At 39.8% G+C, this 144179-nt stretch overlaps 1 protein-coding gene across 2 annotated transcripts; it reads right to left on the bottom strand.

Annotated features, from left to right (window-relative positions):
- Positions 1–62004: 62004 nt before the first annotated feature.
- prpf4bb (pre-mRNA processing factor 4Bb) lies at positions 62005–131688 on the bottom strand. Of its 2 annotated transcripts, none has more exons than XM_079806930.1 (15): positions 131584–131661; positions 129646–130902; positions 116584–116739; positions 116302–116463; positions 93967–94048; positions 93665–93875; positions 93432–93505; positions 93249–93339; positions 89367–89514; positions 77529–77666; positions 68718–68871; positions 68508–68622; positions 68246–68397; positions 64509–64595; positions 62005–64390 (listed from the first exon to the last, which is right to left on the bottom strand). In XM_079806930.1, the coding sequence occupies exons 1-15, from the start codon at positions 131628–131630 to the stop codon at positions 64187–64189; spliced, it is 3078 nt and encodes a 1025-aa protein (XP_079663056.1). In that variant the 5' UTR covers positions 131631–131661; the 3' UTR covers positions 62005–64186. The 2 variants fall into 2 exon arrangements, with proteins under 2 accessions (XP_079663056.1, XP_079663055.1); XM_079806929.1 differs by having other exon boundaries at positions 62173–64390; positions 93967–94072; positions 131584–131688.
- Positions 131689–144179: the final 12491 nt, after the last annotated feature.

The raw sequence follows: 144179 nt of genomic DNA, 5'->3' as shown, positions 1-144179 counted from the left end.
CTCACTCAACTGTAATTACCAGTAGCTACTATCTAGTTAGATTAACTATATCCTGAATGTTAATATTGAGCCCAGTTTTAGAACCAGGATGGCATGTAGATAAAGAGATGTGACTTTTACTGTAAAAAAACAACAACAACATCATTAATAAATCTAGGCTGTGTTAACATAGTATGAATTCATGCATTAATGTTCTTTAAAGAACCAATCTATAAAAATAGATCTTCTCTGCACTTTCAGATTGACAAGTCTGTGCTCTCTGTCATGACTGATGAGCAAATGGCAAAGTATATTCATTCATATGGTGACCGACTGGCTCTCCTCTCCTTCTGTCAACAAACAGCGGCCTGTTCTGATAAAGAATCTCTGTTGCAGAATTTAAGAGATAAAATTGAAGCAAGGAAACTGGGATCAAAGTCAGCTAAAACATTGAATGTTAAAGCACGCGTCTTCCCTAAGGAAAATAATTTATTGGCAAGACACAAAAATGTGTCTGCAGAAAAAACCTCCAGAAGAATTGAAATTGGATGGCTTCACTTCTGCCGTAAAGGATACCAACAAGTGAGGACCAATAATGGTGGTGGCACGAGACATGTGACGGTTCAAAAAAAGACAACTGTTTTACAAATCATGGAAATGGGAAAGAACCTTTTTTTCCCAAATGGGGAGTCACCAAAAGGTCCAGAAACAGACTTCACTTTTCATGTTTGTGATTTTAAAAGAAACCTAATTCCCATGGATAGCACTGTTGGAAATCTGTATGAACAAACCAAACTGAAAATGTTGAGATTTTACATTTGCACTAAACAGGAGGTGTGCCTCACAGATGTAGAATCTTTAACAGATGGAGAAAAAGAGGAATGTAATGAACAGTCATTACTACAGGATGGGTTAGACAGTGATACTGAGAGACCTGCTGCAAAACTGTTATTGCATGGATGTGACAGTGATTCTGAGGATTCAAGCACACATTTATTGGATGGCAGACTTTCATCTAACAGAGACACCAAGAGGAAGGTCAGTAAAATCACCTAGACTTTGACTTATTTATCACAATTATCATTTAATTTAGCTGAGTGGCTATTAATATCATTAATATAGCTTAATGTCTGAGTTAATCATTAAATGTTATATTGCATGTTCTTCAGAGACGAGAAAGCGCTAGAGCACAGAGAACAAGAGGAATGGAGGGTGTTCAACAAAGTGGTTTGACCTTAGAGACCATGGATATAGAGATACCCAGCACATCACACAGCTCCCTTTCATCACCAAAAGATACCAAAAGAACATGCACCATCCAGAGACTCATAAGCACCTCAAGTGACGAGGACACTGATGAATTGTGGAATCAAAGTGTGCAACAAATGAGTCCACAGCATTTACATGAGCCCTGTGATATACAAAGAGGCTATGAATTAATTGACTTGACTGATCAGATTCCTCCACGACACTGCAACATAGTTGAAACACTTGGAGATGATGATAAGGAAGACACAGTTGAGTGGAATGATGGTGATGAACTTGGACAAACAGATGAAGACCAAGCAATTGTGATGACATGGAATCTGAACGATAACATCATACTGGTAATGTGATCCTAATAGACCAAATGTCTCAATGCCCCCAGCTTTATGCTTCTCACTCATCACTAGGCAACTGTTACATTATCAACAGTGACACTTTTTCATGTTTTTGTAATAATGTGTCTCACTTTTATGTTCTGCATGTTTATTGATCATCCAGAATTCAGAGTTGAATGAAGCTGAAACTGAGGTACCGTCACCACCCTCAAGTAATAGCAATCCTTTACTGCTGGTAAGAAAGCCAGAAATATAGTTTGCATGTGGAAGTCCTTTAGATCAACTGTTACCTTTATAACAGTGACACTACTTTTCTCTCTCTCATTTTTTTTTTTTTTTGTGACAATGGGTCTCACTTTCATCTTCTGCTTCTTTATTGATCCTCTAGAATGCAGAGCTGAATGAACCTGAAACTGAGGTACCATCACCACCCTCAAACAATCCTCTACTGCTGGTAAGAGAGCCAAACATTTTGCATCAGGAAGCACTGTAGATCATAGATAATCAGTCCTAATATACCTGCACTGTCAATTCAAAATACACAGTATTGCATATTTTTGTAAGATTCAACATTTGTTTGTTTAGATTAAAAAAAATAATAATAATTATATATATATATATATATATATATATATATATATATATATATATATATATATATATATATATATATATATATATATATATATATATATATACATACACAATAAGGAACAAAGAAGGGACAAAGACAATATAGATCATATACACAATATATTCAATTTATTCCTACACCTCATGACACTTTAAGCAAATTATGGGTGTAACTTCCATTACACTGTAAACAATCAGTGAAAGACTCTATGAACGCAATAATATGTTTTCATTTTTTTTAAACTGGGTACAATGAGATGACATTATTCTACTCATCCTTCAACCATCAAACATTAAAAGTATATTTTAAAAGTGTAAAAGCATCAACAAGGTACTTCCAACAGACCATGAATTCAATTCAATTCAATTCAAATTTATTTGTATAGCGCTTTTCACAATACACATTGTTTCAAAGCAGCTTTACAGAAAGTGCATTTCATAGATGTACAGTAAAAATGTTAGAAAGACAATGTTAAAGAATAATGTTCGAAAAAGTTAATCAATCGTGTATTAATTTAGACCATAACAACGCTGGCGTTGAGTCGTCTCTTCACAGGCGTGGAGTCGTCTCATCACAGGCGTCGGGGCATCCGAAGTCTCCATGAGAGGCTGGATACAAACTGGAGCTGATGAACTATTTACCTCGGGACTAGTGTCCCGAGATAACAACAGAAAAGCAGATGGGAAATGATTAGCGTAGCTGCTGTTCAGAATATTATATTAATGCTTTTGATCCGATTTAACTGTAGTATAAAAAGATAATTATAATGTGAATGCTTGGCTAAAGAGATGCGTCTTTAATCTAGTTTTAAACTGGGACAGCGAGTCTGAACCTCGAACAATATCAGGAAGACTATTCCAGAGTTTAGGAGCTAAATGTGAAAATGCCCTCCCTCCTTTAGTGGACTTAGATATCCTAGGAATGACCAGAAGCCTAGAGTTTAGTGATCTTAAAGAGCGCGATGGATTGTAGGGCGATAGAAGATCCGTTAGATACACTGGAGCTAAACCATTTAGGGCTTTATAGGTTAGTAGCAATAGTTTGTAATTGATACGGAACTTCACAGGTAACCAGTGTAGAGATGATAAAATTGGTGTTATATGATCATATTTTCTTGACCTAGTAAGAACTCTAGCAGCCGCGTTTTGGACTAACTGTAGTTTGTTTATTGAGGATGCAGGACAACCAGCTAATAAAGCATTACAGTAATCTAATCTCGAGGTCATGAATGCATGAACTAACTTTTCTGCATCAGAAATAGATAGCATGTTACGTAGCTTAGCAATGTTTCTAAGATGGAAAAATGCCGTTCTTGTAACATATGAAATATGATTTTCGAATGTCAGGTTGCGGTCTAATATAACACCCAGGTCTTTTACTGTAGTGGATAAAGTGACAGGACATCCTTCCAAGGTAAAATTGTATTGCGAGAGGTTTTGTGGGCAGTTTTTTGGACCAATAAGTAACACCTCCGTTTTATCTGAATTTAATAGCAGAAAATTACACGAATAACCTGTAGTAATATATATCTGTATTATGTAACATACGTTGCAATCAGAAATGTACATTAACTTCAGCATTGCGTGACACTATTTCAAAGTTTTCATTCTATTACAGCGGAATATAAAGAAAAAAAGAAAAATAATCATGAAAATGAAGAGAAAAAAAAAGAAAATAATCATGAATGTAGCGACTGAAAAGAGCTCTTGCCATACATATTATTGTTATAACGTGTCATGTTAAAATACCAAACGCTACGTTATTCTCATGATGTCTGAAAAAAAGTATGAAGGAAAATTGACAGCTCATTCAGTCAAACCGATAAACGGATAATCTTTATTTGTATGGCAACCTTATGATTTGATATTATTCGTTTCAGTCTTTTTGAAGTTCCCCAAACCTGAAGTGCCACCCGTAATTCAAAACACAGTAGGCTCGTCAGGAAAAAAGGTGCATAAGAAAAAACATATAGGCACGTTTTACAGGAACAGTTTTAAATGAAAATTCTGTTGTCATTCTAAACTTGTATGACTTTCTTTCCTTTGTGGAATACAAAATGAGAGTTTATAAAAACTATTTTTACATGCAATTACAAAGAATAGGGACTGGACTGTTTCAGGGAAATATATAGTCATTACTCCATTGTTAACGCCAGTGTCCCATTGTTAACCGAAACGACATGAAAACATTTTATTATATACTGTGCAAAAGTCTAAGGCACGTTAGTATTTACTAGAAAAAAATGTTTTATGCCAGTTATATCTATCTTTTGCTTTAGTGTGTCAGTATCAAATATCCAAATATACACTCACCTAAAGGATTATTAGGAACACCATACTAATACTGTGTTTGACCCCCTTTCGCCTTCAGAACTGCCTTAATTCTAATCAAGGTGCTGAAAGCATTCTTTAGAAATGTTGGCCCATATTGATAGGATAGCATCTTGCAGTTGATGGAGATTTGTGGGATGCACATCCAGGGCACGAAGCTCCCGTTCCACCACATCCCAAAGATGCTCTATTGGGTTGAGATCTGGTGACTGTGGGGGCCATTTTAGTCCAGTGAACTCATTGTCATGTTCAAGAAACCAATTTGAAATGATTGGAGCTTTGTGACATGGTGCATTATCCTGCTGGAAGTAGCCATCAGAGGATGGGGACATGGTGCTCATAAAGGGATGGACATGGTCAGAAACAATGCTCAGCTAGGCCGTGGCCACTTTCTGGGGCCTAAAGTGTGCCAAGAAAACATCCCCCACACCATTACACCACCACCACCAGCCTGCACAGTGGTAACAAGGCATGATGGATCCATGTTCTCATTCTGTTTACGCCAAATTCTGACTCTACCATCTGAATGGCTCAACAGAAATCCAGACTCATCAGACCAGGCAACATTTGTCCAGTCTTCAACTGTCCAATTTTGGTGAGCTTGTGCAAATTGTAGCCTCTTTTTCCTATTTGTAGTGGAGATGAGTGGTACCCGGTGGGGTCTTCTGCTGTTGTAGCCCATCCGCCTCAAGGTTGTGCATGTTGTGGCTTCACAAATGCTTTGCTGCATACCTCGGTTGTAACGAGTGGTTATTTCAGTCAAAGTTGCTCTTCTATCAGCTTGAATCAGTCGGCCCATTCTCCTCTGACCTCTAGCATCAACAAGGCATTTTCGATGGTCGCATACTGGATGTTTTTCCCTTTTCACACCATTCTTTTTAAACCCTAGAAATGGTTGTGCGTGAAAATCCCAGTAACTGAGCAGATTGTGAAATACTCAGACCGGCCCGTCTGACACCAACAACCATGCCACGCTCAAAATTGCTTAAATCACCTTTCTTTCCCATTCTGACATTCAGTTTGGAGTTCAGGAGATTGTCTTGACCAGGACCACACCCCTAAATGCATTGAAGCAACTCCCATGTGATTGGTTGATTAGATAATTGCATTAATGAGAAATTGAATAGGTGTTCCTAATAATCCTGTAGGTGAGTGTACATTTCCAAATATTTCCTTTGCCGTTAATTGTAATAATCCAGTGAGCTTTTTTTGTATGCACAAGGAGTCTGACAACAGCAGGTATGATCCACAGATATCTGATCTCACTATAATCCAGTCCATCTGGGATTATATGAAGAAACAGAAAAAACTTGCAGAAACGTCTCCAAGACATTTGAAGAAACCGTCAAAGCTAGTACTGTGAAAAGTTTTAGGTAATGTGTAAAAATGCTGCAAAAGTGAGGATGCTTTCAAAAATAATGTCATAGATAGTATTTATCAATTCACTTCTATTAACTAGATAAGTAACTAGATAAGTAACTTGCTCCAAATGCTCTAATTTTTTTTCAAATGGGACTTTTTCCCCCTCACAACAAAAGATTCAGATCTCTGAACAATTTCTTATTGATTTAAGCAAATTGCATGTGTTTTGGAATATGTGTGCAAAAAAGTTAGTACAGTTGTCTGCAATTTGCACATTAACTAAATGCACATGGCTTGTTTATCAAAGCTATTTGCTGATTCTCAATGAAACTGTCAAACTCTTCACAAATTCTAAACATTCTTTCATTGTGTGAGCCATCACATGCAAAAATAATCCATTCAGTTATCAAAATCTGTCAGACATGTTATATTCCATAAATATTTATGACATTGCATGTTTGTAATGTCTGGAGGAACTTCCCAACCATTAAATTCATGTCTTAATACATTACAGTAATGTTTGTAGAAATGTGTTGTATGTAAACTGAAAATTCACAGTTGCTTGTTGTTTAAGAAAAAGACATAATAGAGTGTTAAACTGACATTAGTATAGAAAACAGTCAATATCTAAAACGAAAGTAGAAACAATATATACTGTTACTACATTTTAGAGTTTGGATGTTCCAACAAACAGTTATAATAATTGAAAAAAATTTCCAACGCAATTGAGAAAAACTTAAATACAGTGTACAATGTTGATTACTTTGTAATTTGCCCTAATTATCTATAGATGTGACACAAAAGAAAATCTTGTTCAGATTAGACAATAATATGAGGGTGGGAAAATTTATTTTGATGGAACTAATTGTTTGAAAATATTCAATTTGAGCACACGTTGAAAAAAAGTATGGGAACAATAGTTCTAAATGTTTTTTTTTTTTTAATTTTGTTTACCTTTTTCTAGATGGGTAGCGAAATGCCTTTAGTACCAGAAGATTTGCCATCACATTCAAGAAACCACCATCCTCCTACAATTTCATCTGGAAACTCAGCAAATCCAAAAGATGTGCATGCTAAAATACACAGGGTAAAGGTTGTAGAAGATCTTTTGGCTGTGTTCATGGATAGCAGCATAATTCAATCAACTCTGAAGATGGAATTTGTAAATGAGAATGCTGTAGATGATTCTGGAGTGTCCAGAGAAGTTTACACTGCCTTCTGGGAACAGTTCCTTGAACAGTGTGAAGGGGAAGATGAGCGTGTACCTAGACTGAGGCCAGACTTCTCTGAAGCTGAATGGGAGGCAGTAGGAAGAATCTGGGTAAAAGGATTACTTGACCTCGGTGTACTGCCAGTGAGGCTTTCCAGTGCTTTCATTTTAGCATGCATGCATGGAATTCACTCAGTCAGTGATGATGTCCTGATGTTATCTTTCCACAACTACCTCTCTTCGACTGAACGATCTGCAGTTGCAAAGGCTCGTCAAGGCACACTGGAGGAATGTGACGAAGATGATTTGCTTGACCTCTTCACAAGAATGGGCTCTCATTGCATCCCTCCAAAAAACACCTTGGAAGTTGCCATCCAAACAATGGCTCATAAAGCAATACTTCAAGAGCCCAAATATATAATAGATTGCTTCTCCAAAACCATGCCATTTGCACTGCCGAAAGTACCAGACCAGCAAAGTCTACTGTCTCTCTATGACACAAAGAAGGCCACTGGCAAAAAAGTGGCACAGCTACTTCAAACAACACAGATGATTCACTCTCAGAAAGAACAGATGGTATTCAATCATCTGCAACGTTATGTCAGAAATGCTGACCAAGGCAAAGCAGAAAAATTTATACGCTTCTGTACTGGTTCTTCTGTCATATGTGTTGATCAAATCATGGTAAGCTTCAATGCAGAATCTGGTCTCAGCAGAAGACCAGTTGCTCATACTTGTGGAGCTACTCTTGATTTACCTTATACTTACAGTTCTTACCCAGACCTCCGCACAGAGTTTGATAACATTCTGTCCAGTGATTACTTTGAAATGCATATCCTGTGAATTTGATGCTGCTCTTGACAGTCTAGTTATTATAACTATTGGTAACAATCAATGTGAAGGTTCTTTTTTTGTGTTCCATGGTGAAGAGAACAGCACATTCAACCGCAGTCTTTGGATAACATTTCATTTAAATGGCACCTATATTATTAATTTGTTTTACATTTGGTTTTCATAACATTGAATTTACTTTTCAAACAAGTTTGGAGTCAATAAATGGTCAGGTTTATTCTCATTCAAAGCATATCACCAAAGCTGTTAGTACAGTTAAATTGTTATTTGTTTGTCTAATTGTTGCATGCGTTTACACAAAAATTGTTTACACACAAAAAAATACATTTTAGTATAATATTTTGAAATGTGCTCTACTCTTGCTTGCAAAGTGTTAAATTGAAACAAATAGCTGAGCTGTTTTTCATCTTATGCAATATCACTTTTGTTGTTAGTACAGAAATTACTCAACAGTCAACTTTTTTTGTTAATTACATAAAATTTAACCACAGACTTGGTAAGTGGTCAGGTTTGTTTTCTTTGAAAATACATCACTGCAGCTATTATTACTGATACATTTTTTATTTAATTCTTATGTTATTCAAGTCTTATGTGTATTGTGTTTACACAGAAAAAATGTGAGAAAAATGTTTTAAAATATGGATTCATGATCTTGACACTTATCAAAGTTTTTGAATTGAAAATATACTGGAAATGTTAACAAACAGCTGATATGTTTTCCATTCTATTCACTTTGGGAAAGTTCTCTGAATCTTTAACCTCTTTTTTTATACCATAAAGATTAAACACAAAGTTTACATGGTGTTACAGGTTCTAATTTGTCTGAAATAAAAAGATTTTCTCAGTAGCTTTTCTGTCCAGTTATACTTTACAATTTTGCATATTTTGGTTTCATTTGAATGATGCTCATGTATTGACATTCTAAAATTACGCAGAATCCCCCTGGGGACAGTGTGGTCTCCAATGTCAGCACAATGCAATGCAAGTCAGACAAACACTTTTATGATAAAATAGGAGTTTTTACAGTAATGCCCTGATCACATCTCTTAAATGCATGTATAAGTTCACAGCTTGATAAGGGTCTCTTGGAAGGTTCAACTCAGAATGAGACTCAGAAATTATAATGTTGCACAGTTCATTTACATCTGGATCACATGGTATGGGGAGTCGGAAAGTGCACTCATTCTTGCAAAATTGAATACTTTCAGTGTCAGCTGAGGTGAGGAAGTCTCTGGTGAGGTAGAGTTCAGGCAGTCCATACATCACACTTGGCCGACCACTGGGGTTGCTGATGTTCTTTGATGGCCTAATGGTGTGTGCATTCCAAACCTGTGCAGTATCATCCAGTTCATCCTGTAAAACATTACAATATTAATAAAATGTATTTGTTTTATAAAATAAACTTTTAATAGAATTAGTTTACTAAAAAAAAAAAATATTATACGCTAATTTATCCAGTGTCATTGTTTCAAACATCGTTCAAATCTTTGGAAAACAAAAGATGGCGTATTCTGTACTGAGTATCCACCAAAATCTTTGTAGCTCTCTCTCTCTCTCTCTCTCTCTCTCTCTCTCTCTCTCTCTCTCTCTCTCTCTCACATACACACACACACACGTTTGTTTTTGTGAAATGTGAGGACATTCCATAGGCGTAATGGTTTTTATACCTTACAAACCGTATTTTCTATCCCCTTACACTGCCCCTGCCCCTAAACCTACCCATCACACACACACACACACACACACACACACACACACACACACACACACACACACACACACACACACACACACACACACACACACACACACAGTCTCTCTCTCTCTCTCTCTCACACACACACACACACACACACACACACACACACACACACACACACACACACACACACACACACACACAGAGAAGCATCAAAACATCGTTTCCATTGAACTCACTTGGATGAGTCCCATGCAGCAGAACTGGAGTAAACTTTTGTCCAAGAATCCTCCATCGAAGAATCCGTTGTCTCTGAGATCAGCAAACAGGGAAATCCAGAATTCCATGCATTCCTTGCGCAGAAACCCCCACCAGTACTCGATCCTTTGGTTGGCAGTACTCGCACCATCCAGATAGCTGTCAAGAGTTTCATCTGCGTAATTGATGTGAAGTAAACGCTGAAAGTCTCTGACATGACCATTTTCAGTTCCAAGATCCCCCCTAACAACTCTTGGGCATCCTCCCAAACGCTCCACCGCTTCAATATAGTAACCGCCTATCAGCTTTGGATCGCTACTAGTTGTGTATGCATTAGGCCAGATAATCTTCCTCGAAAAGCCGTCAATGCATCCATTAATACAAATGCCATATGGTTTTAACTTATCGTACGAGTCCAAATGCCAAATAAAGTTGGGTCCCTTAGAAAAGTAGTTCCTCCGTCTGAGACGTCTGGCTCTCCTCACTGAAACTCCTGTAGGGTCCAGTTCCTTCAGCACCAAGCGCACATCCTCCTTTCTCACACGCAGACCCTTCTCTCTGCATTTGGTGTACATCCAACGGTATCCATGAAGTTGCCCAGAGGACTGCAGCTGATTACGGATGAAATCAACAAGGTCCACTAAGCTCGAGTAATTTTTCCGTCGAGACAGTCCTCTTTCGCGTAATATCCTTTTCAGGTGTCTTTCACTTACTTCAAAACCATGCCTCGAACTAAGCACTGACCGCAAATCTTTATATTTGAGTCCAAGTTCAAAATAAAACTCTATGAACATCTCCATTGTTCACGTAGGCTACTGACTGAGCTGTTTGAAAATGGCCAACGGCAGGGACAACAGGAAGTGTTTCCGAAGTTTTGCGAGGGAACGCAAAACCTTTGCGAGGGAACGCAAATATCTTTGCGAGGGAACGCAAATAACTTTGCGAGGGAACGCAAAACTTTTGTGAGGGAACGCAAATATCTTTGCGAGGGCACGCAAAACTTTTGCGTGGGAACGCAAAGTTTCTCGGGGGAACGCAAATATCTTTGCGAGGGAACGCAAAATGTTTGCGAGGTAACGCAAAATGTTTGCGTGGGAACGCAAAGTTTCTCGGGGGAACGCAAAAGTTTTGCGAGGGAACGCAAAAGATTTGGAAAAAAAATATCCTCCCATCCTAAATTTTTTCCACCACCACGTCCCTTTAGGGGCTCCGTAGGGCTGCACTTCAGAGAGAAATAAACGCAAGTCGTCCTCCACCAGCAGCCTTGATCTGTATTTATTTTTAATCATGGTCAGTGCGGAAAACCCACACTCACACAAGTAAGTGGAGGTGAAGGGGATTAGGACTTGCATAGCCTTAGTGGAGATCTGAGGGAACTCGCTCTCCACAGACAACCAGAAACGCGTGATCTGCATTTAGTCTCTGCTTCAAGTCCCCATTCGAGCTGAATAAAATAAAAATTTAAAATAAAAAAGTTCGATTTCGTGCATTGATTTGTATTAGGCCTACACTAGTCTTTTCTGTCTGTGTCAGCTGCAAAAATTAAGTTGAAGATCGCCATCTCCGTATTGAAGAAGCCAAGCCTACAGAGAGAAATGCACATCATGGATTACATTGAGTAACGTTAGCTAGCCTATTTCTTTTCGTTTTGAATAGTTTCGTTTAAAGAAATGTAAAGCTTTCTTAAATATTTTTCATGTCTATGAGGCATAAACTGAGTTTCGATTAATTTATAATAAAAAATTAAAGAGATATGAGATATGAATTTATGATGCTCTCCAGTTCACGCGTGCAATGCAATTGATCGCGGCTATATTTGCTTCTTATTTATTAAATCCAGGCAATTTGTTGAATAAACATTTATTAAAATTAAGATACAATTTATACAAAACGAAATTCACTTTAAACTAAAGAAAGTCTTTCTACAAAACGATACTTAATGAAGTGGTCATGTCTGACCCACTCCATGTCCCCGATGTATCCTATCTTACTCATGGTGTTCAGTTTTCATAATCAACATATAGATGGAAAAAAAATAACATATAATATTTTAACATATGAAACTAAATGCGCTTATTTAATGGCTACAACACATAGGCTATTAGGCACATTCAAGTTAATTCTCCAATTAATTTTAAAATGATTGAAAAAAATAAACATAGCCTACCCCTTAAAAAAATAATTGTATTGCAGTTTTTTGAGCACCTGTGCACACGTTGAGCCAGAAGGAGCCATTGCTTAATCTGTCAGCATTAGGCCTACTACTTGTCAGTAATCAGTCAACTCGTTTGTACCACGACGCGAGTATCCCGCGTAGCTTTTACCCAGTATACCGCGACGCGAGTATATGGTTTATTTTTATTTTTTCTTCACGTCGCGCCTCCCCTGTGGCTCTTTGGCGCCCCCCATGGGAGGCGCGCCTCACCTATTGAAAAGCGCTGATCTAGGTGAAAGAGTCTCTATGTGCTGGGATTTATCTGACTCCGGTAATACCCTATTAAATCTCTCAATCGCTCCATTGGCTCTCGGATAGTAGACGCTGGAGGGCAGATGCTTTATATATCTCTCTCTCTCTCTCTCACAGAAAATTAGCAAAGGCATGAGAAGTAAACTGACATCCATTGTCAGAGACCAGGCAGGTTGGATTTTCTTCACGACTGAACACTGTAGCTAAAAAACGAGTAATCACCTCTGTTGTGACTGTAGAGGCAAAAGCTACTTCTGGCCATTTGCTGTAGTAATCTGTGAGGGTGATGACGTAACGACAGTCCCATGTAGTAAGTTCGAAAGGACTGGTTATTTCAATGGCCACCTTTCCCATGGTCCATCTGGCAGTTCGACGGGTGTAAGTGGTGCAGGTGCCGTTTTCACTGTTTAGTCATTGTATTGGCATGACACACATGAAGCTATCTTACTCTGTACATATTTGTCCATTTGTGGCCACCAATACAACTCACGCAGTCTCTCTTTAGTACGCACCACTCCCTGGTGCCCCTCGTGTGCCAAGTCTATCACTTTGGATCGCAGTGATGTAGGCACTATCAAGCGGTCTGTACCTCTCATGACAAGTGTTTTGTCTACAGCCAATTCGTCTCGTACACTGAAGTATGAAACCAGCTCGTTTGTTACGGTCTTTCTGCATTTTGGCCAGCCTTTCTGAATTTGCCGTCGCAACTGAGTCAGTTCAGGACAAGTGTCACATGCAGCGGTGAACTCCAACAATGACATGACATGTAAAGACTCCCTGAAAACGGTTGCTACTATGTCCGGTTCAACTTCGGCTTCTCCTGTGGTAGGTAGTGGAAGCCAGGACAGGCAGTCGGCAGTCACATTCAATTTCCCCGGGCGGTAAGCGACATCATATGTAAAACAAAGCAGTCTTGCAGACCACCTCGCAATTCGCAGTCCAGCACGGCCAGTACCCTTGGATGTGAGCAGGGTAGTAAGCACTTGATGGTCTGTGCGTAACACAAAGTGATGTCCCCATAGATAGGTTCTCCACCTTTCTACTGCCCAAGCATGCCAATGCTTCACGTTCAACAGTGGAATATTTCCTTTCAGCAGGAGAAAGTGTTCTGGATGCAAACGCTACGATTCTCTTTGTGGTATCTGAATGAAGTTGGCTAAGTACACCCCCTAGCCCATAGTCAGAGCCATCCGTAGTTACATACAGTATGTAGGCAGTTCAGGGTCGTATAGTGCTAGGGCGGGGCTCCCAACAATCAGTCTCTTAATGTCCGTAAAACTATTCTCAGCCTCAGCAGTCCAGTTGAACTGCCATTCTGTAGACTCCCTGAGTGTACTTTACAGTACCATGACGCGAGACCCAAGAAGGATCGCAGGGAGGATGTGTCATGTGGGGCAGGTGCATTGGCCACGGCTTTGATCTGATCTTGATCTGGGTGAAGCCCCTCTTTGGATATGGTGTGGCCTAGGAACCGCAAAGAAGTCTGGTTGAGCTTACACTTCTGCATGTTCAGCTTAAGTCCAGCCTCATTCAGGGTATGCAGCACCCTCCTTAGGTTGGCATCATGCTGCTGTTGAGTGGTTCTGTAGCAAATCACATCATCCAGGTATGCCTGTACTCCTGGTATGCCTGCTAGTATGGTTTTCATCATCTTCTGGAAAGCTGATGGAGCTGAAGCAAGGCCAAATGGGACTCGGCAGAAACGGAAAAGTCCATCGTGTGTGATAAAAGCAGTCATATCACGGCTGTCCGGATGCAGTAACAGTTGATGGTAAGAAGAGGCCAGGTCAATGGTCGAAAAGACTGTAGCTCCTCTCAGTTCAGAGAATAGCTCGTCCATATGTGGTAGCGAATGACAGTCACTGACAATGGCTTTGTTAGCTTCCCGGAGGTCAACACACATGCGCAGTTTTCCTCCATCTTTTTTCTGCGTCACCACTATGGGAGAAACCCATGGAGATGCATCAATGCGTTCTATGACACCCTTTTCCTGTAGGTCTTTGAGCTCATCACTCACGGCCTGCCTCACCGAGAAGGGAAGTCTTCTGAGTTTTTGTTGTATCGGCACAGCCTCTGATTTGGGTTGAATTTTGTGCACAAATCCCTTAGCACAGCCAATCTCCTGTACCTGGATCTCGGGTGCAGTCTGTGGTATTGTGCGTGGTACAGTAGGTGTCCTCTGTGCAGTAGGACTATCAGAGCTGTCCGCTGTAACAACTTTTGTACCCTCAATACGCATGTGCAATGCCACAACTAGATATAGCCTTAATAGAGCAGTGCCTGACTACACCACAACGAATGAGCCTGTAGTAGAATGTCCATCATGACTAACTGTGGCATGCATACACCTTTTAACAGGTATTTTCTCTCTTGAATATGTGAACAGGTTCACTGCCGGCTCAGAAAGTTGACATGTAGGAAAGAGGGTCTGGTAAGTGCTCTCTGAAATAATAGAAACTGATGAACCAGTGTCTACTATTAGCTGAACGTCATGGCAATGACCATTTGCATTCACTTGCACAGTACAGAGAATTTCATCTTGCACTGTATCAGTCATATAAAGCACAGTCAGTTCATTTATCACTATTTGACGCACCTCTTTTTGTCCAGATCGACACACTTTGGAAAAATGTCCCACTTTTCCACATGAATTGCACGTCACTTTAGTAGCAGGGCATGAAGGTTTATTTGCTAGGTGGCTAGTGAATCCACAGCGGTAACATGAGCGGCGACTAGTTGTAGGCGCCATTGATTACTGTGGCTGCCGTCAGGGCCGGCGTTTGCTATAGGCGAGCTAGGCGGTTGCCTAGGGCGACAAATGTGTTGGGGGGCGCAGGCGCCCTCTAGTGTCACCCTAGGTTACATTAAGTATAGAATTAGAACAAGCGAAATAAAACATAATGTTTATTAAACATGTTCATCCTTGGGCGCCCCCTCAGCCACACGTTTAATTACTTAACCTGATTATAAGATTGAATTGATGGTGGGTATTGTCGAGCACAGGCGTTCAGGCGTTAGGTCATGCAAGTGCTCATCACTGGCGCGTTCGTCAAAAATGAAGCGGTCTAAACCCTCGAGTGCACAGGGACGGAAAAAGAGAAAGGCAGAAGATCAAAAGAAAGCCCAGTATAGAGGTAAGTCTTCTCTTCTCAGTCATAAAGGTGTCATACAAAATAAATTTACTTTGTATTATCAATATTATCAACTAATATTGGACGGCACTGGACGTTTCATTGCTGTCACTAAGCTATCACTAGCTAGCTAGTTCGTTTTCTACGTATTACTACGCATTACAAACATAACTTAACTGACAATAAGGAAGTCCAGACGAGCCAAATTTTAATGCTGCGTCAATTTAGGTGAATAGAAATGCCAGAAACAACTGTTCATCTTTTATTATTTGAGATAGGGATAGAGCTTCAAGAACTTATATATTTTAATTATGTAGTGGCAAGTACAGTGTATCCATAATAGCACTTTTGTTTGTAGAGGGTATAGTTAATCCAGTTTATGTGTCATAATTTGTCTTTACAGGTGCTTAAGAGTGTTTTTGCAGTTTATGGAGTTAATATTTGGTAAATACCCTTGAACATTCTTTCTAGCATTTGTGTATGAACAATTTATTACAGTTGATCCTTCAAGTCTTAATTTGCTTGATTAAGTGTTGGAGTGACTATAAAAGCATTTTTGTTTGTTCATCCATTATTTGAGTCATAATTTGTTAAATATCCTCCAATGTTCTTTGTAGCATTTTTGTATGTGCAATTTATTAGAGTGTATCATTTAAGTCAGAATTAGCTTTTTAAGTGTTGGAGTAACTATAAGAGCATTTTTGTTTGTATAGTTTTTATAAATACTTAACCCATTTGTGCCCAATTTTTTCTGAATGGTTTCATGCATATAATCATGTTAATAATGACCTTTGTGAACATGTTCTGCATTTATTTTCCCCAGGTTTTTGTATTTTTTCTTGAAAATCGTATTTGAATGTGTGGCAACTATAGTTGCCTGTGGGCAAATATGTTGTATGCACCACTTCAATGTCAAATATGAATAAGAGGAGAACATTTAGCATCTAACTCAAAATAACTGCTTTCAACAGATCAATCTTTATTCATAATCAAATTTATTATGTATAAAAGTCAAAGAAAATTCAATCAAACTCAAAAAAGCTGCTTCTATCTTATATTTTAATTATGAAAGCACAACAAATAAAGTCTTAAAGTGGTGGAACATAGCGCAGAACAAAGTGCAGCCATTAACTTGCCCTAACAGGGCATTGTGTATCAAAAAGTTAAATGAAAATAAATAAATAGATTGACGAAAAAATGACATCTAACAAAAAAAAAAAAAAAAAATCAATAGTCGCATAGTATTCAATGGCTGACTGTAGTAGGTGATTTCATATAATAATGTAAATGTAAACTCATTACTTGTCTGAATTTCCATATTACAATGGTTGTAAGCTACTAGTCATAAAAGGATTTAGGGTCCTTGACCGATTAGATTGAAATGCATCCATTCCAAACTGGATGAAGGGTCCTCAATATTTGGGCCCTTACAAGACATAATATCATAAAATATTATATTTTTCCCTATCGAATTAAGGTCTACTGTACAGTTGAGATGCTAGTTAAAGGGTTAAGTTATGTTTTAGGTGGGATATTATGAAAGCAAAAAGCACTAAACAAGACCAAAAATCTTGATTTACTAACCTGTTAATACAGTATACCCCATTTCCCCATTAAATGTACTTACAAGTCATTTGCCCACCGGCAACTTTAGTTACCGCTTGGACTTTTGACTAAGTGTACAAAAAACTATAGATCTGTTGTAAGATTTGTTTTGTTTGGATGATTCTAGAGACCTTCATGATTATGTAGATATATATGTGTCAACAAAAAATACTTATTAGTAACATGAAAATAATCTTTCTTTGGGAGGGTTTGCCTTCGCTATGCTTCCTGGAAGTAGGGGTAGGAAGTTGGCAGTCTCATGTGACAGGAAGGAAGTTATTTTCTTGAAATCCTTTATTTGGTTGTCTGCTTGTGTGTCATTAAGATATAAAACATGGATAATATCTAGAAAAATACTTACAGAAGGAAAATGACAACTATACACTGCGGCAACTATAGTTGCCAGTGGGCTTAACAATTAACGGGGGGCGCAAAACTCAATCTCGCCTAGGGCAACCAAAGAGAGCCGGCCCTGGCTGCCGTCGCATCATCCAAGTGGATGCTGCACACTTATGGTGGTTGAGGAGAAACCCCTGACATAGTTGTAAAGCTTTGTAAAGATTTTAACTAGCATAATTAGCTAAAGTATAAATTTCAGCCGACTTTGAAATTGTATTTGAACATGATTGAACAATGAAATATTATAAATGTTTTTGTTCTCACTACAGTTTCTCTTCTCTAAACTCAGATCACTGCTCTCAAAACAATTAACACAGTGATCTGAACTTTGTAATACACTTTGTAATAGTTCTGAACAGATTGTAAATTTTCATTCATTTCATATTATAAATTACATGCATAACGTTCTCAAAACATTATGTAAAAAAAAATCTCAAATGTGTTCACAACAGTTCACACAGCCAACCAAAATTGGAATCAGGAAAAAACAATTGCAGCTCTTTTTATCGGTTTTACAAAATCAAAATTTGTGCAAAATTTTTTCAAGCACAAACAAAACTCTGTTATTTGTTAAATTCTCAGTTGCACTTGGAAGGTTTCCAATTAGCCCCAAATAAATATCTTCTGAGTTCGTAATACACACAACACAGGAAAATTTCCTACACATTTCCTAATTGTTTACACAGCTATTCCAATTACAAAAAATATGAAAGGGGAAAAGAAAAAAAAGAAGAGGTGTAGGGTTTTGGAGAGGAAAGAGGAAGGGTAATATTGAGAGGGAGAGGAACCGTGGAAGAGGTAGAATGAGGGGAAAGGAATAGATGGTATAGGAGATTGAGCAAGAAGAGCTGAGGATGTAGGAATAGAGTAGAGGGAGAAGAAATGGTAGAGTGGAAGGCAATGGCATTAGTGGAAAGAGCCATTTATTTTTTATATATAAAAAAAAAATATAAGAAAACATGAACAGAGGGGAAGGGGAGAGCAAATCCTGTTGGGATACAGACGGGTTTCTAATTAAATCAGAGCCACCCAAATTCACCATAAATGATAGTCTTTCCTTGAGAGAAGCTGGACAGAGTTCAGCCCAATGAACATTGCGCCACAGTCAATGTTCCTGGACAACAAGTGCTGCAATCCACTGGTGTTGCGGCACACACCGCTGTCTTGGGGGTCGCACAACACAGAAAGGATCCAAAATTCTCTCTCCTAAAAAAAACTCCCTAAATGAAATCCACTCTCCGCAGGATAATCAGGAGTAAATTGAGCGAATTTGTATACTTTTGGGACAATTTCCAATTTCACCATTCAGCACTGGTGCAAGAGTTGTTTGAGCATCACTTCAATTTCAGGATAGTGTTCCTTTCAGCATATTCTCCTCTTGGAGATGGAAAGTATATGATCGCAATCCTTATGTGGCGAAGCGGTTGCCGGCAATTCACAAAAAAAAAAATCTAATTAGGAGAATTACTACAATTTTCTCTTCTAGTGTCGACTACGCCACCTAGGGACTTTCACCCCAGGAACTCCCTATAAGCCACCGGCTTATGTCAAAGCACACAGGTTCGCCATCAAAGAAATGGTCTGAGACTTGAGTTCCCCATAGAAATACTTTTATTAATTTTATAAAATTCGAATATTCTCCTATAAAAATGCCCGCTCTTCAATGGAGCAGAAAGATTAATAATTAATTTGCACAGGTCCGTCACACTAAACAAAAAGTACACTAAAGAAACACATTAAAAAGCTAAGAAAAATGTATAGTGTCAATAAAGAACACCATTCAAAACAAGAAAACAAAAAAAAACAAAATACATAACCATGCAGGGCTGAAGGACATCCACCTTGGGCACCACTGCTGAGAGTGGTCTAAAGGAAAAGCACCAAATCACTCCATACTTACACCCCACAACACAAAGTGAAAACACAGCACTCTCAGGTGAACGAAGACCCCACTACCACAGCACCAGAACACCCACGTGAGCGGCCTTCAGCTCCTGCATGGAAATACAACAGGTTATTAGAAATATACGATAAGAAACTTTTCAGAAATCAAAGCAAGCCACACAAAAAGAGAAAAATTAAAAAGGAGAAATAAACAAAAGGGAATTACTACCAGAACTCCCCAAAATGAAATACACAAAAGTAAGAATCCAGAATGGGAGGAACAAACTCCCTTAGTTTCATACATAGACTTCCAAAGAAAATTAATAAACACACAAAAGCACACTCACTAGCTCATCCACGGGAGCAGTCTCCCTTAATCACACTCACATAAAATAACCCAAAATAGGGCCCGACCAAAAAAAGGAAAAATATAAAGCAAAAAAACAAACAATTCCAATGTCCCAATTATAACAAATTAAATGAAAATAAACTTGAATAACTGTAGAAAAGCAGAAAACAAATCAAGCAACAGAGCTGCCCGGACTGCTACACGTGCTGTTCACGCTGCTGAAAAATGTCCCAGCTCTTTATGTTTCCCAGCACGTCATGCCCGGCCTGTTCAACGCTGGTGAGAAATGTCCCAGCTCTTTAGGTTTCCCCGCACGTCATGCCCAGCCTATCTAAAACAACGACAAGTTAATCAACAAAGCGATCTCTTGAATCAGAACGTAACGGGAGGAGATTTGGCCTACATACCGATGATATGAAGAATTCCCTGCGTGAGTGAACTGCAACTGGTGCACCAATGCCACTAAGCGGCCAAAGCGTTGACATACTGTAATCATAAGCTACGCATTATAAACACACGTACACCCAGCGCGAGTCAATGTGAACGCCACTCACCTGAATAACCAGCCAACCCCCGATGTATTCGGTTTTCATGTGGTCCAATAGTTCGTATGCTACTTCCTGTCTGTATCAGTACAACAAACAATTTATAATCCGACCGCATTCACAGAAAAAAACACCATCATTTGAGCATACCTCTAACCTGCAGCACGTCGAGCCCATGAGATGCCAACAAAATGGGCGGGTCTCACAACAGAGCGCATCACGTAACAGACGCCGTTCATTTAAATACCCTCTTCCTTATTTAGCCCTACATACAACCAATGGACAACCGCCACGTCATTCCCCACGTTACACTTGCAACCAAGTAAAGGCCAATTTATACTTCTGCGTCGAGTGCACGCAGAGGGTACGGCGTACCCTACGCATAGACGCGTTGGATACGCCGTACCCTACGCCGTAGCCTGACGCGCACCTCTCCAAAAATGTAACAACGCGTCAATTCTACGCGGACCGCAAGCGCTGTGATTGGTCTGCCAGAACCCTTCCCTCAGGTCAATAAATAAATAAAAAATCTGCGATAGGAGTGTGTGTGTCCAGAAATTGGATGATAGTTCCTTACGTCTGCTATAACAATATTTTGCAGTCCAGCGATTCTTTATGGTAGTAAATAAATACATAGATCCGCTGAGTATAGTTTATTTATTTTCTCATTAAAACCAAAGATGTTAATCAGTAATTGTATATCAAGAACAGGGACACATTAGGGTATATTTCGTGAATGAAGTCTCCGCAACAGCAATCGATTGCTCGAGCCACCGCTACTGAAAACAGCGGCCACGAGCTCCGCATGATTTCACAAACACATTCCAGCGCCAGATCGCCTTATTTAACTTTACTAATCAACTAAAGTTGCTTAATTTGTATTAGATACAACAACTCAAGCTGCAAGAAAAGCCGCTCTCTCACTGCTGCTGATATTCCGACATGAATGTAGGCTACAGATTCTACACAACAAGCTGCTTCTTCTTCAGCTGTTCTCTTGATTACACCAACATGCCCGAGGACACTGCCTACTAGTGTCTGCATGTGGAATTGCACATTGACGCAGACAACAGCGCAGAAGTATAAATGCTCACGACGGCGTCGGCTACGCGCGTAGCCTACGGCGTACACTCGACGCAGAAGTATAAATTGGCCTTTAAGGCCCTTTTATACTTCTGCGTCGAGTGTACGCCGTAGTGTACGCCGTAAGGCCAATTTATACTTCTGCGTCGAGTGCACGCAGAGGGTACGGCGTACCCTACGCATAGACGCGTTGGATACGCCGTACCCTACGCCGAAGCCTGACGCGCACCTCTCCAAAAATGTAACAACGCGTCAATTCTACGCGGACCGCAAGCGCTGTGATTGGTCTGCCAGAACCCTTCCCTCAGGTCAATAAATAAATAAAAAATCTGCGATAGGAGTGTGTGTGTGTGTGTCCAGAAATTGGATGATAGTTCCTTACGTCTGCTATAACACACTATTTTGCAGTCCAGCGATTCTTTATGGTAGTAAATAAATACATAGATCCGCTGAATATAGTTTATTTATTTTCTCATTAAAACCAAAGATGTTAATCAGTAATTGTATATCAAGAACAGGGACACATTAGGGTATATTTCGTGAATGAAGTCTCCGCAACAACAATCGATTGCTCGAGCCACCGCTGCTGAAAACAGCGGCCACGAGCTCCGCATAGTTTCACAAATGCATTCCAGCGCCAGATCGCCTTATTTAACTTTACTAATCAACTAGAGATGCTAAATTTGTATTAGATACAACAACTCAAGCTGCAAGAAAAGCCGCTCTCTCACTGCTGCTGATATTCCGACATGAATGTACAGATTCTACACATCAAGCTGCTTCTTCTTCGGCTGTTGTCTTGATTACACCAACATGCCCGAGGACACTGCCTCCTAGCGTCTGCATGTGGAATTGCACATTGACGCAGACAACAGCGCAGAAGTATAAATGCTCACGACGGCGTCGGCTACGCGCGTAGCCTACGGCGTACACTACGGCGTACACTCGACGCAGAAGTATAAATGGGCCTTAAGTCTTTTTCAAGCAATGGAAGAGGCCTGTGGAGAAGTTGAGGCACAAGGATGGATCCAGCATCCACTGCTTTTTTCCCCCCACAATGAATGACTCGTGGAAATATATTCTGTGATGTTGATGAAATTCGTTGACCAGATGTAAATGAGAAGCAATATATATTTAATTGACAAGTTCATTGATTCAATGGTTGCAACTACATTCATTTGAAGAAATGTGTCATCGACTGAGAAAAAATATAATAGTATTATCTTTGTTTACTGCTCTTTCTTAACATGAAGTGTTTTATGATCAGCTGGCCATCATTGTGGTCACATTAATGTTCATATTGACAGTAAGTGCCAGCAGACTTGAGTCAGCATTGCGGCAAGAGACAGGAAGTCGTGACTCGTGAGGAACAGATGCTGTATATTTCATGATTTACTGAGTATCATGGGAGACTGGGCAGTACACTAATGGAAACATAATGATAAAAACACACAAACTGATGTATAGGCCTATAACTTGCCAACTGCAAATAAGAACAGAGCACTGCCAACAACACAGATGACTAAATCAGAGCCCAGAGAAACTGGGACAAATTTTGTATTAAACACTGGAATAAATGCAGGATATCAGGAATCTGTTGTTCTCTTGAAAGTGTATGCAGGTCCCATCCATAGGCCAGTAGGTGGCAACAAGCGACTGTCTAAATGAATAAGTCACTGAGTTGTTTCAACCGTTTCCATCAAAAACACAGATTCTTTCAGAAACAAACAAGTGACTATACTGCCTTTATGAGTGAGTCCAGATATCATTAATTCATGAAAAGTATGAGATTTCGACTCAGCCACTCTCTTTGAGTGAGTCATTAATTCACTCAACTATTTCATATGATTCAATCAAAAATGAAACTCTACTGTTGCTACAATAAGCACACATGCTTAATTATAATAGATACAGCTGTCTGTCATTTCAAAAACTACATAAACAGAGTTTATTTCTCTAGTGAATAAAATTCTGTGGACACTGGATGACTCCTTGAGGTAAATGTGATGCTGCGTGACATTGTTTAGTTTACAAGCAGTTTTATTGACGGCTTTCCGCGGTTGAAACACTGATTGAGCGATTACACCACATATGATACGTGACAGTAAGTTGTAATGTATCCTCAACATACCTTCAGATGTTCATTCATGTTTATTCTTTAGGAAGAGATGAACGATCGCGTTCACAGATGATCACGTTCACGTCACGCGCACGTCGCACGGCCGCTTGAACTGTGATCCGTGATCGGTCACGCCACATTAAAGAGCGTCAAAACGGCATTTATCGTTTGAATTCCGTGATAAAATGAACTGAATACTTAATATGTTCGTGTGGGAACTCGGATTGAAATGTGTTCTGCGCTTAAAACAATCCTACCGTTAACTGTTAAAGATTGCATTCGGAAACTGGGCACCGAACCGAAAGCCCTGTACCAAAACGGTTGGGTACGAATATGTTTACCGTTACACCCCTAATATATATACAGTGGGGAGAACAAGTATTTGATACACTGCTGATTTTGCAGGTTTGCCCACTTACTGTCACAAGCACGCCAGGCTCCACCCTCTCTCAGACACAACGTGCACCTTCACCAGAGTACTGATTACACGCACCTGCACGTCATCATCACAGCAATCACCACCTGCACTTAAGCCCCACACATTCACTCAGTCACTGTCCGGTCTTGTTTGCACATGCTCATGCTCGCTTTCACGGATTTACCTGTTACCTACCTGTTCTCCCAGTCTCCTGAGTGTCTCCTGGCTCCTTGTCTCCTGGCTCCTTGTCTCCATCGCTCCATCGTCCTGTTCACCCAGTCACCAGTCATCAGATGTACAGTATCAGAAGAGTATCAGAAGAGAGAGTCCAGCGGAATGGTAAAGTCAATGGGTACATGTAGAAGTCAGTTAAATTTTTATCATAGGTACTCTTCAACTGTGAGTGACGGAATCTAAAACAAAAATCCAGAAAATCACATTGTATAATTTTTAAGTAATTAATTTGTATTTTATTGCATGACAAGTATTTGATACATCAGAAAAGCAGAACTTAATATTTGGTACAGAAACCTTTGTTTGCAATTACAGAGATCATACGTTTCCTGTAGTTCTTGACCAGGTTTGCACACACTGCAACAGGGATTTTGGCCCACTCCTCCATACAGACCTTCTCCAGATCCTCCAGGTTTCGGGGCTGTCGTTGGGCAATTCAGGTCTGGAGACTGGCTAGGCCACTCCAGGACCTTGAGATGTTTCTTACGGAGCCACTCTTTAGTTGCCCTGGCTGTGTGTTTCGGGTCGTTGTTGTAAACTTCCATCCATTTAGCCCAAAAACCGGATGCTAATGGCTTGGTCAAAAGGAATTCTGCGTGTAAGCCTTTTCAGCATTTTGGTGAAGTTCTCTTAATTTATTGATATCTCATTTCAAATCTGACTCCATTAATAATTTTATCTTTTATGTGACTCCATAAAGCGTGTTACGTTTAGAGTTTATTAGCTGCTTTTAAGATTAGTTGCGATTTAATTTAGAGCGTTGATTTTCTTTGTTGATCTTCCTAGTTTTCATATTCGTTCATCGAGAGACCCAAAATCGCAGAGAAACAGACGCGCCCGGACGCACGTTCACGGCACAAAATGGTTACTTCTGAGATTAGTCAGAGGATGCAGAGTGGATATGTTACCTTTAAGTGGTTGCCCATGCTCACTCAACAAAAAGCGTAATTTTAGTCATATCCACGGACTACAATTTGCTAATCCAGCGATAGTCGGAAATCGGAATATCGCGCACACTGCGCCCCATGCTTCAGTCGTGCCGTCATCGGTGTGATCTATCATAACACTAGATTTTGCGGTAATAAAGGAGTCTACATCGATCCATACTAGAACAATTATTTCAGAATAATACAAGATAAGTCAAGATTAACATTTATTTTGGCCAGACAGGAAAAGTAAATAAGTAAACAAGAATCTATGGTACACAACTGATCAGCGTAAAAACATAAAACACATTTGCAAAGCAATATGAAAATAATTTAAGAGTCATCTTGTCTGGCTCATAGTCTACATGTCATGTATGTGTGTGCCCCAAAGACACTGACACAGCACCACATGGGGGTTCTGGCTACAGAATTTTCTCCCCCTGAAGGCTTGGTTACCCTGCCTTAAATACTCCAACTAGAACAAAAGAGTTGTAAATATTTGCAACACAAACAACTGGTTTTGGGGGAGTGGATCAGATATCTTTGAAGAGACTCCTCAAAAGGAGAACGGAATTCTCATTAGTTTTCAATCTTTCTAATACTACTAGTGACTGCAGTGAAACTGAGACCATTTTACCATTCCCACCGAGACCTTTAAAAAGACATCAAACATGAAAGGGATAAAACAATAGATTTACAAGATACATCATCACTGGTATATCTGGATTTGGTGACTTGAAAACAGGGCAAGGAAAAAGCAGAATGGGGAGGGGGAGAAATGTTTTATCAGGGTGGTGTCCCACAGTTTCTGTGAGATCTTCCCTCAAGATTAGTGACTTTTATTGTTCTATTGCTGGGGTTTGTATCTCAGCTTTTGTCTTAGCACCAAAACCGATCCTTACATTGTCATGCTGGAAGACCCAGCTATGACACATCTTCAATGCTCTTACTGAGGGAAGGAGGTTGTTGGCCAAGATTTCTCGATACATGGCCTCATCCATCCTCCCCTCAATACGGTGCAGTCGTCCTGTCCCCTTAGCAGAAAAGTATCCCCAAAGAATGAAGTTTCCACCTCCATGCTTCACGGTTGGGATGGTGTTCTTGGGGTTGTACTCATCCTTCTTCTTCCTCCAAACATGGCGAGTGGAGTTTAGACCAAAAAGCTCTATTTTTATCTCATCAGACCACATGACCTTCTCCCATTCCTCCTCTGGATCATCCAGATGGTCATTGGCAAACTTCAGACGGGCCTGGACATGCGCTGGCTTGAGCAGGGGAACCTTGCGTGCGCTGCAGGATTTTAATCCATGACGGCGTAGTGTGTTACTAATGGTTTTCTTTGAGACTGTGGTCCCAGCTCTCTTCAGGTCATTGACCAGGTCCTGCCGTGTAGTTCTGGGCTGATACCTCACCTTCCTAATGATCATTGATGCCCCACGAGGTGAGATCTTGCATGGTGCCCCAGACCGAGGGAGATTGACTGTCATCTTGAACTTCTTCCATTTTCTAATAATTGCGCCAACAGTTGTTGCCTTCTCACCAAGCTGCTTGCCTATTGTCCTGTAGCCCATCCCAGCCTTGTGCAGGTCTACCATTGTATCCCTGATGTCCTTACACAGCTCTCTGGTCTCTGCTATTGTGGAGAGGTAGGAGTCTGTTTGATTGAGTGTGTGGACAGGTGTCGTTTATACAGGAAACAGGTTCAGTTAATACAGGTAATGAGTGGAGAACAGGAGGGCTTCTTAAAGAAAAACTAACAGGTCTGTGAGAGCCGGAATTCTTACTGGTTGGTAGGTGATCAAATACTTACATCATGCAATAGACCCTTTTTGCGGCGATGTCACAATTACGTCACGGCGTTAGCTGTAGGCAAAACAAAGGAAAAAATGGAGGCGGCCAATACAAACAAGCACGGAGTCGGAGCTCAAAATGTCATCTTGTTGTGATTTTGGGTGCCAGAATTGACGGAGTACAGGCTCCAAATTGAAATTTTACCGCATACCTGCCACTACTGCCAGACAAAAACACGAGGACAGCTGTGGTTAAACGCAATAAAACGAGCGGACTGGAGTGTGTGTGCCAGGCGCTGGCAAGACAGAACTTCGGATCGTACGACACAAAACTCATCTGTTAAATCTTTGTATTTAAGTCTTGTACGTGTCCATTTAGCACATAGTTATAGGCATCTAACGATCTAAACTATGCACATTAAGGGGCGCGGGAAGTGGGGGTGCTGCAGCACCGTTAATTTCTGAAGCTCATTCCGTTCAGCACCACGCGCTCAACCCAGAATGCCCATTGTGACATGCTGGTTCAAATATAGGCCTAGCTGAAATAAGTAGCTAGGGCTGCCCCTAAGTTTTTTCTAGTAGTTGTTCATTTAAGCCGTTGTTCACGCAGCGCCAGCGGCTCCATGTCATTGTCGGCTTACTCTGCTATATTTACTTATTTTTATGAAATCAAGGCAATCGGTTGATAAAAAATTTATTAAAATTAAGATACAATTTATACAAAACGAAATTCACTTTAAAGGGCATATTGCAGGTTACATTTTTTCGAGATTAATATATAACCTTGTATGAAAATACCATATGAAAAGGTAATGCAGGATTTAAAATGTTTTAAAAAGACATAAGAGCACAAATTTAGTAGATAAAGTGGCCGTTTCGTTGGCCACTTGGAAAAAGCATTTTTTTTTCAACATCGCGTCATTACGTCACGAGAGGGAATCGTTCGCCCAGCTCTGCGGTGGCTCAGTGCAGAATAGGTTGGTATTCAGTACGAGTGTGTATTTTCGGCAGTTTTTCTATTCCAATTTATCATTGTCATGTTAAATTATTGTGTCCAGCCTGTCTGGACATCGAGTCTACAGGTTTCCTAAAAAAAAAAAATTAGGAATTCAGCATGGTGGCGTTTTTTCGCATTTGAAGAAACAGGACTTCCCTTCGCGCAACTGCTTCGAAACACGCGGTGGTGTGTATAGTGCTTTAGACCGGAGGATTATCATCCCAGCGATATGATGGAGTCAAACATTGTTATACTCATGTAAGGCCAGCAACACACTGGCTACGTGACGTGAGCTTGGCGTTTTCTATGTCTTTACACACCAGAAGCGTGTCTGACTGCTAGGTGACGTACAGGGAGGGCTATACTTCATGTTAAACTACTGATACAGCAAAGACCACGGGTACGTCTCAATCAGCTCCCTAGTTCAGTAGTCAGGGCACTGATCAGGACATAAGTCAATGGGCTGACTCCCTGATCAGTGCCCTGACTACTGAACTAGGGAGCTGATTGAGATGCACCCAATGTATATATATATATATATATATATATATATATATATATATATATATATATATATATGAGACTGTATTTATTTTATGTTTTTCTGTGTGCTAGAAAAATGACAATATCCCAGTATAGATTATACATATACTGATATTTAGCATTTTTTTCTAGCACACACAGGGAAAAAAAAAAAAAAAAAAAAATATATATATATATATATATATATATATATAATAAATAAAATGCATTTTTTTCCCCTGTGCTACAAAAAACAAATTGACGAAAAAAGAAAAGTTCTGGACGGCCGACCATCTGTGTGATTGTTGATTTTATGTCTGGCCATCAATATGAATGCTCACTGTATAGCCGGCCGTTAGATTGATGCTTGGGCTGTGTGAGAATGTATGGGCCGCCGTCAATATGAATGCTCACTGTATAGCCGGCCGTTAGATTGATGCTTGGGCTGTGTGAGAATGTATAGGTGGCCGTCAATATGAATGCTGTCTAACCGACTGCCCATCAGTTTCATTGTTCATGGGATGGCCTGTAATTAGAGTGAATGATGACAGTGTGATTGTTGATTGAATGGGCAAACTATACAGAAATAATACATGCAGTACTAATTCTCTTTCCTTTCCTTGCCATTCTACAGGCATCAGGTTGAGTCTTCAGATGAGCTATGGCATCCAAGCACCAGCCAACCAGCAGAAAAGAGAAGAAAGCTTTCAGATTCTTCAAGATCTGCACTTGCTGTTGTAGACCTGAATCGGGCAGTAAAAGGCCAGTAAATGTTTTTTTTTTTTTTACATTTGCAAATTGTGTGTGTTTTTATAGCTATATATTTATATTATATTGTTATTTATATTACTAGTTATATTTATAGTTATTATACTTATATTACTTGTTGTATTTTCAGTTGCAAAGAAGTTTAGCTCTTTTTTATTAATATTTCATTTTTATTATATTTTTATAAGTTCTGTTGTACAAATAAATCACTTATACAAAGTCTTATGGTTCTGCCTATTATTTTATAGTTGAAAAAGCATTCAAGCATCATATATGATGGCTAAAACAGCTTGCAGTACCCTTCATAACATTAGGTTATCAAGTCTCCTGTAGGTTTCTTGGCACCTGGACATATTCTTAGTAAAAAGCATGCAGGAACCCCATTTTTCATGATATCTTCGTCAAATTTTAAATATAAACTGATGAGACTTGTGCCTTTCAATTCATTAACTAACTGGATTCCTCCAGGCTTATTTTCATATATTTTTACATCAAATAATAAAGTGTTCATTGTAGCACAAATCATCTTCAAGACACTTCAACTTCTATAACTGTTTGTCTTTCTAAGTTTTTTTCTACTTTAATGTTTGGGTAATAAACTCTAAGTGTCTTCTTTTTAAAGATGTCTAAATTGTGCATGTAGTGCAAATTGTTCAGCAACTGCAATTGTTTTAGTTGGGAGATGTCATTTCTGGGGATGTGCCTCAAGCAGGCGGAGGGAGAAATGGAACAGACATAGTCTTGGAAAAAAGCTTGCAGGAACCACATTTTATTATATCTTCCTCAAACTTGAACTATAAACTGATAAGTCGTGTGGCTTTCAATCCATAACTGAACTGGATTCCTCCAGGTCTATTTTCATATATTTTTACATGAAATAATACAACATTCTGTGTAGTGCAAATAATTTGAGGCATTTCAACTATTATACTTTTTTATCTGTTTGAGAAATATCAACTCTGATTGCTTTTTATTAGAGTCCCAAGTGTCTTTCCAAAGATACCTTAATTGTGCCTGTAGCACACTGTTCTCAGGAGCTATAATTGTTTTAATTCAGGTAGGTCGTTTTCAGCTGTTTGCCCCAAAGTGGGGGTGCAGCTTAACAGGTTAAATTAAATTAAGATTGTATGTTCGGTAATTGAACTTGGATTAATTTAAAAGGACTATACTATTTTTCAGATCAATATATTTATTTATTTATTTATTTAAAATATTTCTATGAATAATCTATTCTGTGTCTGTGTGTGCTGCCCTCCCCTCAATGAACAGAAGATGGCAGCATTGTGTTAGATTTGAAACAGGATAAAAAAACATTCCATCTCTTTCCTTCTGCTACTCTCTCTCTCTTTGAGTGTGTGTGTGTGTGTGTGCTTGTTTATGAGATTCATGAGGACACAAACTTAATTTATTTAAATTAAATTAATATTGTATGTTGGGTAATTAAACCTGGATGAATTTAAAATAACCATACTATTTTTCAAATCAAAATATTTATTTTATTTAATATATTTCTTCTGAAAATGTATTCTCTGTCTGCCCTCACCAAAAGGTGGCAGTGTTGTTATTTTTTAATCTCTCTCTCTCTCTCTCTCTCTCTCTCTCTCTCTCTCTCTCTCTCTCTCTCTCTCTCTCTCTCTCTCTCTCTCTCTCTCTCTCTCTCTCTCTCTCTCTCTCTGCTTGTTTTTGTGATTTATGAGGACACAAATTTGTATGACATGCGTATTACTCTGGTATTACACCGTAAATGTGGTTTATGTGGACATTTCATGTGTCCACATAATAAAAATAGCTTTAAAAAAATCCTAAACAATGTTTTTTCAGATAAATATATTTATTTATTTAAAATTTTATTTTGAATCTCACCCTCTATCTCTGTCTGCACTCCCCTCATTCACCAAAACCTGGCAGCATTGAGTTTTAAATAGAGATATAACCTGCCTCCTGCTCTCTCTCTCTCTCTATATCTATTTTGAAGATAAAACTATTATTCCTATAGTAAAATATTGTTTCAGACAATAAGATAACAACTCTCTCCCGTTTAGATAAAAAAATGTTTGTTCAATCAGAATCTCACTCTGTCTGTCCTTCCCCTCCCCCCTCACTCTCACTGTGTGTGTGTGTGTGTTCCTACGGAGCCCGGCACGTCACCTATAGGAGAAAAAAAACCAATCCGTGCCGACGGTTTTGCAATCCGTTCCCTCAGTTTATAAACCGTGATCACGAATTCTTAAACTGTTCCCTCGGTTTAACAAATCGTGCCCACGGATTAATAAACCGTACCCACGAATTTCCAATCCGTGCGCTCAGATTTTGCAAACCGTACCCTCGGTTTTTTAATCCGTACCCACGAATTTCCAATCCGTGCGCACGCTTTAACAATCCGTGCGCACGGGTTTGTAAAAACTTTACTCACGGATTAATTTTAGAAGAAGAACAGCAAACTCCCAGGTAGCCTACGTGTTAACGAATCTTATTGTTTTATTGTGTATTATTCATCAAATTATATTAACTGCAGTGATTCTCTATAAACGATTTAATGAGAATTATGTGCGTCAAAATCTTGTTTAACTGTAATAATATTAGCACTTTATTATTATTGCCTAATAAACCTGGCATTGTGTATTATGACTGACTTTTAATTTATTTGTTCCTCTTTTCTTCTTCTAAATGCATGTAGCCTAAATGCAACAATACGCCCCATGAACGTCGCTGTGCCTTGCAGAGCCGTGACTTATGGCGGACCCTGGTGCAGCCACAAATATCATAACTAGCCTATCTATAGGCCTACTGTAATTAAGACATATATTCAAATAATTTATTAGAAACAGAAAGACGGGCTTAGACTACTCAAAGGCCGCGGAAACAGGCCAGTGGGTTCGTAAGCAGGTCAATACATTCCCGACGATCTTGGTTTGCTTCTTATTTATGAAATATACAGCCATTTAGTGGATGAAAACTTGATCAAAATTAAAATACAATTTATAGAAAACGAAATTCACTTTAAAGAAATGATTTCTGCAAAACAACACTCAATAAAAATCATGTCTGACCCCACTCCATGTCTCCAGACATATTGCGCGTCTTATAGCCTATCTTACTCATGCTGTTCACTTTTCATCATCAACATATGCAATTAAAACAATAATATAATAGGCTAATATTTAAACATATAGCCTAACTATGAATCTAAATAGGCTACGTTTTGCATTTAGCCTACTCCCCTCCAAACGCTTCAAAAATTTATATTTGTTTATTAAACGCAAAGTTTTTAATTTCAAATTTAATTTCTAAATTCAGTTCATATTTCCAACAAACGAAATTGCGAGCCAAAATAACGAAGTGGTAAAAAAACCTGCAAAAATGATAAATATTAAAGAATTCGCGGGCACGTTTGTCAGCATGATAGGCTATAAGACGCTCAATATGTCTGGAAACATGGAGTGGGGTCAGACATGATTTTTATTGAGTGTTGTTTTGCAGAAATAATTTCTTTAAAGTGAATTTCGTTTTCTATAAATTGTATTTTAATTTTGATCAAGGTTTCATAAACGAATTGCCTGTAGCCTATATTTAATAAATAAGAAGCTAAATAAGAACACCGGAAATTCGGATTAATGTGCATAACGAACCCACTGGCCTGTTTACGCGGCCTTTGAGTAAGGCTGAAAGCATCTTTCTTTTTAATACATTTCTAGAATATATATATATATATATATAATTATAGTATAACATACAATATATTACACAAACATTTCTAAAACTGTAAAAAAAATAAAAAATAAAGCATTCATTAATTATTTTATGATAAACAACTGTTTTAATTGCACTCATTTACAGTCATACATTAAAAATAAGTGATGAATAAATACATTTTAAAAAATCAATACAATAAATAATAATAATAGTTGTTGTTGTTATTATTATTATTTGCCTATTGTTGCATTTAGGCTACATGCATTTAGAAGAAGAAAAGAGAAACAAATAAATTAAAAGTCAGTCATAATACACAATGCCAGGTTTATTAGGTAATAATAATAAAGTGCTAAGATTATTACAGTTAAACAAGATTTTGACGCACATAATTCTCATTAAATCGTTTATAGAGAATCACTGCAGTTAATATAATTTGATGAATAATACACAATAAAACAATAAGATTCGTTAACACGTAGGCTACCTGGGAGTTTGCTGTTCTTCTTCTAAAATTAATCCGTGAGTAAAGTTTTTAAAAACCGATTGGAAATTCGTGGGTACGGATTTAAAAACCGAGGGTGCGGTTTGCAAAATCTGAGCGCACGGATTGGAAATTCGTGGGTACGGTTTATTAATCCGTGGGCACGATTTGTTAAACCGAGGGAACAGTTTAAGAATTCGTGATCACGGTTTATAAACTGAGGGAACGGATTGCAAAACCGTCGGCACGGATTGGTTTTTTTTCTCCTATAGGTGACGTGCCGGGCTCCGTATGTTCCAGCTGCTGTGACCTAAAAAAAAATTAAAAAAATAAAATTCACTTTATTTTCTACAAGTGTCTGTTTATAATAAACTTCCATAAAATTTAGACACGCATCTTACACTTACCTGACACTGATTTTAAAATCATCGTTGCAGTTTCTGTGATTTGGCTCCATTTATACATTTTTTTTATTGGACCACCCATATTGAAATGAAAGCACGCTTTATGGTGCATAAGATTGGTGCACAAACGGTAGCTAAGGTAGGTCAAAAAATAAGGTAGGTCAAAGTGTTAGGATAATACAACATCAGCATTTGAATGGTATTGTGAACTCATTCCAATTTGACCTTTGACATCATCTGACATGAAATTAATTTAAATTTAATTGATCTCATAGATGTGGCTGTTGTGGTTCGTGGTCATAGCAGCACCAACTGCTGCAATTAATGTGGTGAATTCAGATGATTTTGACATAGTCCTTTTAGTTTTTCCAATTTTAAATGCCTATTGCCTGCCGTGCGCAGTTAAGCTGATGCCACCGGCGTGGCGGTGCCACCGGCTTGGGCCCGTCATCGCTGCTCGCAGCTTTTATTATTATTATTTTATCGACTTCTCGGGCACTTTTGGGGCCCTTACCATGCTCAAAACCTCTTGAAACTTTGCACACACGTCGGAATGCGCGGCCATCAGGGCCGGGCTGAAGCGGGTACCCGGGCGTGGCAGGGGGACTCGACAGCGCCCCCTTAAGTGGGGTCTGAAAACTTGGTCCATATATCAAACACACTTGCACGTACATGTATGAAACTCGGTACACATATAGATCTCATCGGGCCGAACAACTTTCGCGCTCTAAGTTATGCGTCAGCCCAACAGGAAGTGAGCTATTATGGGTTGTTCGGAAAACACATGCTCTGGAATTTAATATACTCCTCCGAGGCCATTGTTTCGATCAACACCAAACTCGGTCAGCATGAAGTGAACATATTCAGGATGCTAAATTGCGAGCAGATTTTTGATATCTCGAATGGTTTGGCCGTGGCGAAGAAACTAATTTATGGTGAGAAAAGGGAAACAGGAAGTGTGTTATAACTTGTGCAAACATTGACTGATTTGGATGAAACTTCAGCTGTGTGTTCTTTGTAAGAAGCTGATCGCATGGATAGGACTTTTGTGAGTCAAAGTTATAGCGCCACCAACTGGCAGCAGGAAATGTCACTTTTTAAAAATGCTTTAAATCACTGTCTTATTTTCACCCGATTGACTTCAAACTTCATCAGTATAATGTGAAAACATGGCAGATATAGACATATGAATGGATTTCTTATATTTTAAATAATGTTGCCATGGCAACGTGTCAAAGTTTAATAATATTTTGGCTGTTTTTGAGACTCTTAACATGCTTGAAATTGCATGAAACTCAACACACACATCAGAGATGTCAGTCAGTACACATGGGCAAAGCCTCAGAAACGTGCAGGGATGAGGGGCTCTATAGCGCCACCTTTTGACAAAAGTGGGGGGTTAGTTTTATCTTCAGTCACCAAACTCGGTACATATATTGTTCTCTTCGAGCCGGACAACTTTCTAATTTACAGTCATTAGCTCCGACCAACAGGAAGTCAGATATTTTGGTTTGAACGTGAATATTTGGATAATTCAGGCTCTGAATAAATCGCCTACGAGGAGAACGTAAAAATTCAATCTCCACCAAACTCGGTCAACATGAAACAAAGATACGGAAGATGCTAAAATGCGAACGGATATTGGATATCTCAAACGGTGTTGCCATGGTGAGGGATTAAATAAGGACAAAAAAGGGGAACAGAAATTCTCATATCTTGTAAAATAATATTTTGATTTCAAATAAATTAAGATTGTATGTTCGGTAATTGAAATTGGATTTATTTAAAATGACTATACTATTTTTCAGATCAATATATTTATTTATTAAAAATATTTCTTTGAATAATCTATTCTGTGTCTGTGTGTGCTGCCCTCCCCTCAATGAACAGAAGATGGCAGCATTGTGTTAGTTTTGAAACAGGATAAAAAAACATTCCATCTCTCTTTCTTTCTGCCACTCTCTCTTAAGCTATCACAAATAACTATCACTTGAAATAAAAACAACGTCATGTGCTGTGTTTGCCAAGATCACGTATGATGCATATGTCTTTAAATTAATTAGTTACTGATATAATTTAAATGTATTAAAAGTAAATTTCACATGGTTTTCTAAAAGTGGCTGTTTATAATAAACTTACATAATATGTAGACACGCATCTTACTCGTACCTGACACTGACATTAAAATCATCTTTGCAGTTCCCTTTCGTTCAGTCACTACGACGTAACGTTAGTGACTAACGAATGGGGGTTTCGCTTGGAAGCCTATCATCTTCGAGCTTAGAGAAAACGCCCAAAGGCGTGCCAATGCCATGGGGCATGCGGAATTTGCATACGTAACTCCGCCTCACCGCGTGAGTATATAAGGAAGTACGTGGCAATATCGCATTATGTTTCTGCTTTCGGAGCCAAGAGAACCTACCTCTTCACTCCTACAGCCTTCTGAGACTCTGTCAGCTTCTTCGAGACGAGCAGCTTTCCAGTCGGTGTTGGTGTAACGGCGCGTTCCAGTGATCGCATACTTCCTGCCTGCTGATCTGCGCAGTGGTCCGTTTGACAGCTGGTGTGTGTTTCCCTGGGCGCTTCGGCATCGACTGCGAGGCTTCCTCTCACAAAAAGAGCTTGCGCGTGGCACGTCCTTTTCAGGATGTCTCGCCCGTGCACTTCTGGGTGCGGTAGATCTCTTCAGCCTTTCGACGGCACGAGCGCTGTTTGACGTGTTTGGGCTTTCAGCACGCTCAAGCGGCTCTCGTGGATGACTCATGTTCTCTCTGCGGGAACATGGCCATCTCGGTGTTACGGTCGAGACTCCGTGAACTCCGTGCGGATGCCGGAGCGAGAGTCCCCTCTGCCACACCCCAATCTGCGGTCTCCACTGGAGGCTGCACTTTGGCTGGTGGCCAGGGTGACCTGAGGGTGACGGTGTGGAACAAAGCTCCGACGCTCATGCCTCGGCCCACACCCCCCTCTCATGCACCTGACCCGGTCCTTGTCCAGGCGTCTACATCGGGGCCGGCTCCCCTCCAAAGCTTGTAGGTTTTCGTCATCCCTGGTGGCGAAGTCCTATAGAGCTGCGGGGCAGGCCGCCACTTCTTTGCACGCCATGGCAACTCTTCAGGCTTACCAAGCCAAGTTGCTATGTGACCTGCACGAGGGTGGGACTGACCCAGGACTCAGCAATGAGTTGCGTGCCGCCACCGACCTCGCTCTCCGGGCGACGAAGGTGACTGCACGCTCCCTGGGTCAGGTGATGTCCACAAATGTGGTCCAGGAGCGACACCTATGGCTCTCCCTGGCCGATATGCATGACGGCGAGCGAACCCGGTTCCTCGACGCTCCCATATCCCAGGATGGGCTATTCGGCGGGGCGGTCGAGAGCTTCGCCCAACAGTTCTCGGCCGCTCAGAAGCAGACTGAGGCCATAAAACACATACTGCCCCGGTGGTCAGCTGCTGCCTCCACCTCACCGCCCGCGCAGTTGCTTCAGCCTGCTCGCCGCCGAGGGCGCCCTCCTGCGGTTCCCTCAACCTCTGCGCCACCCAAGCAGCAGCCTCCACCCGGGCCCGCGCAGAGGTAACCACAGGAAGGCGGCCCAGTCCGCTCCAGCCCCGCAGCCCGCGAAAAAACGCCAGGCTAAGCGGCGCTCCTGACGCGGACAGCTCAGGGATGGGCAGTTCTTTCCAGGAGACGGCAGCAGGGCCGCTCCTTCCCCCGGTGGAGGGCCGGGGGAGAATCTTTTGTTCAGCAGCTGGCCCCCGGGTCAGCAGCACCCTAATGTGGTTAAAGAAAGAACTGACACCCCCATCCCTGAGCACCCAGAGACCGGTGATGACGGTGCGCGCCATCCTCGGGTCCCGCCACTCGCATCCCTCTCTGTCGCCAGCCTCCTCTCAGAGCAGACCCCAGTGGAACGTGCGTCCTTCCCTGGTCTCCTCTGTCAGAACGCAGCCGTTAACCGTGCCCCCACACCGGGACGCCCAACAGCCTCCCATGTCCGGGCCGGTAACGCTGCCTCGCTGCCCCACCCTGGGTACGTCTGTCGTCAGTATGAGCCTGCTGGTGCAGTTCCTGGGAGCCTGGCTTCAGCTTCCGGGGCTGTCCCTCCGGCCGAAATGAAGTCGGGGTTCTACAGCCCCTACTTCACTGTACCCAAGAAAACCGGTGGGTTACGACCAATCCTGGACCTTCGCATCTTGAACCGATCCCTTCACCGGCTTCCGTTCAAGATGTTGACTGCGAAACGCCTTTTCGAATGCGTTCGTCCTCACGATTGGTTTGCAGCGATCGACCTGAAGGACGCCTACTTCCATGTCTCCATCTTTCCTCGACACAGACCGTTCCTACGGTTTGCTTTCGAGGGGCGGGCATATCAGTACGTGGTCCTCCCATTCGGGCTATCTCTGTCCCCTCACGTCTTTACGAAGATTGCCAAGGCAGCCCTTGCGCCCCTTCGGCAGCACGGGGTTTGCATCCTGAACTACCTCGACGACAGGCTCATACTGAGCCACTCTCGAGAGCAGGTTTGCGGACACAGAGATCGGGTGCTCCAACACCTAGCCCGTCTGGGCCTTCGGGTCAACTGGGAGAAGAGCAAACTCTCTTTTCTCGGTATGGACATCGACTCGGTCGCCATGTGCGCGCAGCTTCCGAGCGAACGCGCACAGTCTCTGCTGACTTGAAATCGAGAGCAAGAGTGCGGTTCTACTGAAACTATTTCAGAGGCTCCTGGGGCATATGGCATCTGCAGCCGCGTTGACGCCGCTCGGATTGCTTCATATGAGACCGCTTCAGCATTGGCTTCGCGATCGAGTCCCGAGATGGGCATGGCAGTCTGGCACGCTCCGGGTCCAAGTGACTCGGGCCTGCTTACAGACGCTCACCCCGTGGTCGAACCTCAGTTTTCTACGGGCCGGTGTGCCCTTAGAACGAGTTTCCAGGCATGTTGTCGTATCGACGGATGCCTCTTCCACGGGCTGGGGTGCCATGTGCAATGGACAAGCAGCCGCGGGCTCCTGGACAGGACCCCAGCGCCTTGTCATGTCAATTGCCTTGAGTTGTTGGCAGTACGGTTAGCTCTGCAGCGCTTCCGAGCGTTGCTGAAGGGTCAACATGTGCTTGTCCGGACAGACAACACGGCCGTAGTAGCGTACATCAACCACCAGGGCGGTCTACGCTCCCGCCGTATGTCTCAACTCGCCCGCCATCTCGTTCTATGGAGTCAGAAGCGCCTGAGGTCCCTTCGTGCTGTCCATATTCCAGGAGTCCTGAACCTCGCAGCCGACGAGCTCTCGCGGTTTCAGCCTCTCCCGGGAGAATGGAGACTCCATCCCCAGATGGTCCAGCTGATTTGGGAACAGTTCGGGGATGCACAGGTAGATCTGTTTGCCTCCCACGACTCTTCCCACTGCAGCCTGTTCTATTCCCTGACCGAGGGCACGCTCGGCACGGATGCACTGGCGCACAGCTGGCCACGGTGCCTACGCAAATATGCGTTCCCCCCACTGAGCCTACTCGCACAACTCTTGTGCAAGATCAGGGAGGACAAGGAGCAGGTCCTTTTGGTGGCCCTTTACTGGCACGGCCGGACCTGGTTCCCCGAACTCATACTCCTTGCGACAGCCCCTCCCTGGCCTATTCCTCTGAGACCGGACCTCCTCACTCAGAGACGGGGCACCTTATGGCACCCGCGTCCCGATCTGTGGAACCTCCAAGTGTGGCTCCTGGATGGGACGCGGCAGGTTTGAGTGGCCTGCCACCTACGGTGGTCGCCACCATCACTTCCGCTAGGGCAGAGTCCACTCGGCATGCCTATGCGTTGAAGTGGAACCTCTTCGTCACCTGGTGCTCTTCCCGCCAAGAAGACCCCTGGAAATGCCCGATCGGGTCTGTGCTCTCGTTTCTCCAGGAGGGGGTGGAGCGAAGGCTGTCTCCCTCCACCCTCAAAGTTTATGTGGCCGCAATATCTGCCCACCACGATCTCTTGGAGAACAAAAAGGTAAGTCAGCACGACCTGATCATCAGGTTCCTGAGGGGGGCGAGGAGACTGAATCCTCCTCGCTCTCCTCTCGTACCCTCTTGGGACCTCTCAGTAGTTCTAAGTGCTCTGCAGAGGCCTCCCTTTGAGCCTTTGCGGTCGGTCGATATTAAGTTCCTGTCGATGAAGACGGCTCTGCTGACCGCATTGGCCTCCGTTAAGAGGGTCGGGGACCGGCATTTTTGGTTGACGAAGTGTGCCTGGAGTTCGGGCCGGCTAACTCTCACGTGATCCTGAGACCCCGGCCTGGATATGTGCCCAAGGTTCCCACCACTCCGTTCAAAGACCAGGTGGTGAACCTGCAAGCGCTGCCCGTGGAGGGGGCAGACCCAGCCTTGGCACTGCTCTGTCCAGTACGCGCTCTTCGCGCCTACGTAGACATGACGCAGTGTTTCAGGACCTCAGACCAGCTCTTTGTCTGTTATGGTGGAGAGCGGGAGGGAAGTGCTCTCTCAAAGCAAAGTCTCACTGCATAGGGGACACCATTGTTTTGGCTTACCAGCAGCAAGGTCGACCATGTCCCCTTGGGGTTCGGGCTCACTCCACTCGCTAACAGACATCTGCAGAGCTGCAGGCTGGGCGACACCTAACACATTCGCCAGATTCTACAATCTCCGAGTGGAGCCAGTGTCCGACTATGTACTCGCCCCCCCGAGGGGCCGGTAATGGGCCAGGCTCAGGTGTCTTCGCTTGCTCGCCTTTCCACTCCTCGGACTGGATACGTGCGATATTTCCTCAGGTGAGCTCCCCGAGAGTCCTGAGTCCCTCCAGCACTGCTTACGCCGATACCTGTGTGTCTGCCCTCTAGCGAGCCCAGACCCTCGTGTCCGGCCAGGTGCCCCGTGTGCATGGTTCCCCTCCGGCGACCCCCACACGTGTATTTCACCGTAAGCCTCCGCAGTGAGCGGGTTTCTTCCCTTGGCATGTCCCTGCCACCCCAAGGTTAAAAATCCACCTTCGGCTGGTACCCTAGAGTTTTCCCATATGCAGCCCTTAGCGGGTCATATGTGTACTCTTAAGTCCTCCCCACGGGTAGGCATCTTGGCATTCCCTCACTGGGATATGCTTCCCAGTGTACCTTGGTATTCCTGTGTTAAGTGGGAGTCCTTCGTCCGTACTAGTCTTACGACAGTGTACTCACACTTACGCAGGGCACTGGAAGACAGCTGAGTGGCGGGATTATATTGGGACCCCCATTCGTTAATCACTAACGTTACGTCGTAGTGACTGAACGAAAGGGAACGTCTCGGTTATGGATGTAACCCTCGTTCCCTGAGGAGGGAACAGAGACGTAACGTCCCGTTGCCACATCAGCTGTGCTACCTGGAACGCAGGAGTTCAGTCTTGGCTCCTCAAGCAGGTAACATAATGTGATATTGCCACATACTTCCTTATATACTCACGCGGTGAGGCGGAGTTATGTATGCAAATTCCGCATGCCCCATGGCATTGGCACGCCATTGGGCGTTTTCTCTAAGCTCGAAGATGATAGGCTTCTAAGCGAAACCCCCATTCGTTAGTCACTAACGTTACGTCTCCGTTCCCTCCTCAGGGAACGAGGGTTACATCTGTAACCGAGACGTTTCTGTGATTTGGCTCCATTTATAATTTTTTTTATTAACATTTTTTTATTGGACCACCCGTATTAAAATGAAAGCACGCTTTATGGTGCATAAGATTGGTGCACAAACGGTAGCTAAGGTAGCTCAAAAAACAAAGCTATTTTTAGCTTAAAAAAAATTGTTTTTGTTCAATCAGAATCTCACTCTGTCAGTCCTTCCCCTCCCCCCCCCCTCTCTCTCTCTCTCTCTCTCTCTCTCTGTGTGTGTGTTTGACTTTCTCTCTTCATGATGATAATTTAACCCTTTCATATAGGCTTTCACAAATAACTATCACTTGAAATAAATACAACGTCATGTGCTGTGTTTGCCAAGATCACGTATGATGCATATGTTTTTAAATTAATTATTTACTGATATAATTTACATTTATTAAAAGTAAATATCACATGGTCTTATAAAAGTGGCTGTTTATAATAAACTTCCATAAAATGTAGACATGCCTCTTACTCTTACCTGACACTGATATTAAAATCATCTTTGCAGTTTCTGTGATTTGGCTCCATTTAATAATTTTTTATTAACATTTTTTTTATTGGACCACCCATATTGAAATGAAAGCATGCTTTATGGTGCATAAGACTGGTGCACAAACGGTAGCTAAGGTAGGTCAAAAACACATGAAGAGAAGTGTTAGAATAATACAACATCAGCATTTGAATGGTATTGTGAACTCATTCCAATTTGACCTTTGACATCATCTGACATGAAATTCATTTAAATTTAATTGATCTCATAGATGTGGATGTTGTGGTCATAGCAGCACCAACTGCTGCAGTTAATTTGGTGGAATCAGATGACTTTGACATAGTCCTTTTATGTTTTCCCACTTAAATGCCTATTGCCTGCAGTGCACAGTTAAGCTGATGTAACCCGGCGTGGCGGTGCCACTGGTTTGGGCCCGTCATCGCTGCTCGCAGCTTTAATTACAATTATATCTGCATTTATGTCAAAACCTAGAGACTTTCAAACATCAAAATGTAATTTATTAATATGTATTCGTGTCAAAATGACAAACAGCTTTTCCTATTCTATTTTGCCTGGAAACGCTTCAACACACTTGCGTGTCATGAAAAATATGCGTTCTATATATCGGTTCTATTTCTAGCATGCTATATATCGGTTCTATTTCTAGCATGCTTTCGGCGCAGCTCGAGCCGCGCGCGTCACGCAGCCAGTGTAGCTTGCCTAAAGTATGAATAAACATCCACACGCGATGCTTCTTTGCCGTTATGTTTACAATAATGAATACAATGTATGTACATTAACACAAATGAATACAGTCTCACACTTTTTCGGAAAGCATATAACGTCATATGCATCCTCACACAATCGGTGAATCGGCACAAAATAAACCCATAACACAGAATTAATTAATAAAAGATAAACACAATAACTTTCTGTGGTTCAGCCGCCGGCGGGAGATGACGGTCACGGATCCGTCAGAGATGCAGCTCGGAGAAAACGTGAACTGTGCACCGTGAGTCTTTTTTGCTGAGTATCAAATCAATCGTGATGAGAAACCGCTAACGTTATATCACATAACGTTTAGTGTGGACGGATATTAACGAGTGTGACTTTTCCTGATGGTCAAAGCCTATTCGTTTCTGTTAATACTAGATGACAATAACGTTACCAGCTTTGCTATTGCCTGAGACATGATAGTAATCAGTATAGTATTGTAATCTGAGCAGTGTTCATATCATTAGCTAGCTTATATATAAGCTAACACTGGTCTCTCACAGAGACACCTGCCGCTGTTCTCCACTGTTTCTCCTCACACAACAACTCAATCAGCCTTTCGCCGGCCCCTCCCCCGAAACGGCCACTGTCCAATCACACATCATAGCAACCGTTACTATGTGAGCAGGTCCGACAAATATTGCTCAGCATCATTACTAACCAAGCGGCAACCTCCCACAGTTTCTTTTGAAGCCAATACGGAAGTGACATATACTGCAATTCATCGACTGGCCGCTAGGGACAGGCTCCAGAAGGGAGCAGAATCTCATTGAGCCCCATGTTAACATGGCCAACTTTACAGCAGATTAAAACATGTTTACAGCCTGGTACAAATTGTGGTTTTAGTCTATACGGCTAATTTTGCCCTTCATGACAACTGTGAGGGGGGTGAATTATTTTATAACTCATTCGTTTACATTATATAAAGCATTCAAGTTCTGCATAATTAGGGACGTGGCCACTTTGAGTGACAGGTGGATAGCCATTTATCTGCTGTCTGTTAGTCATCGCGTCACTTCAGCTCCACCCATGTCCCGCCTTTTTGCCCATTTTCTGTTATCCGGGGGGAACGGCCAGCCTGTCCCAACTTTACGCTTCAAAACTGCTAATCAGAATCCTATGGGTGACGTCACGGACACTACGTCCATATTTTTTTTACAATCTATGTTACTAACGTTAGGCTATATACATACTTTACTATTTCAAATAACTTTTGTCAAAATAAAATGTCAACATTTAGGGGAAATAATGTTCCAAAGTGTAAAATTGTCATTCAGCGTAACGGTCCGGACTTTGATTTTGCCATTACATCTTTAAATAAATGTATAAAATAACAAGTAAAAAATATATTTGTTTTCTTGGCATTTTCAAATATGTGTTGGCTGTGTTATATTAAAAGGACTATGTTTTTTTTTTTTTTTTAAGTATTTAAATAACCAGGGGACTTTTGTCCCGAAAATCCAGTTTGTAAGAGATCATTCAGTGTAACAGGATCAAGAAGCCATTCTGAAATCATATAAAAAACAGATAGTCATTCGACAGTCTGTGACATCATCAAAAGGCCCCCTGAAGACCATGTGGTGCTGCAGAAAAGTGAATTAATTGCTCTTAAATATTTGATAATTCCACCTTTTCATGGTGTGGTATCCTAAGTTACAAAACCGCACTTCATTCAGTGAAATGCCAAAAAAACATTTATATTGTTAGAATTTTTGAAAAATAAGTAGATGTTGTGAATAATTGTGATTAACTTTACTGGTCAAGCTCACTTTCTTTATATAGATGGCCAGTTTATGGCCTGCAATATAAGCTGAAGTAGAAGTTTCGTCATTCAGGGTAATGCTTTTTAAGTGTAAGATATACTTATGTAAAAAATTAAACAATAAACTTATTCTAACCTGTAATCATTAAAATATATAAAATAATGTGATCATACAAAATTTTATTATATTTTAAATGATTTTCACTTCCTTACAAAACTTCTTGCTGGCAAATGGGTAAACCTAGTGGTTTGAAGGATAGTGGCAAAGTATAAAGATTTAAAAATTACAATTAATTAGTATTTGTGGGCTGGACTTTGATACTTAAATAGAGTCTTTTAATATGCCATCACATGATTCCTGTTTTAAATATGCCTAATAAGATTTTCTGATACATAATTATTGTTACACTGAATGACATTTTAGTGGGTGTCTTCTGTAAATCATGGTAAAAAATGTGTGATAGTCATTTTTTGCTAAGAAAATATAAAATTAAACAGGACACATTCTAATGTACAGGAAAAAACTAAATTTAAAGCTGTGTTACAGATTTATTTTTTTGATGCTTGAAAACCCGTTTCGTCTTTGACCCATATATATATATATATATATATATATATATATAACTTACGAGAAACAGAGAGAAATGTCGACACATCCTCTCCAGCAGCTTGAATGTTCCCCGTTGCAATGGCAACTCTCAACGGCCACCAGGACTTATACAGTTTTATAAAAGCTATTTATTATTTGTTGTAAAGTGTAAGAATCACCTCAGAAAAATAAATTGAAGCCTAGGACAAACGCTGTCAAGATGAGATGGTGTAGCCAGGCTATGTCTGTGTCATTATTCCAACATTATGTTCATAACTTGTTATGAAATAAAAAAGTTTATTACCTCAGAAAAATGAACTTTCCTCTCTTCAACATTAGCCTGGTGTGAGCGCGGCACGTACTCTTCAGTTGTGGTGGCGCACGCGCTGTATATCACATCACAGAAAGACGTACACTCAAAGTAGTCGGATCAGCTCGTTTACATGGTGGAATTTTTCGTTTGATCGGTTCATGAAAAGGTTTATTCCACCACTCTCAAACGGATTACAATTTCATTCGTTTTGGGCATTTTTATTCTGATTGAGGTGTTTATATGGAGCACAGTAATTTTAAACCGATTACAGTGCTCCATGTAAACGCACCTAACTCCAAGCAAGATGGTGAAGCGGTGCGCCCACGCCGTTTAGAAATCGGACACTAGATACCCCGAGAGATTTTCTGGAGGAGTTGTGATCAAAACAACAGAGAAATGTTAGTTAGCTTTGAATGGCTTTGACGCACATGTAGGTATAGCTAGCTAACATACCCTTGTATTTGAACAAAATAGCTACTCGCAATAGACAATAATAGACCATACCATATGAAAGAAAACTTACCCGGCAGTGCAAGAGCATCACTGGTCCACAAGGCTGTGCTGGTTGCATTTAAGGTACAGGTCATGGGGTTTCTCAGATTTCGCTTGAGACCGGTAAGCATTAGCCTTGATAGTAGTCGTGTCTCCTTCATTGTGTATTTTTATATTTTGAATATATCCCTTCACTGCATACTGTAACCCCTTTTGCCTCGATCTGGAGGTATTGCTCCAAAAAAGGTCACTGACACGCACGGGTATACCTCTTCCTGTCATGGCAATCTGTCGCGCTGGTCGTGTTTGACCATTTGTTTGTCAGAAGTAGCAACAGTCACTAAGGGGGGCGGAGCTCGGCGAAAGGCTAATTTGTCTCCTGTGACAATAATCGTTGTTCTGTCTAATCCTGGTCTGTCCCTAATTGTGTGTCATAATTTTATGGCTGTGGTCTGCCATATGATTATTGATAAACATTTATAATGTCCTCAGCGTCCGACCTGTCATTGCGATTCATTGTTTTCCTATCGCTGAAATTCACCGCACTCCCTCTCGTTATGTCACGTCCTGTTTTGGTATTTTTAGATGCAGAAGTAAAATTTTCTCACAAAAACGACTCCAAAAGCCTTAATAGCGTATTTTAAAGAAAATCTAGTTCCTATATTATTTTTCTATACATTGACTCACTGGAGTCTCTAACCTGCAATATGCCCTTTAAAGAAAGGCTTTCAACAAATTAAGTGGTCAAAATCATTTCTGACCCCCATGTCTTCTGACACATTTCGCATCTGTGTCCTGTTCACTTTTCATAATCATCAACGTAAATGAAATAAAAAAATAACATTATGATAATTAAATACATAAAACTAAATCTGTGTAGTATTAGTAGGTAGTAGGTAGTAGAAGTATAGTAGAAATATACTACGCTACAGTACAGAGAAATTTCATGTAGGAGCGGTATTTGAGCGTCATTTTACCGGTGAGCTGTTCACGAGTGGAGTTCATGAGCTTCACTCACATGCTCTGTTAAGGTAGGCAGGTTTTTTGCATTCATTTTATTTTATACAATTTGCTCTTTATTGTATATGACAGTGTAAACAGCTCAATAACCCTTTTATTTAAAGGTTTAATGTAGGCCAAATTCCATTACGGTTGCAAGAAGCAAGGGGATTGAGAGAATGTAAAGGAAGTCTGTGGTGGTAATCCTGCCGCGGCGGGACTTTTGAGTGGTTCTGTAGCGCTGAAATAACAGTGCTTATATGCAGGGGTTCACACTATGTAGGGGGACACACTGCCTGCAGTCATAACAGAGGAAAGAACTCTTAATTGTTTATTAGGATCACCGTTAATACAGCGTTTTGTGTACAGACGTGCATGCTTCATAACAGGCTCGTTTACTGCAATGGTGAACCTCTCCAGTCGCCTGAATACAGGGGACTGAGAGAAGTGGTAGAGAGTGAATAAGGTGCAGGGCTTGGCCACCATTTTACCACGCCACTATGCGCTAAACAGAGAGCACGGTTGTAGTAAACGTTGTTTGTACGGGAAGAAGGAGGCGGGAACCGGCGGACATTCAAAATAACTTTTAATTAAACAAACACAAACTAAAATGGCGGCGACAGCCCCTCGCGGACGACTGTCGCCTACATACAAATAAACACAAAATGAAAATAATAAGCTGCAGCCCCTCACGGTCGACTGCAGCAACACATAACAAAACATAAATAAAATACAACATAAAATCCAGGCCTGGTCCTCTCTCGTCCCTCACTGTCGTCGCTCCTCCTTTATAGTCCCTCACTCCTCCGCGAGGGCCGAGATCGCTGCGGCGCGCAGCTGGCGCTCATCCTCCCTGATGAGCGCCGCCTCGTCCCGCCCTCACGGTCCCTCGGCCTCGCTGTTCGCCACATACCCCCAACGCCCTTCGCAGGCCGGGGGGTACTCCCGAGCCTGCGCTCTACTCCCCCCCCCCCCCCTCCCCGGGGGGGCCGATCACGGCGGCCGCGGGACCTGGGGGTAAGAACAGCAAGGTGAGAGAACGGAGCGAGGAACATGAGGAGCGACAGAGACAAGAGAGTGGAGAGAGGAAAAAAAAAAAAAAAATTCTGGTCCGGTTCCCAGACACACTGCCGCTCGGTCCTCAGCCAGCCGAGAGGCTCTTCCTCGCGGTGCCATGCGGTGGTACTGGACGGCCCGACACTCCTCCGCCCCCTGGCGGCCGGCGGTGGCTCCTCCTTCTGAGGGCTCCCTGCTTCTCCCCAACCTGGCGGACGGCAGCGCTCCGGCTCCTCCCCAATATGGCGGACGGCATTAGGCTTCGGCTCCGGGCAAGCGCTGGGGACTCCTTCGCCCCCTCGCGGACGGCAGCCACCCCACCTCGACCCAGGGGCACGGCAGCGAGCTCTCCGTCCCACCGACCTTCATCTGCTCCAGCACCACCGCTTGGGAGGAAGGAGGGACACGCTGTCGAAGAGCCCTCGCAGCTGAGGGGGATCGCGGTGCCGCGGAGTTCGGGCAGCGCGGAGGAGAGAAGTCCGCGAGCGGCTGCCCGAACTCCGCGGCACCGCGATCCCCCTCAGCTGCGAGGGCTCTTCGACAGCGTGTCCCTCCTTCCTCCCGGGCTTCGGCACCACTGTAGTAAACGTTGTTTGTACGGGAAGAAGGAGGCGGGAACCGACGGACATTCAAAATAACTTTTAATTAAACAAACACAAACTAAAATGGCGGCAACAGCCCCTCGCGGACGACTGTCGCCTACATACAAATAAACACAAAATGAAAATAATAAGCTGCAGCCCCTCACGGTCGACTGCAGCAACACATAACAAAACATAAATAAAATACAACATAAAATCCAGGCCTGGTCCTCTCTCGTCCCTCACTGTCGTCGCTCCTCCTTTATAGTCCCTCACTCCTCCGCGAGGGCCGAGATCGCTGCGGCGCGCAGCTGGCGCTCCGCCTCGTCCCGCCCTCACGGTCCCTCGGCCTCGCTGTTCGCCACAACGGTTATGACATGAGTCGCGCTCTCAACGGTGTTTTGGTGTGCAGGCGTGTGTGCTTCATAACAGCTCGTTTACTGCTATGTTGAACCGCTCCAGTCACTTGAATAGAGGGGACTGGGAGAAGTGATAGAGAGTAAAAAAAGGTGCAGGGTTTGGCCGCCATTTATGACGTCGCTATGCGCTTAAGGCCAATTTATACTTCTGCGTCGAGTGTACGCCGTAGGCTACGCGCGTAGCCGACGCCGTCGTGAGCATTTATACTTCTGTGCTGTTGTCTGCGTCAATGTGCAATTCCACATGCAGACGCTAGTGGGCAGTGTCCTCGGGCATGTTGGTGTAATCAAGAGAACAGCCTTGTTGTGTAGAATCTGTACATTCATGTCGGAATATCAGCAGCAGTGAGAGAGCGGCTTTTCTTGCAGCTTGAGTTGTTGTATCTAATACAAATTAAGCATCTCTAGTTGATTAGTAAAGTTAAATAAGGCTGGCGCTGGAATGTGTTTGTGAAATCATGCGGAGCTTGTGGCCGCTGTTTTCAGCAGCGGTGGCTCGAGCAATCGATTGCTGTTGCGGAGACTTCATTCACGAAATATACCCTAATGTATCCCTGTTCTTGATATACAATTACTGATTAACATCTTTGGTTTTAATGAGAAAATAAATAAACTATACTCAGCGGATCTATGTATTTATTTACTACCATAAAGAATCGCTGGACTGCAAAATATGTGTGTTATAGCAGATGTAAGGAACTATCATCCAATTTCTGGACACACACACACACATACACACTCCTATCGCAGATTTTTTATTTATTTATTGACCTGAGGGAAGGGTTCTGGCAGACCAATCACAGCGCTTGCGGTCCGCGTAGAATTGACGCGTTGTTACATTTTTGGAGAGGTACGCGTCAGGCTACGGCGTAGGGTACAGCGTATCCAACGCGTCTATGCGTAGGGTACGCCATACCCTCTGCGTGCACTCGACGCAGAAGTATAAATTGGCCTTTAGACATCGATTGCGGCATTGATGTAAGTCACGCTCTCGACAGTGACTCGGCAGTGACAGCAGGCTGAAACAGAAGCCGTGATCTCAATATCTCCAGCAGTCTGAGAGCGAGTAACGCTCTCTCGCTGGAGTGCTCCGGAGAGAGTCCGCTCGTCCACTCTGGCAATCTCATTCCACGATGCTTCTTCAGCGCGGGCCGAGTGAGAGAAGAGCGAGGGAGCGGAATGACACGGAATTTGCGCTGCTGTGATGTTGAGGGGGCGGGGTCGTCAAATGGAGCCCAACCGTTCCTCGCCATCAAAAGTGACAAGAGACACGGAGTCATCGTGCAGATGCTCGTCTTCCTCATTGCCGCCGAATAAGACTAGGCCCTCTGCGTCGAGCGGAGGGAGCGGGTCCGATCGAGAGAACGTCACAGGGGAAACTGGGCCGACGTGAGCTCGCTAGCCTTGGTGTACTCAGCCCTCTGGCTCCGACATTTTTTCCGCCAAGGTTCAGACGGGAAAGGGAACGGGAGTGTGCGAGGGGCTGCAGGCTCGTCAGTTCTCGGTGAAGGAGGTGTAGTTTCGAGTGTTATCAGCGAGGACCGGGATCGTTGCAGAATCAGATTAATCTGACTTTTTTGACAGTTACAGCGTACTTTATACGCCCCCTTCGGTGGCTTTTGTAGTGTTGCCAACTTAGCGACTTTGTCGCTATATTTAGCAACTTTTAAAAAAAAAGCGACTAGCGACAAATCAAGTGACTTTTTGGACAAATGTCAGCTACTTTAACTTTACAAATGTTTCCAGTACTGTTCTGCGAGCGCAAGGTCTTGCTTTCTCCCTGCCGTCACTCACACCTCTCTCTGCGTTTACCTTGTTCAGTGGGTGGCAGAGAGGAGCAGCGCATGCCGTTTAAAGGGTAGCTAAACCCCTGCTCAGAGCTTAACCCACTGGCAATTTTCAAAAAATGCTGGAAAAGTGGGCAGAGCTCGGCGGACACAGAGGGGACGAACCGAGGGCGGGGCTGAGCGGAGGGCGTGCACCTGAGACCCGCAGTGACGGATTGATTGACAGCTGTCAGACTCGCGAGTCGCAGAGATGGAGAATGACTGGAGTGACGCCAGCTTTGCAACAGAGCGGTCATTTCTCCTACCTTCACCTGAAGTGGAGGAGGGTGGATTGTCTGTAACAGACACAAACCCGGAGCCTTATCAATGCGAGCCGCTGCTCAAACTGCGTTAACTCCCGATGCCAGCGATGCTAGTGAAGCAGCCGCGCAAGAGAACTGACCTAATCTATCTGCGTCCGCGGCAACCACTTGCGTGTCAGGGTTTGAAGCGCGTCTCATGTATGAAAATTATCTGTACACATGACGGGCGGCAATAATATCGCAAGAAAAGCCTGACATGTACTGACAACTGCATTATTTAACCATATTTTCTTCAATACAATGTTAAAGCAAGTGTCAAGTGAGTTTTATTCATAATGTTTACTTCATGTAATATGACAGTTCATACTGGAGTGAAGCCGTTCTCATCATGTGATTGGGGGAAACATTTCTGAGGGCGTGGTGAGCTCGTGCTAGGGGCGCGGATAGTGAGCCGTTGGAGGTACCATCCTACGTCACGATGTACCACAACGTCCAATAGGAAAATTCAACTGCAGTAGCCACCGTTCAACCTTTAGAGGGCAGCACTTTGGCAGTTTTAAACCATATTTTATAGAATTAAAACACTTTATACTTACATGTCAAAACATTTACTCGAATCAATGAACAGCATTAATAAAGCCCCAGTATTACAGATCATTAACTAAAAAAAGTTGGTTTAGGGTTTAGTTACCCTTTAACACACACAGCAGCTGACAGACGTGAATGAGCGAGCTACACATAAGCGCACAGGGTTGCCACGGACCAATTTAAGAATTTTGTTTTAAGAATTTAGTTTGACCCGTTATGATTTCTATTCTTCTCTTGTGCTTATCACTTATATTACACACAGAGCTTTAGTTTCAGACATCTCTCAATTCTCTCAAAAGATTGTGTCATTAACTATATCATACTCGCTCTACTGTATGAAAAAAAAGATATAGGAAATGAGAACATATTTATTGGACAGTTGGCTGTATTGTATTATTTTAAAATACAGTATGTGAGCACGGATTAAGAGAGAAAGCACATTAGGCAGGCAGAATGCAAGGGCAATGTGATGACGTCACGATATGCTAATTAACGCATGACGTCATCTAGCGACATTTGGTGACTTTTTGGACAGGCTTTAGCTACCTTCCTTGGAAAATAGTTGGCAACACTGGGCTTTTGCGCTCAGCTTCGAGGGCTTTGAACCCAGCTTCACGGACTTTGTGCCCATTGGTTTGCTCAGATTACGCTTTTCTGCCATTGGTTCATGCAGCTCCCACTGGCCAGCCAATAGTGTGCGAGATGTCTTGACACTGTAAAATCACCCAGTGCTACTGCCCAATCAAAACAATTACTTCAGTATTTCGAGAAAAGGCTCTATGCACGGCCGTGCGTGACGTGTTTCCGGCAAAATATAAGGATGCTCGCTTACTTCCGCCTATCGTAGAGTGCTATGCTACTACAGAAACGCAAGTCAACAAAACAATTTAGTAGTTCATTTAGTTGATGCTTTTCCTTTACAATTCTTTTTGCTCTAGACATATATTTATATAGTATATATTAAGTATATATAAATATATAGTATATCATAATGACATCTAAACGTATGAAAGTATCGTTTCAAAGACGGGAGGACAGCACTTCTAGTCACCACTGCTGTGTGCCACAGTGCACAGCATCTGCTAAATTTAACACTTTTCTAAGTTTCCACACCTTTCCCAAAGACAAGGAAGTACAGAAGAGGTGGATAGTTAACATACGACGAGACCATTTTACAGTTACAAACCAGACAAGAGTGTGTAGCCGACATTTCCAAAATACAGACCTGATCTAACCTCTAACTCCAGCCGGACGCAGACGTCTGAAGAATGGAGCTGTCCCGGTGCTTTTTCATTGGAACAACTTCACTGTTTTAGCCCCACGGACCGGAGTTTGGGAAAGGATAGAGCGACCGAACATGGACACTTTACATACCGATGCCCCCTCTATGGAAGTGGAATATTCGGACCACGACTACTGCTCCACTGCTGCCCTAGATTTGTCCCTGGATCACACTGAAGATCTACGCGCTGAAATAGAGAGGCTCCAAAAACACATCGAGGAGATTACCCTCAGCAGCAAGTTCTGTTTGGAGCGGTTTGCTGCCTCCGATGATGACATTAGGTTTTTCACAAGGTAAGCTGACAATGTCCAGTGTTTGTCATCAATTGTCATTAATTACTAGGGCTGTCAACCACAACTAAGACGGCACTATTTCAAGAATAACTGAAAATTAAAGTAAACAAACTCCACTGACTGTCTAGATGAGGGAGTTGTGAGGTCCAGTTTCTGCTCTTGTTAAATTACTTATTCTGTTAACGCTGGTAGTAGGCTTTTTTAATTCTCTGTCCTGATATGTTGTATTAATGGACTCAACAACTAGGATGCTAATAAATCTGCTATGTAATACTGTCTATGATCATCTAACATGCTATCAAAAGAAATATGGGGTACTTTATTTTAATGTGTAACTGTAACAGTGTAATTATAAATTTTAAGTACTGACTAATATTAATTAACTAGGTTAGTGTGGGATTAGGGTTAGTTGCATGTCATTATGCCTAATTTATCGTTTTTATTATAGTAAATGCATGTAACAAGAACACATTAAAATAAAGTGTTACCTAAATATGTTCCACAGGTTTGCGACTCATGGCCACTTGATGGCCTTTTGGAGACAGCTAGAGCCAGCAACAGGCAAGATAGTGCGTGTGACAAGAGCACGGACTGCAGCTAAGACAGATGAGCTCCCTCACACTGCCAATGCAACGATTAATGTATTATGAAGCATTTAAAATTATAAAGATACTACATTGTTTTGTTTGACAATCAAACTTACTGTGCCAGTTATGGTGTTTGTGTAATAGTAATTAATTAAATATATTTACAGGTTCTTCAACCCATTGACAAATTTTTCCTGTTCATGACATATCTGTCATTGGGTCTGATGCAGAAGGATCTGGCCCACAGATTCAGAATCCACCAATCAACTGTAAGCCGCATCATCAACACATGGGCTAACTTTCTCTACACTGTACTTGGAGCTGTGGGCATTTGGCTGGATGAAGAGACTGTCAAAGCTCACATGCCAGATGTTTTTCAGTATTACTCTGACACACAAGTGATTTTGGACTGTACTGAACTGCGTTGCCAAACACCAAACTCTCTTCTCCTTCAGAGCGAGGTATTCTCTACCTACAAATCTCACTGCACTTTTAAAGGATTGATTGGGATGGCCCCTCACGGTGCCGTAACCTTTGTGTCATCTCTCTACGAAAGCGCCATCAGTGATAGAGAGATTCTAAAGCAGTCTGGTATTGTGTCTCTTCTAAAACCCACAATGGCTGTAATGGTAGATAAGGGTTTCCTTGTGGAAGACTGTGTGCCCTGCAAAGTCCACATACCTACCTTCCTGTCAAAGAGAGCACAACTGTCTGCGCCAGAGGTCAGGAAAACACAGTCTATTGCAAGACTGAGAGTCCATGTTGAGCGACTCATTCGAAGGGTGAAGGAGCACAAGATATTTAGTACAGTAATTCCTCTTTCACTCACAGGCAGCATCAATCAACTCTACACAGTAGCCTGTCTCTTGGTCAACTACCAAAATGGGCCCTTAGTTAAAGCCTGGGCAAGCAATAGCTAATGCTCTAGAAGTAAAATCAGACAGGCATCTATAAATGTTTTCTCTTACTGTATAATCACCTGCAATCTTTTGTATATGAGCCCTTCATTTAATTTACTGTAACCTGTACAGTACTGTAAATGACATTGTCAACAAAGATGGAATTGTGAAAGAAATCCTTTAATTAGATGACCTGACAAAATAAAATTACATGTTTGTAAAATCATGCATGAATTCTATTCTTCATTTACTTGTGCATAGAGAGGTATTTTGGCAGATATGTATAAAAGAAAAACAAATCACATCTCTGTTTCAGAGATCTTAACACAGAAGCGTCTCTGTAAATGCGCTACACAAACATGTCATCATGGGCACAGACAACAAAGTCACACCATTCCATACCTGTGATAAGAAACTGCCCCTGCACTTGCCAATAATAAGGATGGCTTTCTGTCAATTTGAATATGCCACGATCAATTCTGAGGTACTTGCAGTCAATGTAGCTTAGTGCATTTTATTTCAACCAAGCCAAATGATGGTCTCTCAAGCGGGTCATATACCAGCCCATCAGGTAACGCACCCAGCCAAGGTGCATCTGGATGAATCGCCAGTCCACATTTCTGTAAGTTCAGGTTTTTCAGAGTTGCATAGTCCTTTAAGGCACCTGCCTCCATATCCAGTCCCCTCTTCATGTGTGCTGTTTGCCGTGTCCCTCGGATGATCCTCTCAGCTAGGTTTTCTGCAGAATTTGGACCTCTAACGTAGCCTGGTTTTACCAAACTCTCGTACATTTCATTTGTACATAGAGTCTGGCCACTCTCCATTGACAAGCGTTTACTTCCTTGAAGGCGGGTACTCTGTTGAAGTTTAAAACTATTGGATCTGCCAAGAGTCACTCTGATCTGCCTAACCAATCGCTAACGTTTGGTCGTGACGTATGTCACGCGCTGTTCGCCTTTGATTCTCACATTAACTGTGCACACCACCTCAGTCAGTGTCAATGATAAAACCTTGTGCATTCGGATTGTTATTTATTCACGGTGGAGAGGAGAGTTTTGTGATCGGAACGCGCTGCTCTCGTGGTGCATATCTCGTGTAATCATAACATGATTGTATGCTGTAAATAAAATGTCATATGCTTGGTATGATAAGAATAAATGCTGCCGTGAATAACAGCCTAATTCAAATGTTTACGTGCTTTTCTTCTTTTATTTTTTGAGCGGTGATGAAATGTTTTGCTCTTGTAAACACTTGCCAGTATTTAAAGAAATACAAGTCTAGAATTGCAAATTACAGCTCACACAACCGCACGGTGCTCTGAAGGGGCCTATAACGGATATAAACAGTGAGTTTTGAAGTGATATATTCTTGAAAACTCAGAGATGTGGATTCGGACAGCAATTACATTACCACACGACCTTGGTGTTTGCAGGGTTCCTACACAATTTTCATTTCAAAATTCCATACTTTTCCAGACTCAAATTTCCAGACTTCCCTACAGATTTTTCCGACCATATTTAACTTGTTCTGATAAATTGTTTTAAAATTCACAATTTTAAAACAAAAATTGTTTTAAAAATTGTTTTAAAAATGGGAGGGGGGGGAGGGGGGGGGGGGGATCAGACAAAAAACAGAACAATGTCTAAAAGCGGATATGTGACAAAGTGTACAGCAAACAAGCTAAACAAAACCCACAACCAAAAACCCAGAAGTTTTTATAAGCTATTGACCCAAAAAACGAGCGTTTAAGGACAAAAAAGTGGATACAGGCTATTTGACAGAGCGCGACACGTTATATTACACTGAGAACTACACACACTAGAGGAGAACGTAACCAGAGACAGGAAAATAATATATAAAACTGACATTTGGATATTTGACTTAACAGTGACAACGTATTTACAGCACACATAGGCACACTGAGGCATACTGAGTGTCAGGATCCCAAAATTGACCCATTCTTCTGCTGAAGAGTCACGTTTTACTTCCTTTATCCACTTTTGTCTCCTTAAACTCTCGTTTTTTTGGGTCGACAGCTTATAAAAACGTATTTCTGTGTTTTTTTAGCTTGTTTGCTGTACACTTTGTCACATATCAGCTTTTAGACATTGTTCTGTTTTTGTTATAAGTCCGAAATGACAAGGAGGCGCTTCACGCAATACAAAGTGAATGGAGAGCGTTGGATTAATCAAAGTGAGTGTTTCAACTTTTCAATGAATTCCTGTGATAGTTTAGCTTCCATATGCGATCAGATAACGTGCCAGACTGGAGCTTAACGTTACCTCAGCTCTGAGTGATGATGAGATCTGACTCTGCTGCCTCTGTGACGTGACTTTCATTCGGCTCACTCACTTGTTATTGAAAAGACACGTTCAGTTTCTAATTGTAGTGTTTATTCTCTAACTGAACGAAATTATTGTATTACTATGAAGATCAAAACGAAGGTGTATGGAGTGGCCTCGTAGGGCAGCGAAGCAAGTGCATTCTGGGAGTTATTGTCTTTCATCCACATGAGACAAAAATACATTTTCTGTCTTTTCTCAGTCTAGAAGGCACCAAATTCAAAAATAATTTCACATTTCTACTACTTAAATGACCCAGTTTAAATACAAAGCTTAACATCAAAACACAATCTAATCTTAATGATTTCGTGCTCCCTTGTGACACGGATGCACGTGCTCATTCAACGGCCTAGATTGGATACTCTAGTAAATATCGAAGTTTTGCGAAATGGAAATACACAACTTTAATTTGTAACACTGAGAAAATATCAAATATAACAGTAACGTTAAAAAGAAACAACACTTACGCCGCGTCACGAGAAAACGCAATTGTACTCTGTGAACGCACCTGATAAGAGTGATAAATTGACCGATGTGACTACTTCTGCAGCTCCAAATACTCCATATTCCCTCTAGAAATGGCCTTTATCTTGGTGTGGTAACGTTACTGAATTGATAAGCTGACGTTAGCTTTAGATCGTCAGCTTTCTAGACATCCTGCTAATGTTAATTAGTAAGTTAAGTTAATTAAAGATAACATTAGACTGACTAGTTCAAATGCTCACCTTTGATCAATCGGTACATTATGGGCTTCGTGACTTGATGTGGTCTGTCTTGGTCCCACCTTGGTCTGGGCCATTAACGTTGTGAGACTGTGTGGTGGATGCTGTGATGAGACGACTATGCTTTTGGCCTAGCATATGGCTTACAATTGCCGTCTCCCCCATGTTGGAGATGTCAAATGATTTGACACAAAGTTTGCAAATAGCTTTCTTTGTAAATTTTTAATCTTTGGGTAACCAGGCTTTATATTTAGGATTGGCAAGCCAGCCCTCGGAAAACTTGCATTTTCCCATTTTGTTTGCCGTGAAGTCCACACTCAAATGTAAAAATCAAGGACAACGATCCAGGTGTTTTTAGTCAAACAGTTTGAGGCAGGGGCACTGTGATGGCAACTACCACCTAACAACGTAACAACCAATCACTGCAGACCTAAACTCCAGTAGATCATGTGTAAAAACGATCTGCAGCGCTGGCAGACTGATCCAAACGCCATGAAAAAAAAAACGATTGTATATTACAGTATATATACATTTAGAAATTCTTAATTTTATATTTAGAAAACAAAATAGGGACAATAGTCTGGAAACTTAAATGTTTTTCCATACTCTGATTTATTTTTTCCATACTTTTCCAGACCTGGAAATTACTCAAATCAAATTCCATACTTTTCCAAACCCCGTAGGAACCCTGTGTTTGTCAAAAGCAGTCGATAATTCAGCCAGTGTTTTTCTCGCGGGTGGTGAGACGAACGGCTTCAGCAACTCCTTCACCACTAAAGGCCCGGGTATACTTCACTTACCGCGCCCGGACGCGTCACGCGCGCAGCCCTGTCCGCGCGTCTTTCAAAGGAGGATCGCGTTCGACACATGCGCAGTAAAAAAGTGTCTATGCTCCACCAGACATCGGAGGGCAGCACTGAGTCCTGTCATCAACGGGACATTCGCTGGGCATGATCGGAGAAGAACTGTAGTGCCTCCACCATTGCTACATAGTTTGGAAGAAACACTGAAGAATCAAAAATTCTCTCTTTTTTTTCCAAGCGTGTTGTTTTTAAACCGGTCTTTGCACACTCTTCTTCGACGGCTGAACACTGTGCTCAATACGGTGTTTATTGCCACCTAGTGGACTCTTCTGTACTGCTGGCGCATGCGCTGTTGCACGCGGACCGTCCGCGCGGTCACAAAATTTGGGCTGCGCGCGGACGGGGTGTGCGGCCGGCCGCGAGCCCTCCAAGTGACGAAAATTACGTCATGCGGGCGGTGCACGAACGCGGACGGCCGAAGTATACCCGGGCCTTAACGGAGCAAGCTGAAAAATACTTTTCCTGGACCACAACATCAGCAGTACAGCAGTGATTGTTCTTGCTCCGTGTAACGGGAGTTCGTTTGTTCAGGGAAGAAGGAGGAGGGAACCGGCGAACGTTTAACAACTTTTAATCAAATAATAAACACAAAATGAAAGTAAAAGCGGCAGCCCCACACGAACTGCCGCGCACAAACATAACAAAACACAACTTAAAATCCAGGCCTGGTCCTCTCTCGTCCTTCACCGGTGTCGCTCGTCCTTATATGCCTCCGTGCTCCCTCATGAGAGGACTCGAGACCGGTGTGTCTCAATCACGCACACCGGTGTCGCTCGCTCGTCCACCTCGCCACACTCCGGTTGTAACTTCTGGACATTCGTCAGCGCTGCCACACACTCGCATCTTTCACCGCCGCCATTACTGAACTACAACTCAAACTATCGCACGACATCAACGTCATCGTTCTCAGCCACTCCCTCTGTTCGCTGATTGGACCGGTAAAAAATTGTTCGGGCGAAAACCTAAGCATATACAGCAGTCCCAGACGTAGTACTGAAGGAAAATGAAAATTGAGCGGAAGTACGTAGGAGGGCGGAGCCAGGCTACCTCTAACGTGGCTAACCTCCCTAAAATTTGAAGCGGTCACCCTCGCCTTTCTCAGTGAATGCCACTCAGGTGCTGCACTTTGGGATCTTGTTGCTTCTTCAATGAGGTGTGACTGTGACAAAGTCACAGCCAGTGAATTGAGATGCAGCTGTTCATGGTTTGTTGGCACACATGTACAATCTGTTGCCTTTAACTGGTAGCCCTCTGGTGGCACATTTGGAAAAGGGGGTGCATCTTTGTGCGTGATAACACCATTTGTTGCAGGTGGTGGATGCTGATATGAAAGTATACTTCCAGCTTGTACCTTACCAAAGGTGGAGTCCACGAGTGGCTTGTCAGGTGAGATATTCATTATGCAGATAAGAGGAAGAGAGTCTGATTTGAAGTCAGCATAGGCAGCTTTAGGGTTGAGGGTTGATGTGTCTGGCAGCTCACCACTGTAGGCCTTGTATAGTGCAGATCTAGAATAACATTATCAGGCAATCTTTAGTTTTTTTGCTACACATTTTAGTATAACATTCCTGTTTACACTGAAGGCCGTTTCACACAGCAATTATTATGTTTGCACACAAAGTAATTTTGTCGCTTCATAACATTAAAGGGATAGTTCACCCAAAAATGAAAATTCTGTCATAATTTACTCACACTCAAGTTGTTCCAAACCTGTATGAGTTGTTTGAAGAATGTTTGTTCAATGTACAAACATTCTTCAAAATATCTTCTTTTGTGTTCAGCAGAACAAAGAAACTCATACAGGTTTGGAACAACTTGAATGTGAGTAAATGACAGAATTTTCATTTTTGGGTGAACTATCCCTTTAAAGTTGAGCCACTGTCTTTGCATACACAGCTGTAGTGATGTAGTGTGATAAGGCTGTGACTGCATACCTGATTCCACTTGCACCTGTAGCACCTGGTTTGGGCTTCACTACCACCATGGCATCCACCGGTCCTGGCTTCACTCCCTATTTATTAGATGACATTATGAATATAGGAAAAGACTATAGCAAAACAAACATTGTGCCATACATTTAATTGTTCCAAACCATTGTCCGTGGTTTATGCCACTTCTGTTCTGTTTGGGTGCATGAAAGGACGGGAGGGACAACAGACATTCCACATTCGGAGTAATGGGCTGTCTGGTAAAGCAAAGCAACCAAATGGTTGCACATCCCACTCCCAGCCACACAAGAGCAGGAGCTGTTAACCAGCACAACTGGCTCTGAATCACGTAATGTTAACTGAAATACACAGAAACAAAATGTGTTAAAGGTTTAAAAAAAATAAAAAATAATCATCAAGTACATCAGAAACAAAGTTGTAACCATGTGCCTATGCTTGGAACAGGCAAAGACAAGAACAATTTTGAGGTAGAATGTGAGCAGTTTGAAGGGTAGCGAGTAGGTAAAACACATCTGTAGCCATCCCATCAGGTAAAACTACATTTCATATTATTCTTCAGATTTTAAAACAAGCCCCCATTTCTTTACAGTGTTATAGGCTAACTAAAAAGCATGCCAACTTACACACTCTGCTACCCTGTATCTGCATTGCCACTGTTTCAGCTAGAATTTGCAATGATAACACAGTGCTATACATCTGTAGTTCATAGAATGCATTACATTTTTATTATTCTTAATTTATCAATCATCCATATCTAAAATAACATCTGTGCTTCTGTGGTCATCCAAGCTAAACAGTGGTAACGTTAGAACAGTAAAAACTCAGAACATGTTCAACAGAACTTTGAACGTCACATTTAAGCTACCAGTCCTACTCTCAGTTGGTGTGGTGTTTCTGCTTTCTTCATAGAGCGATAGCAATATAGCGGAGCAGCCTCATGTCAAACGCGGAAGTAATGCGTGCAGCGACGCAGTACGACTGACCGTTCGAAAGGGAACAAATGTTACTAGTGAACAATAACATAAAAACACATTTACTACGCCACAACCACAAATATGTGGTCCAGCAGAACGATGGAGACGTATGTAAGTTTAACGGTTTTGAAGTTTATTGATTGCTATGACTGTAATTTAGGTTAATTAACCTTAATTTATTTTATGTTCTCTGTTTTAAAGGCAGTTTATTAAAGTTGTGTTTATAAGCTATTAATGTTGTTAATAATGTTACTTATTTCATTGTTAAATGTTATGTTATGCACTTCTTGTGCACTGGCATGTTTGAAAAAGCAAAAACAATTGCCAAAAATCACATAAAATCGCAATTGCAATATTCATTTAAAAAAAAAAATCGCAATATGATTATTCTGTCCATATTGCACAGCCTATATATATATATATATATATATATATATATATATAATACATTTAAAATATATATATTTTCAGATTCGTATAATACAATTTGTCGTCTTAGAATACATAGTGAAAGAACAGTCTCACAGAAGACTAACATCTCGCTGCAGAGCCAAAAGTGGACACGCCTTAAAAAGGGTAGTTTTATGAATAGGCAAAGGCATAACTTCCATTAAAGCACGTAGAAGTCATTGTCTGGGGTTCCTCTCTGCACTTCTACCATGTTGAACACAAGAAAAATGCTGGCTAACAATGTTACTTAAAGTTCAGTTGTACCAAAAAATACTTTCAGCATATTTTGTAAATGGGTGCTATATGGAAAAACTATTAAAACATGCAATAAAAGTCTACTCCATTATACACACAAATGACAAGAACAACAGCCATAAGCATACTCACAAACACACATCAATTTTCTGAACATGTGGTCAATTGTTCACAAATCTTCAGTTATTGCCAGCCAGAGGGTCATAAGTTACAAGGTGGTCACATGGTTTGCTAAATGGATGTCGGAAGCATACCTATAATGATTTAGCCTCCCAACAAAACAGTATGCCATCATATGGGGAGCAGCAGCTTTAATAAAAATAAATAATTGGATGAGGAATTATCATTGAAGTGTCTGGTCTATTGTTTTGCTCGTAAATGTTATTGGGATACTCAACTCAAATGTCTCCAGACTGGCTCTCATCCATGAAGGGAACAAATAATGATCAGATTTGGATTTGTGATAATACTTCATGTATATTCATAAGTATGAAGAAAACACATGCAGACATTATAATGTAACTGTTCATTATGATGCAACTTATTAGATAATCAGAGGGATGGCACTTGAACTGATTGGACTGAGGCAGTGAAACCAACTACTTCAAGTTTCATAATTGTCAGCTAAACCTTGTGGGAGTTGTTAGATCAGGAAGTCTAAGGGTAGGAGGCAGAAATTGTTGCAGGTTTCCACCTCAAAATCTAAATGACTGCAAAAGGGAATCAAAATAGAAAAGACCTCAGCATGTCTCTGGCCTCTTGAGATTGATGTGGCATCAAAGATTACAAGCTACAGTTGACAATAGTTAAAACAACATCTTAACACAGAAAATTTAACCCGTTTATTACTAAAGTAACACCCCCCCCCCCCCCAAAAAAAAATTTAATTTCCCAAATAGAAAACAAAAAACAAAAAAAACATGTTTTACATAGCAAAAACTGTGAAGTATTTACATTGTGAAAAACAATCGGTTTGTCAGGACCCATCTTTGAGAGGCTTTCTAAGGACCCATCTGTGAGAGGCTTTCTATAATGGTTCAATTCGATCACAAAAGGCAGGCATTTCATATCAGATAACCCAAAACATTTTAATCTCGAACAGGTGCATAAGTACTGGTATGCTGAAGTAGGACAGAAATATTCAAACCTCAGAGATAACTAGTAATAACAGTTTGCTGATAGACACCATTAGAAACGAATGAACCAAAAAAGTAGATCTTTCAAATTAAGACAAGACCTTTGGACTTTTTGGAAATAAAGTGAATTGAGGTAAATTGGCCATTTAGCTGACTGTCTAAAAGTGACAACTTATCATTCACTTAAGATTTAATTCAAAATTTCTTGTAAATTAAATTCCTAAAATCAATCTTTTAATAGATTGCTTGTAAAGTCGATAAAATTAGAATTTCTAGTGTGATCTACAGTACCACTTTGAGGTAAATGTACTACACCAAAACTAATATTATAAACAACTGCACATGATGATCTATTGCGTACGGTTTGCAACAGGAAGGAGACTGTATGAAGTTACTAAACAGCAAAAGTTCTGACCACCTGGTGAATCAGCAGTTGAAGTCAATGGTGCACTGATTAGATAAAAGGAATCTAAACTGAAGCCACTGATTTAACCGGTCAACAAAAGGGGCACATTTGGATTATAATCTGCTAATGCCAAAAACAACTGGTCTTTAAATGCCCCTCTGGTGTGCTTGCCTAACCATTTCTCACCTTCAATGTCTTCTGAACAACTCAACTAACCTTTTAAACACTGCACTCTGCACAGTTCAGCCACTTTTGAGGTTAAATAAGACAAAGTTCGATATCCTAAACATGCCTCTTTCCTCTCAGTGAATGATAATGAGTGCATATGTACAATAAAAACAAGATCATTCTGAGAGATTCGAATCAAATGACTGGGAAAAAAAGAAAAATCACTAGAAAAACATGAATAAAAATAGAAAATTGAAAGTCTTGTGATGATTCCAAACATTGGAGTTGGAGTCTGTTGGCTAGGCCGTGGAACGGTCAAAGGTCAGAGGTGAAAGTGTCATATCTTCTCCTGAATGAAAGGGTGCTGCAGGGCCTGGTTGATGCTGATGCGTTTAGCAGGGTCCAGCATCAGAGTCCCATCCAACAGATCCTTCAGCTGCATGACCTTCTTCCTTTGATCCTCAGGTAACCTCTGACCTCCAATCATGTCCGCAAGCAGGTCTTTAGTGGGGTTAATAGTGCTCATCAAAGTTACCTTCTCCTGAAAGATTAAAAGAAAGTGCAAGAGAAAGAGAAGGGTATGAAACAGGAAGCAGATGTGTGATATAGTTGTGTAAATTAAATTAGAAAATCAATACATGCGAGATCTGAGAACATACCCTTTCAGTCACTTTGTCAACCTCTATGTACAGGAAGTTCAAGTTCTGGTCAAAATGTTGGTCTTTAAACAGGCCTTTCCGGATCATCTACACAAAAATGAAAAATAAAACACCATGTAAGTAGAGACTACTATATCTCTTAACATAAATACTATTTTCTACTTAACTATAATTTTGTTATTTTACTAACCCAACTAATGACTCATCCATGCTTTCCAATAGATTGCACTTGAGAAAAGAAAACAAAGCTTCCTTCCACTCAAGAGTTGTGCACTTTAAAGCAGTTTTTATTTTAACATATCTCTTTACATAAACTATTTTCTACTTAAAGGATTAATTAACTTCAAAATGAAAATTTCATGATAATTTACTAACCCCGATCTCATCCAAGATGTTTATATCTTTCTTTCTTCAGTCGAAAAGAAAATTAGTTTGAGGAAAACATTCCAGGATTTTTCTTCACATAATGGTTTTCAATTGCAACCAAAATTCTGAAGGTCCAAATCAATGCAGTTTCAAAGCGCTTTGAAGGGCTTCAGAGACTGCACGATCCCAGACGAGGAATAGGGTCTTGTCTAGCAAAACGATGAAATGTGTGTACATAACATTTTGTGCTTATATACTAATATGACATAATTATGATTATTATTATTGCTAAATAAAAATATTGAACAAAATAAGAAATATTACTATTACAATAACATTTCCATTATTACATTTTTTAAATAGAGTTGTTAAGAATACATATAACAAAATAATAATAATACAGGTACATAAACTGCTGGGTTGCCTGTTAATATGCAGACAGCCTATGACTAAAAATCTTTAGAAAGGTCTAAGGATTTATTGTAAAATCTGTGTTTTTTTTATCAGTAATATCAATTTCTTAAAGTCTTTGTCTTTAATATGACATATGAGCCTCTTATGCATCCACTGTGGGGGAAAAAAACTCCTGTATATTTAAGAAAAACATATGGATTGTCATATACATTTATTTAGAGAGAGCCGCTCTTCACTGACACACTGTGCATATATTTGATTAATTAAAATCGCAGCCTTTGTGCTTTCATAATCGCACAAGCCAAATCGCGATTGCGGTTCAATTTCGAATAATCGCGCAGCCCTATTAAAAACTATAATTTCATTATTTTACTAACCCAACTAATTACTCATCCAGGCTTTCCAATAGGTTGCACGCACTTTTCGCAATCCATTACGGAGCTATTCAATTTTGATTTTGCATATTGTTTTTTAAACGTTAATTCGTGTAGTTCATATGACCGCTTTACAATATTTCAATAATTTATTTTGTAGCCTATGCTATGCTTTACACGACAAAAAACGTATTGTGCTGCTAACTATAAGTGAAATGTAAATCCCGAGTTTCAGTCTGAGTGTTGTTCCCGTTTTCTTGTTCTTGATTTGTTGTTCTTCTGTGTTTTAATAAATGTGTTGTCAAATCAAATTAAAGAATGAAGGTCATTCTGATATTATGGCCAAGGCAAATTGTTTTTAAAAGTATTAACCAGACAAAAGTTATTTGACATTCGCTGAAGTCTGAGTTTATCTTAAACTGCCGCTTCAGTGCAGAAACCACAGAAGAGCTATGTGACAATGAGCAAGATTTCCTGAGACACTGCAATAGGCTACTAATAATTAATTAATATGGGCTGTTTTCTAGTGCAAAATTAAATATTTTAAGTTAAATGTATAGTGTATGACATGTAAAAAAGACCAAGAGGCTAACAATGGCAAGATCAATATTTGTGTAGCCTGCCTGACACAGTATTTTCACAGACTAACACGTCACGTCTCTGGCATAGACTACAGTATTTAAAATAGCATATATGCATTAGTTATATTCTCAGTTTAATTTACAGAGCAATCCCTGCAAAGTTTTTAGGTTAACTATGGAAGAGAATAGGATTAGTGTGTGTCGCACTCGCAAGACTCGCAACAGGGGGGCGTGGCATCACTATTGCTGCGTCCCAATTCGCCTACTTATACTACGTCCTAAAAGTATGTACTCTTTTTGTGAAGAAAAAGTACATACTTTTGAGTGTGTAGCAGAAGAGTATGCAAGCTTTGGGACATACTACTTCTTCATCTTTAACGGACTCTGTTGCTTAGTTACGTGTGTTCTGTCTCCGTTTAAACTGCCCTGTCAATCATCGTCACAGTTCAAATCCTCCACATTCAATTTAATTTCCTATCGAATCGGAGAGAAATGTAGTTGCACGTTGATCTGCCATTCGTGGGTCTTTAATGCAGAGACTCCTCTCATGTGTTTGCAAACAATAAATATATTTTTGTCAGGTTAAATACTGACAATTACTCACTCAAACCCCTTTATCTAATCCTCTCTACTTAACCGTCAGACTCGCGTAACCGTCATGTTTGTAGTTTTTTTAACACTTTTTATCCACATTTGTAGTTCTAATCGAATCCTCGTCCATCTCGCAATGGGTTGTGGGCAATATCAGCCGTTAGAGTGCGCATCGATCTGCACTTCGAATTATGACCGGAAATAGTAGACCATCCGGGAATCTTTGGAATACTCTTTTCAACATACTACGATTTGGGACATACTAATTCTATTTTCGAATACTATTTAGTACGGATAGTATGCGAATTGGGACGCAGCATATGGTGGCTCTCCATTGTGATGTCGGTCAGGCACAACCCTAGACCTGACAGGATGGTTTTCGTGGGAAATTCTGTATATGTAATTTGCCTGTGCGGGTCTCATCATATCCGTAAATAAAGAAAGTTACTCCGGCAACTTAGTTGTCACAACGAGCAAGGTTATTAAAAAAATACAAAATAAAAAAAACAGCAAAAAGGGTGACGAGCTCGTAATAAAACGAGAATCAACATTGGCTTGGCTTTTCGGAGATGGCGAGAACTGAAGGATATGAAATGTTGTAAAAGCATTGAGATGTTGTTTTTTTTACTCAACAGGTGAATAAGGTATTTTGGTATCACTTTACAATAAGGTTTAATTTGTTAACATTAGTTAAAATATTAACAAACATGAACTAATCATGAGCATTACATGTCAAATAATGTAAAAATCCTAATGTTTACAAACAACTTAATTTTAATAATGTATTGGTAAATGTTTAAATTGACATTAAAGATTAATACTTGCTGTAGAAGAAGTTAATTATTAGTTAATGTTAACTAATGTAGTTAACTAATGAAAACGGTATTTTATTGAACAGATAAATTGCAATGAGCTCTGTTAGAGAGCTACAATATGGCAAAGCATTATCTATTTTGTATGAATATAGAACGAACAGAACCTCTGCTGTAAAAAAAGAAGAAAGAAAACACCCCCTATACCGCTTCCTGGGTCAACATTTTATTCAGAAACATTAGGATGTTTTGATTCATATCCTGTTATATGTTTGATGATTGTGTCATTTTAAATGTGCTTTGATCGCTTGAGATTCTGTACTCTTTCAGAAAGATGTGTAATAGTGCTCCCTAGCATATAATAGTGAAGACATGGATTGCCGGAAATCTCTGTCAATGGCGGGGAAAGAGTTAATGGGTATAGCTACAGTAACGTCTTCAGCTAATCAGTTTGAGATGCTTTCCATCTAACTGGTTATATCTCCAAGGCTAGTAGTGAATGTTTTATAAGCAGTAGGATCACCTTGGATAAAGATAATTGGTTCTTTTTCATAACTAAAAAAAAAAACTGTGTGGAATCTTGTGTGAATATCCAGTACCTTGTTTGGCATCTTGCCCTTCACATCCATGGCCAGTTTCAGCATGTGGTTGTTGGAGGAGCCAGGGAACAAGATCTTCCCTGTGTACAGCTCATACAGGGTACAGCCGACTGACCACATATCAATGCCATAATCATATGGTTTACCAATGACTAGGGAAGAAGAGAGAGTTAGATCCAATTACTAGGCCCACACAGACTCGGTTCACATGTTCTGCTGTAATTGTGTGCACTATAAATCACACAATTACAGTGCAACTTACCGATTTCAGGTGCCCTATAAAATCTGCTGACTAGGTAGGGAGTGATTTCATTGTCGGCGACATGGGATGCAGAGCCGAAATCACAGAGTTTAAGAATGGTCTTTGACTCATTCACCTGCAGACAGAGAGTTGAGTGAGTGAGTGAGTGAGTGAGTGAGTGAAAGAATGAATGAAGTATCTTGAGTCAGGAGCCATATAGATGATGCTAACCAGTATGTTGTCTGGTTTGATGTCAGCATGGAGGATGTTGCAGCGTTTCAGTAGTTTGAGGGCCAGAAAGAGCTGCTGACTGTAGGAACGCACTGCCTTGATGTGTAGCCCCACGTCTTTTCCATACTTCTTCAGCACTTCTCGCAGATTCATACTGTGAAACACAAATATGACGAAAAACAGCCGAGAATAAATGCCTTGGAATCACTTTGATCATAAAAATACAGTTAAATGCAAGATGTGCAGCACCAATCTGCTATATGCATAACTTTATAATGAGAACACCATTGTAATATAATTCTTTGTGGTTTAAGCTAGGGACTAGGGGATGGATACCCGACCCGAGCCCGATAGGACCCGTCGGTAACCGACGGGCCGGGCCGGGTTCGGACAGATATTTATAAATGATGTTTGGATTCGGGTCGGGCTCGGTCACGTCAGCGCGATAAGGCATTGAACATTTAAAATTTAAAACAGCTTATTATGTTGGCAGCCAATGGGCCTGTTTAACTTGATGCAAAATTTTGTTTTTAAAATAAAATTAAAATATTACCCTAACATCTTTCTGTGTGCGGAAATTTATGTCGCTGTGACAACGCGCAACACGTGCGTGTGCCGTGCATTGCACATGTGGCTGGCAGCACAACGATGGAAGATGTTAAAAAGAAGTTGGCTTCAGGAGATTTTAAAACCGCCGAAAATGAAGGAAAGTCTACAGTGTGGAAGTATTTCTACATAGTTGTCAAGGCCGATAGTGATGAACCTGTTGGTTATGTTCAATGTAGGGGTTGCGGAGTTCTCATGAAATATGACAGCAAGCGAACTGGGAATTCCGCCCTGCAGCGTCATGTGGATAGAGTGTGTAAGTCACCCGGGCTACTGCAGCCGAGCATCACTGCCTTTGCTAGTGCCCTCAAAAAAAATCTCTCAGAAGGCCAAACAAAAACTGACTGAAAAATGCGCTGAGTACTGCTGTAAAGACATAAGGCCATTTCGTTCCATTGAAGGAGGGGGGGTTTTATTGAGCTGACCCAGCAGCTTATAAACATCGGTGCTACATATGGTTCAGTGGCAGCGCAGGACGTACTGCCTGATCCCACCACTGTGTCAAAACGGTGCCGTGAGCTGGCAACAGAGAAACGCACAAAGCTGGTTGAGCAGCTAAATGACATTCTGACTGAGGTGAATTCGATCGGAATGACAACAGATATCTGGACGGAGGACTACCACAAATTAAGCTACTTGACCATCACTTGCCATTTCGTGACACGAACATTTAAAATGATAAGCACTGTATTGACAACAGTCGCATTCCCACTGGAAGAGGCTAAGACAGGGGAGAATATTAGGAGAGAAATCAGACTTCTAACGGAGTATGGCCTGGATATGAGTCTGCTGAATAAAGTGGTGTGGGTGACAGACCAAGGCTCAAACATCAATGCCCTCAGACCATATCGAAGACTTGACTGCCAAGATCACCTTTATAATACGGTGATGCGACACGCCCTGGACACGACACAACTGGTCCAAGATGCTCCGACTGTTGCAGACACTTTGCAAGCTACCAAGGCACTGGTCAAATATGTCAAAAAGACGGGCATAGCAGCTTTGCTGTCAAAAACAGTCATCCAAATGGCAGACACGAGGTTTAGCATGGTATATCTGACCTTAAATTCTGTCCGCTCGGTTTATCAAGAACTACGCGAAAAACTAGATGACCGTGCAGAGAGCTGGCGGATCGATGCCATATCTCCAGATGTCCTTGACTTTCTTGTCGAGTTTCTGCAACCATTTTATGATGCCCAGCGTGAACTTGAAGGAGACCAGTACCCAACCATAAACCTGGTGTTTCTGTGGTTTGAGCGACTGAAGCGTCACTGCAACAGAAAAACGACTGACAGCCCCTATCAAGCCATCATCCGCGAGCGGCATCTCAGTTGGATTTTGCAAAAAGTGGAGATCCAAGAACTTCAAAAAATTGCAACTTTCCTTTGGCCTAAATATAGCCAGCTCCGAATGTTGTCCTCCTCAGAGAGAGACAACCTGCACCTGGAGGTTCGGAGACAGCTCAGTGACCTCTGCACTGAGGAGACCGCTACTGAAGGACCCGCACCCAAGAAAGCTGCAGTTGACTTCGAGGAGTGGGAAAATGTACCTGTGGCAGATGCCACTGACGAAGTCGAGATGTACTCGACTCAAAATCATGCAATGCAGGATGACAGATGTTTTGGGCTGGTGGAGAGATCAGCAACTCAACTACCCGAAGCTTAGTGTCCTTGCCCGCGGCATCCTTGCCATTCCAGCAGCAGTAGCAGTGAGCGCAACTTCAGCGCTGCTGGCAGGACCATCGAGCAGAGGAGGACAGCCTTGAAGCCATCCACAGTTGATGCTATCCTTTTTCTTCATAAAAACTTGGATTAGCCTAAATTTTGATCGATGGATAATGTAAATTGTTCCCATGTTTCAATTTAGCCATACAGTTTAAGAGAAAAAAATGGTAAGCGTGATTTTCATTTCAATAAGCTGCATTTGTGTTACGTTAATGTTTTGTTTTGTTAGCTTGGACCATTTTTGATAGACTTTTGTTCATTTAATTTCAATTGGCTATTTGATTGGGCCCTGTGTTAACGTGCTCTGTTGCCCTGTGTGTGCGCTGTTGCGCTCATCTGTAAACAGAATGCCTTCCTAGTTGCTTAATAAAAGCAGGCTTTCTACATTACGTACACGTGTCATTGGTATGAGGAAAAATAAATAGATTTTAACTGTGTCGGGCTCGGGTCGGGCTCGGACATAAATATCTTAATGCCTGTCGGGCTCGGGTCGGGTTCGGTTACTGCTCTGTCGGACGCGGGCCGGGCTCGGACAGAAAAATTTGGCCCGATCCGCGCTCTACCCTGGACCACAAAACCAGTCATAAGGGTAAATTTTTTTAAATTGAGATTCTTACATCACCTAAAAGCTGACTAACTAACTCCAAAACTATAGCAAGGAGAGTCAAAAGGTAGGTATCATTTGATAGAACACTTTTAAAATTTTTAGAAAATATAAATGACATTGATAAACATACATACATACATACAATATTTTTTTTAATTTTACATATCTTTCTTATTTGATATGCAATAATTCAGGAAGGCAAAAAGATTCTTAAAAAAATTATTTTGAGCTACATCTGGATCAAATTAGATCACCTGATAATTTTTAGCTCATGCATAAAGTAATCAAAAGTTACAGCATTTGGAATAAAAGGTAGCCTTTTTGTTCAGCCCTTGACCATCCCCTAATGGGCATTTTTAAAATCGTTCTTCCATGAGGAATATCTCGTGATCGACGCAAGGGATTATGTTGATTTTGGACTCGTTTTAAAAATCACGAGAATCTGCATTAAACAATGATGTTTCATGAAGTTATGTAAAAATGTCACGTGAAATCTATATTTCTTTAGTTAAATTATGAAGAAAAAAATTCTATTTATCAGCAAATCACTCAGCACTACTTAGGAGTTAATCAAATTGGCTACATGCATTGTAAAGTTTAGACTCTAAGCTTTCAAATGACACCTATTTTGACACCTATTGAAGGCAGTAGTTTTGAAAAATATGATTATTAATGTTTTCGCTGCTAGGTGGCGCCGGCGGGCGGAACACTCCGGTTTATAGGGCCCTGCACTCCTTAAGAGTTGTTCAAAATGGTTCGATGGATTAAAAGTTTCTACGCTTTAAAATACCTATTTTGTGTTATTCCACGTTGGAAAACAAGCGTGGACTGTTCCGGGAACATCCCGGTAAGACGATAGGAATATTTGTAGTCAAATACATCACATCATTCAGTAAGTAATATCTTGTGATCGACACAATGGATTATGTTGCTTTTTTTAATTGTAAGAATCTGCTGTAAATGGTGATGTGCCCTGATCTATGCAATTGTCAAAGTTATGAGCAAAAAAGCGGCATATTAAATCTACATTTGTTTTCAGTTATCGCATGTACGCTGTTTTTGTTGTTAACTCAATTTGTGCAGACTCAGAGGGTGAAAATAACGGAACAGAAGCATGATCTGAATGTGTAAAATCTCTGATTTTGAATTCAAAAAGACTTATTGTGCCAACTACTTGGTTTCAGTTACTATTGGTTCTTAAAGCGAGACACGCAAACGGGAGTCCTTAGCAACGCATTACTTAAATTTGATATATTTATGGTAGAAAATGTACAAAATATCTTCATGGAACATGATCTTTTCTTAATATCCTAATTATTTTTGGCATAAAAGAAAAATGTATGATTTTGACCCATACAATATATTTTTGGCTATTGCTACAAAAATACCCGTGCGACTTACGACTGGTTTTGTGGTCCAGGGTCACATATAGGATGTGTTTGGTTGAGTTTATTAACCCACTAGCAAAGCGCTTCAGATTACTGTTCTTCTGTCTTCAGCATCAGCTCAAATGGCAATGCCTCATTATTAACTATGATTTGGTTATTTGAGAGTCATATTCCTTTTAGAGGTTTTGTTTAAAAAAAAAAAACAAAGATTAATAATCCAGCAGGAGTTATTTTTCTCGTCATATTTTTTCAACAGGCTTGTTTTAATTCAAACTGTTTCTCGTCATAGCTTTGAAAACGTGCAGGGATGTCTGAATACGTGATAAAGTAGATGACTACAGTTGGAGGTGGAAGTTGTGCAGTGCCAATCTGAACACTATAATGTTGTGAATTCTTTATGCTTTAGTTGCCTATGTTTCAGCACATTGTTACGGGAATAGTGCATCCACAACAGTAGTAACACTTTCTGGCAAGCTAAAACAAATTAAGGGAACACTTAAAATCACAGTATAATACTAGTTAAGTCAATTAAACTTCAGGGATATTATTCTGTCCAATTAGGAAGCATAAGTGATTGTGAATCAGTTTAACCCGCTTTGGTGCAAATGAAAGTGGTGCTACATTTATGCATTTGGCAGACGCTTTTATCCAAAGCGACTTATAGTGCACTAATTACAGGGACAATCCCCCTGGAGCAACGTGAAGTAAGGTGCCTTGCTCACTGGTGGTGACCGCTGGGATTGAACCAGCAACCTTCTGCATATCAGTTAAGTGGTTTAACCCACTGGACCACCATCTCCACACTCCGTTTCCTCACTATGGAGAGGAAACGGCAAAACAACCCAGAAAAATTATTTTGCAGGTGGTGGCCACAGACAATTGTTCTCTCATTCTTCCTGGCTGATTTGTCTTTAGTTACGTGTTTTGTTTGGTTCCTTGTCACTGTCTGTAGCATTTCAGGATTGCACAGGTTGTCCTGCTCCTCTCGGATGGCACATCCATACGTTCGCAAGGAGGTTTGTTGCGTCTCCCAGCACAGTTTCAAGAGAATGGAGGAGATGCCGGGAGACAGGCCATTACATAAGGAGAGCTGGACGGGGACATAGAAGGGCAACAATCTAGCAGCAGGACCGGTCTCAGCTCCTTTGTGTGCCGAGGAACAAGAGGAGCACTGCCAGAGCCCTACAAAATGACCTTCAGCAGGCTACTGGTGTGCATGTTTCTGACCAAACTGTCAGAAACAAACTTCATGAGGGTGGCAGGAGGACCCTAAGTTCTCTAGTGGGACCTGTTCTCACAGCTCAGCACCGTGCAGTTCAATTGTTCAATTTGCCAGAGAACACCAGAATTCAAGTCTGCCACTGGCACCGTTCTCTACACGGATGAAAGCAGGTTCTCACTGAGCACATGACATGAGTCTGAAGATGCCGTGGGGAATGTTATGCTGTGTGCAACATCCAGCATGACCAGTTTGCAGCAGGTCAGTAAAGGTCTGGGGAAGAATATTCTTGGAGGGACGCACAGACCTCAACGTGCTAGCCAATGGTTCCCTTATTGTTGTTAGGTACCGGAATAAAATCCTCAGAGCACTATTAGACTTTATGCTAGTGCAGTGGGCCCTGGGTTCCTCCTGGTGCATGATAGTGCCCGGCCTCATGTGGCTAAAGTGTGTACAAGCAGTTTTTAGATGACGAAGTCATTGATGCCATTGACTGGCCCTCATGCTCCCCAGACCTGAATCCAATTGAGAACCTCTGGGACATTATGTATCAGAGCATCCAAAGCCACCAAGTAGCACTGCAGTATGTCCAGGAGCTCACTGATGCCCTGATCCAGGTCTCGGAGGAGATCCCCCTGGACACAATCAGGAGCATGCCGCTTATGTTGTCATGAGTGCCATACACATTACTGACTAACATTACGAGTTGCTGAATGTTGTGATGAACCATGAAAGTTGGATCAGCCTGTTATTTCCGTCTTTTGGTATGATTTTGAATTCAGCCCTCAGTGCGTTGTTGATTTTGGTTTCCATTGACTGTTCACATAATTTTGTACTTAAATTATAGAATGTATATAAAGACTTGAGATACAATGTGTGATTTAAGTGTTCCCTTAATTTCTTTGAGTCAAGTCACCTTCATTTACATTGCTTTTTACAACACAGATTGCTTCAAAGCAGCTTTACAGTGATAATAGGAAATTAATTTGGAGCAGTGTAGTTCAAGTTAACTTGTTTTTTGGTACTTTTGTGCAGATAAGTTTTAAAGTTACGTTTATGTTATCTGATATGTTTTTATATGTTATCAGAATCTGTCTGATTAGGCTGATAAGGGAAGCAAATAATGTTAGTGATCTTATCAACATTAATATTCATATCTGTTATTTATTATCAGAATAAGTCTCGTGCTCACCAAGGCTGAAAAAATAGAAAACAGATATTTTAAATTGTAGCAATTTCTCAATATTACTGTTTTTACTAATTCAATATTTTAAAATGCAATTTATTCATGTGATGGCAAAGCTGAATTTTCAGAAGCCACTACTCCAGTATTCAGTGTCACATGATCCTTCAGAAATAATTTTAATATGCTGATTTGGTGACTCAAGAAACAATAATAATAATAATAATATTATTATTATTCTCATCATCATCATCATCATCATCATCATCGAAAACAATTGTTCCACTTCTGTGGGAACCAGAATACATTTTTTCCAGGTTTATTTGAAGAAAAGAAAGTTTAAATTTAAAATACAAATCAATCAATATACTGCACCCTTACCAATTTTCTAATGTGATGTATTGAGGAGGCTCACACAGATATTTGTCAATTTCAACACTCTCCCACACACATGTAACAATAATGGCATGGCAGCTTCCGCCATCTGGCTAATGACCAAAGCTTGAACTCCTCACAGCATCTCGTGATGCTCTAATCAGAACATACGTAAACAAAAGGGCTTTTGTATGACCACCAGATAACTAATTTACAACCTAAGGCGCTGCTATGTTGCCCGAAAAGATTGGAGCGTTTAATTTTATGGCACCCCAAGATCTGCGCGTGACTCTCCCCCCCGCACCCACACGACTCTTGTGCAACCTCTGACGCACACACTTAGCCGGAATACACTGGATCAAAACTGCCTCCACAACGTATTAAATATATATATTTTGTTGATTTAATGTCTTTATACGATGTATTAAAATAGCTAGGATGTTTACTGTATGTAAATCAAACTCTGTACGCCAGTAACTGTGGAAATCGTGTATCTCTGTACTCTCAAATCGCAGAATGATAGTTCTTGGTATTTTTCCAATCGCAGGAACCCAACTGTACCGAATCTCGTTCACAAATTACAACAAGATGCATTACAAAGTACCAGCTTTCTGAGAATAGAGGTTTAAAAATATCACCCCTTTTGATTAGCCAAGAGGAGGGGGTTCAACAGACAAAGAGAGGCTCGTGCCTTTGGTCTCCCAGACGTGATTGGGTCATCTCAAGATAAGCGCGTGAGCCATCTCATCTATAAGAACGAAAACTGACCGTTCCGCCAAAAGGGAGAGACCCGGCATTCTGCCAAAGAAACACCACCGGCATTCCGCCAAAATAGAGAGACCCGCCATTCTGCCAAAGAAACACCCTTGGCATTCCGCCAACGAGAGAGCACCGGCATTCTGCCAAAGAAACACCACCGGCATCCCGCCGAAAGAAGAGAGCCCCCGGCTTCCGCCCGAGAGAGAAAGACCGCCAGCTTCATAGAACAACTTTTTCCAGCGCCCAAAAAATTCTCCCCGGACCCCAAGATCCGTAGGCTGGCTGCTCTGAAGAGACTCAAGAGGTCATTCGAACTCAGACCAAAGCAAGCATTTTATTTCACAATCAAACTGCGGTTAAAAGGTTGTCTGAATTATTCCTGTTTACGGGATTATTAATTTCTTGAGGTCTCTTGCAAAGGGCTGCGCCATAAAGCTTGCTCTCTCTCTCTCTCTCGCTCTCTCTCTCTCTCATATATATGCATATTTCCCTTGTGTGAATCGTAGTTCTGCATATTCTAGTTGTTTTATTAAAACTCAATAATTTAATTGAATTGAATCCATATTATTTTACTCACAAAGATCGAAGTCAATGCGACGTAATATCTTAGCTACCAATCAAGCTTGATTTTCTTGTTACTACTTCAGTAATGCAAACTGTACAAACCTAGGAAATATTATTTATCCTGATTTCTTTGAAGTTTGTAAGATTGATATTTGATGGAGAAATCTAATTTCCAACTCGCAGGACGAGAAGAAATTATAGATAACTGAAATCAATTTGGGATAAAGGTTACTTTTACATGATTAAAGGTTCCGTTATAAGTTAATATTTTGTGTACAACAAGCAAATCATATTCATATACTCATGAATATTTACACCATTTGAATTAATTATTCCCCGAAACTCATTGTTGTTACACACACACACAGAGCAGAAATCTGAAGTACCTGAGAGGTTCAAACACCAAACAGAGGTGCTGTTTGTGGTAAAAGTGTCTAAAGAGACGCAAACAATGAAATTTATCGTCAGGATCTGCATCATTCAGCTTCTTCAGAAACTCAAGTTCCTTCAGTCCCGTCTTCTGCCTGCAATCAGACACAACAGAAAACACTTTGTATTACTTCAATAGTTTTGTTTAAGCCAGGACTACACTGACTAAACTAAAAAGAAAGTACATAAGGAAATGAACATGTCCAATTAAATAAATTATGTGATTAATCACACATCAATTTTGACTGAGAAATTCCCCCCGAAAGATTATTTGAAGTCATTGTTGAATCGAAATATTTCTTTCTAAAGCTACATTTTCAGGGCTCGCAAAATCGCCCGCCCGACGTCCCGGGGCTAATGTGTTTTCCAGTCGGGCTACCAAAATGCATCACTGCACTGCCCAACGGGCTTTCTTTCTCGACTTATTTGAAGGAACAATACAATCGCGGAAGTTTTGATCAGGCTAATTTGACCGCAATGAAGTTTAGCCGATCGGATTCACATCGCACGCGGAGGCAGCACAGAAGCTGTGCGTATGGAGAGCGGGCCGGATCCACGCGCGCCCGTTGTGCTTTTCATATTGGCAGCGTTTTTTGCCCGCAGCTGGACTGCAGCGCTTGTATACTATACAGACGAGTATCATCCATTCTATCACCCTTTCCGCTGTTCTCCTCCTACCCCCGTCTGTCTCGTGCTTTGATTTATGATGGACAGCATGCTGAGAATGCGACCGTGTTCCCCTCTGTCCCAAACACATATGCATATGACATGCTGTATATAGGTAGTTTACATGATATAAGTAACCTTAAAGTTAAGATATGCCTCTAGTTTTAATCATTTAAACGCCTCTGAGTGCGGTGTACATGCTCTAATCTGTTGCGCCGGAAAAAAATAAGCGCTGCTAACACGTGTGTGTGTGTGTGTGTTTGTGTGCGTGATGCGCAGTTCTATATCCACCGAGTACTTAAAAAATAAATTACATTAAAATGAATTGTGATGAGAGAAACCATTATTGTGTTTTATAAAGACACAACTCTCATTTCATGGTAAAGTGCAACGAACATGCATTACTTTTTTACTTCCATTTTCAACTCTTCAGGGAAAACCAATCAAGGAATACATACGCCTAGAACACCTCCTAGTGGTCATTATATAAAATACGAAGGAGTTATTCAAAAATATGAAATATTATATTTTATATTCTATTCCACCAAATATTAATTGGGTAACACTTTACAATAAGGTTCATTAGTTAACATTAGGTAACTATATTAGTTAACATGAACTTATAATGAACTGCACTTATAAAGCATTTATTTAACTTTGTTAATATTAATTTTATTAAATTCAACATTTACTAATGCATTATTAAAATCTTGCTAACATTAGTTAATGCACTGTGAACTAATATGAACAAACCATGAACAGCTGGATTTTTATGAACTATCGTTAACAAAGATGAACTAAAAGCTGAACAGAGATGTTGTTCATGATTAGTTCATGTTAACTAATGCATTAACTAATGTTAACTAATACAACCTTATTTTAAAGTGTTAACAAATAATGTTTAATAACGTAGCAACTCTGTGAAACAGTGTATAAATGACAGTAAACTAATAACGCCTATATTCAGTCTTAGCTTGGGTTGAACATATTTAGTGTTGAGTGTTCGGGAAGCTGCACTGACGGAAACAGGTGACAATTTAAGAGTGTGTTTAGTCTATTAAGGAAATTTCTGAATGAAAGAGTTTGCATGCGCAGTGGAGAAAATTGTGAAAATCGATGACACCGTGTGTGTGTGTGTGTGTGTGTGTGTGTGTGTGTGTGTAAGAGTGTGTGTGTAAATGTTAAAAGGTGCATGGATTTACAAAATTCTCTTTTTTTATTAGGGCTAGTTAAATTCTTTATGGGCTACCAAAAACTCAAGAGTGCCTGCCCGAAGGGCTACCAGGCATTTTGAAAATTTGCGAGCCGCGATTTTGTAATGTCTATTCAACGCTTCTCATCTAACACAGAATTTATAACAAACTTTTAAGGCTTATGAGTAGGGCTGCCACTAACGACTATTTTTATATCGATTAATCTATCGACTAATTTATCGATTAATCGATTAATCTATCGACTAAGTTTCAATAATTTTCAACAATTTTACTTAAACATTTAATTTAACTTGCAACATTGGCCTTCAGTAGTGTGCTATAAAAAAAATATAAATGTAAACAAGCCCTTGACAAAACGTAAAACTAAATGGTAAAAAGGTACACATTTGTAAACCAACATAACAAAAAAAGAGAATATCAGCAAATACTTTTTATATAGAATAGTGTTGTCACAAAACCAAAATTATGACTGATACGATACCGAATCGATACTATGGCAAAAAACTGTAAAAGTAATTGAATAATATGACAGAACTTACTATTCATTGTTTTATCATTGTTTTAGGGTTAAAAAAAAAACTAAAAACCTCACTTGGCTGGCATGTTCCTGCCCTGCTTCACACAGAATATTAGGTCCGGTCCTTTAAGAGCTGCACGGACCAAATTCATTGTAACACTTTTTTACCATTGTAACTTTTTTACCATTCAAATCCAATAATCCGCTAAACTGGCGTCGCGATCTGTCTGAGTGAAAACCGTCTGCGTGCACTTCAGGTCAGAGCCTGGCAGCGCGCGCAAGCACTTTTCTGTTGCGTTCTTTTTCCTGAGCTGCGCGTATATATTTGACTGTTCTGCTTCCATTGTTTAGTGAACGGTGGAAGCAGAGCTCACACACACGTCCTCACTACTGCGGTCAAACAACGCAGATTAAGAAAGACTGCTCTTAATAGACTGCTGTCATTTTTAAAGTACCGGTAGTAATACAATTTCATATCTTACCCAACTTACCCAGTAGACTAAAATATATTGACGTCGACTAATTATCAGCGTCGACGCAGTCGATTGTATCGACCAATCGTGACAGGCCTACTTATGTGGCCATGATTTTTTTTTTGTTCAGAAGCTGCATCTGAAGTGACATTTAGACATTCAAAAGCAGCTTTACAGTGGTCACAGGACAATAATGCAACAAAGTTAGTTTCGGCTGTACGGCAGCTCTAGTAGAATATAGAGTCATTGTCCAGCGTAAGTAAGTTCAGTGTTGATTAATTTTGGTTGTAAAAATCATGTTTTTTATTTAGTTCATTTATCTATACAGCAGCTCTGGAGAAAACAGTTATGTCATCGTTCAACTCAGTTCAGTTCTCATACAATGGTGTCAATGCAGTCAGCATGCAAATATAATCGCCATTGGCTAGTACATTTTTTAGTTTACTCGCCAGACTGATATACTGTTTTATTAATATTAGTGCAATTAACCGCATCCAAAATAAAAGTGTGTGTTTACATAATATATGCGTGTATATTGTGTATTATTAGGTGTATATAAATACACACACACAGACACTATATTATTTTTTATATTTTATATATATATATATATATATATATATATATATTCAAAATTGCTTTATTGGCATGAATGTAAATAGTACAATATTGCCAAAGCTAGGAATATATGAACATAAATAATAATACACATATGAACATAAATAATTATACATGAACATTAATAATAATATTAATGATGATAATAAACATCAATATAATAGAGGAAAATATTACAACATAAACTTAAATAAACAGTGTAACAAATTAGAACATTTGATACCACAGTGTTTTAACATATATATACACACTCACATGTACTGAGGGTCACTGTAGTGGACAATAGGGAAACATACTGAGGTCAGACGCAACATACACACATTACACACACACATTCACCTGCTGTCTCTCAGGCTGTGGCACACACACGTATCTCGCAGCCAGTGCTGCTGTCTGTCTCTCTCCTAATATTATCTGTATTTGATCTACTTCAGTCATGGCTGTAAAGTTTTTTATTAATGTACTGAATTTGTTTAAGTAGAGGTCTCTTATGGACATGTATTTTTGACAGTGAAGGAGGAAGTGCGTCTCTTTCTCGATCTCTCCTATCCTACAGTGAACACACACCCTTTGCTCTCTGGGTAACCAGCTCTTTCTGTTTCTGCCGTTCTTGATGGCCAGACTGTGTGCACTGAGCCTGTACTTGGTCAGGATCCGTCTCTGCTTTGTGTCTCTGACACTCTGGAGATATTCTTCCAATTCATAATTTGACTTTAGAGTTCGATAGAATTGTAATTTACTTTGTAATTTAGTTTCCTGATCCCAATGTTCCAGATATGTATTCTTAGATTATTTGATGATTTGGTTTATTCTGATGTTTGTGTGAGAAGTGCTGGTCTGAGACTGGTTAGTGTTAGTAGAGTTAGTCGGGTTAGTCAGTCTCAGAACCAGCTGACTGAGGGGACTTTTTTCGGGGTTCAGTTCTTGGGTTTGTAACGCTTTAAAATGTAGCGATTCTGTGGACTTGCTTTTAGGTGCATCCAGAATTTGAGGGCTCTTTTTTGCATATTAATAATCAAAGGGAATCGGCCTAATTCTGCCCTACATGCATTATTGGGTGTTTTCCTATGTATTTTTAGGATGAGTTTGCAGAATTCTGTGTGTAGGGCTTCTGTTGGATGTCTGTCCCATCTAGTGTAGCTCTGATCACTGAGTGGACCCCAAACCTCACTTCCATACAGCGCTATGGGCTGAATCACACTATCAAAGATTTTACACCAGATTGGAATTGGTAAATCAATGTTTTGGAATTTTTTCTTAATGGCATATAGAGCTCTTCGAGCTTTGTCTTTGAGAGCATTCACTGCCATACTGAAACTCCCCGATGCAGTGATGACCAGGCCGAGGTAAGTGTACTGCATCGTGTGCTCTAGGGCGGTGCTGCCTAGACTGAACTGGTGTCTGTGTTCCTGTGTTCTTTTTCTGAAAGACCATAATGTTGGTCTTTGTGAGGTTCACTGCCAGGGCCCAGTTCTGGCAGTAGTTCTCCAGCAGGTCCAGGTGCTGCTGTAGTCCCTGTGCAGTGGGTGACAGCAGCACCAGGTCGTCTGCATACAGCAGGAGCTTGACGTGTTTGTCTCCAAGAGTGAGTCCAGGGCCTGTCGACTGTTCCAGCTGCACCGCTAGTTCATTAATGTAAATGTTGAACAACGTTGGACTCAGGCTACAGCCCTGCCGCACTCCTCTCTTCTGAGTGAAGAATTCTGTATGTTTGTTGCCAATTCGTATTGCACATTTGTTGTTCGAATACATTGATTTTATAATGTCATAAACTTTACCCCCTACACCACTTTGTAAAAGTTTGTAGTATAATCCGTTGTGCCAAATAGAATCAAATGCTTTTTTGAAATCGACAAAGCATGCAAATATTTTTCCACTTTTGGTCTGTTTTACGTGTTTATTGATAAGGGTGTGTAGGGTGTAAATGTGGTCAGTAGTTCTGTGATTTGGAAGAAAGCCAATCTGACTCGGACTCAGGACATTGTGCTCATTAAGGAAGTTTACAATTCTATTGTTTAAAATGCTGCTAAATAACTTCCCCAGATTACTGCTCACACAAATGCCTCTGAAATTATCAGGGTCCAATTTATTTCCACTTTTGTGGATTGGGGTTATAAGTCCTTGGCTCCAGATGTCAGGAAAACAGCCTGAACTAAGTACAGTGTTGAATAGTTTGAGCACAGCCGTCTGCAGCTCAGGTGTGCGGTGCTTCAGCATTTCACCCAGGATGCTGTCAGGACCACAAGATTTCTTACTTTTTTGGCTTTTGAGTTTGTTTGTCAATTCTTCGTGTGTAATTGGGAAGTCAAGTGGATTTTGATTATTTTTAATTGTTTCTTCATAAGTTTGTAGATTTTGTTTGATCAGATTATAATTGTCATTGAGTTGTTTTGGTGGGATTTCTTTATATAATTTTCCAAAATGCTTCGTCCAAATTTCTCCATCTTGTATTGGTAGGTCTTGTGGTTTAGTTGTGCTCAGATTATTCCACATATCCCAGAACTGATTGTGATTGGTTGAGTGTTCTATTTCCTGTAAACTTTTGGTCAGATGGTGTTGCTTTTTCACTCTAATTGTGTCTTTGTATTGTTTTAGTTTTTAACAGTATTCAGATCGTGTGTGTGTGTGTGTGTGTGTGTGTGTGTGTGTGTGTGTGTGTGTGTGTGTGTGTGTGTGTGTGTGTGTGTGTGTGTGTGTGTGTGTGTGTGTGTGTGTGTGTGTGTGTGTGTGTGTGTGTGTGTGTGTGTGTGTGTGTGTGTGTGTGTGTGTGTGTGTGTGTGTGTGTGTGTGTATTATACAGTACACACACATACTGGTGGTGGTGCTTAAGATATTGTTGGTCATTGAGTGTTTCTGTAAGAAAAATATAATGGTAATTGATCATATTAATTTAGGGATGGGGCCGATCCGATCCAGTATCGGTACCGATACCAGCATAATTCACGTATCGGATTTTCCCGATCCAACCTGTGGAGATATCCGATACCCATGAGCCATGTCTGCGCTTTAACGTCGTCTGCTGAAAAGACTCAGAAAAATAAGATTCCCGTCGGCTTGTCTGCAAACTATGGAATGGATTTCCTGAACGTAGGTGCGGCTCAATGAAAGACAGAGTTATGAGACACGCCACCGCTCACGAAATCCATTCCGCAGTTTGCAGCCAGATAGCAGGATAGCATTGAGCAGCATTGTGTTAGTAGCCATGTCCGCTGTGTGGAAATACTTCACACTGGAAACACCGCAGAGCAAGACAATGTTTGCAAAGCCGTAATTCAGAGAGGTGGAAGCTCCCTCGCGTCGTACAACACAACGAACACAATCAAACATTTAAAAAAGCAGACAAGTTCAGACAAGACTAGGGTGACATTTAAGAGATAATAATTAGGGCTTGACATTAACGACCGTTTAACAGTCACTTCCACTAGCCACTTTAGCGTTGACCTTATTATAGTCTTCTCAAAAGGCATTTGTTATAATCGCGTTGCGCATTATAACCAATCACACGTGTTTCTAGTGAGTTTATGAACGCAATGCCTAATAATAATCAGAAGCGTTCAGATTAGCGTGTTCCGAGCATGCGCCGCTCTCACTCACTGAAATCTACACTCAAAGCAGAGATGAACGTGCGCTATACGTAGGAGATTCATTCATCATACCGTGGTTGACTGTTTTTGTTCTTTTTCAGCACCAAAAATAGTTTAAAACAAACACTGCAGAACCATAGCGCATCTGATATGACTGGCATAAAGTCGGCTTGACGTTCGCAAATTTAGGGACCGTCTCTAAAGTTACATAATACATTGGTGTACACGTTTCTAACTTCAATAGCATTTGAAGAGAATGACTTACAGTCATAAAACTGAATGTAAAGTGTTCATCTAGCTGTCAGGTATGATGCACACCTTTTGGATTTTTGATATTTAATAAAAATAAAGTCAAATCATATGAAAATATATGCTTTATTTCACAAGGATACTGTTTGGGCTCTTACACAAAATATGCTACATTTAAATGTGTCATAGCTGATAGAACACTGTAAACATATTCTCAAGCAATATTCTCAGAGATAATATTAGAGATTAGGGATATAATATTAGAGATTTATGCATTATGCGTTGCCATTGACGACGGCCATTATAAGGAAGGAAATCTAGTGATGCACCGATCATGATTTTACATGGCCGATTCCGATACCGTTTTTTTTCAAGAAAACTGGCCGATTCCGATACCGATTTCAGATTTTTTATATTATTTTTTTACACAATAAAAGAATGAAAATATACATGAACAAGATGTTTATTTGGTATTTAACAGGCTAAATTGGCTTTTGGCTAATGAAGACAAGTCATTAATTAACAGGAAATTTAATTGGAAATTAAAAGGCTGACAGGTGAAATTAAAGGCAACAACTGCATATTCTGCAATCCAAACAAAGATGTTACTTAAATCAGCATTTGTTTTTAAATTCAGTGTAAAGAAAAAAAGTCTTTACCAGTGAAATTAAATAAAACCAAAGTATATAATTGTTCCAAAATGTTAAATCAAATAATGTTTATTGCAACGAAAAAAACTAAGATGCTACAGCAGGTGCTTTTTAAATCAAATTAAGTAAATGTAATTTTAAGGTAAAATAAAAGGTAACACTTTAGAATAATGGTCATTAGTAGGGTTGGGTATCGTTTGGGTTTTTTTCGATTCCGGTGCCAAACCGATGCTTTTAAAACGGTTCCGGTGCCTAAACAGTGCCTGAACCGATACTTTTTTTTTTGTTTTAAATGGCCACAAAACGAGGTGGATAACATTAAATGGCTTTTTATTTATTTATTTAAATTGAACCATTTATTAAAAGTTTAATGTATACTTAAATGTATGAATATAAATAAATACAAAACACAATTGACTTATTTACAAATTATAATTGACTTATTTACAAATTCACAGTAAAACCTAATAGCCACCTAACCCAACTACAACAAGCCTAATATAACTCTAAATTACAGTTACAGTAATAACAGCAGTTAGCCTAGTCTGTATTCTCGGTCTGCTACTAACCAGCTTCGAGCTTCAGCTTTATTTTGAAATATGATCATTTTCTCTGGCTAAATATTTTAGAACGCATCGCCTTAATGTCTCCATGACGACGCGTCATGTTTCTCACATGACACACAGCAGCCGCAATAGCGCTGACAGCTCAGCTGTATCGGGTTTATTTCGTTTTTTCTTTTTATTCAAAATATTCACAAACTTCTTAACTGTGTCACGAACTATCTGATGTTCAAATGTGTGAGTCAATGTGTGTTAGTTGACCTATAAAGCGCAATGGGCGGCGCCATGTTAGTTTGCGCCTCAGAATCAGATCTGTCGGATTTACAACACTTGAGTTCATTCTCGTCTTACAAAATACATGAAAGTAAGTGACCAGTGAACTGGAAGAAGAATAGAGTAAACGATATAGCTACTATTTAATCTGCATGTATCTGATGTGAATAAAACATGTAACGTTAGTCAAATTATAACCGCCTGAAAGGATTGTCATTGCCGCTTTCATAGACATCAGTGTGTGTTTTTTGCTAGTAGCCTACTTATGAGCATTTAAAATGTCTGAAACCTGGAATAAACATGATGTCGTTGAAAACACTGAATAGTTGTCATGAGTTGTGATGTGACCAGCGCTGAGCGTCTGTCTCTGGCTCGGTGCCAGCCAAAGCACCCGAAAGCACGTTTGAATTTTGGCACCGAAATGAGGAACCGAAATCTGCGTTCTGATTCGGTCCGGTACATACCGGTTATATAAGTACCGGTGCCATATTGGAATCCGGTTTCGGTACCCAACCCTAGTCATTAGTTAACATTAGTTAATGTATTCACTAACATGAACTAACCATGAGCAGTACATTTGTTACTGTATTTGTTCATCTTTGTTAACGTTAGTTAATATAAACATCACAGTGCATTAACTAATGTTAACAAGATTTTAATAATGCATTAGTAAATGTTGAAATTAACATTAACAAAGATTAATAAACGCTTTATAAGTGCAGTTCATTATTAGTTAATGTTAACTAATGTAGTTAACTAATATTAACTAATGACCATTATTCTAAAGTGTTACCAAATAAAAATGATCATCCTATAGCTACAGAACTGATAGTATTTCATTTCAAAAGTGCATGCATGTTCTTCTTTAGGCTACAAAAATAAGTATTTCGGCTTTGTCACAAGTTTGTCTGTTTCGTTCTCATACGATCCAACACGTGAGAAGCTGAGCTGAACAAACGCTCACTAGCTGCGCTTGTGCAGAGTGCGGAGAGGTAAGCTCGCGCAACTTCAGCTCGCGCAGGAAAGCGGCTCTTCATTCCCTTCAGCGTACCTCGTCTCTTCCCTCAGTTCTCCAGTTTCCGTTGTAACACACAAGTGACATGTTCGCGAATGATTGCAATATAGGCGTATGTGCACGTGGGCGCACTTCCGGATAAATCGGCAGAAAAATACAAAGAAATCCGGTTTTTGGCCGGACAACCGGTGCATCCTTAAGGAAATCCCACAGAATCTAGCTTAAAAAAGTGCTTAGAGCTGCTTGATTTATTTGTTGATTTTCAAATATAAAACTTGTTGAAATGTTTTAAGTGTGTGCATCTGTTCTTTTTGAACACTTTCATCTTATTTGAACAAAACCGTGATAATATTGATAACCGTGATAATTTGGGTCGTGATGTGAAATTTCCATACCATTTCATCCCGAATACATACGTACATATCATACTTGCCTGTTGAGAGGAGTTTATTTCAGCATCATATAAAATCAACAATAATAATATTAAAGCAAACACAGCTCTGGTATCGGAATAGTGTTGGTATCGGCCGATATCCAAATTCAGGTATCGGGTTTGGATCGGAAGTGAAAAAATGTGGATCAGTGCATCCCTATATAAATTATTAATAAGATACTACTACTACTACTACTTCTACTATTAATAACAATATACAACGCACTAAAGACTGATGAGCTGCTGGGTTCATGAATATTAATCATGTTGTCAGCGTTGTTCTGATTTGCTGAAATCAAAACAGTGAAGGTAATAGATGAGCGCCAGCCAATGAGATTGCCGTTTGCGCATAAGTCCCGCCGACTACCGCATATCTTCTGCTTCTTATTACAAGCTGAATAATTCCAAATGAACTTTGACAGGAAAATACAACAAAGAATATGGTTTACATGTAGCGCATCGATTGTGCGTGGTATGCAAGACTCACTATCTTTGTGAGAGTGAGTGAGTGAGTGAGTGAGTGAGTGAGTGAGTGAGTGAGTGAGTGAGTGAGTGAGTGAGTGAGTGAGTGAGTGAGTGAGTGAGTGAGTGAGTGAGTGAGTGAGTGAGTGAGTGAGTGAGTGAGTGAGTGAGTGAGTGAGTGAGTGAGTGAGTGAGAGAGAGAGAGAGAGAGAGAGAGAGAGAGAGAGAGAGAGAGAGAGAGAGAGAGAGAGTGTGTGTGAGTGAGTGAGTGAGTGAGTGAGTGAGTGAGTGAGTGAGTGAGTGAGTGAGTGAGTGAGTGAGTGAGTGAGTGAGTGAGAGAGAGAGAGAGAGAGAGAGAGAGAGATAGAGAGATAGAGAGAGAGAGAGAGAGAGACAGCGCTCTCTCAAAGCGACGGCGAATTGTGCGCCTTCACACGAGAGTTTAGGGTACGTCAGATACAGGTACGCTGTGCATCCTTTGAGCTGAACTGAAATCGACAGATCGCTTGACAGAGCAAAAGTGTTCAGCGAGTGAAAATATATCTATGCTAAACGTATTCTTAGCCTCTTAGACACGCACTGGCGGGTAAAATCTAAGCATTTATTAGCCAATGGCTAATGATAGATATTGTTTAGTCACCCAGAGTGAAGATTTACTCGCATTGTAGAGGGCTGTCATGTGATGCACTGAACGTTCTAATTACAATGGTGTAATCGTACCAATGGATCGCACACGCCAAAGGGTTAAGTGGCACCGAAATGAGGCACTGAAATCTATGTTCTGATTTGGTCTGGTACTGGTCATATAGGTACCCAACCCTATAGAAGACAAAACAAAATCCCTCATATCTTGAATTTGTGTGGCATTTTAACTGCATTCTAATAGGTTTCATCATGCATTCAGTCATTGCCCTGCATCATGTTCGTAACTAAACTAGATTGAATGTAAGATGACATACAGGTCTAGGTCAGGGCGGGATGCGGGGTTCAAATTAACGTGTTAAATCAACAGCCCTAGTTAAAATATACAATAACAAAAAAGTAAAGTCACAGAGATGGTAATTAATAGGATACTTACATGAGCTCATTGTTTCGGATGATCTTGACTGCCACCTCCTGGCCAGCTCGGGCAGTGTCTCTAGCTCTGACCACATTACTGAACACACCCTGTCCAGTGTACCCATACACATCATAACGCTTTTCCAGTATCTCACCGATATTCACACCTAAAAAGTTTTTTTTAATTATTCATTCTTGCATTTAAAATAGATTTATTTTGGAAAAGAAGCAAGGATATAAAGGGGTGGTAAAACACATTCTTTTGAAGGCTTGTTTGTGTTTATGGGGTGCACTGTAACGTGTTCATGCTTCGTTTTTAAAAAATTGCATTATTTTTCATATATTTGACCTTTATTCTACACTGCTCTGCCCCTCCTTGTAAAAACGGTCAGATGGTTTCCGGGTTGTATGAAGCCAGTCCCTCAAAAATACGCAATGGGCTCAGATTGGTTAGCTGGCCCAGTGTGTTGTTATTCGCTAACCGCAGTGCACATTTATCGGAAACGTCACGCCCCTTACCTTTACCGGTAGACTGTGCTTTGGGTAGTATTAGAAACAATGGCATCAATAAAACCATACCAATCTGAGCCCGAATCAGACCCAGAACATTTTAGTGAAGATGATCGAGCAGAACCTGTTCAACCTGTTCAGTCCTCAAGAGTAAAGACTGCGGATCTATAGTAGAGCTGCAACTAACGATTATTTTTTCTGTCGACTAATCTTATTATTATATTTTTCGATTAGTCGAACAATCTAACGATCATTTTTTCGGATTCATTTTATGATTCTTTTTTACTGATTATTGTATTTCAAAGAGGGTAGTGAATTTGTATATTATTTTAACATGAAATCAATGAATGATGACAATATTAATTGTATTTCAGGAAGGGTAGTGTACATAGTATGCCATTTCATAATGAAATATATGGACACAAGAAGCATTTTAAACATCATGTATAATGATACTATTCATCATAAAATGTATACAGAGTAGGCCTAATTAGGAAAAGTTGTTTACTATAGTAGTTGAGTATGATTTACTTATTGATTTGTGTCAATAGTAAACGAAAATGCACTTGTATTTATCTGCAAAAGGTTCACATACAGGAGCTTTCAGCAGAGTGTTAATGTATAACTAGTCGTCAGTGATGCGCGGGTTGATCCAAAATGAGCGGGTGCCCGCGGCCACCCGCGGTTACGAGTCATCCAAAAATATTTTTAATGATATTCGGGTCACGGTCGGTCGGATCGTCAATAAATCCTTATTTACCTTTTGAATGTTGAGCGTTATTAACTTTTGAATAAATGCTGACGCGGGACAAAATGCCCGATTTCCCAAAACGTTGAACTGAGCAATGCCATTGTACCATTTTAATAGGCTACTTTTAAACGCATTTAAAGTCAGTTTTATGTATTTTCTGAGAGGGGGCGGGATTTTTGTTGGGAAAGTCGGGGGAGAGACGCACACTTCGATTAGACTGGATAAACACATGCAGCATCTTAATTGTTAAGAAAATTTAACGAAATAAATGAATAAATCAAGCCTGTATTACATAACACTAGGCTATATCATACAGCATTCAGAAAAATAACAGTTTGCGCTCCTAAGGGCTTTCACACTTTTCCAAATGTTTTCCAAATGTGGGCTGATGAATTCTTCAAGCCGGGTCGAAACATAAACATCGCGTTCATCAATAATATGCATCTGGAGCTGAAATGGAAAATGATGGGCCGCCTCAAGAACTTCCTGCTCTCGCTGCTGCACCTCTGAGCGCACCACGCCAGGGCCTGAAACATTTTCTCAATGGCCCAATGAGCTACGATGAGCATTTACTACTTTTAAAAAATGCGGGTCAGGAAGCGGGTCGGGTACAATATTTTCTTCTTTTTTTTTGCGGTCCGAGTTGCGGGCGGGTTAGTTGAAAACGTCGGTCGGGTGCGGGTTGTTTATACATTGACCCGCGCATCACTGCTAGTCGTCTATTTTGAAGATATACATGTGCATAAACAACGACTAAAGCTGCCAGAAGTTTTTGCCCAAATTTCAAAGACATATTTAAATGATTAAAGCTAGAGGCATATCTTAACTTTAATGTTACTTTAATCATGTAAACTACCTATATACAGCATGTTATTATGCATATGTGTTTGGGACAGTGGGGAACCAGGTCGCATTTACAGCAGATATATGCAGCCCATAATAAATAAAAGCACGAGACGTACTGGGGTCGGAGAAGAACACCGGAAAATGTGACCGCCTGTTGCAATACACGCGCCACGGTTCAGCGAGACGAACACTGGCAGCAGGGTTGCCAGGTTTTCACAACAAAACCCACCCATTCTTTACTCAAAACTAGCCCAAAACAAGCCCAATCGCGTTTCAGGGAGGTTCTCCGGTAAACATCGCGTTCGGGGGGTTAAATATGTGGGGTTTTTTTGCAGGGCTGCCTGCTAAAATTCTCATTTCCGGGGATAAATATCACATAATTGGGATCGCTTCAGCCCGCGGCAACAGTGCAGAAGTAGCCCAATTCCGAGGAAAAAACGCGGACTTGGCAACACTGACTGGCAGTGTGAAAGCTCCCGCTCTCCACGCGCACAGCTCCTGCTCTGCCACCGCGCGCAGTGTGAAACCGGCGTTACAGAGCGAACAAAGCACAGTTTTTTTCGGCTTCTGTTTAAAGTACTCCCACACTTTTGAATGTCACGGCCTGGCTTTATATGATAAATTATCATTTTCACTATGCCCGGGAGCAGAAGCTGCCATTATTCTAGATCTTCTGTTCTATTCTAGAACGTAAATAATGTGCCGCCAACGCGTCGACGCATTTCACGCATCGCGTCGTTGCAGCCCTAATCTATAGTGATCGCTATTGAATGGCACTGTTACTTTTGTACTTTTAGAACGATTATAGCCAAATATTAACCAAATATTAAGAACTATTAACCCAAAACGAAAACTAAACATTGGCTTTACTAATAGCCAAATCACACACAGAACCATGTTTAGCATGCCTGTAGATAAACAATACATAAAAGCTCAAATCAAAGAATAATTTACACTAATGCCAAGTTCGCTGTTGACATTTTAACATTAGGTGTTTGTAACGTTAGGTGTTCGTCGGATAACGTTAAGTATGAATGAGCATTTAACAGACTGGTTTGCAGAACAGCGTTGTCATCCGTTTACTTCCTTGCTACAAAGTACAATTAACAATACTAACTATTACAGGAAAACAGATCGACGAAAAATAAATCATACTTACAGGTTGTGGCCCGTAAACAGCTTCTGTTTTTAAATCCATCTTTCAGGACAAGCCGTTGTGCAAATCCTGCATTGAACTCGCGAAGATTGTGGAAGCTTTCCTCCGTAAAATGTGCAGCGGGAGCCGCGCGCACCCGTCGTGCATCCACACACTGGCAGTGTTTGTCTCGTGCAGCTGAACCGCGGCTCGTGAATTGCAAATACAGACGAATATTGTCCATTATGTCACATTTTCCAGTCTTCTCCTCCGACCGGAATGAAACAATCCGGATGAAAATAACAGCGTTTCGTTGGCATGGCAGCAACACCACTCCAGCCTACTAACCACAACAATGCAGCGATACAAAATGGCCTTGCCCCCCCTTATTTAATATTCTCGGAGGAGGGGTTTATGTAAATATTGGGGCTGGTGATGTCAGCAACCCTGGAGGAATGTCTGTAGTCGCCTACCGGCCGTTTGCTATTGTCCTTAGAAATTGATTTCTTTAAAAGCAAATATCTCCCTTTGCTTTAAATTTTGAACGTTGTAACTTTGCAGATGTTGTTTATACTCAAGCAGCAACATTACACGCTAGCTAAAGTTAGAATAGTGAAATAGTGGTTTACCACCCCTTTAAAGACTTAAAGAAGGCTTACGATAGTATCCTTCTGCATCAGTCCAGTTGTCCCTGAGGTTGGGGTTCTCCTTAAAGTCTTTACCAATGCCTGCAGCCCTGAGTCTGGCACTCTGTGGATGGGAGAGACACAGAAGTCAGATCGCTCAAAGTAACCAACTGGTAACTTTAATCTCAGGCCTGCAGAAAAACCAAATAAACTTGCATCAAAATCTGCAGCAAACATGTCATCTGACTCAGTGAACATGTCAGGCGCTGAGGGCTTCTTTGGGTTGGCTCCTGTATAAAAGACAATAAGACATAGTTAGTCATTCATTAGATTATAGATTCTTTGTATCATTATGAGAAAGACCACCCAGATTAAAAATCGTCCCTACATTTCATGAAAACATTTCAACCAAGAACCCTGCTAATGCATTTTCCACCAGAGTACGCTACCTTCTTTCTCCTGAGCGATGAGGTTATGCTTAGCCTTGATGTTGGCCTCAAAAGTATTTACATTCTCCCGCTCATATTCCTTCACGTCGGCTGCTACCCGTTCCAGGATGTCATCAGGGGAGGGTGAACGACTGCGGGTGCTACTCTGAGGACTGCTGGGCTCTGATGCCATGGAGCCCATATTACTGTCCTCATTTACTGCTTTATATTTCTATATCAAAACAGAACGGTTTTATAATCAAATCACATCTCTTAACAGAAGGAAGTTAATGTGCCTCAGGATGACTGTTGTATTGTGTTACCTGTACGATTGCAAGCCGCTGTTGTCGTCGCTGCTCAATCAGAGCCTCTTCATCCTCCTCTTCTGCATCAAAATCTTCCATCCTAAACATATTTCCATCAAGGCAACTTAAACAAACATTACCATGTAAATCAGATGACTCGGTGACAGTGTAGAGCACTGCTTACCACTTCTGAGGAAACATGTCCTCAGCTGTATTAAATAACCATCAGAATTAATACTACAGAAAAATACTTGGTATTAAACATTCACTACTACTACTCTTCTGTTACAAATTATGCATTTTAAATAGAATAGAATACATGTAAAAACAGTGATATTGTGAAATTTTACAACTTAAAGCAGAGATAAACGTGTGCTGTACGCAGGAGATTCACTCATCATACAGTGGTTGACTGTTTTTGTTCTATTTCAGCAGATTAAAAAAACACAGCAGAACCACAGCGCATCTGATATGACCGTCCATAAAGTTACACACAACATTGGTAACGTTATACACGTTTCAAACTTCAATAGCATTTAAAGAGAATGACAGTCATAAAACTGACTGTAAAGTGATCATCTAGGTGTCAGGTATGATGCACACATTTGATATTTAATAAAATAAACTGTCAAATCAATGGAAATATGGATATGCATTATTTCACTAGGATACTGTTTGGGCTCTAACACAAAATATGCTAGATTTAAATGCATCATAGCTGAACACTGATGAGAATATTGTTTGAGAATATATTTACAGAGATAATATTAGAGATTATATTTACGACAAATTATTATTATTTATGCGTTGTTTTGCTATTGACGACGGCCATTAAGTAAGGAAATCCCACAAAATCTAGCTTAAAGTGCATAGAGCTGCTTTAGTTATTTGTTGTTTGTTGAATTTCAAATATAAAACTTGTTGAAAAGTGTGTGCATCTGTTCTTTATGAACACTTTCATCTCGTTTGAACAAAACCGTGATAATATTGATAACCGTGATAATTTGGGTCACTATAATCGTGATGTTAAATTTCCATACCGTTTCATCCCTAGATGAGAGAGGCCTGTAATTTTCATCATAGGTACACTTCAACTATGAGAGACAGAATGAGGAAAAAAAATCCAGAAAATCACATTGTCTGATTTTTTAAGAATTTATTTGCAGTTATTTTGTAGTTTGGCCCATTCCTCCATGCAGATCTCCTATAGAGCAGTGATGTTTTGGGGCTGTCGCTGGGCAACACGGATTTTCAACTCCCTCCAAAGATTTTCTATGGGGTTGAGATCTGGAGACTGGCTAGGCCACTCCAGGACCTTGAAATGCTTCTTACGAAGCCACTCCTTCGTTGCCCGGGCGGTGTGTTTGGGATCAGTCATGCTGAAAGACCCAGCCACGTTTCATCTTCAATCCCCTTGCTGATGGAAGGAGGTTTTTACTCAAAATCTCACGATACATGGCCCCATTCATTCTTTCCTTTACACGGATCAGTCGTCCTGGTCCCCTTGCAGAAAAACAGCCCCAAAGCATGATGTTTCCACCCCCATGCTTCACAGTAAGTATGGTGTTCTTTGGATGGAACTCAGCATTCTTTCTTCTCCAAACACAACAAGTTGAGTTTTTACCAAAAAGTTCTATTTTGGTTTCATCTGACCATACGACATTCTCCCAATCCTTTTCTAGATCATCCAAATGCTCTCTGGCAAACTTCAGAACCGCCCGGACATGTGCTGGCTTAAGTAGGGGGACACGTCTGGCACTGCAGGATTTGGGTCCCTGGCGGCGTAGTGTGTTACTGATGGTAGCCTGTTACTTTGGTCCCAGGTCTCTGCAGGTCATTCACTAGGTCCCCCGTGTGGTTCTGGGATTTTTGCTCACTGTTCTTGTGATCATTTTGACCCCATGGGGTGAGATTTGCATGGAGCCCCAGATCGAGGGAGATTATTAGTGGTCTTGTATGTCTTCCATTTTCTAATAATTGCTCCCACAGTTGATTTCTTCACACCAAGCTGCTTACCTATTGCAGATTCAGTCTTCCCAGCCTGGTGCAGGTCTACAATTTTGTTTCTGATGTCCTTTGACAGCTCTTTGGTCTTGGCCATAGTGGAGTTTGGAGTCTGACTGTTTGAGGTTGCGGACAGGTGTCTTTTATACTGATAACGAGTTCAAACAGGTGCCATTAATACAGGTAATGAGTGGAGGACAGAGGAGCCTCTTAAAGACGAAGTTACAGGTCTGTGAGGGCCAGAAATCTTGCTTTTTTGTAGGTGACCAAATACTTATTTTCCACCACAATTTTTTGCAAATAAACCGTTTAAAAATCAGAATGCGATTTTCTGGATTTTTTTCTTCTCATTCTGTCTCAGTGTTGTAGGTCTACTAAAGTACAACGAAAATTACAGGCCTCTCTCATCTTTTTAAGTGGTGGCTGACTAAATACTTTTTTGCCCTATGTATATTAATGTTAAAGTTACAAAAGTTTTGTAACTTTAACAGTTCTCAGTCAAGATCAGTGAGTGATTTCTTTTTCTTTTGTTCTTTGATTAACAATAATGACAGCCGGTTTATTACTGTTACACGTGTGCTTTCTTTCTCAACTGTTTACGTTCACTTGAGACATATCCAAATGTGTTTATGAGGATATTTTGACTTAATTTTGTGTGTATTTGTCCATTCAAGCGCAAGAAGATACGAAAGAGAACGCCATTCAGTATTGTGCACTATATGAGAGGCTTTTTGTGGGGGCTCTGGATGTGCCCAGCACGAAAAACTATGGAAGGGTATCGTGGACAATTTTCAAAAGGAATTGCAAATTGTATTTTAGTTTTCATTTGTGGACGCATAAAATGTGACAATCCAAACGCAATTGCAAATCGCGCATTTCCATTTGCATTTTCGTTAGGGCTGAACGATTTTGGAAAAAAAATCTAATTGCGATTTTTTTAACCAATATTGCGACTGCGATTTAATATGTGATTATTTTTTAAACTCTTTATCTTCTGTATTATTCGACAATACATCATTGTATTGTAATGGTGGAAATCTTTTGGCACCTCACGATCCGATTCCGATTCTGGAGTGATCCGATTCCAAAACAGTTCCTGAACTTTTTCCTTAATAATTATTCTTATTAATTTATTAAAAACTTAAAATCTTTATTATATGTGATTATAAGTGCTTTTTAAAATAAATAACTACACATTATAACATTTTAATTAAAACAGTTGCATGTTAATAATTTTAAATATATAAACTAATATAGCTGCAAAACATAAAAGAAAGTAAATCATAAAGACGAACAAAAAAACATTACAAGCAATGATCAAAGCGTGCTTTCAGTATTTAAGAACTGTGAGTGATTTTTCTCTCGCTCCGCTTTACTGTTGCTTGATTATTAATGATGACATCATAGACAGCGGGAGATCCGCACTCATACTAATGCACAGATCTCTTGAAATATAAGATGTGGTTTGTCGTGTCTGCTTAATTCATTAAGACATTACTGACGGTGTTTACTTTAATTTTGTCATAAAAGCATTTTGAGACGCACACAGACACGTGCGCGAGCACTTCACAAAGCGCGAGCACTCTTCACAAAGCGTGGCGCAAGCATTTGATACGGAAAGCCTTCTGTCAGTGAGTTTCTTATTTTTAATATGTACGCGCACTGCACTCTAAACGACATAAATGAAGCCTTCGTTGAGCATTTGTAGGGAAAATACCGGCGGGCGAGAACACACACTGTAAGCGTGACATCAAGCAAAGTTTCTCACAACTGTGCAATGAAGCCTGCGAATGTCATTGCAATTCGCTTCAACCTTTCCGAACGTTATGGAATATTATTTTATGGGTCTCCCACCTCTATTGTAGCCTATAGTATGAACAACACAATATTAGATAGATTAAACACAGTTTTTTTTTCTTTTAGGCCAGGCATATGATATGTGTAACGTGCCAAGTTGATGCTTCTTCTGCAGACTTTACTCTCGCGTGTCACATGACCAGACTGTAATCGCAGCATTGGCGGTTAGGAAATCGCGTTTTACCATATCGCGATATTATCGCAAATGCAATTAATCGTTCAGCCCTAATTTTCGTTTAGGCGAACGCACAACGACTAATTTCAAATTAGAAATGCAATTGCAAACAGACTTTGCTTTTCTATGTCTTCCAAGTTATGACCCTGCCATTTTGGAATAGCAATAGAAAATCACCTATTTGCTATTTCATTTCCTCCGTGTCCTGCCACAACCTGCACTAAATTCAAATGGAATCGCAATCCCCTTTGCACTTGCATTTCCAATGTCTAACACAGTCAACTGTCAATCAGGCTTGAGGGCGGGGTTTATTGATGTAGTCTGAAAGTAGGCCATGCCCTCAAGTGGTGGAAAACGGGGGATTTGGCTATTTTTGTAATAAAAACCAAAGTTAAAACTCTTTAGTTCAAACAAAGTTAAAATGCAGAACTGATTGTATGTTCACCTGGCAACCAGAAAAAAACAGCAAATAAGAAAACTGACATGACTGCATTCGGTAGGCTTTGTATCAGACAGATATCGTCATATAGCTGACACAGTAAATTATCATGAGTTAAAATCAGAGAATCTATAGAAACTTGCCATGATGTGAGTGGTGTGTTGTCCATATGATTCTGTGCTCAAGATCCAAGGGATCAAAAAAGAAAATAATTACATTAGTGACATTCAATCGCAGATCATGTTCGTTTCGTAGGAGGATGATCTGATTTTCTGTTTAGTTGTAGCATTTTATTCACTTCATGATTGTCATTATATATTTTTCTTCATCATATGTAGTCATATTCATTTAACTATATTTGTATATTTATTTAAAACATTTTCAGACATACACATGCTGCTTTCGGTTACCGATGTATCTTCATTAGGGATGATCAATATGTTGAAGTTTCCCGGCTGACAAACGCCTCTCATTATATTAACTGTTAATAGCCTAATATTATAATATTAAACTGGCATTAAATAAAAATACAATTGGCGAGTGTCTGTGGCCCGTTAAAAATAAAAAAAATTCACTGGTTTATTTTAACGTGCAAACAGCAGCATACAGCTCAACAACAGAACCTGGATTCACACATTATCAAATTTTCACGCACCTGCAGCGTTTCTGACAGAGAAAAAAACGAATAAAATAATATAAATAAAAAGCATAAAATAGCCTAAATAAACACTAAATATTGCTCTCTTAGCCTAAATAATGAATACATTAAGATGACAAAACGAAAACACACCGAATCCGTTTTAATCTTAAACCGGCATCGTTTCTTTTTTTTTCCGTCAGAATAATTTTTTTCGTCAAATAAAAAAAAGCAGTTTATTCGCTCGCTCATTCCGCTCGCTCAACCCAGAATTCCCTTTGTGACATGCTGGCTAGACAATATGTGAAGTGATATGAGAAGCAAAGGCTGTCCCCGAATAAACTATTTGTTCATTTAAGCCAGGGGTCGGGAACCTTTTTGGACCAAAGAGCCATTTTTCATTTTTGGTTAAAGCCTTTTTCCAAAAGAGCCACAGTAAAAATTATATAAAATTATTATTTATTCCAATACAATTTCAACAGTAGTATAACTAAAAACCAACAAATATGCAGCAAACAATAAATAAGTTGAAACATGAAATTAATTGTGCAGGGCTTTCACTGTGAGGTCAAGTTATAAATTTGTGTGTGTGAACGCACACAGTGCTTAGTAAGGGTGTCACGATTTCGATTTTAAATTGAAATCGACCGAAATTAAGTCACAATCTTGAACTTCGAATTAAAAAATGGAATCGTCGATGCTGCCACGCCGGAAAAAAACACACGTGTTTAAGTGCTGCGAGTCAACCTCTTCTAACTTAGGTACAGCCACTCAAAAGATAGCATTGCAACTGCAGATGCAGGAGACCCATCGACAGAACTTGAACCTCCTCCTCTTTCACTGAAGTCGCCGGTGTGGAAGTATTTTGGATTTCCAGCAAGTTATGTTGACAACACTTGCGTGCAAATGCAATTGACCTATCGGTAAGCCCCGCCCCCCTTAGATACTGTTGCTAACTCGGACAAACCAACGGCGTTGCTAACAGTCTTACAATGACAGCTGTCAGTGTGAACACCTTATCCCAAGTTGTTTTTGGACACAGAATGTAGCGGACCCTGTCTGAATGATGGCCAAACTTTACTGATGGTTTATGAAGTTTATTACATCGTTTTTCACAAAAAAAATCACTGTAAGAGTTGAACAAACAAAGCAGAAGTGCGCATTAACGTCTCATTCACAAACGCTCTCTCTCCGTTGCATTATCATTAACATACACAGCAAATTATACAAAAACACTCAACTAACAACGTTACGTTACTAACGTTACTAACAGTAAACAAACATATACAGACCGTAGGCGTTTCTCAATGTCAAGGAAGGATCCTCGGAAGCCAGAATTCTGAGGATGCTACGTCATCGACGTCCGTCGAAGGACTGTTCCAATGTCGAGGATCCTCGGAATTTCAACCAAGGTCTGAGTCCTTCGTTCGAAAAATATGCCATATACAGGAAAGGATGCATACGAGTAGACTTCGCGCACTTAGCGTTCTCAAATCACCCACAATCCTATGCGCGCAGCTTTGCTATCTTGTTCAAAAAATACAAATTATCGGACGTTGGCAGAGTCGGAGCGTTAACGGGGCAATGCTTTCAAGTATAAGTATTTACGTTACCAAACATTTGTTATAACCGTAGTAAATATAAGTAAAGTTTAACTTGAAAATGCCAGTACAAATTACAACCGTATACAAATGACGTTATTGATAACGGACGCTAACGGACCTTTTCACTGACGTAATGAGGCTGACGTGCACTTGCTAGCCTGTTCCATTTGCCTGTTTTCCGAATGCTTAAGAGGAGCCTCGCCTAGCCTCTGAAGGAAGTGACTTGGAAGGATCAGTCCTGCAGAGGAAGGATCCTTGACATTGAGAAACACCTCGTATGCCTTTTCAGGGGTGCTAATAAACTGTAAACTTTTTATCTGAAAACAACTCCGAGAAACTGCGAGTGCGAGCTCTCCCTTTCACCACCCGTAGATTATAATACCCATAAAAATAGGAGTCCTCCTTAGTAAGACAGATAATGTAGACCTTTAAATATATCTAAACTCACAGAAATATAAAAAATATATACAAAAATTCTGTGGCACTGAAGGACCACCTCTCGTCGAGGAGCATTCAAGTGGGACTTAAATATATAAAAGATTTTAAAATAAATGTGGGAGATTCATTTGGAAGCTAGGATTTACAGATCACAATGTAAACGGGAGAAGCCTCGTGTTACGGTCGTCACGATCGCTACAATGTACATCAACACTGTTCATGTACCGCAGGGTAAGATTAAATTAATGTACATTTAACCAGTTTAATATGGAGAGGTAAGTTACTGAAATGTAGACCTTCGTTTATGTGTTTTTGACCTACACTGTTAACGTTACATGATGTGAGAACAGTTAGTTATTATGTTAGCAGGGAATCACTAACTTAATCGTAACCTAATGAGAGTGTGACCACCAGAAAATCCTCTAAGGATACCTGGAATCAGTGTTGCAGTACCCCAGGCACATCGTTTTGCCATTTTTGTAGCATAAACACCATCAAACCGCTGAGAACTTTGGATTTTCCAATGCATCTCTATGGCGCTGAAACCTAAAGATGTCCGAGTTCTAGAGTTCTCCCGAGTGCTAGAACCACGCTACGAAATCCCAAGTAGAACGCATATCACAGCTTCGGTGATTCCCTCCATGTACAATAATTTAAAGGAGAAAGTTATGGAAGATCTGATCAGCACACATTTAGTTGCCTTGACTACAGTATTTTAGCAGTTCTCTTTCCATATTCCTCTTTAAGAAGAACCTGAAACTGCAAAATTGTTAGAGTTGTCTTGTCTTGTTCTTTTATAAAAAAAAATGTTTGACAACTCAAAGAGCAGCTCTAAACAACATATCTGTCTTTAGCAAGAACATGAAAGAATTAAAAAATACAGTAATCATTCTCAGGGGATAAAAAGCAGTTATCAGTATGGTATATGTTCAACTGTTCGGAAATAGTTTGTTAAGACACTTAATTGTTCAGATTAGACTATGAACATGGCTGTTTTATTGCTTTTTTTTGTTTTGTTGTGAACTTGAATGTCATTCTGTGAAAATGATGTCAGGTTATTTTGCTTAAAGGGGTCATAGAATGACATTTTTGTACAAGTTAATATGATTCTTTAGTGTCTAAATGAAAAGTTTGTAATATACTTTAATTAAAAATTCTCATTAGTATTGTAAGAAAACACTAATTTTACCTGGTCAAAACCAGCTTAGTTTTCAGCAAGTCATTTCAGTGTATGTGACTTTAAATGATAATGAGCTTTGCTCACCCCGCCCCCTCTGCTCTGTGGGGCGTTCGGTTCGACCCGACACAACACCACAACACACGTGGAGTGTTGCCTTGACAACATTTGAGGGTATATTTTCGAGAAATAATGGCAACGGGAGTCTCTGAGGACACATCTGAGCAACCTTATCATTTTGAACCGGAGTCGGACCAGGAACAGATGACGAACGTTTCTGAATGGTTGGTTAACGTCATGTCACTTTGATCTATCTTTGTACTGGCAGAGTAGCGTAGTCGCTATGTGTTTACTGATGTGTTAGTTCATTGACAGATTGATGTTATGTTATAAGATTTTTTTTTTTTACATTACTTCTTAATCAGTAACAGACACCGTTATAAACCATGTACAAAAGTAAGCTTAGTGTAGTGTTACCAACTTTATCACCCGAGTAACTTACACAGTTTGTAATAACAAACATAACTCGTTGTTCATTATAAACGTGGGATTATGAATTATATTGAGAACGTCATACACAGAAAGCATGCCGTAATGTAACTTACCCTGTAAACTTTAGCCTCATTCATCGTGAAGCGTGCAAGCGATTTGCAAAGATTAATATAAAGGTTAATAAAACGTTACACTCACATCTTCCTGAGGTGCAGCAGGAACACGATCCTTTTTTCAAGAGCAGCTTATTAGCAAAACCTGCTTTATACTGACGCTCGTTTATAAAGCAGTCTGCTGAGAAATGATTCGCGCAAACATTGACGTTGATCGTGGGGAATATTCCCTTCTAAAACAAAACTCAGCACTGCAGCCACTGGGTCTTCAGCGGTTCGGATTTAGGAACATCAAAATGACTGCTGTGTTCGTTATTACACCCAACAACACAACACCACAATCGCTTAGACGCCATTCTGCTCCAGCGTATCAACAATGGCGGACTGATGACAGCTTGCTCAGGGCGGGTCTGTGTTGAAACGCTGCTGTCAATCAACAATCTTAGGAGGGGCGTACACCGTGTAACGTCACACGATCAGACGGCTCGATTTGAGACAGGGGAAAATATATAAGGAGATTAAAAAAAAACACTGGATGTATTTTTATCATTATAGGATGGTTGTGTACAGGCACTGCCAACACACATTTCCGTATAATCAACTTGTAAAAGTGCATGTACCATTCTATGACCCCTTTAAGTTTTCAATTGACTGAAGATATAAATAGAGATGCACCGATTGCAATTTTCTTGGCCTATTCCGATTTCCGATTTTTTGTTAGTGAGATCGGCCGATACTGATTTTTGCCGATTCCGATTTTCTTTCTAAGAACTATAATTGACAGCATATACAAACAAAAATCCACTTTTTCTTCAAAGCTAAATTTTATTTTAATTATAAAATAAATTATTAAACATTACAAAAGGATCTTCTCGTACTTGAACAACTCTCAAAAAATAAGGGTCCTGTGCCTGGAAAGAAGTAGAAATAAATAACTGAACATCAGTTACTTTATGAAACAAAACATTATAAGTTTACCTTTTTCTCTTTTTTACTTGTCTTACAACAGTCAAAAGATCCTATGAATGAACAAACCTGAATTGTACAATACTCCTCCAAATAATAGTTCAGTAATCGGGTAATAAATGTTGCCACTAGGGATGTCAGTACCAAAATGCAAGTAGTCGGTACCAATACCATAACATTTTATGGTACTCTGTACCAATTTGGGTACCACATCTAAATGTTTTTTTATATATATTTTTTATTTAACCATTTTTAAAAAATGTATTAAGTTTATTATTTATGATGATAATCATTATAAGTAAATAATACATAAACATTTGAAGGCTGTATGCTGTTTACAAGTAAACATTGTTTATAAAAAAAATTATCAAGTGAAAAATAATCAACCATCTAGGCATAATTATTATTATTAGTAGAGACGTATAATTACATAGAGACATAGCTAAATCTACTGTAGGCTACAACAGTAGCCTAATATATTTGTCAATTTCATTTTTTTAAAGCAAACTTTTATTTTGATGGGTTGCCGTGAAGAGCTTTGAGTGTCTGTGTTCAGTTTTCTCAAATGAAATGGTAATTCTCATGAAGTGACGTTTATGCGTTCGGCTGGTCATCCAGCGCCATGAATTCCATAGTTTTCTTCGTAATTGCTTTGGTCTTTTCGCTGCTTATACCAAGGAAAGATAGGAGAGGCTGCTGACCTGTGGCTGGCTCTGAGCTCTGGCTAGCTTTAGCCGTTTTACCTTTACTACCTTCTTCAAACTGGGCAGTTCCATGGGGTGATGGAGTTTTAAGTGTCTAATTAGGTTTGTTGTGTTGTGCGCTTTCCTGGTGGTTCCCCCCCGGTTTATTTTAACCTTACAAGTTTTACGAATGGCATAATTAGTGTGTTCTTTGCTCACAGTAAAAAACTTCCATGGCAACGACATGTTTGCATGCGGCTGTGAGCGCGAGCGTCAACGTCGTGGCCGCGCTCGTGCTCACAGCCGCATGTAGACAGATCGGCTCAAAATCAGAGACACGTGAGACTGATCGGCCTAAATCAACAATCATGCAGAAAATCGTCCAATGCCGATCCCTGGCCGATCAATCGGTGCATCTCTAGATACAAGTTAACTAAAATAAATTTGACAATGTAGTGTGGTACATTGCGAACAAAGGTCAGATATTATATTACATAAAAGTCTAGTCTAAAAATGGCATAGCAACCTGTGCTTTAAAAAAATAAATGTAAAAATCGAGAATCGAATCGTGAAATTAGAATTCAATTTAAAGGGTAACTTCAGTGATTTAGCATTAGGCTTTGTATCAGTAGAAACCCGGTAGTATATTCAAATTATGGTACTTTCCCCCCTCATATCCCCCTAAGACGAGAGAATTATGCATTTTATTTCTGGAAAAAGACTACAGCCACTAGATGGAGCTGTTATCAACCGGCCCATAGGGGAGAGATCTCGCGCACAGAATGTAAGACACAGACAGCCGTCTCCCACCACCCACGAAAAAAACCCAGGCTGAATTACCGACTGCTTTTGACAAACACCAAGGTCGTGTGGTAATGTAATTGCTGTCCGAATCAAGAATATATCACTTCAAAATTCACTGTTTATATCCTTTTTAGACCCCTGCAGAGCACCGTGCGGTTGCGTGAGCTGTAATTTGAATGCATTTCTAGACTTGTATTTCTTTAAATGCTGGCAAGTGTTTACAAGAGCAAAATATTTCATCACCGCTCAAAAAATAAAAGAAGAAAAGCACGCAAACATTTGAATTGGGCTGTTATTTACGGCAGCATTTATTCTTATCATACCAAGCATATGACATTTTATTTACAGCATATACAATCATGTTATGATTGCACGAGATATGCACCACGAGAGCAGCGCGTTCCGATCACAAAACTCTCCTCTCCACTGTGAATAAATCACAATCCGAATGCACAAGGTTTTATCACTGACACGGAGGTGGTGTGCACAGTTAATGTGAGAATCAAAGGCGAACGGCGCGTGACATACGTCACGACCAAACGTTAGCGATTGGTTAGGCAGATCCAGAATAAAACTATTGGATCTGCCAAGAGTCAAACTTCAACAGAGTTCCCGCCTTCAAGGAAAGAAACGCATGTCAATGGAGAGTGGCCAGACTCTATGTACAAATGAAATGTACGAGAGTCTGGTAAGACCAGGCTAAGTCTAGAAGGCACCAAATTCAAAAATAATTTCACATTTCTACTGGATAAATGACCCAGTTTAAATACAAAGCTTTAATCTTTTCTTACCCTTTAATCGAATCAAGGATTTGGAGAATCGTGACACCCCTAGTGCTTAGGCCTACATCTACTGTGTTAAGGTGAATACTCGACTTGGCATTTTGATATATTTCTGTGTTTATTTGGTCGTTTGGGCACGCTATGCTTGTCCGTGTTGGTCACGGAGCGCACGCACAGCATCCTGTCAGTAATTCAGTTGTCTTTTGCGACTTATCGCGCTTTTATTATTTATTTTCATCAACTGAAATCTGCGCGGATTATCATAAATACAACACATTTATTTATCATAAGGGTCTCTGCGGCAACAGCAAGTGCCAGCGTGTGAAATGTTTCTTTGCACCAGTTTCAATAAAAGGATAGGCCTATTTTAAAGATTATATATTATATATATTGAGCTGATCTTCACACCGTAGGACTATATTGCATATTTTGCTTTTACCATGCAGCAAAAAAAAAAAAAAAAAAAAACATTTTAAACCATTTAACAGTATATTAATCTGTCAAAATTCTTACGTTTGGCAAACGGTTAAACGGTCAATAAGCATCCCTAATCTTAATTTCTTCTCGATAATTTGCTTGCAACCAGATCAGTCTTCTTTTGGTTTCTTTTTGTTTCGGTTGGCAGTAGGGATGGGCATTCGATTACATTTTCTTAGTCGATCGTCGGGAGAATTAACGATCGACTATCGATTAATCATTAATATTTTAGAATAAAATTATTTAACTTTTATAATTCAAAAATGCAATCAATACAAAAATACAGCGTGTTTTTCCTCGATGAGACCTTTATTACAAGATCAACTTGTGGCAGACAGTTAAACTAAGTTCAGTTAGGCAAACCGAACATATATGCGTGCATATTTGGTGCTCTAAAGCAGCGGAACCTGCAGCTGCGAGCCGACGTTCTTAAACAGAGACCTCATTTGTTCCAAAATAATAATAATAATAATAAAAAAGAATCATGTTAAACAATAACTTAAACAAAAAACATAATACTTAGATCTGACAGGTTTTGTCAACATGTAACTCAAAACTGGCAGGCTTTCTGTGAACAGGACCGCTGAGTTCATTTGCCAGTCATCACTAGCCGTGTTTCCTTTCAATATCGCAAAAAAGTTTTTACGCTCGCACGAGGTGGTTTTTCAGGCAATTCGAAAAAGGAAATTTTTGCGAAACTTTTTTCGCATTCAGGTCACCTGGTACGGTCACACATTGCTCCCACACAAGGCCTACATATTTTATCCACTCAAGTAATAACGAGATCTTATGTTGTTAAAACGACATATTTTATAATAAGGGCAGTGGCGTAACTTTAACCCTCTGGAGTCTGAGCCATTTTGGGGCCCTTTAGAAGTTGACATGCTCTTACATTTGTGTTTTTTTCAGTTGCTTATAAACATATTAATGGCAAAAGTGTAATTACACTGTATTCAGCACAAACTGGTCTACCATAATATCTAAGCAACATGTATGTACATTAGGGATGGGCGATATCTTAACGTTTGCGATATACCGGTAAAAATTCTCCCCACGATAAGAATTTGTCTTCCCGCGATAATAACGATAAAGCCTAGTTGATAGCGCGACCCATCCGCATAGTGCCGCTGCTGGCCGTTATTACTTTATGATGGCCGCAGTGGTTGCATCTGTCAATTTGTATAGCTGAACGGGGGTTGTAGAGAGATTTTCTTGTGGTGCCCCCGCAGCACTCGGTGCCCTAAGCGCAGCGCAATGGGAGCGGCGGCACTGAATCCGCATCTCACGTGCAGAGCGAAAACAACTATGGCGGAAGAGTTCATAGCTAAACGAGGGGCTACCTGAGGGCAATCTGAACCATACAGATGTATTTTCACTCGCTGAGCACTTGGACTGAGCGCTTAAGAGATTCGCTCTGTCTCAATCGATCGGTAAAGCATAGTATTTCAGTTCATCTCAATGAATGCGTAGTGTATTTGACGCGCAGTAAACACTAGTGTGAGGCGCGCGACTGAGAGCGCTCAGTGTTTCACACACACTCAAAGAGAGAGCGAGAGAGTCTTACACAACACAGAATTGACGTGCTACATTAAACAATATCCTTTGTTGTATTTTCCTGTAAAATAATGGTGTTTATTTGGAATTATTCAGCCTTTCATGAACAGGAAGAAACGAATGCACAAACGGGAATCTCATTGGCTGGTGTGCACCTATGTGTTTTGATTTCAACAAATCAGTTTAAATGAGCGCTGACAACGTGATTAATATTCATGAACCCAGAAGCTCATTATTCCTTAGTGCAGTTTATTTTTATTAGTAGAAGAATTCGTGGTATTATTATCTTAACTCAAATTACTGAAGTTCTATCATTAAATAATTATTGTAAACTTTCTGTAATCTGAAGACATTTTTGGGATAATTACTTTTGCTATCTCTGCTATTTTTACCACTGTTTGCACCATGTATGAATAAATACAGAATCGGTTTACATTTTAAACTTGTCATTGATTTCAAAATTATTATTGTTTGTATTGTGTGATGTTTTTTAGCACAGTTGCACTATTTAAACATTACCTGCACTTTTACAGAAGACAATTATATCTGCAACTTTTCCATTTCTGAAAAGGCTGGTGAGGAATTTCACATAAAAAAAATAATTATATATATATATATATATTTTTATTTTTTTTATTTTTTTTTTATTTTATTTTTTTTATGTATTATAGGAGCCTATTTGATGACATGTACATTTTACTTTAGATAATTGTTTGTTTTTCTGAGTCTCTCAAGAATGCATGTAGTTCTCACTTGTATCCAAAAACATGGGGAATGAAACTACATTTATCGTCATTGATATCGTTATCGCAATAAATACTAGAAAATATCGGGATAAATTTTTAAGTCCATATCGCCCATCCCTAATGTACATGCTTGTATTTTTGAGAGAAAAATATTTATGCATGATTTTTGAAAAAACTAAAAAATTTGTTTTAAAATTAAGGCCTCAAAACACACAATAGATATGTGTTCACAAGACTTCGGACTCCATGGTGTATTTTCATTGAGTTTTTGCTTCAAACTGATGTGAGAATAATTGAGCCTACTCATTCACATAAAACAATACTGCATGTAATTACGTCTGTAATTCATTTCTGTAGTTACATTTGTAAATACACAGTTGACACTTCCCTTAGACCTAACCCTACCCTTAAACTTACCCATACCACCACAACCTGTCCATAACTTTACCCGTATTCCACCTCAATATCAGCAAAGGTTTTTTGCAATACAATTTGAACAGAGTAAGTACATTGTACTTGCATCAAAAAATAAGTACATAGTAGTTAAGGCCACCTAAAATAAAGTGGGGCCGAAAATTGTACTTATCAAGTAAATGCATCTTGATTTAAGAATGTTTAAATATTTGACTAGAAACATGACAAAAATGACTAAGAGCATTTTTTTCTAAAAAATTTTTGTTTTTAAAAGTAGTCTCATGCTAAAAAAATAAATAATAAAAATTAAGATACAATTTATACAAAAGGAAATTCACTTTAAAGAAAGCAATTCTCTTTCTAACAAAACTCCAGAATAATTTCTGACAAACTGATATTAAATTAAAAACATACCATTAGGCTATAATATTTAAACATCAATATGAAGCAAAATACGTTTGACTTGTACTATATTTATAGCATCTGAGCAGACATGTGCGAATAAAAGCTTTATTGATGTGACACTAGGCTCTTTTACAATAAACACGTTATAATCTGTCCAAAACAAGCCAAATAAATCCTGTCTAAACAGTCTTGCGTGTATGACATTTAATGTTGCAACAGGATTAATATTTAAATGGTCTTTTTGCATTTAATATTCACAGATGCTAACAGAATGAACTGACCTTACAATCAGCAGCGGAGTCCAGCTTTGCAAGAGGAGAATAAATCCAGGATTACTGCTCAAACGCGTCTCAAAACAATGTATCTGAAGTAACGTTACAGCGCTTCACTAGATGTGTGGGTGTTGATGCGGGGATTCATCAGTATTTTAATCTCAATAGAGCGCACGATCTGTGGGCGTGGCCGCATTAGCGGATAATGAAGTGGATCGCGGGTGACCAACATGTATCGCTTTTCAACCAGATTACATAAACACAGAATATTTGTTTTCGATTTTGTTTACATTGTTTAAAACCTGACATTTCAGCGTTTCTTTAGACATATGTCTCATGTTTGTGAGACAAGTTTTCACTAAGCTAGAGGTCCTTTTCTGAAGACTATCTGAATGAACGTCTTTGACAGAGAGGCTGCAAATCGCGCATCATGTGTGTTTTCTTTGTTTTGCAAAAAGCAAAACACTTTGTTTTTTATTGTGACTGTACACAAAAAAAATAGAAACTTAACAGATTATAATGTATAACACTTGCCTGAATTATAAAAAACAACAGTTATTTGAGTCTCTTTGGCACTGATAAGAAAAAAAGCAAGCCAATCACGCCGGCGCGACGGCTGACTCGATAGGGTTAACCTAGTAGGCTAATGACAGTAGGGCTGGGACGGTATGGATTTTTTCTTACCGCGGTTGAAAAGCAAGAAATTCCCGCGGTTCAGCGGTAAACCGCTTTAAACGGCTCCCGCTCGACTTTTGCGCACAGCTGCACACGCACACACCAGCCCAGGCAATTGAATATAATAAGGAACAGGTTTATTTTGCATTTATTTTTTCACGTTTAGAACAGGAACAATTAGAACAGAAATGAAATGATATCTGAAAAAAAGAAATATAAACTAGGCTATGGTTTACATCCCAGCCTTCATATTTTTAGCTGAGAGAGCAGATCAGATCACGACAGAGATCTGAAGATGGAACAGCATAAACAAAGACAAACAAACACATTTTTATTTATCGGTATTGATCAGTAATATATATTTATTTGTTCATGTTTATTTATTTCCCATATTTTTACTTTCAGATTAGTCGTCATCAAACAATCCCTTAAACTAACGACTTTCGCGCACACCAGCGCATATAATATATTATTTATATTTATAGTATTTATATTTTTATAGTACATATTTTTACATATTCAGGCTATTAATTTACATTTACAATTTACATCTCGTGCGCGCTTTTGTCTCAGTGGTTCGAAGAATATTTAGGCTAATTTAACAAATATTCGCACACTACGTGATTGTATGTATGTATGTATGTATATATAATTATTTATATTTATGTTATTTATATTCATTTATATATAGATATAGGCTCTCTCGTGTGCCCTTATTTAACGAAGGCTATTTCATTTAACAAAGTGTCGCTGCTCACACTACCATGATTGTATATTACTTATTATTTATATTACATATTTTTACATATTTATTTTAATTTATACATCTCGTGTACGCTTTTGTCTCAGTGGTTAAAATATTTAACAAAGGCTATTTAATTTAACAAAGTGTCGCACACCACTGTGATTGTAAGCCTGCCAGACGGATATTTTTTTCGATAGCCTTTTAATGAAATTGGAATTTCAGAATCACATAGCCTATTTATATTTAATTGCCTACAATAGATTATTTCTTGATTATATTGAATGAAATTTCGCATGCCCAGCTTATGTGTAGTCAATCTTTCCCAAATAGAGTTGGAAGAGTTACCAGTAGCCTTCTAAGGAGTGCTGAGGCAGGTCCAGCTCAGTTTGTTCTTTCTGAAGCCGTTGTTTTTTTTTGCCAGCTATAGGAGAAAGCGGTCACCAGCGTTCGACACAAACCCATGGCCCAGGCGGTGCGTTCTTTTTCTGCTTTCATGACTTCTATCTACCTACCCGCTATTGTCGGCTGCGCAACCACGTGAGAGAATTGTGTTAAGCATGTGCAATTAAAAACTGAGGTCCTGCTTATGCGCCTGTATGCTTTAGTAAAATGAAATTCAAATTATAGGCTACAAGACATTACACAGGTAGGCTACTCTCGCATATAGGCCTAATAGTCAATACAAATTGAATGTTATAATGGAACATTGCGCTCCCCAACTCGCGAAAGGTCGGATTTGCTCCATCTTTTGATGAAGTTTTGTTTAGAAAACCTTGAATCCATATAAGACACATGTCATTAGTCACAATCCATGTCATTAGAATCAATTAATCCATGGAATTAGACACAACGTGCACACGTGCAGGCCAATGTTTTATTTTTTTTTTGCGGATATGTCGGTGACGATCTCAGACCCACGGTAGGTGTCACGTGACCGCGGTAATGCGGTAACCGTCCCAGCCCTAAATGACAGACCCCGGTGCAGCCACAAATATCATAACTATCTATAGGCCTACTGTAATTAAGACATATTCAAGAAATGTATTAAAACAGAAAGACTATATAGTTTCAGCCTTAGCCTACTCAAAGGCCGCAGAAACAGCCCAGTTACGCACGTCAACCCATTCCCGACAATCTTGGTTTGCTTCTTATTTATTCAATATACAGGCAAATAGTGTATTAAACATTGATCAAAATTAAAATACAATTTATACAAAACAAAATTAATTTTAAAGAAAGACTTTATAGAAAACACAATTCAATGAAGTGCTCAAAATCCATGTCCCCAGACATATGCGCATCTGATGTTTACTCATGCTGCTCACTTTTCATAATCAACATATGAAATTAAAAAATAATATTTTAACATAGCCTAACTATATGAAACTAAATAGGCTATGTTTTCTTTAACCCTCTGTCCAACGAAGTCGTCGGCGCCTTCTGATGGATTTTTTCTAGGGCTGGGTATTGACACAAATTTCACAATTCGATTCGATTTCGATTCACAAGCTTTCGATTCGATTCAATTTTCGATTCAATTCAATATTGATTATTTTGGATATGTATCAGGTATAATACATGGAAAATTTTCTCAATGAAAACTAATTTCTGAACTAATGTTTTAAACTATGGGAGTCAGTTGATACTACATTAGCCTACTAATATTGGAGGTAAAAATGAACTGATTTGTATACAAACACTTAAATGACACTAAATTATGTTTTTTTATATAATAATAAAGTTATAATATTAACTTTACAATTACATAATCATAATTCTACTCCAATTAGTTTTTTTGAAATATAAACATTTAAAGGGTGGCGGTCATAAAAACTTGCCAGATTTATTAAATATTGAAAAACATTGACAATGAATATCCTATGAAATTTGGTGCATATAATTAGCAAAATGCTCCTCTCTAGAGTAAATTTTTCTAGCTGACTAACAAGTTTATGGACACTGGTTATGGTTTTTCTGAGGTAACTGTGACATTACGTGACATTGTTTACTTGTAAGCCGTTTTACTTACATCTTTCTGCGGTTGAAACACTGATTGAGCTATTCTATGTGACATGATACGGATTTCGGTAAGTTGTCCTGTATCTTTTAACACACTTTCAGAAGCTCATTGGTGTTTATTTCGCACTGTTACTGGTATTAAGGCGGAAGAGAAGATCCGTTCATGTTTGCTCCGCGCTGCTGGTTCTCTTGAGCTGAGCTGCGGCAGAGCGATCTCACACCACAGCGGCAAAACGGTATTTATGTTTTTGAATTTCGTTAAAAAAAAATAGACTAATCGATTCTTGGGATTTAAGAATCGATATTGTTTTGTAAAAGTGAGAATCGATTAAAATCGAGAAATCAATATTTTTTACCCAGCCCTAATTTTTTCCTTTATGACAGCGCAGAAACAAATCACAATACTCCATTATGTCTAGCCATACTACAGATAAGTGCAAGACAATTATAATAAACAGTAAACTCTCTACTTGTATTTGTGTAGACTCACAATAACGGCAAAGGCCGTGGATTCTGGGAACAGATTATTTTGCACTCCACTCCAAACGCGGTCTTCATTTCAAAAATATATTTTGTTTATTAAACACAAAGTTTTTCATTTCAAAAGCATTTCTAAATTCAGTTTATATTTCCAACAAACGAAATTCCAAGCCAAAATAACGAAGTGGTAAAAAAAACCTTTGGTTATCACCATGAAGATTCAAACTTTTCGCTCGTCTCTGTATGTGGCAATACGTCACACCTGGCATACGTAAAAGTGGATCGTTCTTTACAGATGATGGTATGTTTGGACAGAAGACGAGACAAGAGTTCTTTATTAAACTCATGATAAATTGTGGCATTTTATATTCTATTGTTTTTTTATAACACCTCATATGTGCCGCTCAAGTATAAGGTGCCTTCCTTGCCATCAATGCTTGGATAACACACACACACACACACACGTCTCTTTCCATTAAAAATAATGCCGCGCGGTGGCTGGGATATACATAAACCTAACAACATACGTAGCATAATTTTTGGAATGACTTATCACGAGAAGAAAAAAAATGTTTTAGTCGCATAACATCAGTTAATGGAAACGCAGTCATTTCGCAATGTTTTTTTATCGACCTTTAGAAAAGATCGCAAAAGTTTTGGGCAAATCTGTAATGGAAACGCGGCGAATGATGTAGCCGGCAGGTTATGGTGATGTAGCTCTCAGCTGTTAAAGCGGTCCAGCAGTCTGTAGTTAGAGCAACTCTCTCAGCTTTGCTCAATTCTTTTAACAGCTGCTGCTTTCGTTCTTCGTAGTGAGTTTCTACCAGTCTGGTGATGGTAAGTCGTGATGGAATTTGATACGCTGGTTCCAATAAATGTATCAGTTCTCGAAAAACATTGCCCTCAACAATACTTAAGGGCAGAATATCCAACTCAATGAACTTGCAGATCCCTTAGGTAATTTTCTCTGCTCGTTGTGCATCACAGCTCCAAGTCCGTGCTAACGCCGACTTGATGCTAGGTTGAGACTGAGAGCAAGATGCACCGCCACTGACATTAACCAGGGACGGATGCACTTTGTTTAAGTGGTACATCATTTGAGTAGTGGCCGTGTTGTAGCCTACTTATACACGGCATTGCAATGTTTGCAGTGAACTTCACCACACAGTGAAATTAATTTAATTGCTTCAAGACTCACACTACAACGCAATCTACATTAGATTAAATTTTTTTTTAAAAAGCGTTTGGATTGTGTCACATTTTATGCGTCCACAAATTGAAAACGCAATTGAAAATTGTCTGCGATATCCTTCCATAAAAAACGTGCGGGTGCCAAATTGACTTCTCATTCACTGCTTCTTGTGCTTAAATGGTTTAAAACCACATTAAAATGAATACACAGGAATCGATAAGTGGAATCTATATTAATTCCAGGGCTTAAGTATATGATTCCAGAATTGGAATTTTGGACTTTTGATTGCCAACCCTACAACTGTGTTTTTCATTTTGTTTTTGATTCAAATTATTCAGCAACAAACAAATTGACATTGCTATACACAGACAACCCCAGTAAGCTTAAAGGGTAAATTCAGTGATTTAGCATTAGGCTTTGTATCAGTAGAAACCCGGTAGTATATTCAAATTATGGTACTTTCCCCCCTCATATCCCCCTGAGATGAAAGAATTATGCATTTTATTTCTGGAAAAATTCCTCCGATGACGCAAAATGGCGATATTTGCGTCATCGGAGGATTTTTTGGCCAGAGGCTAAAACTACAGCCACTAGATGGAGCTGTTCCGAATGTTATCAACCCGCCCATAGGGGAGAGATCTCACTCACAGAATGTAAGACACAGACGGCCACACGGACAATCATAATAATGGAGCGCGGTGCAGAGTAAAGTGAGTGTTTCAACTTTTCAATGAATTCCTGTGATAGTTTAGCTTCCATATGCGTTCTGAAAACGTGCCAGACTGGCGCTTAACGTTACCTCAGCTCTTCGTGATGAAGGAAATCTGACACTGCTGAGGAAATCTGACACTGCTGCGTCTGTGCCGTGACTTTTGTTCGGCTCACTCACACTTTATTGAAAAGACACGTTCAGTTTTTAATTGTAGTGTTTATTCTCTAACTGAACGAAAAGATTGAATTACTATGAAGATCAAAACGACGATGTACGGAGTGGCCTCGTAGGGCAGCGAAGCAAGTGCATTCTGGGAGTTGTTGTCTTTCAACCACGAGACAAATACATTTTCTGTCTTCTCAGTCTTGAAGGCACCAAATTCAAAAATAATTTCACATTTCTACTGCATAAATGACCCAGTTTAAATACAAAGCTTAATGCTAAATCACTGAAGTTACCCTTTAAGCCTTGAAAATAGTACCATTACTCACACTTCTTCAGAGGAGGAGTCTTGGTCTGCTTTCATACCCTCTGACAGACTGCCTTTGAATTTGTCTTCGTCTCGGCTCCGCCTCCTCCTCCTCCTCCTCTCACGTTCTCTGGAGTTGGATCGTCGTAGTCTGGAACGGCAAAACCGATCCCTATCAGCAGACCTGCAAATACAGAACAGTAAGATAATTATGTACTGTACTGTAAATAATGTACAGCCAGATCGGACTGGGTTTCACAGATAAAAACTGCAGTTCAAGATAGCATTTCTCACTGTCTCTCACCTGCGTCTTAGGGGCGATCGACTTCGCCTTCTGGGGGAGGGGCGAGACTGTCTCCGTGGTGATACAGACCTACGTCTGAGTGGTGAGCGGCTCACTCTGCGCCGAGCTGGACTTGTTTCGCGCGTTCTCTGAAGTCCATCCACACGAGGGCGCTTCCTAAGAGACATGAAGCATTTGCCAGATCAGTTATTTTATCATAGGTCATGTTTGTAACCAGAAATTATATGCATATATATAAAACACCAATTCACATTAAATAGTTCAATCTTTTGCACTCCGGTATACTTGAACTACACTTAGTCATTATAAATGGACTGCAACTTTGATTTGACCTATTAAGACAACTAATAAGTAACAAATTTCAAGACAAACATATGATTTTTAATTTATCCACAGGCTGTTTCAGTGTGGACCTTTTAATAGTGTGCATGACATTTTAGACTACAAAACTGCCTAGAAGCAAACAATTAGGTTCCCTCAACGGCACAATCTACTCAACAGGGATATTCACATTGACTGGCCAGTTATTCACCTTGATATCAAACCAAAAATTGCTCTGATCAGGGTGCAACAAGTTTCACACACATTTGTGACTAAAAGTAGATGCACAAACTGTAAAATGCATTTAGGAGCATGAGTGCGAAAAATTCTTTAATATCTTAAAGCAGAGATCTTCAACTCTGAGGTTTATTTCCAACCTGCTACAGCATGATTGCCTGATTTCCAAGCCATCCTGAAGATTACAATTAGCTGGTATCAGGGGCCTCATTTATAAAACTTTGCGTAGGATTTGCATCAGAAGTGGCGTACGGATGAAACATAGGATTTGCGCACGCACAGAAATATTCGGATTTATAAAACCGTGCGCACGCACATCCTACGCAGTTTTCCTTTAATAAATCACAATCAATTCTAAATGTAGCGCAGCTTTTGCGGCTTCATGTCACGCCCATAGTTGACCATAAATAGTCCGTGAAACGCCCACAACTTAATATTCATCGATTGCGAAATCATGGCAAATACAGAGAGGAAATAAAAAAAAAGTAAACTTCACTCGATTTGAAGTAGAAGTTATCGTTGGCGAGGTGGAAAAGAGGAGAAAAATTTTGTTTTGGAGGGCACAGTGTGGGCATTACTAATGCCAAAAAGGCACTTGAGTGGCAAAAGGTTGCAGACGCCGTAAATGCTGTAGCCTCACAACCTCGGACCATGGCCGAAATAAAAAAGAAATGGTCGGACATCAAAGTCGAGGCAAAAAAGCGTCTAGCGCTCCATCGCCAGAGTGTGTCCTCGTTTGCCAGCAAGTCTTCTTGCTGTCTGAAGATGCGTTCACTCCGACTCCTTCCATTTGCCACATCTTCTAAGAGCGCAAGATCAGCCATTGTGCGTCATTACGCAAAAGTTAGTCTGGAGCCCTGTTGGACAGCGCGTCTGATCCGCGTCATGTTCGGAAGTGGTAGATCTTAAAGTGACAGCAGCACTGATAATGTCTGTCATGTTCATCAAAGAACAATGGGAACAGAGAAAATTGTAGCTTTAATGATGATTAATCTATATTTCACTTATTATTTATGCAGTTAAGAAAGGTGTTGATAACTTTATTCAATTTCTGTGTAGGCTATGTCTAACAGGGAAGGCCATGGGTAAATATAACATTTATTATAATGGGTTTATGTAAAGATTGTTTTAAAGTTAAATTAAATCAAAAGTTGTTTTTAGGGATGAAACGGTATGGAAATTTAACATCACGATTATAGTGACCCAAATTATCACGGTTATCAATATTATCACGGTTTTGTTCAAACGAGATGAAAGTGTTCAAAAAGAACAGATGCACACACTTAAAACATTTCAACAAGTTTTATATTTGAAAATCAACAAACAACAAATAAATCAAGCAGCTCTATGCACTTTTTTAAGCTAGATTCTGTGGGATATCCATCCTTATAATGGCCGTCGTCAATAGCAACGCATAACGCATAAATAATCATTTGTCGTAAATATAATCTCTAATATTATCTCTGTAAATATATTCTCAAGCAATATTCTCATCAGTGTTCAGCAATAATGCATTTAAATCTAGCATATTTTGTGTAAGAGCCCAAACAGTATCCTAGTGAAATAATGCATATCCATATTTCCATATGATTTGACCGTTTTTTTTATTAAATATCAAAATGTGTGCATCATACCTGACACCTAAATGATCACTTTACAGTCAGTTTTATGACTGTCATTCTCTTCAAATGCTATTGAAGTTTGAAACGTGTATTAAAGGGTTAGTTCACCCAAAAATGAAAATTCTGTCATTAATTACTCACCCTTATGTCGTTCGAGATCCGTAAGACCTCCGTTCATATTCGGAACACAAATGAAGATATTTTTGTTGAAAGCTGATGGCTGAGAAAGGCTTCAGTTAGGCCTCCATTGGCATTCAGTACACTTATACTCCCAAGACCGATAAAAGGCACTTAATATGTCATTACAAAGTCCATCTCACCACAGTGACTCTACAATAATCTTACGATGCGACGACAATAGTTTTTGTGCGCAAAAAAAAAATCAAAATAACACCTTTATCCAGCTTGTTATTGCCTTCCGCGTGTGCCTCCACGGCGCATGCGCGAGAATATGACGTAGCGCCGGGGCTCGGGATTCCATGAAATGCACACTCTAACCCCATTTTGAGCACTACGCCGAGACCTAAAGCACGATCAATGTAGAATCCAACAGCTGAGATACGCGCGTCTTCCTCTGATTGTAAACAAATCACTTCTGGGTCATCTGTCCGAACGCCGGATCTGCGTCATATTCTCGCGCATGCGTCGTGGAGGCACACACAGAAGGCAGTAACAAGTTGGAAAAAGGTGTTATTTTGATTTTTTTTGCGCACAAAAACTATTGTCGTCGCATCTTAAGATTATTGTAGAGTCACTGTGGTGAGATGGACTTTGTAACGATGTTTTGAGTGCCTTTTATCCGTCTTGGGAGTATAAGTGTACTGAATGCCAATGGAGGCCTTTCTCAGCCATCAGCTTTCAACAAAAATATCTTCATTTGTGTTCCGAATATGAACGGAGGTCTTACGGGTCTCGAACGACGTGAGGGTGAGTAATTAATGACAGAATTTTCATTTTTGGGTGAACTAACCCTTTAACGTTACCAATGTTGTATGTAACTTTAGAGACGGTCCCTAAATTCGCCAGCGTTGTGTCAGTCATATCAGATGCGCTGTGGTTCTGCTGTGTTTTTTTTTAAAGGTCCCATGGCATGAAATTTTCATTTTATGAGGTATTTCAAGATTAATATGAGTTCCCCTAGCCTGAATATTGTCCCCAAGTGGATAGAGATGTTGATCGGTGTAAAACCGAGTTCTGGCTGTCTTTCTCTGCCTTTGAGAAAATGACAGGCCAGACGAGCCAATCCTGAAGTCTCCTGGTTTGACGTCCAAGCAGGAACGGTTACCTCCCTTTCCTCCACCCAGAGAATCTGGCACGCCCTTGCAAGTGCTCGAGAGATCATTACTTGTGAACGAGTGAACGCTGGCAGTTTCTCAGTGTTTGGATGTACAAATGAAAACAGAAGTCTTTCTTCAGTTCCTTCTGATCTGTGATCATTGATTTTTTATGTGCAGCTAATTATTTATTATTCGTGCACACACTGCGGCTTCTCTCTCTCCCGACAGAAAGGTGTTTTCTATCTTGTGAGTCAGTGTTTTTGTACGTCCTCGTCGCGTCTATCTGTTCTTAAATGTGCATACAGTCTTTTCAGCTCAACACCAGCAGAGTCACATCTTTAGAGATAAACCTCACACACGCCGAAGCTCGGCCTTCAACATCCCCGACCCCCAGTACTGCATCTGATCCACAGCGGAGGCACCAAACGCGGCGTGAGATTAAGCAGAAGGAGGGTAAGCGTGAGCATATCTGGGCTAGGCTAGCCAGCTTTCCCCACAATAAACTGGATTACATTCGATTACTGCGGTTATGTCTTTGTTTGCGCTGTGTAACGTTACTCAATGCGCGTCACTGACGCTTTTCATATGATTGGAACATATCTAGAAATAATGCTATACTCAACACTTACTAACTCGTTCATCTCGCTGTAATGGTACATTGCATGTGTTACAAAGTTGGTAGAATAATGATGAAGACGGACTCGGCGTGACTGGGACTCGTGTTTATTCAGAACTCTCAGATACAAACATAATAAACTCGCGCTGACAGACAGCGCTCTCATAACTCAGTAGTTACTATAAATAACTTTGTTAGCAATCGCTCCGTCTCCGTGATGTCCGGTTCGCGAACAAATCATTCTTTTGAATCGGTTCTTTTTAGTGAACCGAACCAGTTCACCAAATCGGACTGAATCGTTCTAAACGGTTCGCGTCTCGAGTCAGCGCTGATCCATAATTTACTAAAGTTACTAACTTTCTGACATGAGTGACAGTCCCTCCGACTAGAAATAAACTAATGACCTGAAGTATATGCTAGTAACTACAACAGTTCACCCTGAACTGAGACATGCTGAGAGAACTGATGAGAAGTGAACACAGGTCCATCCGTCTCTGGCAGACTCGTGCCTGCTCGTGCCTCGTTAAACCACGCCCCCTCCGTTCATTTAAAATGCAAAGATGTCAGCCAATCACAACAGTGGGCGTTTTTACTGAAGTCTCAGCAGACATGCCTCTTGAAGCAGGGCATTCAGCCACAGGGCAAACAGCAGTATAGACAAAATGCCTTTTATTTCTAAATTATGACATTTTATGATGTAAAAATCATACTAACAATATAAGTACACCTCAGGAAACACTATAAAATAATAGAAAAATGCCATGCCATGGGACCTTTAAACCATTTTCGCTGCTGAAATAGAACAAAAACAGTCAACCACTGTATGATGAGTGAATCTCCTGCGTACATCGCATGTTTATCTCTGCTTTTAGTGTAGATTTCAGCGAGTGAAAGCGGCGCGCGCTCTGAAGAAAACTCTGGCTAATCTGAACGCCTCTGATTATGAGACATTGCATTCATAAACTCAATATAAACACGTGTGAGTGGTTATAATGCGCAACGCGATTATAACAGATGGCTTTTGAGAAGATCATAAGTTCAACAGCCAGAGTGTCTAGTGTGCAGCCGAAATAAGGTTACACCCGCAAATGGCGGTTGTTAATGTCAAGCCCTGATTATCCCTTAAATGCCACCCTAGTCTTGTCTGAATTTGTTCGTTTGCTTCACGTTGTAATTTCCCAGACGTAGTTTTGGTATTGAGGTCAAAGTCCACTTGCCTTGCGTTCGTAGTTTTGAAGTGTTTCCCCTATTACAGCGACTTTCTTCTGGCATGTTCTGCAGACAGGGTGACCATCTTCGATTAAGTTTCCCTCAGGACTTTTGTAAAAACCAAAATACGCCTCAGATTTGGTCCTTTTAGAAGTCTGAAAAATCTCCCAGCGCTGTCACTGCCTTCTGCCATTTCTTCTCATTCAAAAAACAGCGGTGCGGTTCCCAAAAATTTAAACGGAAAAAAAGAAATTAGCAAAAATTAAAACGGAAAAAACGGAATTTATGAAAAAATAAAACAGAATTTGGGAAAAAATAAAACGGATTTTATAGGGCCCTAGGTATAACAAAATATCTTAATTATAATTTTATGAGGTCTTCATTAAGCTGGGCATACACGGTGCGATTTTCGTCCGATTTCGAGCCGAATTCTGACTCGTGCAACTCTTTTTTGGGTCGGCCCGATTTTCAGCTTTATCGTGCGTCGTTTGTCGTGATGTGTTCATGCAGTGTACAGAAGGAAACGAGAGACCACAAACCTCTCCTGATCGCAATCGGATGGTCGGATGAATTTCTGGCATGTCAGAAATTCTGGTCGCTCCTCGTGAGGTTATCGCACAGCTGAAGCAGAGCTATGAACTGATTGCCCTATTTTCCCCTCTCTAGGCCTGCGCGAAAGCAGAAATTTAACCATTTCATCTTTAATGCAGCAAGAAAGAAAACAAAAAGAGGGAGATCTTTAAGTTCTGTAAGCAGCTATCAAATAGCAGAAATTTAGCAAACTGTTGCGCCTCCAGTTCGTGTTGTAAAATGGATAATCCAAGTCCCCCAAACCACCATGTAGTAGGCTGTCCATTAGCGGTGGCACGGTACATAAAAAAAAAAAAAAAACAACCGTTCGGTTCGCTTGTCTCGGTTCGGAGCGTGTGCGTCGCCCGGTTTCGACGCATGCGAAATGTATCCTCATGCCCGTATGTTACCTCAGACAGTGGGTGTCCTTTTCGCACGAAATAAGAGGTGTGTGTGGACATACAGTAAAATAAAGTAAAAGGGGAGTGCTGCAGGTCACGTCACGTGTAGAAATGCAAGTGGGAGAGATAAGGAAGGTTGCCCAGAGTTGGAGGATGCGCCAGCGACGTATAGCAAGTAGTGGTGCATCGGATCACAAAACTCATGGTTCGGATCGCACTACGGATCATGAGTCACGGATCGGATCATTTTTCGGATCAGAATAAAAGGGGGAGGAGACTATTTTTATTTGCTTTCCATTTATTACATGAAAACTTTTGGTGTTAACATAACCTATATGGTTCATAGGTTAACAAGGAACTTTTGGTGTTAACAAAAATAAAATAAATAAATAACCATCTGAATAAATCAAATTTGACAAAAAACAACATGAGACTTTTTTTTTTTTTTTAAGATTAGGATGTCAACATTCTCAGGGAGAGTAGACCTCTCACACTTGTCAGCATTGCAATTCTCTTTGTAGGTCTATGCACTATTTTATAGATGTCATGTTTAAACGCACTACACTTAAACAACATTTTATTGAATTCATTACTTTGTATTTATATAGCCTTATACCTACTTTAGATGTATATATTACGTTGCTCATGCAAATTGCTAAACAGACAATAGACCAAGTTAAAATAACAAACATTTTAAATGAAAACTACGCTTTTCTTTTGTTTTTAAATCTTTTTACAAGAAATCCTGCAGGTCATAAAGAACTTTGTTTTTCCACCTCCAAGAAAGGACAGGTGCTCTCCATTATTTCTCCTTGTTTACTTAAAGGCCGTTTTCCTTGCTTTACTCGAGGCAAAAAGCCATGTGTTGACTTTAAAACCGAGTATACGTTACATTATATGCATCTGTGGTGGAATTACTAGATTTTCGCATCTATACATGTTTGTTTTAATGCGGATGCGCTGTCACTTTAATTCAGCGCCAGCACATCAAACAATAGACTCTGTGCGGAAACGATCGCAGCACAGCTGAATGGCCACGCGCTCCTGGAACGCACTGACGGACCGAAGCCGCGTGCAGTGTTAAAACTGTATCGTTAACATGGGTATGGAAAAATACGCACCGAATACGCACTGCAAACGGAGTGAAACGAGCGTCAGCAGGTGCCATGCTCGATGTATGCGCCACTTTCATACGGCTTTCTCGTGCCACAGTGCCTACATAATGTTACAGTTTTGTCCACACCCTTCTTCCGTCATCATTATATTTTATGGGGAAGCCAAAATCCTCCCATACACACGATTTGAATGATGCGGGAGGCTTTTCAAGTTCTTCTGCTTCTCCGCCAATGTTGACTGATTAACATGCACTGTTCACGTGAACACGTGTTTCTCTGAAACTCCGCATCGAGTTTAAAGGAACGAGATCACTTAAAAAGCAATATCGGCAGAAAAACTGTATTTCAGTCTGCGATCGCTAAACAATTCAGATTAATCCACAAGTTTAAAAAAAAAAAAAGCACAATAAATCCGCGGGTCACGTGCGTGCCGAACCGTGGGTCGTGATCCGTACGGATCACGGATCAACTGCGATCCGTTACACCCCTAATAGCAAGCAGTAGGGCTGGGCCGGTTACCGCATTACCGCGGTCACGTGACGCCTACCACGGGTCTGAGATTGACACCGCCATCACCGCAAAAAAAACAAAAAAAAACATTGGCCTGCACATGTGTGCACGTTGTGTCTAATTCCATGGATTCATTGATTCTAATGACATGGATTGTGTCTAATGACGTGTGTCTTATATGGATTCAAGGTTTTCTAAACAAAACTTAATCAAAAGATGGAGCAAATCCGACCTTTCGCGAGTTGGGGAGCGCAATGTTCCATTATAACATTCCATTTGTACCTGTGTAATGTCTTTTAGCCTATAATTTTAATTTCATTTTACTAAAGCATAAAATACAGGCGCATAAGCAGGACGTGCACGTTTTAATTGCACGTGCTTAACACAATTCTCTCACATGGTTGCGCAGCCGACAATAGCGGGTAGGGAGATAGAAGTCATGAAAGCAGAAGAAGAACGCATGGGTTTGCGTCGACCGCTGGTGACCGATTTCTCCCATAGCTGGCGAAAAAAAAAAAAAAAAACACGGCTTCAGAAAGAACAAACTGAGCTGGACCTGCCTTAGTACTGGTAAGTTTTAACTCTCTTCCAACTCTGTTTGGGAAAGATTGACTACAAATAAGCTGTGCCTGCGAAATTTCATTCAATATAATCAATAAATAATCTATTGTAGGCAATTAAATATAAGTTGGCTATGTGATTCTGAAATTCCAATTTCATTAAAAGGCTATCGAAAAAGATATCCGTCTGGCAGGCTTACAATCACAGTAGTGTGCGACACTTTGTTAAATTAAATAGCCTTCGTTAAATATTTGAACCACTGAGACAAAAGCGCACACGAGATACATAAATTAATATGAATATGTAAACATATATAATATAAATATATATAATAAGTAATATACAATCACGGTAGGCTAGTGTGAGCAGCGACACTTTGTTAAATTAAATAGCCTTCGTTAAATAGCACCACTGAGACAAAAGCGCACACGAGAGGCATATAGCCTATATATAAATTAATATAAATATGTAAAATATGCCTAATATAATAATATAATATGTAAAAATTATTTATGTAATATAAATAATTATATACAGTGCCCTCCACAATTATTGGCACCCCTGTTAAAGATGTGGTCGTGGACTTCTAAAAATTCTCCTTTTTTTTAAACAACATAGAACCCAAATGCAAAAAAAGACAAAAATCCAACCTTTCATTTTATTACATTACTTTGGTGGTAAAAAAAAAAAATCACACATTTAGAAAAAAAAAACTTGAAATCATGTGTCCCACAATTATTGGCACCCCTGATGTTAATACTTTGTACAACCCCCTTTTGCCAACAAGACAGCACTTAATCTCCTCCTATAACATTTCACAAGATTGGAGAACACAGAGAGAGGGATCTTTGACCATTCTTCTTTGCACAATCTTTCTAGATCATCCAGTGTCCTGGGTCCTCTCTTATGCACTCTCCTCTTTAGCTCGCCCCACAGGTTTTCAATTGGATTGAGGTCTGGGGACTGAGATGGCCATGGGAGGACCTTGAGTTTGTGACTGCTGAACCATTTTTGTGTAGATTTTGCCACATGTTTTGGATCATTATCCTGCTGAAAGACCCAATGACGACCCATCTTCAGCTTTCTGGCAGAGGCCATCAGGTTTTTATTTAAAATGTCCTGGTAGTGCAAAGCGTTCATAATGCCATGCACCCTAACAAGGTTCCCAGGGCCTTTGGAAGAGAAACAGGCCCACAGCATCACAGATCCTCCACCATACTTCACGGTGGGCATGAGGTGCTTTTCGGCATACTCATCTTTTGTCTTACGCCAGACCCACTTAGAGTGTTTGTTGCCAAAAAGCTCAATCTTAGTCTCATCTGACCAAAGCACACGATCCCAGTTGAAGTCCCAGTACCGCTTAGCAAACTCCAGACGTTTACGTTTGTGAGTGTTAGTGAGAAAAGGCTTTTTTCTTGCATGCCTCCCAAACAGCTTGTTGGCATGTAGAGAGCGTCTGATGGTTGTTTTGGAGACTTTGTGACCCCAAGATGCCACTCTTTGATGCAATTCTGTGACAGTGAGCTTAGGAAATTTTTTTACTTCTCTTACCATCCTCCTCACTGTGCGTTGTGGCAAGATAAACTTGGGACCTCTTCCAGCCTTGTTTGTCACTGTTCCAGTTGTTTTAAACTTCTTAATGATTCCTCTGACTGTAGATACGGGTAAGTTAAGGCGAGTGGCTATTTTCTTGTAGCCATTGCCTGACTTATGAAGGTCGACACACATCTGCCTTACTTGAATGGTGTGTTCTCTTGTCTTTGCCATGTTGACAAATGGGTAAGAGAATTAGGCCTCTGTGTCACGTAATATTTATACCCCAGGGAAACAGGAAGTCATGAATTACTAATTAAAAGTTCCTAGATACCCTGACCAACTTTAGCAACTACAGAAAAATATATTTAAAAAAAAATCAATAAAAATTTTCAGAGGAATTGTTAGGGGTGCCAATAATTGTGGGACACATGATTTCAAGTTTTTTTTTTTTTTCTAAATGTGTGATTTTTTTTACCACCAAAGTAATGTAGTTAATGTAACTTGTACTTTTTCTCTTTTTTTTGCATTTAGGTTCTATGTTGTTTAAAAAAAAGGAGAATTTTTAGAAGTCCACAACCACATCTTAAACAGGGGTGCCAATAATTGTGGAGGGCACTGTATATATAGCCTATATTATTTATGTAATATAAATAACATATATAGGCCTATATATATATATATATATATATATATATATATAGGCCTATATATATATATATATATATATATATATATATATATATATATATATATATATATATATATATATATATATATATATATATATATATATATATATATATATATATATATATATATATATATATATATATATATATATATACAGGGAGTGCAGAATTATTAGGCACGTTGATTTTCTGATCATATTTTTTTTCCAGGCACATTTGACCAATTCCAAACCACAGTAATCCTAATAACTACTATTGATTTAGTATTTAATAATGTATAAGTGATATATAATTGTTCATGAAGGCTGGAAATGATAAACACCTTATATTCAGGTGTGCAGAATTATTAGGCATGTTTTCTTTTACAGATAAATGACCATAAGTGACCCTAAAACCGTGATACGAACCGAACCGTGGGTTTTGTGAACCGTGCTACCCCTACTATCCATTGCCTCTTTTATTAATTTAGCTACTTGATCATTAATTTACTTGTTTTACTTTCACACTTTATTTATTTACTTTTATTTAGCTAATATTATTTAATATTTAATTAATTTTATTATCACAGGAAATGTGAACCGTTGTCCATCATTTGACATGTCACATCGCAATATTGATTTTTTTCCCCCCGTTTTAAATAATGAAGGCGAGTCAGTGGATATCACACAATGTGCAAACTTAAATGTGAAAACTCAATGTGTGCGAGAGTCAGTGAAGTCTCAAACCCACTCAATTATTCACTACAGAAAGTGAAAGTAAAATCATTCTCACAGAGAAAACGCGAGATAAATCTACTTTAACATATGCTGATAACGTAGCCTATAACTGTCTTAATTTATATTCTTAATATTTCTCGTGGCCCATATTGTGAAAAATGTATTAGAAGAGAAGTAGGCCCATTTCGTGTTAAATAAGTTGTTTTTGAAATAAAGCTGCTCTTACTTTTCATTGAGACTGATATTATTGCAGTGTTCTGACATATAGACTGATAATCATTTTAATACTAGGCCTATAATTCATTGTTTAATTTGGCTACACGTTTTTAAATAATGAGGAGTATAAGCTAATCTATATATTATTTTGTTATGCAGCGTGTTGGTTATGCATTGATGCGTTATGAAATTATTGCGGGGACAAATTAAATGTAATATCAATTTAATAATAAAAGTAGGCCTACCCATAATAATAATAATCGTTTTTTATACATAAATTGGAAAAGCTAAATCCTCTTGATATCGATAGCTGATGCATTTGATAGGCTCTCTCTCTATAATAGCCTACACCATGGTCTATCGTCGAAACTAGGCACGGGGTTTTATCGTGTATATTTCACTCGTACAGTGTGAACAGACAAGTCAACATCGACGATCGGGCCGCACAGTGTGAGCACATAAATCGTGAGCTTTATGGCTTTACATCGCATGCGATCTACTCGTACAGTGTGAGAAGGTAACCTTGCTGAAATTGCACAGTGTATGCCCAGCTTTAGAAATGGAAAAACTTCAAATTATATTAAATTCAATTATTTAAAGGGGCTATATGCAACTTTTTCCCCAAATTAAACGTAACAATAGCCTTTTTATTTTACCATTTATGTCTCAAACATCTCCTGATGAGCATACTGACACCTTGTCCGCTCACAGTGGGTGCACCTATAAGCCTGTATCCTATTTTTCCTATTTTCTGGCGGGTCGTTTTTTCCCGCGCTGTCTGCGGATGTGACGTCACCACCGCTGCGAGAGCGAGCAGAAAATAAGAGCAGTTCTGTTTTTTGGCCACAGGTGTCAGTCGCGAGTTTAAATTTCAGAAAAACGCATATAGCCCCTTTAACCATAACTTCAAAAGGCGATGATTTAGGGTCTGTTTGGTTGATGAGGTTTGGTTTGATTTTCAGCTGTCTTGGTTATTTTGGTCCAGACCAAATTTTTAATTATACATTTAGTCATTGTTCGCTTTGCATTCATTTTTAATACCTACACAGCCATTGTCTATTTGCAGTGTTTAGCCATTTAAAGATGAAAATGGCTAAAGGAAAAAAAAGAGACAAGTATTTTTCTTAGCAAATTTACATTTGTGGAGCAGTCTGGATCTGTGGTTTGTTACAATTGCAACTGAATTGTTTTTCATAAAATATATAATGTGAATAAAATTTAGGGTGTAGTGTAGACTGTCAGTAAAGATCACAAAATATGTGCATTTCTTTTCAAATGAGAATAATCGTGATTAATAACCGCGATTATAATTTGAGCAAAATAATTGTGATTATCAGTTTAACCATTATTGTACAGAAGATCTTCTTTCATATCCCACAGAAAAAGTCATGTCTGGAATAACATGAGGGTGAGTTAATGATGACAATGTTAATTTTTCCCTTTATAGAAAGTGTGCTGATGAGTACCTGGAAGGGGAATCTCTCCGGCGCTCATTCGAGCGGCTTCGTGCTCTCCTGGTTGGTGATCTGTTCCTAGACGGTGAGTGGCTCAGTTTGGAGTTACGGTCCGCAGAACCCGAGGGGGGCTGCGGACCGGAGTTGGACTGGCGGTCCCTGTGGCGAGGGGAGGAACTGCGTCGGCGTTGAGGGCTAGGAGCTCGCCGTTGATGAGGCGACCTATTCTCTTTCCCAGAGGAGGTGTCTTTGGATGGAGACTTTCCTGGCCTCTTTTCTCTGTCAGTCTCCGATCGACCCATCCGGGCATCTTTAGAACGAGATCGTCGATCTTGCGACCGGCTATTGCGCCCTTGTGAGCCTGATCTCTGTCTGGCTTGTTCCCTCTTCTCTTCTGTACGGGGAGAAGAACGTCGATCGGAATGTCCCTTCTGGTCCAGTTTTCTCTCTGCAGAGCATCTTCTTGTAGATGGGGACTGGGACCTCCTTCCACGTTCCCTGGATTTGTCCCTGCTCCGGGAGCATTTTTTCTCTTTGGACTTGCTATGCTCCTTAACGGTCTCTTTCGAACTTTTGGTCACTCGTTCAAGCTTAGCATCCCTCCCAGCTCTTTCTCTGGAACGGCTGCGACTGCGTCGTTTAGCGCTTGGTTTGCTGGTGTCTGTTGAGTCCCGTCTGGATTTACCCCCCCTGCTAATCTGGTCTTTAGGTGAGCGGGTTCTGCCCCCGCTACCTCTTTGCCGTTGCTCCCCGTTACGTCCCCTCTGTCCCTCTCCTTCCTCTTCAGAACCAGAATTGTAACCCTGTAGAATTAGGCCCATTCCTGACTGAACTTTCCCCTCCATCAGCTGGCTGTCCAGCTCAGCTTTAATCAGTGCTCTTTGTTTCTCCAGATCTTCAAGAAGCGCCTTGTCATCCAGGGCTGCATTGCCCAGTGAAGGGGAGCCATCCTCAGCCCTTCTGTTGATAACCCCAGGTGGCAAGGTGGAAGGCTCCTCTTTGCGCCTGTGCTTCTTATGTTTGTGTCTATGTTTCCGTTTGCGGTCCTTATCTTCCTCAGACGCATGTTTGTGTTTTTTGTGTTTGCTGCGGTGCTTGTGTTTCTTTTTCTTGTGTTTGCTTCCACTGCTGCTGTGATGTTTAGAACTGCTTTCTTGCTTCTCTCCATTTACCTCTGCTTCCTCCTCGCCCTCCTCTTCATCCTCTCCAGACACGTCACCATTTTCATCCTCATTACCACTCTTCTCTGGACTCTCCAAATCCTCTGACCTGTAAATATAAACACAAGAACATTAAAAGGCAGAACAAGTAAAACTTAAAATGTAAAAAGAAAAGTCAAATATACATATTTTTTTCCTAATCACAGACGTTTTAAATGCAATTTTTTTAAATGCACACTTTTTCGCGCGTTATATTTTGATACCAAATAACATGCTGAGGTTCTATTTCGTCAAGGCAACACGGTGTACTTCACAAGGACACACACATAACTCACCAACAAACTTATACAGACATGTCTGTTAATGTGCTTATGGACTATGATGATAATTTATACTATTATACTACTTTAATGGTTTAACTGACAGTAATTTAGTAAATTCAGAGAGATAGCCAACGAAAAGAGCGTGTTGATCATATCAAGACTAACTACGGATACCTTAGCTAACCAAATAAAATGCTTAAATTCAAAGGATGTGGTAGGCTTTTAAAACTAAGAATTTCACAGGACCAACTGAAATAATTTCTAACAAATGGCTCTTGACAACTGTCTGCTTGAGAGAATTTAGCATTAGCATGCTAACACTAGCCGGATCTAAAAACAGACACCAAACCCCTCATAGTTCACTATGAGAACAACACAGCCCAAACAAAATCTGTCCCTTTTCCATAAACACTCCCACCTAGGCTCTAAAATGCGTTGTTGGGGTTATATAATGCACGTGCTCTTACCTGTTATTCAGCCGCTTGCTCCGTAAATCCATTTCCACGTCGGCCATTTTGTTTCAACAGCGGCCCGCTGTGTTGTTCTTCTGCAGTGAGATTATGAGGAGGAACAGAGCGCCGAGGAGCTCGTGTGCTCTCTAGTGTCTGCATTAACAACTGCAGATAATGTATATGAATTTATACGAGGAAATGTATTTAATCCTTTAAAAATGATTTTAATCCGTTAAGTAATAAATTGTAATCCGTTTTATAGGCTACTCTTTCATTTTAAATGTCCTGCTGCTGCTGCTGTGTGACAAAAAGTCAAATAGCCTATATATAAAATAATATGAAGTTACAAAAGATCCATGCATGATAATTGTACAACAATTAACGAAATTTGATTTGAAATAAATCAAATACACTGCAAGTGAGAACATACAATAAACTAATTCTATTTATGGAACTGTGTGCCAACTTGTCACTGCAGGAAACTAGCCTGCTTAATGTGTTTAGCTACTGACATACATAACAAATCCCATAATTTTCAAAGTCACTAAAGTCATTGACAAGTATTTGGTGTTGCTACAAACTATGCAAAATAACATAACATTTAAAACAACATGAATTGCTTCAGCAATGTCTGTCCAAGATTGTGTTCTTGTTCACATTTGCAGTTTGTGAATGATTTATAGATGTATATAGATTTGGATGTTTCAAAAAAGCTTTCCTTAGGTGTTTATGTGATCATAGAGTCTCTTCTCATGTAATCTCTAATTTTCTCCAGAATGATTTAGCTTTATTGCACTGCACATGAAGGTTAGAACTGATGTGAAACATTAACTCATCAGCTCATTGGCAGAGAAAATAGTATTGCATTATAAACAGCCAGATTAAGCACTGTTGTGTAGTTTTGTATTGTGAACAATAATTTTACTTCTTCAATACATTATAGGTTTTTTTTTCAATTGCTCACAAGCATCATTAAATACTTCAGCCAAATGTTCAAAACTCTTCACACATTCAGCAAAACAGAAGTCTATTTTCATTGCTTTCACACAAAATGCATTCAATGACCACATTTTTCAAAATCAATGAACACTTTTGTCATTCATACTTCATCATCTGCAAAACAATATATTTGCAGCACATTTTTTCAAATGCTAACACTGCTTTTTAAAACCGATAAAAGCACATTCAAATCAGAATGATGGCAAACTCTGTACATTTATGCAGAATAATATTAAAATATAAAATATTAGCAGAATATATACAATACAATTAAATAACAATTATTACAAACAACTAATTTTCAGCTGAAAGTCTACCAAGGCATCCTATTTTATTGCAGTAGCTATAGTCTTTTTTTTCTTATCTTTTGGTAAATTGGGATGGCTTCAGAATGATTTTGTTTGGAAACATGGATCAAAGAAGACACGGAAAGAAGAATGGCAGAGAGAGGAGGACAAGAACCCTCACAATACTGTACATCCATCCATCTATTCATTTCCCAAAGCGCTTGTCCTATGTGGGGTCATGGGGAGGTTAAAGTCTTTCCCAGCGTCTTGGGTCGCAGGCAGGAAAACACCCATGGACAGATGGCCAGTCCATCACAGGGATGACACACTCACAGGGCTGTGCGCAGGGCGGCCCGGTGGCCCTGCTCTCATCGGCTGAGGTGCCCCAATGTATTTCTGTCTGTAATTTTTTGCTCTGCATGGTCTTCTAGTGCTAACAACTTGTGCAAAATATCCACATTCTTGTAAGATAATTCGAATACTTGTCTAAACTCTTAACGCACCAACACACCTACATCACACAATTGCCAAAACGATTAATTTCATGCTCAAAATCACACATTGTAAACTAAACACCAAAACTAATTTAAAATAAAACAAAATAACACCAAAATAAAATAATTAACTTACATAATACACTATGTCTACCAAAACCCTAACAGATGTTCTCTTCCAACAGGAACATTTAGTCAATCATAGCACAATGTTATAAAAAAAACACTAACACTAGATGGAATTACAGAAACTGCATTATTTTTTGTGTCAGGTGTGCCCTTATACAATAGACAGTATATTTTATTGATCATAGAATAAAAAATGCGTTGTGAAGCCTCTCCACATTTTTGTTTTGTTGGGTTTTGTAAATGCATGCATTTTGTTTCTTTTGCTGCAGAAATTCAATACAAAAAATGAATGACCCATCTCAGAGTAGGTTTATAGAATGCCCTTCAGTTTTATTTCATTATCAGCAATCACCATGTTGACAATAACAAGTTTGTGTTCTTCATTTAGGAGCTTTCCTCTGCCCCCTGAGGTATAGACGTTGAATCCTTAGACAGACAAAATACAGTTACCCTAACAATACAGTTAGGGACCAGAGGCACACAGTCACTGTAATACATGGTAAAATTATTTTCACTTTGCAGTAGGAGAAGCCCTTGTACAATATCCTACCTGTTGGTTTCTCGAAAATTCTGGATAATGGATGCCACTGTGTCCTGGCTGAGATTTGGCTGTACTCGTTCACCAGCCCCTCTGTATGATAGTTTATGACATGCATATGATAGTAGCTCTTATTTAATCAGTTACTCTAATTCTGGCCCTTCTTTGTGCGCCACCATGCATTCTAACTCCTCAATCTCTACCTTGCCCTTGTCCCGGCATTCCTCTCCCTTGACCTTGTCCCACTCCTCTCCCTTGTCCTGGTACTCATCTCCCTCTCCCTCATGCAGGCCTTTTCTGACTTTCTTTGTGTTGCTCTACATTGTTCCTTTTCACACAAGAGCAGCCCAAATAGGCCCTCTTTTACTGTATACCATATGGGCATGTGCTTGAAAGAACATCAACACCTGAGCAATTCCTACACTGTAAAAAATTCCTGTAAATTTACATGGAAATTTAACAGTAAAATTATGTTTTCAAGTAATAACAGCAAGTGCTGTTATTTGCATTGCATTATGGGAAGACTTGTTCACCTCGGGTTGCGTCGTCGACCAACAACAGTATTGCACTGTTATTTAACAGAATTAACGTCATACTATATATTTTTTCCAACGTGAAAAAGGCGGAATTTTGGATTATCTACATGAGGTAAGTTTGCAACTATTTATGATTGTATTTGCCTCTTTTTAAATTACTTATTACTTTAAAATATTACAACTTAACATCAAATGACACTACTGTTATTGAAATCAGGCGACTCTATTATAGGTAAAGGGGTGATTGAGCGACCGACGAATCGCTTGAACATGCAAGCATCAGATACAGGTAAGAATCCCTCATTGTCATCCAAAATGGATATTTTACTAAATGTTATCCATGAAAATATGACTGGGACTCGGTAGGAGTGAACAAAATCGATTGTTTTTTGTTGTGTGGTAACTTTTAACGTGCGCCAGATCATGTAACTTTCGTTAGCCTATCTGCTAGTGTTTGCCACTACGTCCGATTTTAACCTTCAAGTACTTCTAAAAATAATATTATAAAGATCAAGTGAAGCCTTTGTAGTTTTAAATAGGCTAGAAGCCGGTTAAGTTAGTGAACGGGTAACGTTATACGACAGCAATCAAATTGCTCGCGAGTCGTGAGCTCATTTGCACACACACACACACACACACACACACACAAGCGAAGTTTTCATGTGGTAATCTTTTTGTCTGTTAATGGTAAGTGAGGTACGAAATGTACAATTCTTGTTGTAGTATAATTACTGTATATGATTTTGCAAACCGCTAACGTTACTGGTTTGATCACAGAACTATTCGCGGCATGCCAATCTTGGACCGCATCTGCAACAGCCATTTTATGAAGACGTATTTAACGAGAATAGATGGGATCGGCTAGTTAAGCTATCTGTTCTTTACAAAACATCTCTTTTTTTATCTAGTGGTTCAACTCCTAATGGCTCACTTCGCATGAAGGACTCATTCTACGAGAAAATGTAAGTTTGTCTTTGTGTTTGTCTTTCATTGTGGTTGTTAGTTCTTAAAATTACACCTGTATAGGAATGGTTCAGCCAAAAATGAAATTCACTCAAATTTACTCACCCTTATGCTTTCTAAAATTCATAAGAATTCAAGGGGCACAGATGAAGATATTTTAATGAAGAAATGATGTCTGTTTCCCTATAAAATGCAAGCAAACTTGAACTTCAGACTCCAAAAATGTCATAAATTGTTCTTTTTGACAATAGATGTCTGCCACTCCTGCTGACCTCAAGAAGACGGATAAACTGCCTGTGACTCCTCGTTTGATCCTGCTTGGTAAGTATATCATATTAAGCCGCATTTCCACCGCAGGAACTTTACCCCGGAACCAGGAACTTTGGGGGGGAACTCGGTGTGTTTCGACCGCAGGAACCAGGGTCTAAATGAAGTTCCGGGTAAATATTTCCCCCTCCAAACGGCCCTGCTTGCGAGGTGGTACTTTTGAAAAGTTCGCCAACTTCTGGGGTGGGACTTGGGCGCTGAACATGCTGATTGGTTGAGCTCTCGCAGCATTTTTTTTTCCACCGCCATATTTACAAGTCTTTTGCGAGGTGGGTTTCGTGGGTTCTGCGTTCAGTAAATATTTTCTTTGCAACAATGGAGTTCGACAAAAAATTCGACCGATGGACCGACGACGAGGCTCAGGCTTTATTGAGCATATAAGCGGAGAAGGACATCCAGCAGGAACTGGAAACTGTGACCCGCAATGAAAAGGTATAACGTTACCTGAAGATATCGACTCGGTTCCAGTCACACTGGAAAACAGTGCAGAGAGAAGTTGAAGAAATTAAGACAAGATTACAAGAAATTAAAGGATAACAACCGGAGCCTTTTCTGGTACAGCGGTAACGAAAGACTCGGCTAGTGCGTTGTTGGAAACCATCCAGGAATCCGAGTGGGTTGAAGGTAAATATCTCATCTTGGTATCATCTATTAAACTCGTTGCAGTGTTTAAACACGTTGCAGTAACTTTTTTCAACGTGCTTTTCCAGGTGTAACGAGTGGCCCTGATGAATTGCAGGCAACGGAGACCAGCGTGTTTTCCCCCGCGGTCACCAGTACGTTAACCTCGTGTCTCCTGCCGAAACACACACACGCAGAGGTATAAAGCTGACAAAAATGTGTATATATTTAAAAACTGATGTGTAATCCTTAATGGTTTTGAGTAGTTTGTTGCTTTTAATTGTAAACTTAAATTGCCCATGATAAAAATGGCACACTGGGCATTGTTCAAGCTGGGCAAGCAATTGTTCATTATTTGTAGTGAAAACACTTTAAATAATTAATTGATGGTTTCTATTGTTTCATGGTTGCCTTGTTTATTAATTTCCATGTGTTTCAGTGCAATTTTTCTACTTAGAGAAAAGGAAAAGGGACTGTGACTTTCTTGATGCACTTGATGCTAACCGGGCCGTCCTGCAGCATGGACAAGAACTGACCAATGTATGCAGCTGTTACTGGAGAGCCAGGCCGAGGAGAGATGAGGAGGCAAGAGTTGGCATTCCACCAGTCAGAAGCGGAAGAAAGCAGAGGGACTTTCAGACCGGGTTTCTGTCTGTTCTTGGACAGTTTGTCCAGTCGTTCAAGAAGTAGCCACAATGACCAGCCGCTTGAATGAAGCATTTGCACTACCACATTTGTACTTTATATATTGTACGTGTTGGCACAGCTCTTGGACAGGTAACTGAAAAATACACTTTTTTATATTGTTTTCACATTTTATATTTTCATTTTATTGTTCTAGTAATTTATTTGTCTTTGCACACTTATTTTAATTTTGTAAGAACTAATCTGTCTAAAATAAAGTCAAATGTGTTAAATGTCACTGTGTCTTTAATTTCCACATTCTAACTATATAACCACATTCTAATTGTATTCATATAGTGTAGGAAGCAAATAAAAGGGCTGCTGCTCGCAAGTCTTTCTGAATATGCACATAAACATATCTAGAAAACCCAAATATTATATTTTTAAATGTATAACTATGTGAATGTAGTATAATAACTTATAACCACAACTTAAGTGAAGCCATAAGTGTGGTCCTGCTTCATTTCAAATTTGAGGAAGAAGTCTCTAAAATTATGCATTTAATGAAGCATATTGTAATACTAGTCATGTGACTTTTTTTTTTTTTGTGAATGTTAAGAGATGTTATTGTGATAAAAAATAAAATACTTGCAGTCTAGTACCTAATCTTTCAACCGCTTAATTCAGTCTATTGTTTTCATTCAATTAACTTTTCACACATCTGTCATGAATGACTGAAACCTCATTATCCTTTTATAGAAAATATTTTGTTTTGGAATTGAGCTATTACAACACATTCAGATTTTGGATTGCCCATCATCCCATTTTGCATTAAAATGGTCAAACCAGGTGAAAGTGCACGTTTAAATAAGCAGTGTTGGTAATGTGTATGCAAAAGCAGCGCTGCTTGCATCTCCTCCACTTGTTATTGTTGCAGACAGTATCGCGCAAAAGTGATTCATGTCCGTCGGTGACTGGGAGAAGCAGTCGCGCGCATTGCCACGTCACCGGACTAATTTGCCTAATCTCCCCGGTACTTTATGCTGCCTTCACGTGCTCTCGGAATTATCGTAAATACGAGTTTCCTAGGTAAAAATTGCACATGAACGCACTCCACTTTCGAAATTTAAATGGGATGAGCTCGTAATCTCGACTTCAGAAATGGGAATTATCAAATTTCCGATAGCACGTGAAGGCAGCATTAGACCGCGGTGGAAACGCAGATTGTAGCAGGTCTGGGGGAGAAAAAGTTCCTGGGAAAAAAGTTCCTGGTACAAATAGTTCCGGGTAATTTCGGTGGAAACGGGGCTTTAGACATATCTGCAATTTGTTTTACTAAAACAAGGCTCACACAAGTTCAGAGGTGGTAAGTAACGAATTACATTTACTCGCGTTACTGTAATTGAGTAGTTTTTCTGCGTACTTCTACTTTTTTAAGTAGTTTTAAAAATCTGTAATTTTACTTTTACTTAAGTATGTTTTGTTTGAAGTATTGTACTTCGCTACATTTTAAACCACATCCGTTACTGAGTAAAAATAAATAATACAAAGGGGGGAAAAACGCGATCTGGAAACGACTGCATTGAATTGAAGGCGGGAGAACGAACGCAAAAATCACAAAAAGATGGAGACGGACGGACAAGACAGACGTCAGACCCAGCTCAAAGCGAAACGCCGTCGTGAACCCCTGGATAGTATGCAAAAAAAAATAGCCGGGTGTTGTCCTGCAGGATATCAAATTAGCAAAAAAATGTTGATGCAAAGGAGGAAACACATAGAAGATGTTCGGGAACACCATCCCTCTGTGCAGATAAAGGTACGTTTATAACTTAAAGGGTTAGTTCACCCAAAAATGAAAATTCTGTCATTAATTACTCACCCTTATGTCGTTCGAGACCCGTAAGACCTCCGTTCATATTCGGAACACAAATGAAGATATTTTTGTTGAAAGCTGATGGCTGAGAAAGGCTTCAGTTAGGCCTCCATTGGCATTCAGTACACTTATACTCCCAAGACCGATAAAAGGCACTTAAAATGTCATTACAAAGTCCATCTCACCACAGTGACTCTACAATAATCTTACGATGCGACGACAATAGTTTTTGTGCGCAAAAAAAAATCAAAATAACACCTTTATCCAGCTTGTTATTGCCTTCCGCGTGTGCCTCCACGACGCATGCGCGAGAATATGACGTAGCGCCGGGGCTCGGGATTCCATGAAATGCACACTCTAACCCCATTTTGAGCACTACGCCGAGACCTAAAGCACGATCAATGTAGAATCCAACAGCTGAGATACGCGCGTCTTCCTCTGATTGTAAACAAATCACTTCTGGGTCATCTGTCCGAACGCCGGATCTGCGTCATATTCTCGCGCATGCGTCGTGGAGGCACACACGGAAGGCAGTAACAAGTTGGAAAAAGGTGTTATTTTGATTTTTTTTGCGCACAAAAACTATTGTCGTCGCATCGTAAGATTATTGTAGAGTCACTGTGGTGAGATGGACTTTGTAACGATGTTTTGAGTGCCTTTTATCCGTCTTGGGAGTATAAGTGTACTGAATGCCAATGGAGGCCTTTCTCAGCCATCAGCTTTCAACAAAAATATCTTCATTTGTGTTCCGAATATGAACGGAGGTCTTACGGGTCTCGAACGACGTGAGGGTGAGTAATTAATGACAGAATTTTCATTTTTGGGTGAACTAACCCTTTAAGGCCAAATGTTTTCTGTGATGCAGAGGGAATCCCGGAATTACCTACAGTATAACGCAGATGTCACGTAAAACACGCAAACTGATGGATGAATAAATACATCGACAGTAGAGCTGTACAATAAATCAAATAGCAACATGGTCTGTGAATATTAAAGCTCAAAACACTGCTATATGAATATATGATCATCTGCTTATTCTGTCTCTGTGTGAATGAGCAGCGCCGTTTTGTCTACTAGCCTACATACTTAAGTAGCCTATGCGATGCTTGAGGTGTTTAACGTCACAAAAAACATATTCAGTGTTTCCCCTACAATGTATTCACAGCGGCGCAGCGCCGCCGCTGGATTTTCAGCGCCACTGCAAAATCTTCACATGATCAGTAATATCACACTTACACACTGTAAAGGAGAGAGAGAGAGAGATTGACGATGGCCAGAGAACTAAACTAAAATGTAGTCTGCTTACACTTTCACAATATCACAGGGCTGTGATATTAATCTTATTTTATTTTCGCTTCCAAGGATTAAAAAAAGATGATATGAGGTAAAACTATTATAAACTATGCTCGCGCATCGTCTAGCACAACTTCCTTCCCTTCACAGCGCGCGCTGTCATTTCTCCCCAAACATGCATTTAACGTCAGATTCAGCACAATCCGTGATTGTTGTCAAATGCACACTCCACTTTGGCTAAATTGCAGAACGTGTTTGATTAAATGAAAAGCACAATAATCCGCGCAATAGACGCTGTTTCCAAGTTCGGAGTTCCAAGTTCAGCGAAACGGACAGACTTGCACATAGCTTCGTGTGCGCGACTAAAACATCAAATACACAACAAAATAGCCTATATCTCAAAATGACAGGCTTGGAGAGTATTCACTTAAACACAGTTTAGCTGAAATGGTCGTAAAAGAGAGAATGATATTAGATCTGCGTCTTAAAGGGGCAGCATCTAATAAAATTGGTGACGATTGAGCCATTAATGTGAATCAAACAACAAAAGGCAAAGAGAAAATTACTTGCAGTTTTTTTTTTAACCTTTTTATTAATCATATGTATATATATATATATATGATTAATAAAAAGGTTAAAAAATACATCATGTAATAATATTTTACAATATTAGGCTACTGTTTTTTTCCGGTATTTTTGATTAAATAAATGCAGTCTTGATAAGCATGAGACTTTTTGCAAAAACATAAAATAGTATCCAAACACTTTTTTTTTACTTTTTTTTTTTTTTACATTTTTCTTACATTTGAGCCCTTGCCCCTTAGGAACTTTCTGCATGTCCCTGCAGGTTATTGAAGTAAAATAGGCTATAAGCTAGTCACCTTTTAAACTAATGAAAAGCTTAATTTGGATTTTAATGTTCAAAATGTCTATTTCTATCCACAAAACTTGCCAGAAGTCATAGTTTAACGTTTTTATTTTATTTTATTTATTCCGGAGGTGCATGCCCCCGGACCCCCCGACGAGCGGCTTGGTAACAACCTCCGGCACGTAACAGCACCGCTGCTGGAAAAAATTCTAGGGGAAACACTGATATTTGGCCATGAACATACAGTATGAAAATTTCCAGAGATTATCTGAGACCCCCAATGAACATTTTCATCATTTTTAATTGATTAAAAGCCATTATCAAATACACTCTGAAACAGATCTTCCCTGAAATATATTACTATTGTAGGCCTATAGAATACTTGTCAATATAATAATAATAATAATAATAATAACAACAATAATAATATTACATAATTTAAACATTATTTAAGAATATATTTTTAAATCCATGGTTTAATTTAGTAAAACAGCACACTTTGCCAAAAAAAATGAAAGGAAGTATTTGATTACCACCGTTTTGGTAATGTATTTGTATTAAATCATAAAAAGAAGAATTTCTTAGGACTCTATTATTCTTAAAGTTGTTAATCTAATTCATAATAATTTATTTAGTTCATTAGACATGTTTTATTGAAATTTGAATAAAGAAAAAAAATGGTTTCAAGTTTGTTATAATAAAGCATTTGTTCAACCAAAAAAAAACAAAAAAAAATCAGTTTTCATTAATTTAATGCCATTTTAACTGGTGATAATAATAACCATAATTTAATAATACAGTTTATGTATTAAATAATTAATACTTAAGGCTTTTGCCGGAAGCCAGTCATTATAGTTTATAAAGGTTTAAATAATTTAAATATTTTTCTTACAAGACCACATCGCTTGACCTCAGAAGGCCTTTATTACCCCCAGGTAATAAAGGTTGAGTAAATTATGGGATAATACATTTAATTTTTGGGTGAACTATTTCTTTCACAGTGTTAGTTCATCCGAAAGAGAAATTTCTTTCATTAATTCTGTCATTAATTAATGTCGTTCTACACCCGTAAGACCTTTTTTCATCAAATTAAGATATTTTTGATGAAATCCGAAGGTATCTGACCCACACATAGACAGCAACGTCATTACACCTTTTGACATCCAGAAAGGTAGTTGAAAACATGATTTAAAAATTGTCAACGTTACTGCAGTAGTTCAACCTTAAATTTTATGAAGTGATAAGAACTTTTTGTGCACCAAAAAAGCAAAAAAAAAAAAAAGACTTTATTTAACAATATGAACCGTTGTCATACGTAGTGAACTCAGTGCAGGATTCCTTGTTTACATCCGAATGCCAACTCAGTATTGGCTGAAGCTGAACACGTGAGCAGACATACATACATGTGATTTTGTCACAGGAAAAATTTCTTAATTCGTGTTCCGAAAATTAACAAAGGTCTTACGGGTGAGTAATTAATGACAGGAATTTTATTTTTGAGTGAACTAACCCTTTAAGAAATAGTTCCACATAAATTATGATATCATTTACTTAACTTTGTTCTCTCAAACTTGTGACTTTTTTTTTCTTTAAAAGGCCATAGTAACACAATACAATAATATATAATTTGGCAACATTTGTGAATGCATTAACTAACATGAACTAACAAAGAGATACACATTTGTTACAGTATTTAATATAGTTCATTGATTATGTTAGTTCAGTGCATTAACTAATGTTAACATGTACACCCTTTTTTATTTTAACAATAATAATGCAAATGTTGAAAATATTTAAGATTAATACATGATGTAGTATTGTTCATTCTTAGTTCATGTTAACTAAAATTGTTAAAAGAACACGTCGACTTTTGGGGACTTATTCACTGTATCACTCCGTGCGTGCCATAACTCTGTCTGACCACCCCATGCTAGCCTAGCTTAGCACAAAGTCTGGAGGTAAACGGCTCCAGCTAGCCTACTGCTCAATAAGAGACAAAATAACACCAACATTTTTTTATGTACATATTGTGATGTGTATAGTTACATTGTGTACTAAGACCGACAGAAAATGAAAAGTTGCTATTTTCTAGACCGATATGGCAGGAACTATACTCTCATTCGTACGTAATGATCAAGGAACTTTGTTGCCGTATGATGGTTGCAGCGGCACATTTATATTACACAGCGCCTGAAAATAGGCTAACTTCCGTCTACATAACCAACGTGACAACCTGCTTACAGAGAGCACTGGAGACTATTTTCAGGCGCTGTGTTATATCATTGCGCCGCTGCACTCATGGGATGGCTCAAAGTTCCTTGATCATTATGCAGGAATGAGAGTATAGTTCCTAGCCATTTCGGTCTAGAATACGATGTAACTATACACATCACAACATGTAAATAGGAAAATGTTGGTGTTATTTTGTCACTTATTGAGCAGTAGACTAGCTGGAGCCGTTCCAGTCTTTGTGCTAAGCTAGGCTAGCGGTGGGTGCGTAAGACAGAGTTATGGCACGCACAGAGATGAGAATGGTATGTATGGACTTCTCTAACTCTAGGGGATATGGTGAATTAGATAAAGTCCACAAAAGTCGATGTGTTCCTTTAACAAATGACATTTTATTGTAATAATCAAAATCATACCATATAAAATCATTGTTCACTGAAAATATCTCTCTCTTATTTTAAAGACGTTTTGTTGGAATAAATCCTGAAAAGGGGACTAAGGCTGCACGAGGAAAAGTTGCATCCAAAAAAACTGGGAAAACGGTGCAAAAGAAAACGTCTCGGGTTATGACTATAACCCTTGTTCCCCGAGAAGGGGAACGAGACACTGCGTCATCGTGACGACACTTTGGGGAACGCCCCTCGCGTAAAGCGTCTGAAGAAACTGTAAAATCAGCCCAATCCGATTGGTGTTGCGTGATGACGTCGTATGTGACGGCATACCCGGAAGATACAAAGAGACGTCTGAACGAAACAGAGATAGCGTTCTTTGCGATGAAGCGAGCGCTCTGATGATTGGGTGGACACGAGACGCAGTGTCTCGTTCCCCTT

This window comes from Gobio gobio (assembly GCF_949357685.1).
Source record: "Gobio gobio genome assembly, chromosome: 23".
Classification (NCBI taxonomy): domain Eukaryota; kingdom Metazoa; phylum Chordata; class Actinopteri; order Cypriniformes; family Gobionidae; genus Gobio; species Gobio gobio.
Note: the sequence above shows the minus strand (reverse complement) of the source record. Positions and strands in the feature narration are given on the sequence as shown.

What these genes read in the sequence shown, in the direction of transcription:
- prpf4bb (XM_079806929.1), bottom strand. Translation starts at nt 131,630, where the DNA reads ATGGCCGACGTGGAAATGGATTTACGGAGCAAGCGGCTGAATAACAG. An exon ending in ATCCGAAACAATGAGCTCAT is followed by an intron (nt 77,667 to 89,366) that starts GTAAGTATCCTA and finishes GTCTGATTGCAG; the next exon opens with GCAGAAGACGGGACTGAAGG. An exon ending in TTGACAAAGTGACTGAAAGG is followed by an intron (nt 64,391 to 64,508) that starts GTATGTTCTCAG and finishes TTAATCTTTCAG; the next exon opens with GAGAAGGTAACTTTGATGAG.